Source organism: Diadema antillarum, unplaced genomic scaffold (genome assembly GCF_040938485.1).
Source record: "Diadema antillarum isolate AM-2024a unplaced genomic scaffold, OU_Dant_1.0 seq00000996_RagTag, whole genome shotgun sequence".
NCBI classification, from domain to species: Eukaryota; Metazoa; Echinodermata; class Echinoidea; order Diadematoida; family Diadematidae; genus Diadema; species Diadema antillarum.
Window position 1 is genome coordinate 396175 of NW_027271834.1, and position 144179 is coordinate 540353.

General features: G+C 38.7%; 3 protein-coding genes across 3 annotated transcripts; all 3 read left to right on the plus strand.

The window, feature by feature from the left end:
- Positions 1-426: 426 nt before the first annotated feature.
- On the plus strand, positions 427-18719 carry LOC139742325 (uncharacterized). Its single transcript, XM_071652902.1, has 13 exons — positions 427-434; positions 731-927; positions 2211-2356; positions 4990-5199; positions 6279-6499; positions 7063-7294; positions 8099-8372; positions 9230-9492; positions 10443-10674; positions 16618-16715; positions 17045-17224; positions 17738-18047; positions 18715-18719. The coding sequence occupies exons 1-13, from the start codon at positions 427-429 to the stop codon at positions 18717-18719; spliced, it is 2376 nt and encodes a 791-aa protein (XP_071509003.1).
- Positions 18720-22747: 4028 nt separating this feature from the next.
- On the plus strand, positions 22748-46006 carry LOC139742326 (uncharacterized). Its single transcript, XM_071652903.1, has 17 exons — positions 22748-22803; positions 24119-24239; positions 30214-30377; positions 30917-31046; positions 32029-32168; positions 33776-33905; positions 36788-36986; positions 38216-38361; positions 39375-39584; positions 40271-40488; positions 41073-41304; positions 41898-42171; positions 42551-42813; positions 43801-44032; positions 44388-44485; positions 44734-44910; positions 45542-46006. The coding sequence occupies exons 1-17, from the start codon at positions 22748-22750 to the stop codon at positions 45809-45811; spliced, it is 3060 nt and encodes a 1019-aa protein (XP_071509004.1). The 3' UTR covers positions 45812-46006.
- Positions 46007-56726: 10720 nt separating this feature from the next.
- LOC139742327 (neuronal acetylcholine receptor subunit alpha-3-like) lies at positions 56727-115304 on the plus strand. Its single transcript, XM_071652904.1, has 7 exons — positions 56727-56808; positions 104248-104390; positions 106895-106939; positions 108013-108122; positions 111643-112478; positions 113928-114313; positions 115110-115304. The coding sequence occupies exons 1-7, from the start codon at positions 56736-56738 to the stop codon at positions 115302-115304; spliced, it is 1788 nt and encodes a 595-aa protein (XP_071509005.1). The 5' UTR covers positions 56727-56735.
- Positions 115305-144179: the final 28875 nt, after the last annotated feature.

A 144179-nucleotide genomic window follows, 5' to 3' on the forward strand; every position in this document is an offset into this window, starting at 1 on the left:
GAAGTACATGTACGTGTACTTAAGTATTTTGTTTGTAGTCGTCACACAGCTAGCTAGCTGTACAGTTGAGTAGAGTGTACGTGTGTGTACACGTCACACTCAAATACACTATAATACACTCAAAGCATGCATGCATGCTCGCTCGTCCGCCGATGTTGGCTGGGCTACATGCGTTACGTATTCATTCGCAACGCTGAGCGCTGTATACCATACCGTTGTATCCCAGCTCATGAATATTCATGATACCGTATACCTTTGAACCAATCAGGAGGCAGAATAATATATATTGTAATAGGTAAACCTGTTTGGGGGAAAAAAATCGCTGCCCGGAAAGGTGTGACAGGGTCTTAAAGCTAACCAAGATTTAGAAAAAGTAGGTTTTGTACCCTTCACCTTCGAAGGACCCTAACTCTGTGGTCTGTAATAATGTTGACGTGAGCAAGGTGTCAAATTCAAGCGAATGAGTTACTTTGTATTGTAGTAAACATTTCACAAGAACAAACCATGTATTTCTGACAAAGCTGACCTTTGAACTTCGGTTACCTTTTTTTAACATTTTATTGTATGTTGGTTCTAAATATTTGCGCAGGATGAATTTTGAAATTAAAAAGAATATCATTGCAATTTAATGTTGGGTAAGAACGTGTATTTTTAATTGTATTATATATCTTTTGATATGTTTTATTGATGTAGGCCACTCGTAATAATCTTTAACTTTATATCTACATAGAATTCAGAAGCCTAAGCGGATTACCGGCTTCACTCCTTGCATCGCCAAGCTGCTATCTTGTGACGTCACAGAATTAGAACGCGCTGCTGGTTCTGTCTTCGCCATACTGCAGCAGGATGCCGAACTGCTTAGTCCATACGCTGAAACTATCGTCGATGTCTTTCTGAACAAGGAGAGCGTAAGACCGTCATTCGGAAGTAAGCGATACGATTTACAAAATTGCAGTCCTTAATTGTTTGAATTTCATTTACAAGTTCATGATGTTAATGATAGAATAAAACAGAGGAGTGAGGAGTTTCATTCGAATAGGAAAATCCAGGAAAACCATCTGTAAAGGCTTACAATATATGTACATATCCGGTAGATTATTTAACATAAATTCGTTATCGGTCAACTTTCGTGATTTAATTCTAAGATAGTATACATCAAGATTTCATTGAAATTGCATTTGTGACTGAGGGGTGAAAATGAAGAGTTTGATGGCAAACAAGTTAATTCCATTCTCGTTAAGTTGAGATACGTGCGATCAGAGCTGATAAAAAATAAAATAAGAACAAATGTGGAATACTTTTAATCATAACTTCAAGGATGTCCTTGTTGTGTTACAACTGAGATATCACTGTAAAGGTTTTATTTCACCCCGTTGCTGGACTTCACAGGTCTACATTGACATGTTTAAAAGTGTTGCTTTTTGTAGCCCATTGTGTGATGAAACTCCTCAAATGATTTCATTTTAACATAGATTAAACTTTAGATTTCTTTATTGCCAGATTTTAATGATAATACCACCCCTTATAAATATCTTAAGTCAACCTGAATGATTACTTGAATTTTTTTTTTACCTCTTTGTGTATTTTGAGTGCCGATTGGTACATAAAAACTCTTAGGATTGTACACACTGTCCACAGTCCCTGGTGCCGAAAGGGTTAGAAAGGCGGTATCCAGGATATACCTTTCCTATGTTGGCCTGCTTTAATCACAGTAATAACTGATATAAGATAAATATTTGTTAATTTGAGATATTTGCGATTAAAGCTGCTAAATAACAAAGGAAATGATAAGAAAATATTGGATAGTTATAATCATAATTTCTAGAATACTCCTTGTTATGTTACAAGTGAGGTATAACCAGAAAAGGTTTTATTTTGCTCAATCTGACGATGGACATACTTTAAAATGTTTGAAAATGGCTCTTAGCCCATTTTGCAATGAAACTCTTCATATGCACCTTATTTTCCCCGGGGTCATGGATGTCTACCTCTTTCTCAGTCCCATCACTACGTATTCTATCGTTTTTCTCTCCTGTCTAGGATTAATTGAGTTAGAATACAGGGGTAGATATTATGGCGTATAACCTCTCGTATCCTATAGTACAAGGTTGTTGAAATAAAGTCGCACTGACATTGTTAAACTCCACATAAAATCCCGGCTATTATCATTATTTCACATATTAATAATATGTTTGTTTCTCGACACACAGTGACCCTGAGAGGGCTACTTCAGCATAATCCGGAGGGATTTCTCTCACGCCTTGATGACATTATTGAGAGGATGGACGATATGACATTATGTGATAAGGCAACGCTCTACGTGCTTTTTCATGACGTGGCCAAGAAGAACCCAGAGGTCAAAGAAAGATCGTCACAATAACATTGACTTTTTTTTCTATGTGGTCACATTGGGCCATTGATACTTTCCAATTTCAAATTTTGGTTGCCCGAAATTTGGTAGTCCAAAATACAGGAAAACCTTATAAGCTTCAAAATAAATTCATAAGGATGGTTGATCAATAATTATAGATAAAGAGTTCTCTAGACACATCTAAAAGTTGTATTTACCTGTGACAGTTTTGACGACGTGCTATCATCTTTCTCAAATGATGGCTAATCGGCAACTGGTAAATGATTTGGCGCCAATCAGCAATTAAGATTGAGCAATAAGGATTTTGAGACCCCCCCCCCCCCCCTAACGACATGAACCGGAACGGGCGGGGGACATTGTAAATAACGATGGCGCGATCACTCGGATGTCACACCTGAGTGATTGCTTACTGGCGCCAAATCAGCAGTTGCCCATTAGCCATTGTTTGAGAAAGATGACAGCCCGTCGTCGAAACTGTCACAGGTAAATACAACTTTTGGATGTGTCGAAAGAACTCTTCATCTAAATCTAATAAGCTAATTTGAATCTTATAGTTGCACAATAGTTGGCCGAGACAAGTGTATGATAATATAATATGGACTGGCCTTGAGGGGGATACGACATTTATTGCCTGAACTAGATTTGTATTGCCCGATTTGTATTGCTCGAATTGTACACCTCGGAAGAGGTTGTGTCTCAGTCCCCCAATTTTGTTTAGGAATGAGTTTTCAGAGTTTATGTAGACGGCTTCCTGGACCCACCCCTCAAACCAGCGAGGCTCCTTATCCACAATGAGCACATCTTTATTTTTGACGTTCTGCTTAGCTGTCTTCAGATGGGAGAAGACGGTCGTAGAATCGTTGCCCATTGTTCCTGGTCTTCGATGTTGACATCATCGTTTATGTCATAGCGGCTGCTTGGTTTCACCCTTCTCTTGGCAACAGCTCTCCTTGATATTGAATGACGATGACGATGACGACGACGATGTTATTTTTGTTTGCAACTTTATCCTTTGGATGAACAAGTTTCTGTTTAAGCGCACTGCTAGCCGGTTTGAAGCAGACGGGAATATGGTAAAATGAAGGGATCCGTTGGAATTTTTTTTTCGAAAGTCAGTTGACGTAGAGCACAGAGACTCCTATGCTCAGACTCGGTCTTGCTGTTGCTCTGCTCGACGTGTCCATTGTTCCGATAGTGTCTTGAGTGAGTGGATAGCCCTGTGAAACAAACTTCTTACCTGCCACTCCCAGTTTGCGAATGAGGAGGTGGTGGGACTCATTAGAGGTATCGGTCCGTATTATGAGTGGCTTTCCATCGGACCGATGACAGGCGCGTTTTCGATGGTGATAAGACAATCCAGGAACGCTAGTTGAGTATCATTTTCTCTCTCAATCGTGAACTTGATACAAGGGTCGCATTTGTTGATGTGTGCAAAGAAAGTGTGTAGGTCTGCAGTCTTAATCTTGACCCAGGTGGCTATCATCCACATACATAAAACCAATGAGAGGATAAAGTGCCGGATAATAAACTAAAAAATACGCTTTCAAAATCTTCCCAGTACAGGTTGGCAAGAACTGACGAGATGGGCGAGCCCATGGCACATCCATGTTTCTATTTGTAGGAAGTGCCTTCAAAAATGGAATAGGTTGTGGACAAGTAGAGTTCCAGCAAGTGACAAATTTTATCTGGATTGAGTTTGGTTCTTGAGGTAAGGCTAAGGTCTAGAATGATTCGTTTGCGAACTGTCTCTATCGCTCTGTTACGGCGGACCGCTTGTGAAACGCTAGGAAAACTCGTTCCTAGATTGTCTTATCATCACCAAAGAAAAAGGTACGCTCCTTCTCCACAGGAAAGTTACCCATTACTGATCAATATCTCCTATTTGACTCTTGTCACTATCATTCACAAACTGGGAGTGGTTAGAGCTTTGTTTCAGAGGGCTTTCTACATTCCGTCTTCTGAGGAAGCAAAGGGAAAGAGCATAAAGAATAAGCACTCCGCGTGTACGGTTACCCCGGATGGAGTATAGAAAAAAACTATCCACCCACAGAAACGTCAACATCGGCACAATGAACGCCTCCAGGAGAGCAGCAGCATCGGAGCATTGATGTCTCTGTGCCCGACGTCAACTGACTTTCTTTTTTTAAAAATCCAACAGATCCTTTCAGGCTACCATATTCGATCCCGTCTACTTCAAACCGGCTAACACACTTATAAATAAACTTGTTCATCCGAACGATAAAGTTCCAAGGCAAACAAATGTAACACCGTCTACGTCATCCGATGTCAAGGAGAGGGTGCCAAGAGAAGGGTGAAACCAAGCAGCCACTACATAAACGATGATGTCAACATCGAAGACCAGGAACAATGGGCAACAATTCGACGACCGTCTTCTCCCATCTGAAGACAGCTAAGCAGAACGTCAAAGATAAAGATGTGCTCATTGTGGACAAGGAGCCTCGTTGGTTCGATAGGTGGGTCCGGGAAGCCGTCTACAAAGAACAAATTAGCCAAGTTGTCAAGCAGTAACAAGAAAGAAAAAAAAGAAATGAATTACCTATACAAAAAGAGCGAAAACAGAATGAAAATATTTGATTCCGACTGTATATTTTGCTCAGGCCCTCGAGGCCCATATCGATGTTGTGCTGAAGGATATTTCGGATGCCGCCCTGTCTTTTATGAGCTTCATGGTCGTGTCAGAACTATCACTCCACTACCCGAAGCGATTCGAAAACCATCTATACAGGTGCATCAAAATATGGGAGCAGAACCCTAACGTCACCGCGTTCGCGTCCAAGATCGTAGCAAGTGTGGGTCGCATCAGCAAGGTTAGTCTGTGAGCTATCTTATATAGCACAGGAGCTTTATCTAGCGTATGTTAGACTCAGGGAAAGGTTATGCAGTGCATTTCCGTTAGAATGAAGTCCTCGCGACTTCAAAAGATGTGAAATACACGTTTTTGTGCGTGTTGGAGAAAGCGCTGCCATGATAACCGCAATCTTAAAAAAAAAAACTTGTGGAGCGAACTACTTCCACAGTATTAAATCAAGTTTTTTCCAAATTTGGTATACTGATCATAAGGTGTAGCTATGCACGACACTCTATGGGTTTGTACAAGACAAGGTGTTGCTATGGTAGTTGCATATTTCCTTGAAAATCATGTGGAGTGAAGTACTTTACAAATGTGAAGCAATTGAAATCAGATTTGATCGACAGTTTGGAATTGAAGAATAGATGTGGAGACCTGATTTTTTTGTTTGCTAGACAATGCGTTGTCATAGTATTCACAAATTTATCAAAACCTTGTGACATTTGGGGATTTCTACATAAACTTGGGATGTACAACAAAGAACACGACAGACCTGATCGAACTAGCAAGGCGGGCCCTATTCACAAGGTATTACACACACACAAATACACACATACGCACACACACACATACACACACATACAAAATATTAATAGTCTTTTATTAAACCCTGGTTCAATTCTTTTTCATAGGAGTCTTAGCTGGTTCTTAGCTGGTGGAGCAAGGGTATCAATCACCTTCAATGATAGTTCTAGTTTTGCTAGTTCAGCAATTGGTAACTAGTCATGGTTTATGGGGAGAATACCAACTAAAAGCTCTACTTATTAGTAGTGTCCACCACTCCGAGAAATTTGTCTTGATATTGGTCACAAAAGTCACAAAATCTATTGTATTTCAGTCCGCAGTATTTTCCTTAACTACAATGTTGTACTCATTTTATGTCATTAAAATATGTGTTCACATGTCTTTACTGTTGCAATTGCATTTTGTTGGAATGAATGAAAAGGAATAAACTGAAATGAATGATACACAGTAGAAAATTTGGATAATTTCTAGAGAGGTAATCTCCTAACGCTCAATACCTCCCCATACTTGCAGAAACACCCGGCAGACATGAGCCTTAGGATCCTGTTCAGTAAGCTCGGAACCATCGACCCAATGTTCACCAGCGTGGTCCTTATGGAAGCGAAGCGAGTGGCTCAGGCCTACAAGGAGTCCATGCAGCCGTACAGACCACTGGTAGAGAAACTGAAGACATCCCAACAGATGGACATTCCCGAAGTGTCGCAGTCCATATTGGATTTCCTCGATGACAGAAGGTTTATCTTTTTACTGTGGTTTTACTCTTTAGGGCCTACCTCTCAAAGTAGTTAAATAAATGTGAAGTCAGTAAAATGTTAAAATATAGAAAGTGTAAAAAAATACATAATGTTAGTTTAACACATTTGTATGCGATTCGAGATAAATCGGACCATCCACTAAAGAGCTATAATCATGTGTGGTGTTTAGGTTTTTTGTCGTTTTTTATCCACATGTTGTCATTCCTCAATAGGAAGGCTACTACTGTTCACAATGCCGCGATCATGACAATAGTAAAGCAATAAAAAGATGATTTTTAAGACAATTTCAAAGACAAAATGCAGAACATTTATTGTATTTCTATAGTATGGTAAAAGAGCAATTCACTTACCTTCTTCAGTGATATTATCAGGATTGGTTCTGTTCGTAACATGACAGATTTAAGTAGCAATTCGAGGAATGTGTGCTTTCCACTTATAAAATGAACAAACCTCGGAGACAGCATGAATGTAACAGATACAAAAATATTTTGGCACCCATTGTAAAATCATCTTTCCAACGTACATTTGGGTCCGTCTCTCAGTTTGCAAAGCCTAAGTGAGAACCTCGAGGGGCAGAGAGAGGACATCGATACCCTCGACGCACTCGTGCCTTGTACTGACGAAAATATGAAAAGGCTGGACGAGACCATGGAGCACCACGGTGACGAGATCAGGGACGTGAAGAGCGACGTCCACGATCAGGGAGAGAAGCTCGAGGAATTGAACGTGGTCGTCGACGACACAGTCGAGAAAGTCGATGAGATCGATCATAAAGTGAGTGGTACTCTATCAAACCACTACTGCTTTAATTCGTGCTTTGCTTATGAATATTCTCAAATATGTTTTGTTTTGTTTGTTTGATAGATACTTTATTTTCTGCAAATCAATCATGTCAATATACATAAGTTACATAATCATGAAGATGCAGGAAATATACAAGGTAAATTCAACGCAGAGTCGTTTGACTTGCATAAACCACGATACATATTTAAGTACATAATCATGAACATGTAGGAAATGTATAAAATAAATTTAACACAGTCTTTTGACTTGCATAAACAACGATATGAAAGAGATTTAATATACAGTATGCATGTCTATGCAGCAGTGATAAGAATAACATTTATAGTTAAAAACGATTATGCAGAGGGCCACCATTATAGATTATGATCACTAGATGGACATAGACGTATGGACATCCTGCAACTACCATATCTTCCTGGTTTTTAACTGAGAAAGAAGACTTTGGTTAACCACATTGTTAAACTATTAATGGCAGAATGCAACTTTTCGGTTTTCTGACGATATCTAATGTTACTTTTCATACAGAACAATTTTTCTAAGAGGGATTTGCAAAGCTTAGTATCAACCATAAGCCAGTTGTCTTGTGTAAGCTATGAGCAGGAAGGAGCGGATAGATGTGCGCAATAGAAGTACCAAAATAGATATGACTGCATTCAGTTTAACGAAAATTTGTATCAAATTTCAGTAAACAATTGACATGTGATGATGTAACTATATTAGCTTTCATCATAATCACGCTCACTGCATTCTTTATAAATAAACGCTTTGTTCCAGACGATCACCAACGCGCCAAAATGGTTCCGCGATGTCTCCAAACTCCTCAATCCGAAGCATGAGCACGACTGGCGGTTCCTCGCTATTCGACTAGGATACTCGGGTGAGGATATCCGTAACTTGGCTCTATCCACGGATCCGACAATGGCTATCTTGACAGAACGGTACAGCACACACAAAAGCAGTGACGCAACGTTCGCCATCTTGAGTGCTCTGAAAGACATAGGACGGTCAGATGCAGTGGAGATTATCACACAAAGTCTAGAGGAGGCAGGTAAATCAGTGTTTCCACTTGCTACAGTATATTACTCGAATTGTCCTGTTTTTCTCTCACTTTTTCTCTCATGGGGAGCCATGATGTGTCATTACTACAAGTCTCTCAAGAAAAACAGACCTAACTGCGAAAGGTGTTACTGCTGCATCATGTCCGATCGCAACGCTTTCTGAAAGACTTTGAGACAGTACAGTCCGACCTCTCCCATCCGGCCTTCATTTATTCGGATCTCTCTCTCTCTTTTGTCCGGATGCGATCTCGGCGTGATTTATTCCATTGTAATAATTACGAGAAAAGGGAAATTTCAGTCTCAAATAAAATTTCTACACAAACTCACATGAATTACAAGTTATTCCCAACATAATCAACAAACATTTACATCTAATTTTCATTTTTATGATATGCATTCATTCACTTCCGCAAATCACCGCAAGAACACGAATTTGAAACTTTTAATTTAAATCAGGGCAGGCCTACGGTACAGGTGATCATTCATTGAGACGTCAAAAGACGTTACATCGAGATATTACAAGACGATTCTGAACGCTTTCCAGCTGATAACCTACTATTTGGCAGGGAGCTGCATACATTAAACATCGTGTCTAACACTAACCCTAATCCTAATCCTGAACCTTATCCTAACCGTCACCCAAACTCTAACCCTAAACTTAACCTTAACCCTAGACCTTAATCTAATGTTATCACTTACCAGTGTTTAATGAAATGATTTTCCTAATACGCGCCAAATCTGAATGTAATATTCCATACCGAGCTACAAATACGGAAAATTCCAAGGGATAATATTTTGTGAAAGAATGCAAACAATTCAGCTTTAACGTTCACATTCTCTTTGACAGACAAAATGATTCTTCAAGCCCAAACCGACAAGTCCGGAAAAACACCTGTCATTTTCCTCAGCTACCAGTGGGACCACCAGCCCGAGGTGGAAGCTATCAAGAACCACCTTGAGATGGCGGGGTTCCCTTGCTGGATGGACATCCACCAGATGGGAGGAGGAGACCAGCTGTACGATCGCATCAACCAGGGAATGAGGTCTGCCAAGGTGGTCCTCTGCATGGTGACGGAGAAGTATTCTGGTTCGGAGAACTGCAAAAAGGAGGTAGGAATTCTAAAATGCGATGAATAAGTTTCTTGTTAACACGAATGTACGTCACGCGTCCGCACAACGAGTCACACATTCAACGAGTCATTCAACCCACGAGTCATGCAGCCCACGATATATAGAGCAATACAGCCCACTATAGTCACACAACCCAAGAGCTACACACTAAGCGAACAAGGACCACCAGGTTGACATCAAAGAACACAGGCCCAAGAGCTATACTATCTACCAACTCAACACTTGGCAAAGAAGGCCCATGAGTCCGACACTCATAGACAAAGAGGCACACGAACATTACATCACGGGGCTTAATAGACGCAGGTGTCTGTCTTATGGACCTTGCTTGCTCGTGACGGACTCATGGGCCTTATCTACCTAGTATCAGACCCACGGATCTTTTTTTATGTACTGTCGAGCTCACGGGCTGTATGACTCGTTGGCTGTATGACGCATGGGCTGTATGACCCATGGGCTCTATGACTCATGGGCTGTATGACTTGTGGGCTATATGACTCATGGATTTTTTTTTTCAATGTCGAGCTAGTGGGCCATATTATGGGTGTCGGTATCGTGGGATGACCACGTTAATGCACAACATTTGGCTGATTTGTTTTCAATCAGTTGCCACCCTGTGTACAAAATAATGTACTTGTAAGATCACAAATGCTGGTCTATACAAACACATTTGTACAGAGGGTGACAATTTATAAAGGGAAATCAGCCATAAAACATAGGCCCTATTCACCCCTGGGCATTAGTAATCTATTCCTTATGACAACGAGATACGTGTCATTGTTGGTGAAGGAAGACACTATTATATCATCGGAACTTTAATTCCCATTAGACATGTAAAGACGATAGTTATAAACATCTGGATATTGAAGCACGTCAATCGTTGAACAGAGTTATTATCATTGTTTTTTGTTGTTGACTCATTTTCTTACAAGGCGACCTTAGCTAATCATCTGAACCATCCAATCATTCCGATTCTCATCGAAAGGACTCCCTGGCCACCAGCGGGCGCTTTGGCCATGATTTTTGCTCAGCTTCTGTACATTCAGTTCTATAATGAGAAAGAGTATGTGAGGGGAGAGAAGTTTTGGGATGACTCGAAGTTCTTCGAACTCCTTGGTCAGATCTCGTACCACGTCAACCCGGTCGAAAGCATGGTAACCGACGGTAAGTGTTGCTCATCGAAGGGAAAAGGCAGTAAGTATGAAAATATGTCATTATGTGTTCAGATTTATATCTACAATAAAGTATAGATAGATAGATAAATAGAGACAATATTGAATAAATTAAACGAGAACTTACCTGTTTGAAGTTTGATTTTTATTATTTGAGTAACAGGAGTGTGAGTTAATATGAGATCCCACTCGTACGCATGCGCAGTCAATACTCGTCGCCCAGGCAAATCTCCACCTAAGAAATCGGACTGTCTTCCGACATCTAATACATAATGTCAAACTTAGGTGAGAGAACTGAACCGAAGACCCAACTGGGTCAAGTGAGATTTGCCTGTTCCAAGAGGAAATGCGACCACTGTCACATTCCCACAATCTGGAAATAAATTGACGGAGTAAGAACATTACCTTGAAGTTTGAATTGAGGGTGGGAGTGGAGGGCATATTAACTCACACTCCTATTACTCAAATAATAAAAATCAAACTTCAAACAGGTAAGTTCTCGTTTAATTAATTTATTATTTTTCGTAATCTCCGTTGTTCGTTAATATGAGATTTTGAAGCAAGTGGTCGCATTTCTGTAAAAACCAAGCAATGTATGGTGATAAGAATGACATAGTAGCTCACCAATAATACCCTTTCTCTTCAATGATTGTCCAGTACCGCCATGGAGAACCTACATGTAGGTCCTGCCCTGATCGACGGCTTATCATATAACCTGTTGAAGGTTTCCTCGTTAGACCATCCGGCCTGTTTCAGAATGTCCGCTATGGGCACATCTGCTGTCTTTGCAGTAGAGACTGCTGCAGCCCTTGTAGAATGCGGTTTGAAAATTCTAGTGTCGATACCCGCCGCACTCATTGTCTCCTTTATCCACCTGGAGATGGTTTTCTTACTGGCTCGTTTGTGAGGTTTCCTATAATGAACAGGTGCCTTTCCGTATCCCTCATCACTTTTGTACGCTCAATGTACTTTTTCAGGTAGCGTACCACACAGAGTCTTTTCTCTGAAGGATACTCTTCAATTGTAGTCGTACTGCCTACTCTGTCGGAGGTCTTGTTCTGTTTTACCAAGTCACTGACATGAATCTCTACGCTATTATCCTTCCAAACCAGGCCATCAATATGAATGTAGAACAAAGTCTGTGCCCTTTGTGCCGAAGTGAATGCGAGCAACATACACAGCTTATGAGTAAGTTCACACAAAGATAGCTTATACTGGCTGGTGACATTTTGCGGAGATGATCTAACACGATTTTAACGTCCCAGATGTGGTTGTACCGTGGCAGCGGAGTTCGTAAATGAAATACACCTTTCATGAATCTTGTCACCAAAGGATGTGTACTAATTGTACAGTTGCTGTTCTCCAACAGCACCACTGAGGCCAAAGCACTTCTGGCACAGTTAATAGCACTGTAACTCAACTTATGTACATGAAACAGATAACTCAAAAATTCTATAACACTTTCTACAGCAGTGCACTGACTGTTCAATGTTTCCTGTCTGCAATACTCTTGCCATTTCCTAATGTAGGTTCCATATTGTGTTTCCGTGAAGACAATCTCCAAGATGCACACAACACGTCCACAGTCCTGTCCTGTAGTCCCTTTATCTCGAACTGTGAACGCCAATCCTGCAACAAAGAAGATCGAGTTTAGTGCAGAGTGGGTGGGTAGCCTTAGATACTGGTTGTGTCAGCAAGGATTTGCTTCTTTTCAAGATCAAAGGTTCTTCACTCATCTTACTTGTCAAGAGAGGGAACCAGGCCTGTGTAGGTCAATTTGGCACCACAAGCAGGCCATGTGCATTGTCTTCTTGTATTTTCTGTAGGCATTTTGCTACCAATCAGAAAGGAGGGAAGGCATAAAAGAGTGCAAATTTTCCCCAGTCTAGTGTGAAAGCATCAACTGACTCTGCATTGGGATCTGGCAACCATGAAACGTACCTAGGTAGCTGAGCATTTAGTCTGGATGCAAATAAATCAATTACTGGTGTACCATACTTAGCCACAATCTTCTCAAAGCTTTTCTTATCTAGCATCCACTCTGTTCTGTCATTAAAGTGTCTAGACATGAAGTCTGCCTCGTTGTTCTGACACCCAGGTAAGTGAGCTGCTGATTGCCATATATTGCGTTCTTTACACCAATGCTAGATGTCTAACACTACCTGATTGCACGTTACTGATTTCAGCCCTCCCGTGTTATTAAGGTAGGCAACAGCCGTAGTGTTATCAATCCTCAATAGGACATGTACATTTCTCTTATCTGCACAGAAGGATTTCAGAGCCAGTCCAGCTGCCAGTATTTCTAGGTAATTAATGCCCGATGTTTGAGCTGAATGTACTTCCTCTGTGGTCCACCTGCCACCTGTGTGAGAGGTTAAGTCTGCAGCACCCCACCCCTCTGCACTGGCATCTGTACGTAGCTCCAAATCGACCTTTTGTCTGACAACATGATTAAATGACTCATGAATATGTTCTTTCCACCATATCAATTCATGTCGTGCCTCCATGGAAAGAGTCATGGGCCTATCAAAATGACCACGAGCTGCCTTAAGGGCCTGTGCCTTGTCTCTCTCTAGATATCTGTAATGCAATGGGCCATACTGTACTGTACTATTTTCCCTATGACCCTAGCAACCTTTCGAATGGATGGGGTGGCATGGGATAAGAGGGAGGTGCAAACCTCATAAATGTCATCTTGTTTTTCCCTTGGCAAAGTAATGTGCATTGACCTGGTATTCAAATGAAACCCAAGGAACTCTAGGTCTAGGCCTGGGCTAAGTACTGACTTCTCAGGATGAATTAAGAACCCCAGCTCTGTTAGAAACTTAGTGGTAGCTGAAACAGCCCTTTGGGTAGCATCCTTAGATCTCCCAATTATCAAAGTGTCATCAAGATATCCCATAATTACATGCCCTTCTGTTCTAAGCTAGGCAAACACTGGCTTCAGTATTTTTGCAAACAGTCTGGGAGCCGAGCTGAGACCATTAGGTAGGGCCTTGTACTGGTACAGTTTACTTTGCCAATAGAAACGCAAGTACTTTCTCGATGATGGATGGACGGGAACTGAATAGCATGCATCTTGTAAATCAATAGATGCGATGTAGCAATTTGGGCTGAGCAGTGACAAGGCTGTATGTATGTTGTCCATTTTGAAATGCTGATAAAGGATGCCTGTATTAAGATCAGAAAGATCAAGGATAACTCGTAAGGAACCATTCTTTTTGGGTCTCGTGAAAATATTGGAGATGAATTCTCCATTCTCATGTTCGCAAAGTTCAATCACATTTTTAGCTAACAGGCGAGAAATCTCTTCCTCTATTTGACTGTTAAGCTCTGAACTGCGAGATAAGTTATACAACTCTTTCCCTCTTACAGTAGGGAATTCATTAGGATCAAATTCGAGTTTGTATCCTTTGACAGCATTAAAAATGTATGGATCTGAAGTCAGGCTTCTCCATTTGTCATAGAAAATTTTCAGTCGTTCACCCACCATCGAACAAGCAAGATTTAGGAGAGGGCATGTAGGCCCCCTACTCACCTCTGCAGAGGATGAGGAGACTGTTGGTTTAACATGCTCAGTTACTTGCGGGCCCCCGCAAACCCCCGGTATTGAGGGCTCTGTCGGCCGCTACCCTTGTTGGGTCTGGTCATCGGGGTGGCAGTGTGTGGCTTCCACGAACGCTGGCCTAAAAAAGGCCGCTGTACCGACCCAGCCTGTACGGTTGGCGTGGTCCACCCCGCTGATCTCATTCTACGGTAATTAGCTTCCGTCTGTCGGCGGTAAGGGTGATAGTGAGACTGTGACTGGGAATATGGACGCTGACGGGAGTTACCTGTTGAGAAAGGTTTTGAGCCTTTCACAACACCGGCTGCTGCTCTTTGTTCTTCCTGGATGTCTTTGACTTTCTTTCCTAAATCGTCCCCAAACAGCTGTTTGGTCACAGGGTTCTGAGGCTTGCACAAGTGAGCAAATTTTGCATTTAAGCCAGATCTTTCCTCAAGGCGTTCAGCTCAAAATTAGAGCTACACAGGAGTCCGAGAGCGTCCTGCTGTTTTTCTGACAGCTCCGAAGCAGAAAGGGTCTGCGCAAAAGCAGTGATGCCTTTCACAAGAGCGCTCTGAATACGCTAAAGCTTCAGGTCCCTAGCCCGGGTAGTAGGGTTTAGATTCTCCCAAATCGTCAAGTTGACTTTGGGCACGTCAAGTAGTGGACAGTTTTCTGGGCTAGTGTACTTCTTACCAGTCTCCTCTAGGACAGCCTGTTCAAGAGTGTGGCTGACAAGGTAGGATACCGACCCAGCAATTTCCTCATCTAAGGGTTTCCCCACGCTGAGAGGCACTGCGAATTTAGCTGCAATAGCTGGGATGGCTACATTCTTGCCAGAGGCAGGAGTAGCATTACTATCTTCAGTGTTTGTTTCAGCACTGAAATCAGAAGTCTGTGAGTCAGACGCTGGTGTAAGTTTACAGCCAAAAGGCCCATCATCTTGATCGCAGTCATACTCATAGTCAGATAAAAGGTGATTATCATCCTCATCTCCGAGACTTCTCATGTCATGACTACTACGAGTCTGATGTGGATGAGAAAGTAGCAAATGATCCACCAATTTTCCCAGCATCTCTTCCAGTTTATTCAGACGATGTTCAAAATTTGAGCCACCAACACTAATGCTGGGTCCCGACTTCGAGGTCGTGGTCTGTGGAGGCTCTGCACGAATGCAGGCCTGACTGTCCTTCTTTGAAATAGGATCTGCACGAATGCAGTCCTGGACAGCCCGAGAATCTTTGGCTATTATCTCAGAGTCATTCATGATCGAGGGCTTCTTAATCAAAAGGTCTGAGACCTCAGAAGTAGCAGCCGACTTGGCGAACTTCCGTGCAATCACGGGAGGAGGAGACGTGATCTTCGCCGGTGCTTTGCCTTTGGCTTTCCCCGTGCCTTTACCACCGCGGCTAGCCGAGCTCGCCGCTGCCGTCTTACCCTTTCCCCCCGGATCGCTGCCGGGGGAGGGACCCGCTCGCGGTCCGCTGGCGATGCTGGTGGAACCCGCATCGCGAACCAGCTTCTCGTGCGGGAAATTTGGCTTCGTGGAAGAACCCGAAATCGCTTCCATCGCTCTCCAAAAACACTACCAAACGATCGGGGAGGTAAAATAACCTATGAAACCACGAAAAACTTGAACGCGACAGATCGCAAAGTGAAAGAAAATCGGCGAAATTTAGAGCTCAAAATGGCGACTTGACCGCTAAGAAACACACGCTTCGAATGAATTGACTGCGCATGCGTGCGAGTGGGATCTCATATTAACGAACAACGGAGATTACGAAAAATAATATCTGTTCCATCTTCACCATTTCTTTCATTTATTGTCGTCTACTAGCAGTATTAAAGGGGATTAAGGTTTTTGAATTTTTGCCAAATACAGTTCTGAGAGCAATTAAAACGTATTTGATGAAAATCGAGTTTATATGATAACAGCTGAGATATCCAGAAACAAAGGGTTCCTAAAAGAAAGGTGAGACCAACCTTTTATTAGGACCACTTTGTTTTACTTTTTGTGTGTGGACATTTTACCAATCTCAAAACCGATTTTCATCAGATAAACTTTCAACTCCTCTTAGAATTATATGCTCTTTAATATTTCATATGAATAGTTTCTAATCACTTCGCAAAAAAAGAAAGAAAATAAGTTAACACCTGCATCCCACTATCAACCAAAAACTACCATTCCTTTAAAAAATGTCCATTACCATAATTATGATTATCATAACCATCATCATGATCCTAGAAATTTTTTTCTGTCAGTGATGTCATGAACTTGACTTAGTTTCACTTAAAGCCGTCATCTTCAGCAAAACTGCAATTAACAAAACTGCAATCACCCCAACGTCTCACTTCAACAGTTCTAACAAACCTTCTTTTTTTTCCATTCAGAGTACCGGAACTGGGTCCCTAAAGTAGACGACAAACCCGTCAAAATGAAGGAAGTTGAAGAAACAACGTCACCTGACAGCCCGAATACCTCTGCTACGGTAGGGCCTACGAACCATTGGAATGCAGAATTGCAGAACTCTAAAGAAAAGTTCATTTGAACCGTGGATTTATGTCACAGTGAGATTGAAATTGTATTTATGCTAGATCGTATGACCAATTGAAGCACTTTTATGACCGTAAGTAGTTACGATGAATTCAAATCAAAAGGAAAGCTTGTCCAAAGTGATTGAGATGATATTCGAAAGAAAAATGAGATATGCTTCCAGCAGCCTTTGATGATATCGTATTCTGAATTGGCAAAAAAAAGATAAATAATGAAAGTCACACAGATTTCAAAAAGTAACCTCATTGTCTTACCCAATAGGAGTCTGAGGAACATCCCTCTGTTTTCATCTCGTACCAATGGGACAAACAGCCGGAAATCACGATCAAGAGACTGTTCTCACGTCTTACCAATCTAGGCTACCACTGCTGGCTGGACATCAATCAGATGGGTGGTGGAGATCCACTCAACCACAAGATTGACGAGGGGATCAGGAATGCAAAGGTATGTCGGACCGATACCAGGTTTATTGATGAGTGATAGTGATCCACTAACACCAGTGCTGCCGATTTTCGCTTTAGGGCAAAAAAAAAAGAATGTCATTTTCATGGTTGTTATGCAAGGGCTTTGAAAATATTTGGGGAACTTTTGCAACTATATTTGTGTGGATCTATTACCTCTTCTGGTGTATGTGTGTGTGTTTTCGGTAATATATTTCATGTGCTCTTCTCGCGATCACCTGTGTTTTTTGTATCCATTGAAGAAAAAATAATGTCGTAACAAGACAAAAATCTTGAGAGTGCATCTCCACAATAAAATCTTAGTATGTCATACAAAAAATTATATTGATCAGAAGAAAAATAGATTCCTCTACAACATCAACACATTTGAAAAAAAAAAATCCTCTACAACATCAACACATTAATTTTGAAAAAAAGGAAAATATAATCGTACCACACCAATGACTGTGCTATAGAAGGCATAAGTAAGATTGTTGTGCTTCTCGATCTTTAACAGGTCGTAGTGTCTTGCGTCACACCAAAGTATGCCCTCTCCGCCAACTGTCGCCGTGAGGTGAGTCTGTCCGACACCTTACAGAAACCCATCGTGCCTCTACTCATGAAGCAGATGCCGTGGCCGCCAGAAGGACCAATGAGCATGTCTTTCACTCAGCTGCTCTACATCGACTTCACTAAAGAAGCAAGCCAAGCCAACTTCGACGACGAAAAGTTCGACGAACTCGTTCTGAAGATCCAAGAGAATGCTCAGCCGACGCTTGAGACACAAACGGAAGTGGACCCCTTGGAGCCACAAGAGGCAGAAGATGGTACATCAATTGATAACTCAAATTCGCCCTGGATGGGCTGCACTGGTTCTGGAAAAAAAAATCAATAGATCGTCGATCTGTCTTATCATTTGATATCGCCATTCTTTCTCACGGAAAGAAATGATCTTATTACTCGCTGGCACATTTTCTTTCTAAGCAATATACTGACATGTCGGCCTATATCACTGCTCAATACAGTGCTTTTCAATACATCTCTTTGCTCTCTTTAAATAACAATTTTAGTGAAAATTTTGAATTGAAGAATATCTTTCAATGTGCACATTGATACGTCGTAAGAACTCGGCCTGTACGTTTTTGAATTGCTGGCTGTAGTTTCGCGATTGCAATTCAATTCAAGTATACTTTATTTCCATCCAACAAAATTTCAAAATCATAAAATAAGGGATGCAAAAGTATGCACATTTGAATGAGGCATAATAGGAAGACATGTATATTAGCTGAAAAGAAATTTCGAAAGAGAATTGGACGCTACGAAAGACTGTATTACCTATCAAAGATGTGTACAGATCACTGTTGTGTTAAACATTTACACTTGAATTAAAGAAGGATATTAATATAGAATATTGTAGGTAGAGAATAAAGACAAGTAGAATAAGAATGGAGGCAAACTTTTCATTTGACTCTTGGTGTTTCTGTGATCAAACAGGCTAAAGTTCCGTACCGCGGAAGTTAGATTTTTAACAGGAAAGAAAAGAAAGCAAAGCAAAACGAAAAGATGTTTTCGTGACGCTTGGCTACTGATACATAACGTCTTGGGTGTATCATTCATTGTACATGTCAAGTTTTGTTTCCTTTTCGGGGTGATCGAAAAATGGACGTCGTGTAGTCTTGTAAAATTAGCAATGGAGTTTTTTGTTTTTTTTTTTCTAAATAGAGCTGGGGCAGGTAAATAGGGGTTGCGATGCTTGAGCGGTAGGAGTTTGGAAGAGATTCGTTTATATCGACATGCATCAATCCAATGTAGTGCCTTAAGAAAATGAGTAGTATTCTCCTCTTAAGTATTCTATAAGTAGTAGATTTATATCAGTAAAGTAGTGGTTTCGGAGCTGAGTTTTGAAGGCGTTGTAATGAGACTGCATTTTTCAGGGAAACATCACTTGTGTATTCACAGTTATCAAGTTGTTTTTTTTTCATTAACTTTTGTCTGTAAGGGGATGTATAGAGTTTGCAACAAAAAAAAATAACGGAATCCAATGACAAGGGATGTGTGTTGCCAATCGACACACGAAAGACGATATCTACATCAAGCTTAGTGAAATGTCCCGAGTGGTAACATAATTATATTGTCGTGTATATTTACGTCTTTGTTTACACAATCGTCTTAATTTCACTGTTAAACTTTAATTGGCCATCTCTAAACACTATGATACTTGTCAACGAGGGGTCAATGTCCACTCTTACCTTTGTCATCACCGCTTCCAAACATTTTGAATTCACTTTCACTATAGTATGTGTAAAGACGTTTGTCCCTAGGAGAATAACTTTAGGAGCCATGTAGTAAATTTACGCAGTCATGATGTTACTATTTTTATCGACTTTTTGGTTCCTGATAAACTTGACTCCTTCACCTCTCACCATGTGAAATGCATTGTTTAGTAGAGCTGTAAAAAGCTAAACTTAATGCGCGTAGAAATTTTAACCGTCTTCTTTCATGATTTTGCAAATGTCCCTGTTTGCATGATGTGTAATGTGTGTACTGATGCGTGGAACTGGCATACTACAATCATACGCAGATTCTGTCATGTTTTTTACCTGTTCATAATAATTATGTGCGCAATGTTTGTATGTATTCCCTTTCAATCATTGTGTTCAAGGCGTTGTTTTGCAGTTCATAATGTAACGCTAAACGCTTAGACAAACGCTACTGCCTTAAAACAGAATGATGATTTTGTTAAAAGTGCTTCTCTGAAGGTTCTGTGGACGGGGATTAGATAATTGAGAAAAAAAAAGAGTTCGAAGATAGCATGTGATGTGCCATTATATTCGAGAATATAGACAAACTGTGCATTTTGGGAAATTTGTGTCTCATTATCATTATCATGCGACACGATATTGATGATGTAATACATTTGTGTGGGTTTTTTTTCTCGATGTGAGCAATACTTTGAGCATCATTGTACAGTTAAAGTGTTATTTTAATGATTTGAAAACGATATCTATATTTTCAAGACACTGTTGGCATGCAAAACATAAGCATATTCTTTCCTGCTGTGAATGAATGAGAATTCATGTGATTAAAAAAAAAAACAGAAATGAAAAAAAAATGGGCAAAATCACTCTCATGGTGTCCTTTTGCTTTATTTCATCACTTATTCGAGGAAATGAATGTCACTTCACTCTTTATTTGAATATTACTTGGAAACTTCAAATAAGCTGTCATAGACTCGAAGAACATAACCTCAAATTGCTCTGCATTTCTTTACACTGCTTAAGGCGGCGTGACTGGTTCCTATAATTCTTCTAGACAGTATTAATTACTACATTATATTCTCCTGACAGACACCTCAATCAATCTTTGATGTTTAACTTAAAGAGTAATGACACCTTTTTAGTTAAAGTGGAAGGTATAAACAGAATTGTAACTGTTCTACTTAACCCATTAGTCACTGAAAGGCCCTAAACCACCGGTCTTAGATACTCTCTAAATCGTCTGAAGTAGTGTACACATCCAAAAACATGAATTCATGATTTTCGAGAAAAATAGACATGAGTTTAGAGAATAATAGACTGAGTATAACTTGCCTATATTTTACTTTTATGATTACCAATAGCTATTGCAGGGGAACACGCAAGTTGTGCTCGGCCTTATGGGGGATTTAAGGTACAGTTCAGTGTTTTTCTTAATCATATTAATACTTATAGCAATGATTGACAGGTGATGACAGAATCTTGGTTTGAAAGTTTGGTTTTCTTCTGTGGGCATGTCCATGCAATCTGAAGAAATATGTTAGAAACTTATCATAAAATGTATTGCACGCATTTAGACATTCATCTGGCAACTGAGGTTGTTATAAGTCAATACAAGTCAACATGCGTTTGCATTGCATATAGTTCCTTTAATGCCCGTGCTATTGGACAACAAGTCATTATAATACATTGTATGCATCATTATATTTCAATTTTTCATACCTCCCTGCTAAACAAAATTGCAGAAGCCCCGGGGCCGCTAAATTGAAATGGGAAGATAGAGCGATAGAGAGGCGGGGGGGGGGGGGGTGGGAGAGAGAGAGGGGGGAGGGGGAGGGAAAGGGGAGGAATGTAGGGGAGAGAAAAAAAAATATCATGAAATTTATGACAATGTTTGTTCGTGTACTGTACCCAAGAAGTGACTTTTGCTCCCATAGACAATGCACACATTTATTATGAGAGCACATTATACAGTACACTGTGGAAGGTACACACATTATAGAGAGCAGAACACACTGGAGATGATGCAAACTTCCTCTTTTGCTCGCATCTTTCTTTCATTTTTTTCTCTTTTTTTTTTACTGTCTCATGGGTAGAATGGTATCTTTCGGTTTCGCTCCAGGAGCTCAAAGAGCACGAATATTGTATAGTATTCACTGGCATTCATTCGATTCCTTTATGATGAACTAGCGTGGTCGTGTTCCCGTCGGTTTGCCTGTGAGCGGGAAGAGAACAATTATTTCCGTGAGTATTTCTGCCCACATAAACAAAAATAGGCCTATTCTTCTTTGAAATTCTTTATTTTGTTATCATCGGATAGCGGTCATCGTGTCTCAAAATCACACAATTCTCCAAAAAAGGGAAAAAGTGAGCATAATTCTTTCAAGAGTTCTTTGGTTTCGGCAAAGGTGGGTGGTTTTTTTTTGTTTGTTTAAAGCGTAAGCCCTTTCCTGATGCATACATTGTGGATTTATTCTTAACAACAGCCGTCTTAACAATACTAGATGACTGTGGAACAGTCACATTTTTAAAGTATTGTGCTAAAGTGATATACACAGGAGTTTTACAGAGCCATGGCAGCTCAGTAAATGTTGCCAAGTGGGGTATCTTTGGATGTACCACGCCAACAGTAGATGTTGCCAAGATAAACCCAACTCTGGAAGTGTAGTTTAATACGAAGGTGTGATTTATTAATGAGGTCACGCCTTGAACAATGATAATTGACGAATATAAGCCTAACGATGGTGGTAGCATATGTTATTACGTTATACGACTATGAGTTTATACAAATCGTATCAAATCTATAAACAAATAATCAAACACTTTTTGCTAATTCTGTGTTTGACATATCGGGTTCACTACAGGCACAGTGAATAGATTTACATGTTCCAAATATCGGGTAAATTAGCATCCTTGTGGCTTTGATTTTTAACATTTTACAGAAAATAACAATGATTTGAAATTGGCATCATAATGTTGGGGAGATCGAGCTCTACAACGTAATACCAATAATTCAATACCCCTAACAAAACAAAACAAAACAAAGAATTGCGATAACGGCCTTCTTGTTCTCAGTCAACAAAATGCTATCAATAATGAACATGGTTTTCTATAAGGGGAGCTAGCTGTTTGGAGCACACTGTTTCGATACCATGGCAATGGACTTTAAGGAGCTCAAGAAGGAGTTTCGGGAGACTCCGGGGGACCTTGAGAAACACCTGCCGAAGGTGCTGGAGTGCATCAAACAGGATGCAGGCGGTAGAGGGAGCTTTATGGACGAGTGCCAGTCAGAAGTCACCAACAATTTGTTCAGAGAGGTGAAAAAAATGTGAGTAGAACTCAATAATTTTTTTCATCTGTTCTATCCTGTGAGAACGCTGACATGACCATGATGACTGAGATTTTATAGTGAAGTGTGGTCTGGACTGTTCAAGAAGAGGACATGCCAGACATCCTATAATGTAACCAATATTCGTCTGTGCGTTTATTTATTTACCAACGTGTTCTATGAATCTTACTCATCTGATTTTATTTACTAGGAAGGGGTCAAGCAGACTTTCTTTAACAGCGTTTAGGGTATAGCTTTGAACATTCACAAACACGGACAAACGTAACATGCATTGTAAGCAATGAGGTGGTCGTAAGAGTGCCAAGTGACTTTAATGACACAGCCTAAGCTAACACGAACCAATAGAGTACGACAAAGAGTAAATATAACTTAACTGTCAAGATACCTAAAGAATATAAGAGAGAAAGCATAAGATATCTTTCCAATATATTGGAATGATAGTATCTTTCGTTTTGTCTCACATTTTCCCGATATGTTATGTAAATGAAGAGAAATGTTGCAATATTGCTGGAAATTATGAAAGAACCTCCTGGACAGCTGTGTCAAAAAGCAGTACTATGTAATTATTTTCCCTTCATTATCTTCACATTGATTACAATGTAGTTTCATGTCTCTCCCCATGGATTTGTTCTATGGGAGCTTGTCACATTTGAATTAGGTTTCCTATACCAATGAATTTCGCGAGCACGGACGCGTGTGATGTTTGTGTCTTTTCGTGCAATAATGTGCAACGTGGAAGTCACCATATCATCTTCGGATTATATCCTTTAGGTCGTTTATCTGTTAATCATGTTTTTATTTAATAAATACGTATTCCGACCCAAATTTGCATAATTGTTTCGGTTTGTCTCTATGATAGTACTTGTAAATTACCAGTCGTCAATTATTCTATATATTTATTTCTCTACTCTAATCGTGAACTCTATCTGACGTTAGTACACATAGTTTGTACTGCAGACAGGCTACCAAGTGAAACCATCCCTATATTTTGTTTGGTATTCCCCTGGGTTCCTGCACATTATGAAACTGAAATACATAATCCTTCAGCATATTGTTCAGGAAGAGTGGTCGTTTCCGGGTTATTGATAAAAGTTGCATGTTATTAAAACTCTTTCTCTTTTTCTGTCTGTCCCTCTCTCTCTGTCTTACGTTCGTTTACTCATTCTTTTCATCTGTTCAGTATCTCATCCGTCATGTCCGTTGCAATTAACCTGAAACTGCAGGGGAATAAGTAAGAGAGTCATTCACCAAGTACACGGTATTCTTGTCGTTAGCAATGTTTTCTATCTTACAGGAAAAACAAGCACGAGCCTCTGATGGTAGAAATATGTATCAAAAGCATGAAAAAGAAGACGCAAGTCTACTTCGAACTGGCTGCAAAAATCCTCGGAGAAAAGAATTACGTAAAGTGGAAGGTACTTTATCACTAATTCACGCACTAATTTATGAAAAGTGAACTCATGTCTAACGCAGCGCTCCTCATTAGCGATGGCCTGGTGGCCTAGGGGCACTAACAATTGGCTGCAAGATTTATCTCTTGGTAGTCCGATAGGGCATTTAAAATTCAAAATGGATTGTTACTTTTCTTTTATATCAGACAGCTTCATATCTTTTTTAGGACCACTAAAATTTCTGTTTTAAGATGTTAGTGCCCCAAACGGGCCACCTGAAAGGGAGAGAGAGAGAGAGAGAAACCAAAAACATAGTGTTGAGCCCTGTCTTTATGTTTACATGTTACATATATATATATATATATATATATATATATATATGCATTCAGTACTCTCCGCATAATCGGGTAGGCTCGAGCAGAGCGTTTCTTATCCGATTAAGTGGAGTACCCGATTAACAGAAGAACACGTCTCACTCACAATTGACACACACAATGCGTGTGTACATGCATTTTACACTGCACCAAACACCTACACTATATGCCTGCATGGCACATTATACAGACAGCTGTACCTTGCACTTGCTCAGTCACGAACAATAATTTACACGTATTTTATGGACAAATATGTCTTCAGAAAACTGTGTCGTTTGACTATAGGCTCTTCGCTAACATGCAGGCGTTTTCCAAAATGAGCACATCTCTTTGCGTGCACTAGTCACATAGAACGTCGGGTTACTTTTCGAGAAGTGAGCGGGAAAAGCAAAATTATGGAGCTGGTGCATGGCCTGATTCTCGTTGCAAACTTCTCGCATTGTGAAAGTTGCTGCGGAGCACGGGATGAGCGCAAGTGTGTTCAACTCCTGTCTGTCTATGCAATTCTGAGTGCCAGTTACATGTGTAGGCCTAAAGTTCGTTTCCGTGGGGCAAGTCGGTACTTGTACATGTTTTTTTTTTTTAATGTTTAATCACTCCCGAATGACCATTCTTCTTTGCAAATTAAGCAGAGAATGCGATTAGCCGTGGAAAATTTGTAATTCATGATTTCTTAAAGTGTTATATCTGCGACAAAATGTGGGTAGAAATTAGATTAGAAGACAATAATTTACCCGTTATGCGGAGAGGCAACCCGATTATCAGGTAATCTTGATGTGCATTGGAACTGGTTTTGAATTTACTACCCAATAAAACGGAGTACCCGTTTAAGCAATACCCGATTACCCGAGAGTAATGTATTGACAACCTCTAGATTTGCATTTTTTTTTGCGTAGCCCACTGACAAAAGTTGTCTTAAGCTATTTTTGCTGGGCCTCGAGCGTGCCGAGTTACTTCATACAGTAAAAAAATGTTATTAAAGTCAAACATTTTCGCACGGAAGGATTACAAATTTTGTGATATTCTTATTATGGGCAAAATCAAAAAATTATACAATCTATATTAGATATTATAAAGTTTTTTTTTTATTCATCAATTTTCACTTATTTGACTATCCACTGTGATAAAGAATGTTGTCATTGCACCTTTAACTATGTATAGTCCTTTGTGATACAGTAACTCCAGAGTTAATTTCCGAAGGTTCGTTATTCCGGAGGCTCTTCAGTCCGAAGATTCGTTATTCCGAAGGTTCGTTTTTCCGAATTTCATTTTCGGATTTAAAAATCTTCGGAATAACGAACCTTCGGAATAACGCCACAAATGTTCGGATTAACGAACCTCTAGGTATAGGGAATTTGTGTGTTTCGGAATAACGAACCTTCGGAATATCGAACCGTCGGAATAACGAACAGCACCCGAGAAGTATACGGTCACTGCAAAGTTATGTTGTCATCTCAGCAGGAGGAAAACATCAATTGCCATAACATCTGTTCACAATCATATTTGGTTTGCTTTGCTTTTTTATTTCTGCCTTTTTCCAAATCACACATGAAAATAGAATCATATATTCAGAAATTAACATAACACGACGTATAAGCTAGCATACTGTCGCATAGATTAATCCAAGGGAAATAATCATATACATGGACTATGAACATGACAGTAATCTATGTATCAGACATGCATAGCATGATATCACCCCCCCCCCCCAAAAAAAAAAAAAAACAGTTTTGAAGCAAATCGTGGAATTTGTAAATTATGTGAAAAATGATTGATTATTCCTTCAGAATGTGACATGTCGTTACAATAAAAGGGTGGAATTTAACTGAATTGATTTTAGAATTAGGCATTTTTTTAGACATTATAATAAACAAAAAAGAAGGAGACCGCGATCATAAGCAACAGCTTGACATAGATCGAGGCCCGAGGTAAAATTCGAAACTTAAATTCGATTTACACAACTGTATAAAGGACGTGTATAAGAAGTAGGATAAAAAAAATCATATCCATATAATTATGGTAGTAATTTGTGACGTCAAAAATAGAGGGGAAACTCAAAATAGTTCTCGTTTATTTATTTTCAAAAGGCATTCTTTGCTATAATAATGTGCTGAGGTGACTGCTGTTCTGTGCTGTGCATGCCATGAAATGCACATTTACAATACAATAATACATAATTTGGTTTGTTTCTAGAGTATTTATGTGTCAAATGTATGTCAGTTACATATTTCTGTTTCCAATATCGATTTTGATATGCAGCAAATTACTAAACTTCTAATATACCGGTATAAACTATTTATGAGTTAACATAAACCCCCCCCCCCCAATTTCTTATCACTCATGCATTATCATATTTCGACAAAAGATATTTTTTCATAAGTGCCTTAAAAGAATATAATTATGTTAATGGTTGCCTTTGTTTGCTCAGGGAGACTATTCCAAAACGTCTTGTCCATGGTGCCTAATTGACTTATGAGCTATCATTATCTTGGGATTGTGAAGGTGATAATCTTTGGAATGTCGAGTTGGGTAAGAGTGGACGCTTGAGTTCACAGTTACAGTAATAGGTTATGGAACAAGGCAGGGAGGGTGTTGGTCGTGTATTTGTATATGAGTATTACGCATTGTCAAGTATAAATATCGTTTATTTTCAGCGTTTCCAATTTAGAGAAAAATGGTTCAGAATCTGCAAGATAATGTGAGTTGGTGTAAATGATTTGAATTGATTGAATTTTTGTCTTATTAGAATATGCCGATACCATTATTGCAGTATGTGAGGTATGTTAAAATCAGTACATTACATTGTATATAAAATAAAAAGAGACTTTTCTATTAAAAGATCTTTCAGTTTGAAGTTCAAGTTTCAGTATAATACTACTGATATTGTTTACATGTTCATTCCAGGTAAGATTACCATGAATAATTACACCAAGGAATTTGGTAGACTTCTTTTCTTCAAGGGTAACCCATCAATATGTAAAGTACATTTAATTCTAAAAGAATAAACACTTTTAAAATATATGAAATTAGTTTTGTCAATAATTAAAAATAATCTATCGCATTTAACCATGAAGACTCTTTACGTAATTGAAAATTAAGTGTGCGGATAAGTGTCTGTGTATCTTTATGTGAACAAAATATGTTTACATCATCTGCAAACAAATTTAAATTAAGATTGGTGAAGCGTTGGTTATATCATTAACATAGATATCAAATAAAAGAGGGCCTAAGATAGACCCTTGTGGTACTCCACAGTTGATTTTTTTTTCTCCTGGAGGAAAATGAATCAAAGTCATCATATTGCTCATGGTTAGATAAATAATCGGTGAACCATAACAAGGGTATGCCATAATGTTTCAATTTTCGATTAAGGATTTTGTGATCAATAGTATCAAATGCCTTACTCAGGTGCATGAAAAAAAAAAGATTATATATTCCGTATCTTTAAAAGCCTCTATGAATTGTTTTGTCACCAAGTTGAATAATGGCGTAATCTGTAGAATGATTTTTCCTAAATCCGAATCGATTTGAAATATGAATTTCATTTTCATTTAAAAAAAGAAGAAGAAAGTATTCTATTGTTAAAAAAAAAAATCTAAAATTTTTGATATACTTGGGAGAAAAAAAATATTTGGCAATAATTTTTCAGTTGTGTTTGATCGTCTTTTTTATAGATGGGAATCAATTTTGCGAGTTTGGGCAGCTTCCTGAATTGGGAGATATGTTGAATATGTGTATTAGGGGTACGATGAAATATGTGATCTGTTAAAGGAGATAAACACTTAAACCATCGGAACCCGAAGACTTGCTGGATTTGAGATCGTTTACAATGCGAAGTATTTCGTGGTATGAAGTTGGTGAGAAAAAAAAGGAAACACCAAATGATTTAGAAAAATACTGCATGGAATTAATATCGGTTACATTAATGGTAGATACTAAATGTGATCCTATACTAATGAAATAGTCATTAAACAATATGGCAGTAACATTTGGGTCCGTGATTTCATATCCCTTTTCAATATTTTTAGAACAGGTGTTTTTTTATTTCCCAAAAGATCCTTAATTATCTTCCAAATTGAGCTTGTGTTGGATCCTTTAGATTCAATATTTTTGAATAATAAAATTTGCGTGACAATCGTATACTAGTTGATGTTTTTTGTTACCCTTGGTAATCCATGGTCTGCGAGGCTTTCTTCTATTTATCTTTTATTCGTAAAAGGGTATATTCTTGTTATATAACAAAGAAGCTTGTTTATGAATAGTACGTACGAGCCGTTTATATCGGATTCACCGAAAACATCATCCCAAGACTCAGCTGCCAAATCAGCCATTAATCTATCAATATTTTGTTGTGTTTGTCCTCTGATATATTCATGTTTGTGCTTATTCCTGATACTATCAGCCTTCTGAAAAATACAAAAATAAGGAGATGGTCAGATACGTGTATATCAAAATATAAAAATGAATAAAAATGACGAAAAATACATAAAAGAAATAAGTAAATGAAAATAACATTAAAATATTCAGACACAATAACATTAGAAAATATATCATCTATTGAAGTTTCAGAGTTTTAAATTATTCTGGTTGCTTGAGTAGTGTGAGGATGAGAACTATACGTGGACAGTTTATTCAAAAACTTAAAAGTGGTATTATCTACTTTAGAGGGTAAACATATAATCACCAATAAGATAAATAAATTCATTTTCACGTGACAATTTATTAAGAATATATGTCAATTTTTCTAAAAACAAATCTATTGAGCTATTAGGGGTCCATAAACAACTAAAATAATAGTCATATTTTTTGAGGTATTCTTGTAAGCTCTACAAATATATTTTTCGGTACCTTCAAAGTATATTTATAGCATTTCCGTTTTTCAAAGTGAGAGAATCATGAACATATAGGGCGACAACTCCTCGTTTGAATCTGCAATCATTTCGTTAAAAAATATAACTATCAATATCAAATACGGGAGCAGATTTGTTTTTGTTTTGTTTTGTTTACATTACATTTGTTATTGCCATTACTGAAAATTGAAAATTATTAATTGAAAACAGTAATAAATCAAAAGAATCAATGTTTTTATTCACACTTCTAGCATTTAAATGAAGCAGACTGAAGTCATGTTTGATACTTTCAGTCCTAACACACCGTCCAACTGATTCATTATAAAGAAAATTAAAATTATTATCAATCTTATTTTTTTCATTAAATTCTTCAAGCTTATAATAATCAGAATGATATAGAGCTATATTTCTCTCAATACCAGATTCAATATCCATAATAAATGAAATTTCTTTTTTCTTGAGTGGTGAGTTAGGGTCTGTAAATAGAGGCTGTTGCTGATTGCACGAGTCCGTCGTTGACAAATCGTGAGGACCTGTAGTATGCGTTTTGCCGTGAGATTGGGTGCAGTGAACGAAAATAATAAATGCGCAAATAGGTGCTGAGCTACAAAGAAACTGAATAATGAAATACATTTTATGCATGCATTTTGCACACGTGGGTGGATCTGGTACCCAGATCTGGTATTCTGCCCATCAGTCCGTACCAATAGCGCCGTTATTGACCTTGTCATTCCTGAAATAAGCAGAGCTACTTCATCTTTCGTTTCTCAAAAGGTTCACGAGGATGAGATGAAAATGATGATCGAATTCCTCAAGGAGCCGATCGAATGGATCCCCAGCAACGAGAACGAATTGGAGAATACGAGGGACCAGCCGTCTTGGTCCGAATTCGGACGTGCCCTGAGAGGTGCCGTGGATAACTTGATGCAAGCATGCAGGTAGAGTTCGATGTCTTTTTAGTGGACTGAGTGGGACTGCGCTGCCAGCCTGTAGATAGGATCAGAATCATCGTGCCAGGTTACTTTGCTGAATACCATATATATCAGAATAAATCTGGATGAAAATGCAAATCAAACATGAATGTATTCACCTTTCTTTAAGACAAGTTTCCTGTTTCATTCTAGGTGGTTCTGGCACAGAATCTATTCCATTTAGATGACCAGATTTTTTTTTCTTCATTTTTTTAGAAAATAAAAAAAGGGTCATATTGAAGTGAAATGATTCCGTTTACTTGGACTAGTACTTGGAGTGGCTGATTGCTAAGAGAGAGCCCTCCAATGGAAAAAAAATGTTGAACGTTATTGCTTGCATCTCTCACTGATCGACTCATGATATCCTCAGCGTCCTCTTTCTTCCGATTCTTTTAAATAAAATGCTGATTTTTAATAGCAATGGTAAGGTTAGCAATATCGTGACATGTACCCATTAAAAATGATTTCTCAGTGTTTGTTTGCAAATGCTTGTGTTGATTTTGCAGCCGAGAGAAACTCATGAAGAAGGTGAACGTATTGCTTGCTGAACTCGTAACGTCGTGTCTGAAAAGTTCGTCTCCCATGCACATCATAGTTGCCCTGGGCGTCATGTCGGCCAGTGACAAGAGCTGGGAGGTATGAACGCGCCTATCTATCACTGTTAAAGTCCTTTGAAACTCAACAATTGTAATTACTTTGTCTTTTCAATTGACTTTGTATTCATTATAAACATAATTATGAATGTTGTTGTAACATCATTACTAATGCAGTACACTTTTGTTTATTAACTTGATACACAAGACAAAGCATGAAAGTAATCATATTTTATTTGGATACAAATAGTGAAAGGGACCACAAAAATGGATATCAATAGCAAAATGGTACTGTCGATACTTGCTTCAGAGAATAAGAACTTCGATTGAACATGAAAAATCATATACGACACAATGCATTAACAGAACAAATTTGTAATAGTTGCAAAAACGAAAAGTAACAAAATACATGGTATCACGAGTAAAAACTTACATTCATTTTTTTTTAAACTTTATGACTTAATGAAACTTCAAACAAACTTCATCTGTTAATCGTCGCTTAGATTGCACTTCATTATAGTAATGAGCATAAATACGCTTTATATAGGAGTATGAAATATTATTTTGTACTAGGTATATGACGTATCGGATTGATACGAATGGTAAATTCTTATCGGGCTAATTATGGATGGACGGATCGCAAAATGCAACCATGGCAACGACAAGGCACAAGACAACAATCTCCTTAGCAGTGATGACTTCGATAGCGCGTGTTTGGGTATACGGCGCTAATAGAAGCTTAGGGTTCTGCTTTGTTTGCTTTATCTTTTCTGCGGATGCATGATTTATACTTGAAATATTGTCTGTAAAATCCATATCCTCTATTACTGCTTCAAACGAGTTTAATCTTTTGGGTATTAAACTATGAATCTTTTTTCATTTGCCGACATGATTTGATCTTAGCTCACAGATTGTTTTCTTAAGAACCGCTTTTCTTGTTTGTCATGTGTGCATTAAAAACACACAAAAAAAACCCCGTGATTCCCGACTAGCAAAACAATACATGTGTCTGTTTCTTCCAATAGGGATGCGAGAAGCTCATGCCCGACATCCTTGTTGCATTCGAACAATGGATGCGACGAGACGACATCGACATCGTCGAGAATGTCGACAACAAACTTCTCGCCGTGTTGCTCTTCCCTTCCGGCCTTTTGGGTGTCGCAGGGTAAGAGGCGATTGTTGAAACATTGCGATGGTTTCATTTCGTTTCATTTCAATGTGTTTCAATTCCGACTAAAATAGATAGTACAATATGACATTTGCACACACACAAAAAAAAGAGTACAATATATCTTTCGTGTATTCAATTGAAATCAATGCAACTCTTATTTTTATTTTAGATAAAACAAAACTTAAGTTTAAGGAAATGCATATGCAAACTATTTATATTGTATCAAGGAAAAGATGTCAGAAATGGAGGGAATTGCTAAAAAGTGAGCAGTATAATAATAGTAATAGTCAAACGAATCGTTATTATCCTTTCGTTTGTACATAAACTGTTCTAATTCAAAATATACTAACATTTTTAAAAATATTATTTCAATGAAGTTGAAAACTAGTATGACATCTCCTCCATTAATTGCAATGAATACGAGGAGCTTTTTCTGCAGTATCAATATTCTTTCTGAATATATGCGAGGAGTGTTACCCTTGACGAGAATGCCATTATTTAGATAGGTTAAAATAAAAAGGAGAGTATAGCATTAATAAAAAAAATTTGTAGGAAAACAAAATTTGACTTTGTTGATTACACCTGTATTTTTAGAAATGGAACGGCAAAATGAATCAATTTGCAAACTCCACGTAACCTTTCTATCGAGAATCAAATCTAGAAATTTAATCGGGCAAACGTCTCATATGGCTGTATTTTACAGGAAAATATTCCGGGGTACTTTTTCCAAAGTACTAAAAAAGATACATTACATACATTCATACATACATGTTTAACATTGATTGACAATTTGTTATCTCTTATCCGATAAAGTAATTAATCAACTCAATATTCAAAGTATCAATCAATAACTCTGGACCGGAGTTTGATAAACAAAAAACTCATTGGAATCATCATCGAATAATATAATTTAAAGACGAATACTTGATGAATTTTATATACCATTGATAAAGAGTACTATTATAAAAGTCAGTTCTCAAAATAATCCTCCTTGATGTACACCACAAATGTGATATTTTGAATAGATAGATATCGGAAATTCCAGTTCATTAGCTATGTTATTCGGTACAACACACGAGAACGATCTAATGGTCACATAAACAAACAGTTTGTGATTAGTAATGTAATTCCAGCTGAACCACTCCAAGGCCGTCCCTCGAGTACCATGAATTATAAGGAAAGATTTTGTATATTTGGATTGATGTATATTATATGAATATATATATGTATATATATATATATATATATATATATGTATATATATTGCTATTCATGGTCAGTTTTTATAGCATTTCGAATAACGTTATATTTCATTTGTGTCCTATTTTGGTCATTAACCGGTATCCGGTATCCGGTATGTTATTTTCATTTTGCAAAATCATCGGACACGTCTTGAATCTATACATCTGATCGTTAATGAGCTACACATGTAGATTCAAATATAGAAGATGATTTTTTTTTTTCTTAAATGGGGTGCATTTTTATCCATTTCTCCCACTATATCTTCACTAATCTTGTACAGATTTATTTAGTTTAGGTTGTTTCCCTCTAATATCTCCGATATAGAATGTGCAGTGAAAATTTTTAAATATCGTACACAGGGAAGTTGAAGTGAAGTCCCTCCTGGGCATCGTGGAATACTGTATGGATCAAGAACTGGAAGATGATGAAGGAAGTCTCTCGACACATGGGTTAATTTTGCAAACTATCGTCTACATGTTTATGGCCAAGGTAGGCGTTCATATAAGTGAGTCTGCAACCACCTTGCACTAGACTAAAAGGCCTGATACACTTTGCAGTGTCCTGGGTACAATGCTTCATTTTCCGTAACCATATTATGATGCGACAACGTATTACTTAGTATGGGGATTGGGGAACTTTGCAGAATTTGACACCTGGATTCCATGCCATAACAAATGCACGAAATGAGATTCAAAACAATAATCTCTCAGAATGACGTTTTCAAAAATGAAATTTTCACTTATTACAAATAACCCCCCCCCAAAAAAAAAAAAAAAAAATCAAGCAGACATTAATTCACAATTAAGTTCAATTAGAAAAATTCTTCGCGATCTTTTGTCGTGCAGTCACACTGGCAGCCAAACTTGGATCAAGAAGTTTGGGTCATTGTTAGGGTAAGAAGAAAGAAGAATGAGTGCGCCGTCCAGTGGCTAGTGACTGTGACGCATCAATGCACATCTGTACATCAGACAATCGTCTCGCACTTTGGAGACACCGCCCGCAAACAGAGATCGAGAAGTTCGGCGGGGGTGAGGGACTTATGCCTAGTTGGAGTGGGTATTCCTACTTGGAGTGGGAAGTTTCGCGAGAAGTTTTGCGAGAAGTTTCGCGGGAAGTTTGCGGTCACACTGGCAAAACTTCGAGATCTTAAAGATCGCGAACTTCTTGATCTTTCACCAGTCTGACCGTGCGTAAAAGATTGACACCCCTCGTATTGCCTATTTTCCCAAAAATGAAAATTCACGTGGGGTATGCGGAGGAAAAGGTGGCCTTGCCCATGGAATATGCAGTTGTTTGAGGATTGCAGTAATGTTATGTGTATTATCTAAATTTGCAAAATGAACCAACTTAAGTGAATCCAGCGAAGTTTTCTTCTCACCTCTTTAATGAATCTGAGATTTGCATTCTTATTAATCAAAGATTTATTGTGTTCTTGAAAAGAAAAAGTATGTGACCCGCCACAACAAAAGGATCCTACAGAAGCGGACGGCTGAGCATAGAAAATGGAGTTTGAAGTCAGATTATCAAAATCAGCCAAAATGAGGGAATTTCTGCTTTTGGTATAATTTTGTAGTACAATTTTGTAATAATTATAATCTATCGCCTACCCTTTGCCGAAATATCGAAGCTACTTAGTAATCAAAGGAAAGGCAAGAAATTGGCGTTTTACTGGGCCATGACTTTCTGACTGTCAACGGAACGGAAACGTGTCCGAAGATTTGGATTTAGCCCGCCCCCTGCTATGAGGGAGTGATCTTATTGGTCAGTGCACGTCGATGGCATCCTGGTTACTGATTGGTCGTGCGTAGACCGCTGGCGCTAAGCTTGAATGAACATCGCCGAGGTTGCTATGAGCAGATCTTCGATTGTCAAGAGGTGAAAACCGTCTTACCTCCCCTTGATCACGATAGCGTCGGAAAGAAAACTTTTAAAGCGGTTTTCTCGAAACGCTGATTCATTAGACCACTCGACATGGTCTCATAAAATCACCAATATCCCCGCAACCGAGTACTTTTATAATTGTATCCCCCGAACAGAGTTCGGAGGATACTATGGATTTGGCCTCGTCGCGCCGCGTCCGCCGCCGCCGCGGAAAATCTCTGCGGCGGCGGCGGCGGCGCCCCGCCGCCGCCGCAGAGATTTTCTTGTGAGCGCTCTGCCAGCTGCGTTTCTTCTCCGATCATCTTCAAATTTGGCATGAAGGTGTATTATGGTAAGACAAAGACGCCTATTGTTTTTGGTGATGGCGCCCTTGCTTGTTCCGTCTTTATACATGAAAAGGTAAGTTTTAAAGCGTCTGCTTGTGTTTGTGACGCTGGCCTTGTTTCTTGACCATTTTTTTTTTTCAAATTTGATATGTTAATTTATCATAGTCAAATCTATACATCTATACCTATTGATAATGCTGCCCTCACTGTTCCACCTTTTACGGGTCAAAGGTCACCTTAATCATGTCAAAATTTGCAAAAGTGCTTATTTATGCAATAACTTGATGGTTACTCAACAGATTTTATTCAGCCTTGCTAGGGAGGAGTATGGGTGATCATGCTGCATGAAGCACACAACAGTTTGTGGTGACGGCGTCCTCAGTGTTCCGACTTTGGATGCCAATGCACATTTCTACCGTGTGGTCTATCAGCCACATTTCTTATAAGATTTTCTTCAAATTTAAGGTGCATTTTAGTGAAATGAAGATGCCCATATTGTTTTTGGTGGTGGCACCCTCGCTTGTTCCGTCTTTATACATGAAAAGGTAATTTTTACAGGGTCTGCTTGTGTGTGCGACGCTGCCTTGTTTCTTGACCGATTTTTTTTTTTTTTCAAATTTGGTATGTAAATGTTATCATAGTCAAATCTATACACCTACACCTATTTGGATTTTTTTTTTTTTTTGTATCCTGCAACAGTTGCCTTGTCATACAAAATTCTGGCCGAAAAAAGTAATCCAGATGGAGTATGGGAGACGGGTTCGGGGGATACATGTCCTCGATTGCCAGTGCTCTAGTTTATGTTATGATATGAAATTGAAGCGGAAGAAGGTTAATAATGTCATGTTATTGTCAGAAAAGTCGCCTTCTCCCGACTTTCGGATCCTTTTTGTTGTAATGGGTCACAAATGTTTTCCAAGTTGTCAAATTGAGAACGATTAAGGCTTTGTACTTCTCTAGAGGCGTTTCATTTAGTTTTTCTCTTCCAAGAAACATTATGCTGGTTCCAAATATCTGTACAGAATGGATTTTATCGTTAAAGTGAATACACTGCAATTCAATGTTAAAAATCCATTGTTGTTAATCATATTAGTAAATATCTGATCTTTATCATATTGATGTACTCTAATCATGTACATTTTCTTTAATTTTGCACTTACAAAGAACTGTCACCAGCCTAAGATGATTAGTGACTTCATTCCTTGCGTCATCAAGCTACTATCTTGTGACGTCACAGAATTGGAAAGTGCCGCCGGTGTAGTCTTCGCTATACTGCAGCAGAATGTCGAAGTACTCGCTCCGTACACTGAAACTATCATAGATGTCTTTCTGACCAAGGAGAGCATAAGATCGTCACTCGGAAGTAAGCGATACAATTTACAAAACTGCAGGCTTTAAATGTTTGAAGGTAATTTAAAAGTTCATGTCGATTATTTTATGAGAGAGCAGTGAGGAGTCTCGAATCAGAAAATCCGGGAAAACATCAATAAAGGCTTGCTTATTATGTGTATACATATTCATAGACTATCTAATGTACAGTTGTTATCGGTCAACGAAATGTACTTTTAATTTTGCTCATGGTGCAATCCTTTCAAAAGTCTTTCTTTTGACTTCAGTGAGTTTACTGTTTGAGTTATATATACATATATATATATATTTATATGCTCTGTCCATATATAAATCGATATACATATATATATATATATATAATGTTATCAAGAAGAATGAGTCTGAAATATACCATCTGTAGATCCAACAAGAAGGTTTTTATTAACAAAATTTTCAACCTGCCTCGGGCCATCGTCAGTGTAGTGTATACAATGTATATATATATATATATATATATATATATATATATAATTATACGTATACATACATAATTGTATTACATTTAAGAACGTACCCTTTGCATCAAAACGTGTAGGCGTAGGGATTTTGCAGTGGAGACTTTCTCCTTTGAAGAAGTTACAGTTCTTCATTGGTTTGTCATGATTTAATTCTAAGATAATAACATCAAGACTTCGTTTAAATTGCATTTGTGACTGAGGGGTAAAAATGAAGAGTTCAATATTAAACTAGTTAATTCCATCAATACTAGCAATAAGACCTTCTAAAACAAAACAAAAATATAAGAAAGTGGGTGATACTTGTAATCATGCATTCATGTACATCCCTTGTTATGTTACAAGTCAGGTAACACTATCCAAAAAAAAAAATCATTTGCGCGCCGTTGTTAGACTTAGGCCTACTTTGAAGTGTTTAAAAATTGCGCGTAGCCCATTTTTGTGATGAAATTCTTCAGACAATTACATTTACACAAACTGAACCTAAGAATTCTTTAAACTTTAGATTTATTTGTCAGACTTTGATGGTGATATCATTGTTCTTATCTTTTTTCAAGTCTGCCTGATTAAAAACTTGAGATATGAAATATGAGATATTTTGAGATAATTGTGGTGTAACTCCCGTATCATATAGTTGTATACAAAGCTGTTCAACAAAGGTCGCGCTGACATGGTTGAGCTTCAGATAAAGTCACGGCTGTTATCTTTATTTCACATATTTATGATTTGCTTGTTTCTCGACACCCAGTGACCCTGAAGGGATTTTTTCAGCATAATCCGGATGGAATTCTATCACGCCTTGACGACCTCATTGAGTGCATGCACGACATGGCATCATCTGAAAAATCACCTCTTTACATGTTTCTTGACGACGTGGCCAAGAGGAATCCAGAGGTGAAACAAAAATCACAATAACAATGGATGACGATGTTTGATACAATTATAAAAAAGAGGAGCAAAACAGAATACGATATAATGCTTTAGGTAATTGATTCTCTACTCATGTTACTGGCGATTGTCTACGGCTAATTTAATAATTATCATACGGACTAAGGATATTGATTGAGGTTGCGATGGGTTAGTTGAGATTATCATAAGAGTTATTTTTTGAATGGAATTTCTAAGGAGAAAGCTTGCATGAAAACAATTAGTCCTCCTACTGAGAAGGCCCATTTATTATGCAACCCAAACCCATCCCCGATAGGCCTATTGCTGTGATGAGACTATAAAGATGAAACCTTATTTCAAACAATGACCATGGTAACACAGCATTTGAAGAAATTATATGATAGAATTATTTCCAAAATGTGAAATATAACAGAATCGAGAGAACGTGCTTAATACGATTTTCATACTTAATACACATAAAAGAAAAAGCATTCTTTGATGATAATCGAAGAAGTAGGAAGTATTTGAAGTGTTTGTTCGCAAAAACCGATAAGTCCATTTTTGAAGATTATGAAGTACGGCCTCTGTCATAAAGTACAGAATAATACCTTTTAAATGTTATATTGGTCACTATTATAAAGGTACATTTTTGAAGGTGTGGTCAAAAGAAGCAAAATATTTCTTATTATTCTCTTTATTTTTCCTGACCTTTAATCGCAAATATCTCCATTTAGCAAATATTGACTTATCGGTTTCTGCGAACAAACTCTTCATTTTGAATATAGGTCCTAAACATTAACACCCTTCGCAAAAAAAATGTAATACAATCATTTATAAATTATATCATTGATTAAAAGACAAAGAATATTTCAGTCATCTTTAGTTTGTTTAAAAGCCAATTTAAAACCACTCTAGTCTCTTGTCAGGCAGTAACGAGTACGAAAGAGAAATGAACTGATTTCGAAAGAGAGTGAATACAAACTTGTAAATACCTGATTCCAATTGGATATTTCGTGCAGGCCCTCGAAGCGCACATCGATTTTTTGCTGGAGGATATGTCAGATGCCACCCTGTCTGTAGTGAACTTCATGGTCGTATCAGAACTATCCCTTCACTACCCGAAAAGATTCGAGAGCCATCTTGACAAGTTCATCAAAATATGGGAGCAGAACCCTTACGTCACTGCGCAAGCCTTAAAGATTGTAGCAAGTGTGGGTCGCATCAGCAAGGTAATAGAAAACGAATTTTTTGTGTATGGAAAATATGAGGACAAACAACATTTACTTGAACATTTCGACTGTGTAAACTTGATGTTTGAACCGAGAGTTATGTCATATATTTTGTGATCGTATACTTTTACATGCGGTTAAAATGTCTGTGAGGACTGCCAGTAGGGAGCACTAACACGTGATCAGGATAGAACGGATGTTGTATTCCGTTCGTCCATCTGAATATTTCATTAAAAAGAATATTAATGAATGCAATGTTGTTGTTTCTTGTTGTTCAAAAAGAAATAGAAAATTACACAATTATTCAAAATACGATGATATCAGTCATTAAGTTTACATGAACAGTAATCCCTCACAAAAGCATGAACTTGAACTTAAAATAAACAAACAAAAAAAAACCAAAGAAAATGGCGCCAGAGATATGTTTTGCAGTCGACCAGGTTTAGCAGTTGCCAGAGCATCTACATATCAATGAAATATCGTCATATTCTGTTTGAAGGGAGGTGGAAGAAGAGGTAATTACTATAATGCAATACTTTAATTCGTCATGCCGTTAAACTGTGAAAAAAAGTCTTATTCAGACATCAAAGGACACATTCCAAACAAAATTGACGTGTAGTAAGAAATTTAAATGAATTCCAAAGAGGTGATATCTCCTACAATTCAATGCCTTCCCACACTTGCAGGAACACGCAGACAAGAGCCTTAAGATTCTATTCGGTAAACTCGCAACCATCAACCCAATGTTCACCAGCGTGGTCCTGATGGAAGCGAAGCGGGTGGCTCAGGCTTATAAGGAGTCTATGGAGCTGTACAGATCACAGATAGAGAAAATGAAGACATCCCAGCAGATGGGCGTTCCCGATATGGCCCAGTCCATATTGGACTTTCTGGATGACAGGAGGTGTGTCTTCTCACTGGTCATTCTAGTATTTTTTCTCTATACCACTCGAAGTGGTGAAGTAAATGTAAAATCGTTTTAATATTAGATGCATAGAAAATACAAAATTCAAAATACAATAATTATATCACTTTAAAATATAGTTCGAGAAAATCAGAATATCCGCTCAAGGGCTATGTATGTTTTGTGTTTGCTTGTTTGTTTTTGCTTGGTTTTTTTGTTAATTTATGTGTGGTTATGTGAAGGCTACACATTTTGTAATGCCGCGGTCATGGAGATCAATAATAGAAAGAGAATGTAAAAGAAATAGAAAAAATGCACCACAATACTATTGTATTTTCATGGCATGATAAAAGAACAATATTCATTTACATGTACTTTCTTCAGACATTATTGAGAGTGGTCCAATCCTTAACATTAGTTTGTTATATGTAAGTAAAAAGTCGGAGGATATACTTTTCGTTAAATAAAGAAGAAAAAGAAATGAAATTTTAGAGACACCATCCCTATGCCAAATAAAAGTTATTGTCGCACTCGATGTACAATCAAATTTCCGACGCATATTTGGGTCCGTCTCTCGTCTGCAGTTTACAGAGCTTGAGTGAGAACCTCGAGGGGCAGCAAGAGGACATCGATACCCTGGACTCCCGGTTGGCGGGCACGGACGAAAACGTCAAGAGGCTGGACGAGACCGTGGAGCACCACGGTGACGAGATCAGGGACGTGAAGAGCGACGTCCATGAACAGGGAGAGAAGCTCGAGGAATTGAAAGAGGTCGTCGACGACACGGTGGAAAAAGTCGATGAGATCGATCATAAAGTGAGCAGTGCTCCTTCAAAGCTGTACTACTCGCACCTTCCCTTATCACGTCCTCAAATCTCGTGAATAGATGGAAAGTAGACGTTGGACTAGCACTGCTATAGTACCATTCGCTTGATCTTCGCTCCTCGGGGTGTACACTGAGAAAGAAGACTTTCTTGAGTTTCTCGTCGTCGTTTTTATATCTAAGTATTCTAGTACAGCAATAACATCGATGACTGTGATAAATTACATTTAAAACTCTATATCAATGACCGAATGCAATTTTATAACTTTGGTAGTCTTCTGACGAATTCCCCAATGAGATGTTACTAGAGCATTACAACAATCTCTTGTGAGAGAGTTTGTAAAGTGTATTATCCACTAATTGTCGACCATCAGTAAATTGTTTTATGCAGGTCGTCAGAAGGAAGAAATGGATAAATATATGCCATACAAACACCAAAATTAGATTAATTTTTTACGAACATTTATACCAAAATCAACAGGTTTGCTGAACACGTGGCATGTGTTCCTATAACACAGTTTTCTTCAAAATCACGTCGACTGCATTCTCAATGCAAAGTGTAAAATTAATGATTGCTTTGTTCCAGACGATCACAAACGCGCCAAAATGGTCCCGCGATGTCTCTAAGCTCCTCAACCCGGAGCATGAGCATGACTGGCGGTTCCTTGCGGTTCGACTCGGATACTCGGGGGAGGATATCCGTAGCTGGGCACTATCCACCGATCCGACAATGGCTATCCTGGCAGAATGGTACAGCACGCACAAGAGCAGTGACGCAACGTTCGCCATCTTGAGTGCTCTGAAAGACATAGGACGGTCAGATGCAGCGGAGATCATCACACAAAGTCTAGAGGAAGCAGGTGAATCAGCTAAACCCTTTGCTAGAGTATGTTACTGTAGTAATTATCTTGTTTGTTTGTTTTTTTCTTATCTCCACCTCTCTTTCTCTCTCATTGGAAGCCACTGTGAGTCATTTCAATTACCACAAGTCTCTTAAGAACTCAGAGCTAATTGTCCAAAGAGATAGTATCCACAGATTCTTAAAGTGTGAAAGGTTCCTGGTGCATTACGTCCAATCATAACGCTGTTTGAAAGACTAACGTATTTCTTTCCTCTATCTCAAGTTTGAGTATAGTATTCCATGACAACATGCCCTGTACACGAAAACTTTCAAGGGATAATATTCTGTGAAAAAACGCGTGGATAACTTCGCTTTAACGTTCATATTCTCCTTCACAGACAAACTGGTTCTTCAAGCCCAACCCGAAGAGTACGAAAAAACACCTGTCGTTTTCCTCAGCTACCAGTGGGACCACCAGCCCGAGGTGAAAGCTATTAAGAACCATCTTGAGATGGCGGGATTCCCTTGCTGGATGGACATTGGTCAGATGGGAGGAGGAGATCAGCTTTACGATCGCATCAACCAGGGGATGAGGTCTGCCAAAGTGGTCCTCTGCATGGTGACGGAGAAGTATTCTGGCTCTGAGAACTGCAAAAAGGAGGTAGGAATACCAAGACGTGTTTAGTAACTTACGTTGTATCTAAAATACCTTATTATGCGTTTTCAGTATTATCATATTATCATTGTTGGTGGAAGAAGATATTGCTTTTGCTTCTAAACTTAAAATCCCATTCAGAAACCAGGTAGCGTGGGGGTACCGTCGAGTGGAAAAGCTGCTCGGACATGTTCGAGAATTTCCGCAACGAATCGTGCACAGCTACTTGTATCTCAATGCTTTCTATGGGGGCAATCACACTCCCAGAGAATCTCGATCAGAGTCGACTGTACGTGGGTGCTGTTCGTAATTCCGAATGTTCGTTATACCGAAGTTTCATTATTCCGAAGGTTCGTTAATCTGAAACACACAAATTCCCTATTAATAGATGTTCGTTATTCTGAAAATGAGAAAGGGTTCGTTAATCCGAACATTTGTGGTGTTATTCCGAAGGTTCGTTAATCCGAACATTTGTGGTGTTATTCCGAAGGTTCATTAATCCGAAAATGAAATAGGGTTCGCTATTCCGAAGGCTCGTTTGTCCGAAATTTAAATAGGGTTCGTTATTCCGAAAGTTCGTTAATCCGAAATTGAAATAGGGTTCGTTATTCCGAAGGTTCGTTGATCCGAAATGATAAAGGGTCCGTAACGAACCTTCGGAATAACGAGCTTTGTTTCATGTTCGGATTAACGAACCTTCGGAATAACGAACCTTATTTCATTTTCGGATTAATGAACTTTCGGAATAACAAACCTCATCACATTTTTGGATTAACGAACCTTCGGAATAACGAGCTGTAACCACTGTACATTGTAGTTACCAATGAGCTTACAACTGGCGCTGTTTGTGGCTTAATGTACCCCGGTGGACAGCGACCCATGAATCCCCACAAATCCCGGGTCTTGAAAAACTGTTGTCATCGATCCGGAAATTGAAGCACGTCATTAGTTAAACATAATCTTTTTCTTCTGTACCATTATTTTTCCGATTAGGCGACCTTAGCTAATCATCTCAACAAACCAATCATTCCGATTCTCATCGACCGCACTCCCTGGCCACCAGAGGGCGCTATGGCCATGCTCTTTGCTCAGCTTCTGTACATTCAGTTCTACAATGAGAAAGAGTACGTGAGGGGAGAGAAGTTTTGGGATGACTCGAAGTTCTTGGAGCTCCTTGGCCAGATCTCGTACCACGTCAACCCGGACGAAAGCATGGTAACCGACGGTAAGTGTTAGATAGTGTCATGAATACGCATGTTGGTAAAAAGTGGGTGTGGCCTGTTCGGCCCACGACGGTGGAAGACAAAATGGCTCGAGGCTGGGACTATGCCGTCTGAGGAGGCGAGGGAAGAATAAAGTTTTCATTACTTTAAGTTTGATTAGTGGTTGTGATTTGTTTCGGTGTCAGAATGTGTGACATATTGTTGCCCCACAAGGATATCCCTCCTTTCGTAATAGATGGATATATATAGTTAGATAGTTAGATAGAGTCGTTGTTTGTTTTTTTTTGTTGCAAATCTACATTCCCCCCAACGTATCACGTCAACAGGTCTAACACTCCTTCCCTTTTCTCCACTCAGAGTACCGCAACTGGGTCCCTAAAGTGGAAGACAAACCCGCCGTCACGAAGAAAGTTGAAGAAACAAAGTCAGCTGACGCCACAAAGTCCTGTCCTACGGTATGGACCTTCAACATGCTAAACTACAGAATAAAAAGAGTACTTCAGCTGTATCATGGACAAAGTCGATTTCTGAAATTGTTTGAAGATCTGCATTTCAAAGACAGCGTATACATTAGTTTCGATGTGAGGAATCCGTCTTTAATGCTTCGATTTTTGATATTAACATTCGATTTCAATAATATAAAAAAGAGATATTCAAAACATATTAAAATTCACACATCAGTCTTTTGTCATGCGCCCATTAGGAGTCTGAGGAACATCCGTCCGTCTTCATTTCGTACCAATGGGGCAAACAGCCGGAAATCAAGAGACTGTTCTCACGTCTCACCAGTCTAGGCTACCACTGCTGGCTGGACATCAACCAGATGGGTGGTGGAGATCCACTCTACTCCAAGATTGACAAGGGGATCAGGAATGCAAAGGTATGTCAGAGCCGATAGGTTGAGTTGCTTGAGGAGTTAATGTTCCACAGACACAGCCAGTACGTGTTGCCCAACTTTTTCATTGAACCAAACTATCATGTTTACGCTTGTTATGCACGTGGCTATGCTAGGGCACGAAAATACAATGTAGGTCTACATGGGAAAACCTGTTCTGCCATACATTACCTTTTCTATGTACGTGAGTGTGTGTGGGGTGCATGTGTGTGCATGTGTGGTGTGGGGTGTGTGTGTGTGTGTGTGTGTGTGTGTGTGTGTGTGTGTGTGTGTGTGTGTGTGTGTGAGTGTGTGTGTGATGGTGCGTGTGTGTATGTGTGTGTGCGAGTACGTATGTTTCGGTAAAATCTTTCAAGAGCTCTACTTGCAATCACCTGTGATTTCTATCTACCTATCCAATGAAGAAAATGTGCTTTACGCATCTAAAGAATCAGTGAATCTGGTTGATGACATATTAGTATGTCACTCAAAAGTTTGTATAATAAAAAGAAAAAGAAAATCCCTCTACAATGTTACCACATTTTAGAAAATGCTAAAGTATAATCATTGGGACCAACACAATGCATGAGTGTACTATAGTTATAAAGGGTACGTGTTGTGCTTCTCTGTCTTGCAGGTCGTTGTGTCTTGCGTCACTCCAAAGTACGCCCTCTCCGCCAACTGTCGTCGTGAGGTGAGTCTGTCCGACATCCTGCGGAAACCCATCGTGCCTTTACTCATGGAGCAGATGCCGTGGCCGCCAGAAGGACCAATGAGCATGCCTTTCACTCAGCTGCTCTACATCGACTTCACTAAAGAAGCAAGCCAAGCCAACTTCGACGATGAAAAGTTCGACGAACTCGTTCAGAAGATCCAAGAGAAAGCTCAGCCGACGCTTAAGATCTAAACATGGGTGGACCCATTGTGGGAGCCACATGAGGTAGGCCCTATAGGGTGGGATGTGATCGACATAGCTCAAAGTCACTCGAGAAAGACAAGGAATCAACATCGTTTTCTCGTATCATTCAATAAAGCAATAGGTCCTAGCTAGTCACTGATTTTTTAATTATCCTCTGCAACATTAATTTCTATGTATTTCAAAGAAATATACACAGAAATGTACACAACTGCTTTTTGCAGTGCTCATCTATACATCTTTCCGCTTTCATAACAATTTGAATGGATAATTTCAAGCACATCTCCCAATGTGCATATTAATATAATAGGAATGACTCAGCTTGAATTTGAATTGCTCTCTGTAGTCTTGCGATTGCAATTCAATTCAATTCAATTTTTATATTACTTTCATCCAACAAAAGGTGATACTTTATACATATTACAATGAGGTATGTCAATATACAGGCATATAGGCAACATGAGAATGGGACATCATAATGAATACACATCAGCTGAAAAGAAAGTTCGAAACAGAATTCGAGGCTACGCAAAGGATGTTTTTACATATCACAGATGAAATACATATGATATTTTGCGTTTAACATCTTCCCCTATATCCAGAAGGGTATTGGGATGGTATATTGTAAGTATAGATTAGTTCATCGTGTGTCGGCGGGTTGTTTGATTAGATTTCTTTAAGTATTTAAGTTGGTAGTTTTGGAGCTGAATTTTAAGGGCGTGGTAATGTGATTGTATCTTTCCAGGTAACGTGTCAGTAAAAGCCAACAAGGCGTCAATGTCCACTCTTATCTTTGTCATTACCACTTCCAAACACTGTTCATTCACTTTCACTAGTAAAGAAGCTGGTTCCGAGGCGACTAACTTTAAAAGTCACGTAATTTACACTGTCACGATGTCCGTCATGATGTTGCCATTTTAATTCAAAATTGCTGTTACATTTGACTCTATAATCTCTCACCATGTAAAACACTTTGTTAAGTAGAGCTGAAAAAGCTGAACTTGATGTGCGTGCATATTGTTATCACCATCTTCTTTCACGATTAGGCATTTTTTTTTTCCTTTTTGCATGATATGTCACACTGTATGTGTGTACTGATGCCTTAAACTTGCATACTATTGTACGCAGATTCTGTCTCTTTCTTTCACCTGTTCTTAACATCTGCACAATGTTCGTATATAATAGTCCCTTCCAATCCCACTGTGCTCAAGACGCTGTTTCTGCAGTTCATTATTAATTGTCTAATTTGTATTTCCTACCAATCAAAACGTAGACATTTGGCGAATATGTTGATATAGAAGTAGATAAATGGATGAGTGAATGATATTAATCATCGTTAGATCATTTCTGTGATGAAGATACAATGTGCACATTCCAAGATGATTGCAATAATAATGTTTACGTAAAAACTTTGGCATGACACACAAACCCCCTCAACATGATTATACATTTGAATATCTGATATACGCAGAAAATGTAAAAAGAATAATAACTTTTTTTTACACATTGCTATAATAACCGAAATACAAGATTCGATGATATTGGCTCAAATTATAAAATCACTGCACCTGGTTTCAATACATTTATCATCCTTGTATAATCGTGCAGACTGGTCAAATAAAACTGATGATAAGTTGTTCTACACGTGATGACTCGTTAAAGTTTTGTTCTGATTAGCAGATTAGTATATGCGCTGAAAGGAAGTGACGTAATATGGAAATCAAAGGTTACGATTAATTCCAAGTAAAAGATTTGTTAAATCAAGACTACCTTACCAAGCTTACATGTTACTTTGTGGCTTGATGCTTGATATGTGAATAATATTGTTCATCAGTGAATTCATCTTAGGTATGTCTCCATGATAACATGACGCAAATGAATTCACAACCACCCGTTTTATTGTATGTCCATTTGCAATTGTGATGGTTAACGTGATATTTCGCTGTACAAGTGGGAAAAATGTGAAATTCAAAGACACACAGCCAAATGACCTCGAACAGTCTCAAAGCTGGGCCTACAACAGTATTCATTGCATTCCATTCTTTTTGTAATGAGTCCAAAACATTATATGGCATGAAGAGAAAAGTAATTCCTCTTTGGACTTATCCGCAAATCCTTCAAAATGCATTTGATATCATCAAGCAACTCTATTAGATAAATCGAGGTTGTTTTGGAGTCAGAGGTGTTGCACGCAAATTGTTCGAATCCGAAGGGGAAGCAAATGGGATTTAGTGTTGATGAGAGATTAATAGTTCCAATCCTAAACGTTTAAGGTAAACTGATAGAGCACAATAGGAGTGAATCTAGCGAACATTCTGCATTTGATTTATTTTTTGTGTATGTATTTTTTTTTCCAATGATATACCTGATATTTGTGATATTTCATAATGTGCTGCTGACAAAAAAGTTGTTTTGTTTTTGTCACAAAATGTTACAAATGAATAAATCACATTGTCTTTTTACTTCGAAGTCACAGGTTATACACTTCCGTCTGTACAATGTCTTATTTGTATCTTTTTCTTGCCCCGTTCATGTATGTATGTGTGTATGATTTATTTTGTGATTAGACAAGAATGAAGAGGTTGGGCAAGTGCGGTGACTCTTTGTTTACGGAACTTATTCACATCGTTTTGCTTTCTGTTTGGGATTGTTTGTTTGTTTGTTTGTTTGTTTGTTTGTTTGTTTGTTTGTTTGTTTGTTTGTTCTTGAGACATGTTTTCTCCGTCTTAGCATTTCTAGTTTACGTGGTTTTCCCGGAGTTTTTCCAACAAGGACTTCTGTAGGAAATAATTTTTGCAGCCGTGTTCTTCCATGAAACTTACAATATTGCAGCTTCACACTAACGTGACTAGCGCCCTCACAGGGGTCAGCGCATCCAACACGCTGAATACGTACCGGCCGTGAAAACTTGAAACAAGAAAACTAAAAAGAACATCAACAATAACAAAAACAAAACAAAACAAAACAAAACAAATACAAGCAAACAAAAAACACATGCAGAACAAAACAAAACAAATAAACAAAGAGAGAACCGCTCATAAAATCATTCGTAACGCAGTCAAAGCTGCTGGAACTCGAGCAATTAAGAATAGGTCTACATGTATTAAATGCCTTCATGAACGCAGAAGGCATCATTATACAGAACGTAATGTACTATAGAACACATAAAAAAAAATGTTGAGTGTTTGTGCACACCCATATCTGGATGCATGAGATTGTGTGACTGCGCCATATGTTATTATTGTATAAATGCACAGTTCTTGTTGACATTGGGTCGCATGGATTAATGAACCTTATAATATCAGCAAAAGGAAATGGAGATATTTTTCTGTTTTTTTTTCTATGTCAGATTTATAATCTACGTCAGTTGCATTTTGTAATGCTCTGTAATTGATTTTCAGTCACGATTTATCTTCGAAGTCAAAAATAAAAGTATTACATTTTGGGTTCCTATCCTTTATGATATAGAAAACCAGACTGCGTTAAGTAGCTCCAGGTAATCATTTTGCAAAGTCTATGGAGAATGGAATAAAAATTATAAGGAAAATCAATTAATTTCCATCATTGATTAGGAAGCATTGGCACCTGCACTTCGTATCATGCTCCCAGAACTCTATCCCATCACTTTTGTTTTCCTAGCATCAAAAATATTCTCAGAATCGCAACGTATGCATTCCTATTTCTTGCAGTTAAAAGTGTGTGTGTTTGTTTGTGGTTGGCGGAGAATGGGGGTCGTGTCGCCAAAAATCAATACCCTATTGTTTGATACGCACACACACAAACGCACACACATACATGTTATGCATCTATTGCTTCATGTATGTATGTATTTATGGACTATGTCCTATGCGTGTAGGTAGGCGTGTTTGGGAAATAAATAAATAGCGTCTGATTAATAATGTGTGCTGTTCATCACTTTGCTGAAATATGTTGGTTTGCTGGCTGAATATTTTTTCACTGTTGTGTAGGCCCATAACATATGTCTGTGACTGAATACTGCAAAGTTATTTCTCTGACGCTGGCGACAAAAGTCCAAGTGTGGGCAATAATTTCATTCTTCAACATTCAACAATGATTAATATTTTCACACAGTCGCTCCCCTTCTTTCAGACAGTCATTTCATTCACTCGCATTTCTTTTTTTTCTTTTTTTTTTTTGGGGGGGGGGAATAAATACGCGAGTAACAGCTGAATAAATAAAGTCGAGAGACACGTGTCGTCATAATGTTGTCTGTTTCTATTGTCGCACGATGCAGAATAGAGACTATCAGCTCAATTGAATTGAATTGAAATGTTTTGATTAACGTGTTCAAATCAAACACAGCGGAAATCAGAGCATGGGGCAATTACTCCTGTCTTGTCCCGTTGATGAAGCCTCTGATTAGGACCCCGTCTTGAAAAAAACAAAATGTTGTCTCATAGAGCATCTCAAATGTATTTGTAACCTTTTGGCTGATTGATCGCAGCCAGAGCACTGCGTCGACGATTTATCCCCCCATTAATCACCGAAATGTGTAAATAATCCGCGACATACGGCGCGTCGGAGCCGTGGTGATCTTTCAATTATACGAGTGGCAAAGAGCACTTCCCCACTTCTCCCTCGAGTTCGACGACACACATAATATTATACACACTATCATTATACACACATACATACATGCATTATGCATGGACACAGAGACACGCATACCAAAACAACCCACACAAACTCACACACAGACGATGCATTTTTATAGAAATGCATGTTGAATTACTGCGCCGAAGACGAAATGAGTATAAATAGTATCATTAGACCACGTTTTGCTGAAGGTCGTAAGTTTAAATTTGCACCTGAGCACACCAAACGAGGATTTAATATATTTTACACATAAATCGATTGCTCCGTACGCACTAAGATCTTCAGAACATTTTTTTTTTCATTATGATACAAACATACATGAAAATGAGTTATGCATCATTGTTGTTTTTGGCATACAGAATCATCGCATGTCGCACAACATTGCATGTACAACATTATTCATTGCTTCCACTCGTATTTAACACACAGCCGTACATTATGGCATGCCCATATCGACACACCAACATGCCCTCATGGGAAAAGTTAAACACCTTTAAAGACATGACATCTTACATGTGTGCTTTATTTATGTTAGATATCATTTGTATTGCATTTCCATATTTTGATGACGTGAACATCACGTGATATACCCGATTTGATATGAACTTTTGAAATGCGCAGAATATATTTCAGTCTGAACATTCAAAACCATGAAATACAAGAATTCCATGAATAAGGCACTGTTTTGTCAGAAAAAAAGAGAAACTTACACATGTGGCTTTGACACCACTTCCAAGCGCAGGTCATAAGAAAAAAATGGCTGATTGAAAGCTGCATTTTACATCTGCTTTTTCAAGTTATGCGGAAACCTTATGCTATTAAAATTGATCAGCATAACAGATTTAATTTTCTTAAGCCCGCCATTAGGTACGAAAAAACAGCACGGACATCGCCAGTCTTTAACTCAGGTTCAATCGAAATGCTCAGGTCGTTGCCCTTCGGTCTTTCAACTCACAGCCTTAAAGGGGATTTCCCCATATCTATCCATCAACGACAGAAATATGCTGCAGGGCAGAAAGTGATTAGATATATTCTTTCATTATACAGTTGTAACTTACTAAGAATTATTTTTCGTGTATGATTTTGGTATTTGTATGGGTTTTGATGCTTCCTGGGGTCGCTAATTTTGACGCTATTACAGCAACCGAGCACTCAGCTGGTAAGTTCAGATTCACTTGGCCTTATTTTGATCAGTTTTTCTGATCCGACGCTATTTCCACGCATAGAATTTGAATATCTTATGATGATAACCAAGGCCAAGACGCAACGAGAAAACAACGACAAGCGATAATTAGATGTGTCCTCATCAATCGTGCACACACACACACACACACACATACACACACACACACACACTGGTACACATATCATTATAAAAAAACAAGAGCTTTCTCATTATCTCACACAAAAAAAAAAATTGGAAACCTGAAGCCCCCATCTCAACCAAAACTATACCATCCCTCTAAATGAGGCCAGAAATCTCGGACTTTCTCTTTTCAAAGCCTCTCAAAATGATGAAGTCTGGCAAAGGCGAAACCCTTTAAAAAGAGGTCAACCACGCCTGTAAGGACAGTCCACGGTGACATCTTGACGATTGCCTTCCCTGTCCCAGAGTTCCAAGAGGTAAATGTCACATGGTGTATACAATCCAATTAAAAGTACCCGGCAGACCACAATTCCTGTCATTACGCAGCGATAATACCCATGTCGCCACCTCCAGATGTGATCTCGCGAGAGGACTGAATTGCTCATGCCTTTCCTTGGGGGTAGCTGGCCGTCATTATCCATATCTTTACTTCCGCCCTTTGCCCGCCGATTTCTGGTCGATGACTACGCGCAGCACGAGTGATCGCCTGTTTACATCCGTCACTCCTCGCGTCGCTATACGAAGTCTTCAAGCGAGATCATTTTCTAATCAGTGGGCACAGAGTACGCGCCACCTAATTGTAATGCTTTTGAAAACAATTTCAGATCATTTAACACTTGTTTGTACTGTTCACATCTAGATAAATGCCTGGGGTCTCCCATACAAACTTCCTGTACCGTAACATAATAAATCATATTTGCAACAAGAGATATGTCAACATAGAGATAAGCAACCATATAAGCAACCATAAAAGCAACCACAAGCAACCATATCATGATAATAATGTACATTCTGCGTGAAGAAACAGCAAGGGTGTATATATACGTGCATGCTTCTGTGCTACAGCTCATGATGAACCATCAAACGTATAATATGTCAACGGGGTAGAAAACGCAGGTACTGCGAGGTTTACATGTTCACGTGAAAACACCTCACCACAATACTGACACGAAATTATGGTAAAGAAAATAAGTGAAATGCATCTATAAAGCCACATACTCTTGTACTCACGACCTCAGCAGCCATAATGTCGTATGTTCTCTATTCGTCTGTGAGCAGGGTCGATTAAAAAGAAATGGAATAAAATGTTAAAACAGATCAGAGTAAGGAATCATGGAAGTCAAACTGAAAGTGTTGATGAGTGACGCAGACAGCGAGGGAGAAAGAAAAGAGAGGGCATTAGAGATAAAGAAGATGAAGGGGAGATAGAGTTGTGAGAGAGAATGCCGAGAAATTTCATCTGTCCTTACAAATCCAGGAATATTCCAGCTCCCCCTTTTTCCTCCTTTTTCTCTTGTTTCTCCCTTCTTCATTTTCTTGTATTCTCTCTTTACTTTCCCTCTCTCTTTCTCTCTTTCTCTCTCTCTCTCTCCACTCGCTATTGAGGCAATATTATATATTTTTTTTTCTCTCAGTCAACCATTTTCTGATGTTCCATCTCTCGGGTACCATCCTCGGATTACGTCGTTTGTCGTTCGGCTTTGTTTCCCCCAACGTCCCATTTATCCCTAGATCGCGTTCGCATATTGCGCTAGGCCATTGCGGATTTCATATCAAATGCCTCCCACGGCAAACTAAACCACAACAACAATAATAACAAGAACAACAAAAATAACCAACGGCAGGATATAAAATACCCATCACATTTGTGCGCTGCAGCGTCGGTTTTTCGTAGGAAATGAGCTACCTGTCCATCGCCTTCGCATTTGTTTCGAGCATTTTAAAAAAACAGAAAATAAAATAAAGCCTGATTTGCCAGTGACATTCACATCTTTGAAACACTCGATATAAGGTAGGATTTACAAAAAAAAAAATGCTACACACACAAACGCCCGCACACACAAGTATGATACGTATAATACTCTCCCCTCTCTCTATATCTAACTTCATATATGTTTATATATATATATATATATATATATATATATATATATATATATATATATATATATATAATATGTGCGTGTGTCTGTGTGTCTGTGTGTTTGTGTGAATATATTCGACACAGGTCGTTCTGTCTGTTTATCTGATGTTCTATTATATTAGCAAGTTTGAAATGTCAGGCAGACCTCAAATATTTTAAGCTATTATGTGTCTGTCCGAATATGCTCTTTCAAAGTTCGTGAAAAACTAATATACTTGTTCGCTTGCTTGATTAGTAATATAATCATTTTTCTTCTCGATACTCTTAAAGAAAAATTCTTACAGACATGCTATAGCTTGGGAATATCTATTTGAAATCCGTTTTGTTTAAAATGATTTAGGTCGTGTGCTAAAGAATCTTTGCCATAATGATACAGAATGAAGTGACTCGCAACATGGAACCCTGTGAAAGATGAGAGACAGACAGACCGACAGACAGACAGGCAGAAGGTTGCAGATAGGCAGAGGGAGAAAGAGAGAGAGAGAGAGAGAGAATGAGAGAGAGAGAAAGGGAGAGAGAACAAAGGAGAGTCCGCGGCGAATTTTGGAAGTCAATTCTGCATCCCGCCATTTGGCGCACAGGTTGAACGGTAACGAAAATGGAAATTCCACATTGTGGCAGTATTATTAAAGTCCTGGGAACATACCAGCACCATTAGAATGATATCCCCCTCTTCAATAGACAGGTTCTTTCATGCATTAGCAGGTTTTAATAAGTAATAACATGGATGTTCAAATCGTAATAGATACCATTGACTCACTGAGCATGATATTATGATACATATTAGTCTATACCTATACAACATGTTTTGTTGTTGTTGTTTTTTTTGTAGGGTATTTAGTCACTCCTATAACCCCTTTCACTAAGATGGTTTTAACAGCTTCTTATCCTAGTCCTACTCCTCAAAGATAATGCTAATTTCAGCGATCATACCATAAAAACAAGAGGGAAGAAAACGTATAGGAAAGAATTCGACTTTGTTTGGAAATGCCACAGGATAATGATTATGGTTGTCTACCCTGGATTCCGATCATAAATGATTCAGAGAGGAATCAAAAAATCATAACATATGAGTGCAAGGAAAATTGGTTTCAACCTTTCATGGCTGAAATGGAATCTGTGAGACTTAAAGGAGACCGGATGATTTTCAGATTTTTACATTTGAACAACTATAAATCAGTTGTACTGAGAACAGAGTTTCAGAATCTATGATAATTGGCATGAATAAAAAGAATATTTTTGAAATTTGTAACAAATTTGCAATGAACAAGGATGATGACATAGCAGAGTCACTGTATAAGAATGCATGAGTTGGGGCTCAAGGAAGCAGAACAAAAGAAGAAGGCATGCATAGATTATACACAGGTGAACTCGTAAGCAAGCGGTATTGTAATGGAATTACACTGCTACATTTCTGAAATATGTGAGCCTCCTATGTCATCATCATTGTTCAGTGTAATTTGTTTGAGGTTTTTAAAAGTATTGTTTCTCTGCTCAAGAGCCACAATAAATTCCACAAATCTATACATGGAGCTATTGATTTATGTACTGCATGATGTAAAATTATAAAAATCGTCTGGAATTCCCTTTAAGAATTCGATGTGAATGGGGACGAGATACTGGCACATTCAATATGTTTGTTTCTATGTTAAACATAGAAACAAACGTCTTGTTGGTACTTTCAACTTGCTGATATTTGAAATAGATGTCATGAGGATAGGAATTGACGAATAATTTTATTCAAATCAAAAAATTAAACCATGTCAACATTCAACTATTTGATTTGACCAATCAACGTCATCTTGAGTAAATGCTACACTTGACTTCATTTCACTTATTCAATTTGAATGTGATATTCATTAATTTTGAGGAGAGTACCAGCACATTCCAATACAATTTTTAAGACCTCAATTAGGAGGCTGGGGAAACTTTCATGTTTAATACACTAATCAATATTTCTACGTTTGCTCCTTCAATCCACGAATGTAACTACTTTTGGAAATTGGGTGTTGTTGTTGTTGCTGTTGTATTTGTTGTTGTTGTCAAGGACATCAATGTGGCTTACTTACATAAAGAATGATTCGAATTTATTAAATTCTTCCGTCGATAAAATTTCATGAAATTCTTACTCCGTTGTAGGGCAAATTTTTGTCAATCAGTTGCAATAAAGAATGATCATAGACATGATAGGACTATTGTCACTTTCTTTGGCCGAGTACATGCTGGCCTTATTACTTTGTTCCCAAAAGACAAACTATCGATTTTGCAATCTAATATGCGCGGAACGTATTCTCTGTTTGCGTTCCCTACTCCATTGAGGAGTGGTAGAAAGCGTACATTCAGATGTGAAGTATAGGTTTATCTGCGGGCAGGCGTATGCGTGGAATCCTTGCACGCCACGCACGTCCACGCTATGTTAAAAAATGCGCGGGAAATGCATGTCGCCTTCCTCTTGTGGCGTACGTATAAGGACGCAAGGAGATGGGACATATAATTCTCTTCCACTCTCCACTTTCTCCGCGTGTTTTCATTTCCACACGGGAAGACTGAACGGCAGGCCGCATTTCACTCTCGGGGGCTGTTCGATCGTGGCATTGTCTGCTCGGTTTAACATGAGCCGCGCGAAGACAGCCACGTTGAAATCATTAATGTAGCGATCTCGAAGCATGCAATGGTGTCAACCTGTTGAACTTGAAGACACTGAGTGGAATGCATTCCTGTCGCTTTGGGAAGTGTACCTTTTCTTTTTGCTCATCTCTCCATGCTTCTCAGCGTATCGAAGAGCCATGCCTGACCTTGTGCTAATCCATTTCTCATTGACTTGACTAGTTCAAACTTCTTGCTTTACCTGCGGTTGAACTGTCATGATTCTTTTTTTTAATCGAGATCTGTCAATAATGTTCCAGGATTATAACAGAAATATCAAGTCGGCGATCTCCTCCGGTAAAAATTGAAGCGCTATAGCTTTATTGTCAGCCAAATTGCAGCTCGATATCAAATCTTGCAGGATGGATCTCCGTTGCCGAGATATCCTGAGTTTTGTATTTTTCTCGCTCGGGACACTTCTTCTGCTCGCTCAAGGTAAGAACAGTTTGCGGTTATTGAAAGCTGCCATGGACGTAAACTTCAGTTTTGTGCCATTAAATTTGCCCTTGCCAAAAAGACGAAGTGCATAAAAACATTCTTCGTTGAATTATAAATATCTCCTTTTTCAATTAAGTTTAAACACAATTTGCGGTCATCGAAATTTGCAATGAATGTAACGTGTTATTCAGTGTCACTGAGATTTACCGTTATTAAAAGGGTAAAGAGGGTGCAATGTTTCTTCAATGAATATTTAATCTCTCTTTTTTTATGTTTTTAGATCAATTCCGCCTGAAGAGAGACCGAATTAGTTCGTAGCCTGGTTATTATAATCCAAACAATCTTAGGTGATATTTTCCACAGGCATCTACTTTTGTAATCACCACAATGATAACTAATATATTACAGGTGCCTTTTTTATTTGTAGAAACGTGAAAGAAAAGTCGGGGGATCATATGGAGAAGAAATCATGACTGGCTGACCTAAACTTGACTCGATGTCGGGCGTAATATGAAGAAGGGGAGGGAAGGGAAGGACATTTTAATCACTGCATATTATTATAGTATAATTACTGATGGAAAGAGTTACATCAACATGATAGTATTATAACCGAGTTTGTCAGTCGGTGCATTGTTGACTGCACAAAGATAGGAAAAGCATACATTAAATAGGTCTACAAGTTATTTGATGATATCTTGTTCGGAAATGTGTGAATAAAATTATTGTTCCGGGACATTGCGTGATAGGTTCAGCTCATAGTATCATTCTTACTCGCAGTAGCGAGTCCACGCAAGTGAGTAATGGTTTGCTTGAATCAAGGTATCCACTTTGCATTCCAGACCATCGCCGCAGAGACAAATGTATGGGGGGGGGGGGGGGAATGAATTCATGAATATCTCTGACTGAAATTGATGAGGTTCCGTGCTTCAAAATCCCATGCACTCCTGCGGTCCTCATCTACGGTAATCATAATGAATAACGCAAAAACAACTCATCTAACTTCGCTCAGTGTAAAACCCATGCACCGAAATCGCTTCGGTCAAACTGTTGTATGGACGTTTTAGTGGAAGACTGCTTACTAATATGCTTTTGGACCATTTACGTCATAAAAGGCTTATATCGCATGCAACCACAAGAAACAGATTATGTTTGCTTTGTGTGCGCAGTTGCGGACTTATGTGTGTGTGTGTGTGTGTGTGTGTGTGTGTGTGTGTTTGCGAAGGAATACAGTTTTCAACGCAGAAAATACTTTCGTTTGCAGCATGCGATCCGGGGCTAATTACCACAGATCTCGTGACTTTTGGCTATTCTGAATCTGCTACTGAATTCGTAATTGCGAGTTCACACACACCCTACCAAAAAAAAGAAAAAGAAAACAAAAAGCATACCTATAGCGGGCTCAAGCCGCCATCTTAAAAAGGAAGGGCATATAGCTGAAGGACTGTGACGTTTCGTTATCATTATTATCATTATTTTTATTTTAGTTATTATTGTTATTATTATGATTATTATTATCATTATTATCATCGTAATCATTGACATTGTTATCACTATTGTTGGTACTTCAAGTGGTAACAGATAATGCCTCAACATTCAGAAAGGAATGACATATTCATAGGTACATATCGCAAGGTTTTTGCTGCTATAATCACTGTTGCACATTATCTAATTTCATGTCCAGAAACGAGAACCCTGTTGTTTTAGTACCCCCTCCCCTTCTCGTCGCTTGTAATAAACGCAAAAACATACGATGATGTATTGAAAACTAACGTATCGACATTCAGACCACAAGAATATCCAAGACGCCAGCAAGATATGTTTGGTGTGTCCAATTCGGTCAATTTAATGGACGTTATTAGATTATATCGCCACAGGCGAAAGCGGGAACCATGCACCAAGATGTCACCCTGCCAAAGAAAAGAAAAAGACACCCGCGAATATATATTGAGTTACCCTCGAATTCGTAGCATTTGTTTGAGGGGGCATATCGATACCTAAACACACACACACACACACATACATCTACACATATAACTATATTGCTGCTGGGTATCTAACAAAGGCCAAGCAGTTCCCGGACAAAGTGGTCTGTCCAAAGTCTTACACTCACGTGCTTCTCCAACTCTCAAGACGTCTCATAATTAATGGGATGAATACGGACGTCATGCTCACGCTTCTCTCATTCCTCCGAGGCTTCGGGCTTCTTTCATCGAGTGTTTTCGGACGTTTTGCCACTTGTGCACACACATACCAGCTATTCGTGGTATAGGTATTGTAATTGTCTGAATATTTTCCTTGTTTTCTTTTGTCCCCCTTCTTTTGGAGTTTTATAGGGAAGTCGGAAAATCCGTTCAAATTGTGAATTTTTGCATTTTCTGTAAGATCCACAGGGGCGGATCCAGGAATTCTATAAAGGGGGGGGGGGGGGACCAACTAATATTTCTGGTGCCACTTCCGGGTTTCATTTCTTGTTTTTTCTTTTCATTTCTTTTATTTTTAACGAAATATAAAGGGGGCGTGCGACGGTTGCGCCCCCCCCCCCCCCCCCGATCCGCCACTGATCCATGTGCCGTCACCACTGAATAGAAAAGCTAAAAAATAATAAACGATATATTGATGTCCATCTTTGTTGGCGTAATAATCATATTTAGCAATCAATTAACGTTAACAATATAATCATATAATTTCGTGTGCACTCTTCTGTCACTGCTAAGATTAAGCGCATCATGGTTTATTAATGTTCCTTGGTGCATGTATTTATATTCCATTTGTGCACCTGTGACCCCGAAGGGTAAAAGCACAATTACATGTCTGCATATTCAAAACGTGATGCGTGCTGTAAGTCATTTCATATCTACTGCTGATAGCAAACTATCTACTTTGACAGAAGCGTCTGATGCGTACATACACAACTTCACACACACACACATACGGACATATATATATATATGTGTGTGTGTGTGTGTGTGTGTGTGTGCGTGTGTGTGTGTGTAAGTATCGTAATAAAGGGAGGTAGAGAGAGATGGAAGGTTAATTTGAAAAAGTATAGTTCTTAACCTTGTCAAAAACCATTATCGTTGATTATTATGTATATATATATATATATATATATATATATATATATAATATGTACCATTATATAATATTTATACACTTGGTAATTCTATCCTTCTATGAAGAGTTGCCTGATGATTGCACCTCATGGAGGTTGCATGAAACTCCGAGTAGCAATAAATACGGATGAACCTGCAGTCAACCGCTTGAACTTGTTCCAAGACTTCTGTCTATATATGTATATATGATATATATACACAACCGAAATTTGATTGAGTCTTTATTGTGAATCGTGTAAAGAGAAAAGAAAAGTAACCAACGAACAGTTAAAGGTATTGTTTACCATTGGGAGCAGTGATTTAAAAAGTTTTGTGTTATCACATTTGATGCATATGTGTGGGTCAGTTATATCACAAAACATCCTACCATAATATAAAAATATCCCAATAAAGCCTAAAATGTATGGAGGTATCACTATTTTTCTCATTAAACTGTAGACGGTTTAGTCTAGATTTTTTTTTAAAATTATAACCAGTGTTCACATTTTGTATATCTAACAGTACTTAACATTGATTATAATGATTAAAATGTTTACATTGGTTGTTTCTAAACCTAACTCACATATTAGAACTATTTTGAAGCATTAAAGCTGTTTTTTTTTTTTTGATCTGCAGATGGTAAATAATGTCTTTAAGTCTCCATGCCTTGACAGAAAGCAGTTTTATTAATGTATGCTTGAAATCTTCTCCAAACTTTTTTTATCAGATATTCTCAGTAATGACATGCCTTTTCAAAAGAATATATTAGAAAGTTTATTTCATGAGAAAAATCTCTGGAAATCAGCCCAAAAAAAAATGAAAGCATAATTTCGGGATATTTGTAGGTGATAGAAGATAGCAGAGGAATTATGATTCAGGCAATAATGTTTCGGAGAAGTATGACGTTCTATTATAGTGATATCAGCGATTTTCTTTTTATTAGCACACGTTGATGTTACATACTTTATTGAGTCGTTTCTCTTTTGTTGCCTTTAAAATCTTTTCACCGCAAATTCTTAACGATCAGCAGGCTGTTAGAGCGATTGCGTTCAGTAATATTTCACCGGGCTTTCACACCTTAGAGTGGCAAAACAGGGTCACGGGTGTGTATTGAATTCACATTTTGCACCTCCTGGCTTTTGCCCTGTGTGAACTAGAGTTCCCTGCAAATATTCTGATGAGAATTGACACTCTAGCAAGCACATGTGTGTGCATACCACCGACGCCGTTTTTCGTGAAATAGACAAAAATTAGTTAACGTAGCATCTGCTCGTAAATGTACAGCTGGAGATTTATGTTTCATATGTATTATGACCCGTCATCTCCACGCCGAAAAAGTCGCAAACATGTAAGCCAAAAACTCCGAGATCTGTGATAATTTTGCTTGTGAATAAAGTATCGAAATTGTATTATTTTGACTACGTCGTGTCAAAATTCCAAAATCTAAGCATGTGTTGATATTCCAGATACTTCTTGGTATTGCGAAATACGTTTCTACTTTATTATGATTTGCAGTTTATCATAAACGTCTTATTTAGCTACTTATTTATGCTTACACTATTTCTAAGCAAGTCCAAATTTTTCTAAGAACCAAACTTGTTCGGTGTCCAGCTATTTGATGTATAAAGTTTAGGATATTATACCCTTTGACATATAAGAGTCATGTGAATGACCTATTTCCAAAGCTATAAAGCCAATGTTATTGGGAATATATAGGCTTTCCCTTTGATCCGCCACACCATGCCGACGTGGCGGATCTGGCGTAACACTGATAAGTTGCAGTGCAAGGTATTTCATGATAACTTTATTATAGTTCTTTCTCTTTCTAGCCCTTCCACCATACAACACTGTCCATTTAACACATTCTCTGGCATCAGTTAGCCTTCATGTTTCAATGGTCAAAGCCTCATTATTGACTTGAAATGTATATATACGGATCTATTTGACAGCATGCGACCAGAGAGAGAATTTCCTATTTATGATAGATTGAAGGGAGATCTTGTTAGGGTTTAGCACGTGACATATAATTGATAAGATGATAGGTCGCGGTGACGACAGAAATGCAATTGGTTCATGACGTCGGATGTAGATTGGATATCAAGTTGTAACCTTTCGGTGGCGTGCAAAGAGTATAGGTCTATGCACCGCAAGACACATTTCAAACGACTAGGTATAGGACCATTTCTCCCCCCCCCCCCCTTCCAGAGGAGAGTAAGCAGCTTGTTATGGTTGTGTCATTTATCGGTTGTGCGTGCATCGCCTAAACATCTTGCCACTACGACTGTTGAGTCTCGCAGCTAGAGCGTCGAAGAAGCGTAATTAGATTACTACTAGGCTTGTACAAACATTTTCCGTGTATACGTTTGAGGTACTTTTGAAGTATACCATAGTATATGATACCACATGTATCGGAATAGATGAACATGATGCGCAGTCTTTAGTGTGGGAGTTATTTTAGAGATATAACTATATAGAAAAAAACTCTGAAGATAAACTGTGTTTATTAAGTCACCCGAACTTTAATTCATATCGTTTACTCAGTTCGTTCGTTTATTCATATTGGACAAGCGATACAGGGGTTTTCAAACATCGAAACGTTTTTGGAATTTTTCCTAGAACGCACACAACCAACACGCGCACACACCCACACACTGAACGTACTTCTGGGTCAGCTCTGCCTGCAGACACAGTTCCGTCCGACATCAATGGCCAGTAAAGACCCTTGTCACAAGGTTTTTACCCCGCTCCCCTAGAAGTTGATTGCAGAGTAATTGAAGAGCGCCAGGGGGTCATTACATCTCCTCGTGCAGGGGCACACCCCGGGCATCCGTCTCATTATTCTGAAAGCCTCAGCGAGATGACTGGAGGGCTGGTGGCGCCTCCTTCAAACACATGCGTCATTCGTTTACACACACACATTCACACACACGCACATACACACACACACACACGCACACACACAAACACAAACACACACACACAGATACATACACCATGACACACACATGCACACACAGAGACAAACACATGCACATGTACAATGTCACACACGCAGAAAAACAAGCTCGCGCACAATACACACAATCACACACATAATAAATTTTATACGCCCTTGTGTTTATAAGTTTGTTGAGTGTATCATCGTTTCAAACAAACTCACCAAAGGTGTTATCACCAACGCTTACGCATTATGTTTGCACGTTGGAAATGCTGACGTCATCATCCATCTATCAAACTACACTACGTACTGAAAGTGACAGAACTTTTGCACCGACTTTAAAAGTACCTCGTGCTTCTTTATTTACTCATTTATTTACCAATGGCTATTTGCATTGAAAACCAGATGTACTTTTTTTTTTTGCGTATCTGGAAGGGGCAACAGTGGTGGCTGAAAAAAAAATGATAATGGCGCCTTCAGGACTTGAGACTTTGTTGAAGATCACGTGGCGTTCTTAGACTACCTATCCATCGATGTGGCACGTGACACGTATTGTTATTCCGCATGATGACGCTTGACTAATACGCCGCTGTGCCCTGCCGCCGTGACAAAATGGTTAGCATATAGGCCACCTCTCCTGGATTTTCACTTACTTGTTTTGCCTCAAGTGATACTGTACACAAGCGATAAAACACATCCCCGTATACAGTCCTCCAGAATGCATTCCAATTCGCGAGTGCATATCTAAGGTGATGTCGTAATTACACGCGAAATTCCGGAGCACCTGAAATAGCCTCGGCGAAAGAAGACCAATTTCGGAGAGCGTTTTCTGGACATTAAGCCACGTCCTAGCTTCTATAAGCACCACCAGAGGGACACGTGAAGAGTTCATGTCCGACGGTGCGGCACTGCTAGGTCGACTGGCTTTGTAACCCGCTACACATCGTGTCCTGCCCACGTTCATCTTGCGCGCTTTCATTGTGAAAATGTTGTTGTTCTTGATGTTGTTGTTGTTGTTGTTGTTGTTGTTGTTGTTGTTGTTGTTGTTGTTGTTTTTATTGTAGGTGGTAGCAGTGGTGATGATGGTGGTGTTGTGGTAGTGGTGGTGGTTATATTGTATACGAAAATTGAGTTACCTTTGCGAAATGTCAGAAGTGCAGGAGAAGTTCGGGCATTTGCGATTTTGAGCGTATTTGAGTAAATTTGAATTCAAGAGTGGCATTATCTCTACCATGAATATCGCGTTTATTGAAAGAGGTTTAGCTCTCGCCAAAAACAAAACAAAACAGAATAATCATAGCAGGCTTTGTCGTATGGCTAGTATAGTGTGTAGACTTCTGTAACACGCCATAATAAAAAAGATTATGTTATGCGAATATCTAACAAAACAAAGTGAGAAATTACCCTGCCTGCCCATGTGGATTCACACAGGAAATAGCATCATTTCGGCGCTCAGCAAGAAGGGCAAATGGAAGAAGATGATCAATTCATTTTAGAAACACAAAATAACATTTTTTTTAAAGCTTTCATCCGTTGTGAGCTGATGTACATGCATGTTTACAGTTGCAGCACAATTTCAGGTCCGTAAATCATTTAATCCAAGTCGAACTGGTCAGTGCGAAGCGAAAGAAGCTTCGGGTGTAATGGCATGTTCTCGGAGAGACGACGATAAAGGAAGTGGCTTCGCAGCGTGGACACGCTTCGAGGGTGCTTTAAGGTCATTCCTCCGTCCCCGACAGAAATGCCTTTGCTCATCTAATGACAGAATATTGGAAGAAATTATTCTTCCCTCTGCCACCGCGATAATTCTTTCGCTTTTGCGCTTGTCCCTGGAATGCTGTCGATGTGACTTCCTGCGTGTGTCCCGCCATATTTCTGAGGGATTCTCCTCTCCTTGTCGTGGTTGTATTTGGTTATATATATATAAAAGAATTATGGGGATGCCTGTGACAAAGCTCTGTAGCGACCTACTACGCTAATTAACCCTATTGCGTTCAAATGCAGTAAAGAAACAACAAGAACGACAAGAACAACAAAACAACAAGAACAACAATAAAACCTCTATCGCAGCGCCCAGTTGTAGTATTGTGGACATCACTTAGGTTTGTTTGTTTGTTTGTTTGTTTGTGTGTGTGTGTGTGTGTGTGTGTGTGTGCGTGTGTGCTACCAGCATAAATTGTTTCATATCTCTCTGTATTGTGATGTAGCATGACAGCATTCCGGTTGAGATAGATTCATCTCTTTGAGATCAGTTGCGAAATCAATCCATCTATGATTCACCTTGGTATTGAAAAGGTTGAAGATGTAACTTTGTCCCTCCTCATGGCAGTTTAGAATTCCTCATATTTTGATTATGTCTGGCAAACACTGTCTCTGATAGTGTCCAAAATTTTCTCGACCTCTTATTTCACTCTGTATCCCATGCTCTATACGCGACGTAGCATTTTTTGCTGTGCGCGATTCGGCAGCAAATTCAGGAGACCCCGTAAATCTATCCCGTTGCATTCTCGCTCACGTCTTGCGCCCGTTCCCGCTCCGCTTGACCTACTACGTCAGAGAGTGTGATTTATTTCTCTCCCCCGAATAATCAGTTTGGCATCGGGCATTTTGACTGATGGAGACAGAGAAAAAGAGATAGAGAGGGGGTGGGGTGGGGGGAGAGTGAGAGAGCTCTGAGAGGTAGAGAGATGAGAGATATTGAATGCATTCGGTGGATATGTACAAGCAATTGGAGTATTATCTGTTGTACTTCGAAAACGATTACCGCTGGACTGTGTCACGGGAAGTCTTATATGGGGCTCTCACTTGCGCCTCTCTGATGCAATGATGAGACAAGGGGGGGGGGGGGGACCTATCAAAGAGACATTGACACAAAACTCCCACGTGGTCACATGAATACTTTAACAACGCATGAACATTGCCCGTGTGTGACACTATCAATCGAGTGTATGCTGACTCAGAGGTAGAGTAAGGAAAAAGAACCTATAAAATCCAGCTCATCACATCGGTTTGATATGCAGGCCGACCAAAATATGTTTTAACAAATATTATTCAAGATACTTACGCAGAAAGAAAGACGTGTAAACCTGACGGGATCAAAGTAACAGAATCACAAAGCGTCACTGATATATGGGTTTGGGTGGTATGGTTCAAGTATGAAGACAATCTACGTTGGATTCTCCGTGCAGGGCCCATGGACGTGAACACATCACTAACTTTTTAATCACGTCATTCTATTCCTCAATGTTCTTGTTTCCATGTCGACAACCAAGGTTTGGTTGTTGGGGTTTTTTTAATTTAGGTGGGAATATGGACATGATATTATAATTTTGCTGCATTTTAAAATGTGGCAGTCAATATAATGAATAAGTTTGGTTTTGTATATGTGTATATTTGTGTGTGTGTGTGTGTGTGCGTGTGTGTGAGCGCATGCGCGTATATTTGCGTGTATGTGTGTGGCATTGTCTTAGTGCCATACACTACAAGTGCATTTTGCGTGTGTGCCTTGTTGTTTAGTGTATATCAAAGCATCAAGGATGACGAAATATTTCCGATTGACTAGAGTTTAGAAACTGCAAAACAATCGAAAGTTATTAAATCAAGTCTACGTGACATAAACAAGTACCGGGCAAACGTACAAAATTGATGCCAATTTAGTATTCGTGAAATATGACCAAGGGGTTGCCCGGACTTTCATCATCGTTTCGAAACTTTGTATTTGCATACATGCACACGGTCACACCATCAGTATGTAACAATGTTTCTCATTATTACTTTGAAGACAGTCACGACTTCCCATTACAGCTTCTACCCCACACGCTCTGTGCGATAATATGTGTATGACGCCAAATTCCAAAGCCGTAAGTCACGACGAGCCAAATCTCCATCAGCACGGAACTGATTGCGAAATGTTTTGAGTCTAATTCCTCTGCCTGGTCATCCGAAGAGGTCGAGGTGGGGGATGTGGGAGCTGACGCCACCATTTTATAGTGTATTTCTCCTGTCACTACCAACCCCATCGCCCATCGCGAATGTAAATAAAGATCTAGCGCTGACAGATTGGTAGCGAACGTTCACATTTGCACCGCTGTATTGGGAGTTTGCACTTTTATAAACACTGTTCTAAGGCATCTGCAATAGTGCAGTGCATAGGCATGCTATATTCCATGCAGTAACACAGAAAACGATATCAGTACACGCATGCGCACACTTACAGACACTTTTACATGCCCATATATTACATATCTCTATGCGTAGACATATCAATTTTACATACACTATACAAGAAAATAGGGCGTCGCTTTAAATAAGAACATTACCCCCATTTTATTTTAACTTGAAAATTTGGAGGTGCTGGAAACGTTAACATCAAAATTAATGACATTTGGCTTGTTTGGGATATCAAAACTGAAAGGTGCAGACTATAAATGATTTTCAAAAGTAAGCTACATGTTAAGTCATGGCGCATAAACCAGCTCGTCTATGAATCCAAATTTTGCTCAAGCAAACAATCTGTTACAGAAAAAGAAAAGTTGTGCCGTGTCCATAAGTTTAATATGCTGTTGATATGCGACATTGGAAAAGCAACAACAACAACAACAACAAAAGATCACTTGATCCGATGTTCACTATACATACATATTAAACGAGTAGACTTGGTTTTGCATTTTGTTGCTGCGTATTCAGAATAAAGAACGAATAATGTAGATGGGTGCGGGGTATTATGTACATAGGTGTGCCGTATTCGTTAGCGTTTTATCAAGGAGCTTCAAACAGCTCCTTGGTTTCATGGAATAAATTCACAAAGACATATTATTGTTCCTCGTTATGGAGTCTCTTCTGATGTTGATTAAAACCTGTTTTAACAATCTGCATGAGTATATAATAGTCTAAATTCGACCAAGGTCACTTTGCCACTACACGCAGCCGAATTATAAGCAGTGTTTTCTTCTTCTTCTTCTTTTTTGATGATGTTCTGTCTGGAGGCCCAAGAAATATGCGCGCCTCTGACGTACACAAGGTCTGAGATGTGAAGTTCTCGAATTATCCAGACACATTACCAGATTATATAAAATATTTTGTATCAAATGTCTGCTAAAGATCATAATTACCAGCAAGACATGACACCCCGATACGTCATTAAAAATGAGCAAGTTATCGTTTTGTTATTGAACAATTTCGTCTTGGTTTCCGAACTAAATTTGGCAGCGAAGAGGCAAACACACTGTCCGCCTTATTTATATTTCCTTTTGATAAATGGTCTGTTCGATGAGAAGTCGTCTTTTCCATGTCATCTGATATAACAGATCATTCCTCATCGCCGCAGAGCTAAATCGCTGCCATCTAAACCGACAAAAGGTGCGCTGTAATGACACCGTCGCAGATGCCTGGAAAATGAATTGCGTAAATAAGGCAGTGAATCAGTCGGACTGCTTGGTATAGACAGCAAGACGACCCAGCGTTTTCTGCCAGATTATGGCAAGAGGGGAACGCCATAAAAACGCTACGAGGAGCAGACTCTACATACATGTCAATTGCAGTCTGTTGGCATTTAGTGTCATAACTCACAGACCACGTGAAACCTTATGATTCCTATGTTGAAAGTGTTCATCTCACCTTTAATAAGGTCAGATGCATGGAAACAGGATACACGAACATGTGCACGTACAAACTTACACAAACGCACATCTGTCTGTGGGTGTACTCACACAAACATATAGGCCTACAAACATGCGTGAAATGCATGGTTTGATTGTTTGAACATGTACTACAACGAAAGCAAAGACTGATCGACTCCGCTTTATGCTATCACAAAGCACATTGTAACCTCTTCTCTCTCTCTCTCTCTCTCTCTCTCTCTCACTCTGTTTGTATATTGTATGTATATGAATTACGCGTCTGTTAACGTGTAAAGAAAGATCAGTCCTTTGTCATTACCGTGAGCAGCATACAAACTAAGAATAGCATTTGAAATTTATTACGTCATTTTTCACAGGGAGCAGATCGAGAATTTCCAGTTCAGATCTAGTTCTAACTGTAAAATGGAGATGAGACGAGAGAAAAGGGGAATGTTTTTAAGGACAACCTTTATCCCATTTTTTCTTTCTTTCTGGATACAGGGAAATTTAATTAAATTGAAGTGAAATAAATTGAATTAAACTGAATTGAAGGTGGGAGTGGGATGATTTGAATAGGATTGAGAGAGGCATTCTTTCCCATTTTTTTTTTTTCAGAGCACGCGTTTGTTTGCGTGATTTTTTTTTCTTCATGGGTGGCAAGGATTCGGTGTTGATGTCCTGAGGGGGATTGCAATACACAAAACGAAGTTTGTTTGTTTGTTTCCCAGTCCCCTCCATTTCCAACAGCCTTATTAATTACCCGTTATTCAATACAACGTTTATAAATAATATTATATATATATATATATATATATATATAGATAGATATAAAATATTCATATATATATATATATATATATATATATGAAGAGTTTGTTTGCAAAAACCGATAAGTCCATTTTTGAAGATTTTGAAGTACTGCATCTGTCATAAAATACAAAGTAATACCTTTTAAATGATATATTGGTCACTACACCTAAAAGTTCATTTTTGAAGTTATGGTCAAAAGAAACAAAAATTTTCTTATTATTCTCTTTATTTTTCTTGACCTTTCATCGCAGATATCTCCATTTGACAAATATGGACTTATCGGTTTTTGCAAACAAACTGTTCATATATATATGTGTGTGTGTGTGTGTGTGTGTGTGTGACCGTGCAACACAAAACCAACAAAAAGTCGCGTGCACTGATTTTGTGTTAGGATTGAAAATAGGTGAAATGGGTCAACCCAGCCAATCTTGAGTTTTTCACATTTTCTGAAAGAGCACGTCTTCTTGTACATTATACTTAAATTTGGGATCATAAAACGAACAACAGTGTTTTCAGCAGTTTTTCTCGAACACTTTTTGGTAGAAAAGTGTGATTAGGTGTTTCTCATATAGAGTCCTCTTTTCATTTCGTAAAAACCCTATCCGTACTCTTCACTTTCAGTTCCAATAACTTTGAAAAGAATCATGCTACTGCTTTGAAAGTCGGCATTAATCATCTACATAAAGTGTTAATGAAGCATGCTAAATATCAGTTTAATTTGATAATCTCTTCATTGTTAATGCTCCGGTGGTTAACATCCTGTTTTTTGTTCCATTCATTGCACAGCTATATAGCACGGCTTGGTAAAGATTAAGCGCTTGAATAAACCATGTACTTCAGCATGTTCAGAGCCTCTTTTCTCAGTTCACACTTTTCAAGAGAGTGTGCTTTCTGTCCATTACTTAGATAGGTTAGAAGCGTCCATTTGATTTGAGTTATACATCATTTTAAAGCTTAAAGTCTGCTCTTTCAGAATCTGCTCTTAACTAAAAATCCATGTCTGGCGACTTTTTGTTGGTTTTGTGATGCAGGGTCAAATATATAACATGACTTTGTTTAAAGCTTGTTACCTTTCCATACAAAAATTCACGTCTTGATGAAGATATTTGAAATACTTTGTATCCTTACAATGTCGTTGTTTTTATGACTGTGTATAATATTTTTTTGAAATGAAAAATAACGCAAAACAGTTCTTAATGTTTAAGGAGATTTCATATATGGCTATTAAAGGTCACCCCAAACGTAAATCCGCACACTAATAAATGTTTATTACGTTTCACTGTCACTCGACACTTTGTTGCATTTTGTTCATAGAAACACTTTTGATTTAGAAAAAAATCTAAAGCCATACAATAATTCAAGAGTTGTAATGAGATTTGTTTTTTTAAATGGAAACTGAGAAAAATAAAAGATTTCTTTTTTTTTTTGATGATTTGATTAAGCTGTGCTTTGACAGTCTAGACCTTTCCTACATATCATGAATCTGACAGAAATCAGAGAAATATACAAATTAACAGCTAGCTTTATTTCAGTTTGGAAAGACTGCACAAGAATTTGATGTTCTTATGCCTTTTCAGGGGGCATGGTTGAAAACTACAGAAGTTTCCAACAAATTTTGATGGCAAATGAGCTCCTGTGAAGCAATGCTATCTAATCTAACCATTGACAACTCTCTTTGGAACAGATGAATATTTCTCGATATTTTTGAAGAAACTCGCGCCAAAAAGGGCGGAATCTCCTTGGGTAGTCAGTCCAAGCATTCAGGGATTGCGGGTGTAGTATATCCAACGTTCATTCGCCAATGATTATGATGATCCTCGGGGAAATATACACGTTGGGGACAGCTTGCCATCCGCGGGGGGCCAGTCAGCAGTTGATTTTGCAGCCATCTGCCGTTTTAATGCCACTCCTCAAAATAGAGAGCGCAGCCATTTACACTTTAAAGTATAAACCCATGCCCAAACGCATGCTAATTCATTTGTCGAATTATGAGTGGCGTTGCCTACGCGTTCATCTGCACTTTACATCACATGAGAAGTTTGAAATTTACCTTTATACAAATCAACGAGCACATTGTTGATGGTGTCTCATAATTATTATTAAGTCAAATTTGTAAAACATTGGGCCGTTCTTTTAGCTAACCCTTTACTTGGCCTACTATGCTTGGGAAAATATCAAGATCACATAACTGGGCATCCAAAATTATTTCAAGAGGTAGTTGTGTCGTTCATTGGAATCAGTTGGTAGCATAACGTCGTAAATGCTTAGTTTCTAGCTTCTAGTGACGTACGATCATCTTTTCATCGTTTCAAGGAGCAAGATTCGGCTATGAAAATCTACCGTGAAATACATTTAAAGCATCTGAAATGACTCTTTTCACAGTGTCACACTTAATATACAGTACCAACAGCAAAATATTTCCCCTTGTCAATGCTTGTTATAAGCATACTCACTCCCTAAATGCGGTTGAAGTTGCATCCAGTATTTAAAGGTATGCGATGACCAACAGAATGTATGTTTCAGGCAAAGCCGTGCGTGTAGCGTGCAGGTGGTGGTATGGCCTTTATTGGATTACTTGCAAGGCTTCATAGCCGTGGTCATGGTGGTTCCGTTTCCCCTGCTCAGCTTGTCCTCCGGCGTGAGGGAATCGAACAAACAAGAAGGAGGTAGGTAAACACCTTCGCGCTCTCTGAGTAGGTACGCCATTCAGGCAAATCCACTCCCACTGACTCCGCTTCTTACAATGCATAATTAGATGAATAGCCACGTTGCTTTGTGCGAAGAGACAGCGCTGACCATTATTGTTGACTGTAGTCACAAGCCACGAGTACTTAAGATCCCGTCTCATTTAAAGTGGCATATGTATAATAGAATTATACCATTGAACCTCATACGAATGTTCACATTGATAGTAGGGGATAATAATGACTAAGTGTGGCTCCCATAATCTTATTATCACTGCGGTTGTGTTTGTACTGAACTTTGAAATAACTAAGTTGGCACCTGTGACAACTTCTGTATCATGGGAAGCAAAATGTTGACATAAAGAAAAAAAAACCTCTCGACATCATGATATGAAGCAGAGATTATTCACGCGATAAATGGATCATGGTATGAACATATCGTAGCCAATCTAAACATTTCAGAGAAAGGAAAATACTTTAAATCTGTGACAAGGTTATACCTTTATACACACGTCGCTGCTATACCCAAACCCATTATGTACTATTATTAATCAAATCAAAAAGTTAAGAGAACCGTAGCTGATTAACCCGGTCTGGTTCATCATTTAGATTATCAAATCTACACCTGTATAAAGGTAGCAGACTGTGGTCGAGATGTAATCAAATCAGTTCACTGGTGTAATCAATTCGTTGGTGTAATTTCGATAAGTGGTCGTGGGGAAGCTGGGTGCCGTCTTCTCCTGGATGTATGTTCTCGTAAAACCGACTTTTGCATGACACAAAATAGACATCGGCACTACTCACAGCGTTCGGCGACAGACAGTCTCTGTTTTGGGCATTATCTCGAAACGCCCGGCGGCAGATTCAATGGCCGAACGTCATAGGAGATCCCACATCAATTACCATATAGCATTCGAGTAATTAGAAGCTCACTGAATCCATGATTGTAAATGTCGAGGATTACCTTTTTGAGATTTTTTTTTTTTTTTTTACAACAGTGTCGGCTGAAATATAGCATACATTTTCTTGTAAACATGTGTACATATATTTCTTCAAGGACAATACCTATATTTATCATCATTAACTTTACTTTGTTTTCGAAGTAAGAGAAAAAAGTAAATTGCTTCAGATGATTAGGGAGTGCATTCCATACATCAGATTCATGACGTCTTAGAGATTTATGAGCTAGCAGATATCGTGAGTAATTTAGATAAGTGTTGTTGCAAATACGGATTAAATACGATTTAATGCTGTTATTGTATAAAAGTAATTACCAAAAGCTTGGGGGTAGCATATTTTTGGTATATAATATACTTAAACATGAATGTTGCTCACTAAAAAGCATTGATATCATCTGTGAATGAAGGATTAGTATGTGTTATAAAGGTGGAATTTGCACAAACTCTCACAGCTTTCTTTTGCAAAACAAAGATTCTTTTCGATTTGGACTTATCACAGTTTTCCCATGTTTCAATTGCAGTATGTTAGGTTAGGTAACAATAAAGTGTTATAAAGCATGATAAGACATATTTGAGACAAAACATGTTTTACTCTGTACATATTTCAAACCTTTACCTAGTTGTAAAGATGTATCAGCTATGTTGATGATTCCATCTTAAATGCTTATGAATTGTTACTCCTAAAAATTTAATATAGTCCATTTTATCTATATTTAAAATTATAAAATCTCAATCTGTATATCATCAAAAAATTGCGGATTAACATTGGAGCATGCAGTTTAAAAATGCATACAATTTGTTCGACCAGTACAATATTCAGGGATAATTTATTACATTTGAACCAAGATGATAATTCTGAATTGGAAATCTGAATCAGGTTTGATGATTCTCATGGAAATCTTAAACAGTAGTGTCATCCGCAAGCAAAATAAAATAGAATAAATAACTTTTAAACCAGCAGTAAGGAGGGCCTCTTTTTACATCATAATTATCTAACTTATAACGAAGTGTTCTATGATCAGTGGCACCAAACGCCTTACTTAAATCCATAGATATGGCAGTTAAGTGCTTTTTTTGTTGAAATTTTTTGTAACCTTATCTATCTATCAAAATCACTTAAACAATTCTTCTTAACTCTAAACTGAGATGTAGTGCGGTTGTTGCTAACGGTTAAAAACAAACTTAATCTTGTATATACATTCTTTTCTAAAACTTTTGAAATGAATGGTCGAATTGAAATAGGGCAATTATTAGTTATCTGGGTTTTTTTTAATTATTTTTAATATATCGGCATCACGTTTGCAATTTTTAACAGATTCGGACATATTCCATTATATTCCAGAAAAGGAGATTCAATTGCATTAACCAGCTATTTGAGTAATTTCACACTGATTCTATCATATCCAGCTGAAATTTAGATTGAAATGATTTAACAATATTGATAATTTCATTTTGTGTTATTGCAAAATATTGTATTTGCTTGAACGTGATATTAACTATAGAAAAATGCAAATTAACACAATATATCTTTGAAGCTCGATCAGATTATTTACATTTATATGTCAATTTTTATTAAATAATCTTACATTATTTATCAATTTACTTATCACTTTCCATTTGGAACTCATATCAACCTCTGAATTTTTTTTTTTGAATTCTTGTGAATAAAACATTGTTTAAGGCGTATATACTTTTTTCCATTTCAATACATTGTGTTTACACATACTTTATAATATAACTTATTTGGGGCTTTGACTGAATTTAATATTCCCGCAATATTCAAGGACTTTTGGGGGATTTACAGCGCTTCAATTTTTACCATATAGGTAATAACATCGTTTTGACTCAGTTCTAAATTCATCATATGCTCTATTGACATATTTTTTTTCATAAACATCAAACCTCTGTTCATGTAGGAAATCATCATTTAAGGTTGTAACATTTTCAATACTATCTTTCATATGCATCACTGTTTTTGGCTTGATATCAGTAATACTATGAAATAATTGTGAAGATATGAGAAAAACTGGCAACTGATCGGATACATCATTATAAAAATATCACTATAGATACCTTTATCAAAATATTGGTAAACATATATCAATAAGTGATAAAAATAATGTGGTCATCCTGGTTGCTTTGTCAATACTAAAAAAAAACATAAATACCAAATATATCCAAAAATATACTGCTATCATTAACATTTTGAACAATTACGTTTTAATATACAAAATCTAGGAGAGATTATTGACCCTATTTTGACAAAAAAAAACCCTGAAAATTCCCCAAATGAGAAAACCTAAGACTTCTGGGGGTTTGGCCTTGGTCTCCCCAACCACGAGCACCATCCCCCTCCCCCCCCCCCCCCCCCCCCACCCCGGTCTTCCGCTGCCCATGGAATACACTGAAGCTTAAAGCGTGCTTTGAGCATTTGGAAGAAGATAATTTTAACTTCATATCGTATAGGTCGTACATGAAAGTGCAAGAACATGTATACTTTATATTTCATGTTGAACACACTAGGTGTAACCACAATATTACTCGCGGGGAAAAAAAGGACTGCGAACTACATGACGTCGTGTTTGTTACTCAAATGAGATGCTCTTCGTTGCGACGTCAGCGTGACACATTATCGAAGAGTTATATTATGTCTTTTTCTTCTCTCAACGCTTTGAAATTATTAATTTGAGGTGAATGCCCACCCCTGACACTCCATAACCTAGGTGACTAAATCATTAACGTATTCAGGGCACCGACGAACAGAGCCTGCATTTGTCCACCTTCAAGAATACTAGTCGCAATTTGGGGGAATAATTTAGGTGTAACTTTGCTCGCGTTCGGCTTTCACGGACCGCGAAGCCCAAGGCATGTTACCTGCGAAAATCGATTTACGCGTGCATGCACGCTCCGCTCGAGCACCTGCTAGTTGTTGTGGGATATTGTGCATCGCATAACGTCATCCAAGCGACAGAATTCCATTAACCATTCACGCGCTGTATACATAAGTACGATGTGTGGGGTTTTTTCACAAGCCCAAGGGGGTTTTGCGCGCTGAGGAAAGATGTAGAGGCAAAAAAGCTCCCTGTCTTCACCTGCAAGAAATAGCTCGACCATGGCATAGCACGTCAGTACATTCCCAATTATCTAAGATTATAGCGATGTAAGAAACGGGTGTATTCTTTCACTTTCATTTGGAGAGACAGTAAAACAACACGTCTACGCTCATAGAATTTGCGATTAAAAGAAAGAAGGAAATTAGAAAATACAAAATTCAAGGGATATAAGACATTTGGAGAGAAGGGGAAAAAAGAGGGAATGTCAGTGAATTACCAGCACAGGACTCTTAAGGCTTACTGGATGATAAGTCACGGGTGTATTTTACATTGGATTTTCTTCAAATATAATCAAAGGCTTAGCTGTGATGTAAACGTGTATATTCAGAACTTGACATCTTTGTGTTGCCACAATATTTGACCAATATCTTGGTCAAAATTAAAAACACTAAATCTTCGTATATACAACCTGAATAACGTACACGATTCGAGTACCATAATATTTTTGAGGTGCATTTCAAACACACGGGCAGTTCCCGTGGTTGACTCACTTATGTGGTTGTGTGGGATTTCCCTGTTACACACCATCAGATTTGACTAAACTTCTAGGAATATATTATTGATGTCTCATAACGAATTATTGCAATCTTCTTATCTATAGCGATAGCAATACATGTACCGAAACTTCCAAAATTCTTAAAGGGACTGTAGAGTACTGGTTGAGGTGGGGATTCAGGTTTATAACATTCCTAAGTGAGATAATGAGAAACCTCTTATGAAATGTGAAAGAGCATGTCATTTTAAGAAGGATTAAACGTTTATTTAGTGAAAATTGGTTTTCAAATGGCTGATATATTAAAAAAAAATTAATAATAGTTAAAGGCGACAGGCCATGCCTTTTATTATGATCTCTTTGTTTCACCTTGTTTTGGGATGTCTCAGCCATTTGATGAATAAACTTTTGATACCCCTAAGAATGGCATGTTCTTTGACATCTCATAGAGTGGTTTCTGAATATCTCGCAAAACGTTAAAAGCTAAATCCTCACATCAACCAGAACTGTACACACCCTTTAACTTTCGAACAGATTGTCCGATTTTCCAAAATGTGGTCCAACAATAATTGTGTATTCACTCGATCTAAATACATATTTGAGTCATTTCCTGTTAAGTAATAGCCTGAAAATGGAGATGCGAAATGAATGAAAATATTACCTTTATACACATCATATCTTAACCACATTCCTCGTTGACGGTGAAATGTAAAGCATTGATTTAGGCGTGAATGTGTTTGTAGTACACTTGTACCTATCTTTTTCTCCTAAGGCAGGTTTTAATACAAAAAAAAAGAAGACGCCGGGCTAGCAGTAGAAGGTGATATGGGTTGGACGATGTATCTCCGAGCTTACGCTAATGAAATCATTTCATACTCTATTTAAGTGCACTTGCGGCTTCGCACGGGGATAAAAATAAACGTTTGCTCGATCGCTAGCTTAATAATCTATTAGCAGACGCATGCATAATTTGATTGCAGGCATTTACTCGACACCGTTTCGTTGTGGTCTAGCATCAATCAATGTTGCGAGCAAGCCTTCCGGTACTCCAGATGATTTTTGTGCAGCCGTAAGCATTGGTAAGTTTAGAGGAAGGACGCTCTGTAGAAAAACTGCTTTAAAACCGACATGTGTGTATGTGTGTGTGTGTGTGTGTGTGTGTGTGTGTATGCATGTCCGTGTCTGTCTGCATGTGTCTGTGTATCTGAGTGTATGCGTGTGCGAGATGGTGTGTATGGGTGCGAGTCAATTGTGTATGGAATTTTAGAAGATGTGTCTAACCTTAAGCTGGAACTCCTTCAGGTTTGATATTGAGCGTAAAACTATGCTATTAATTTCCTCTCACTTCGTTGAGTCTTTAGGATTTCCTGTATGGCCTATACTTCCTCCTTGACAGTCTAATTTTATTAAAGGTATTACACTGTGAGAAAACCAGAGTCCTTCAATACTTCTATTAGAACGTTTATCAATATCTTCGAGACTGTCCATGCTGTTTACTGCGTTTGATGAACTCCGTTGGCGCCAAATTTTCGACTGTGAAAGTTCTTTGCACATATACAATGATGTGTGTGTGTGTGTGTGTGTGTGTGTGTGTGTGCGTGTGTGTGTGAGGGTGTGTGTGTGTGTGTGTGTTTGTGTGACGGAAGAATGACTCGCAGACGTTGCAGTAATTTTCACTATGGCCTTTATTTCCCAAGCTTTCGACTGTGTAACCAGCCATTTTCAACGACTTGATGAGACATAAACATAAAAACAAATACTGGATATGTATAATGCTTGTATTTTAGCCTGTGTAGATCCCTCTGAAAACCAGCCTTTAGCCGACTAGTGTGTTCCATCCTATTAGTGGAAAATAAGAATTGAATTGACTTGAAAGTTGTTGAAAAACTACAAAAATTACTTGATAACAACAGGTACACCATTTCTTCCTTTTCTGTGAGGATTGTCCTATCGCCATCAAGAGTGATCACACTGTAAGAAAGTGTTGCTATTCGTTTAGTAATCATCATTATCTGATTCTGAGAAGTATATCCCATTTTTATTATTGATTTTTTATTATCATTTATTTATTAATGACTTTCAATATTGTGTCATTATAATTATAATCACATTAAGAGTAGACATAATGCTGAACTGCAGCCATATTTCTCTCAGAGAATGTGGCTATTCATTCATAAATTATACATAGCCTACGTGAACGTAAATATACACATACATGGACACACGTACAATTGTACATACACTCATACATAAATAAAATATTTACATGCATGAGTACGTACATACATACTTTATGCAACAGATATACGAATTCAGACACATAAACAAAGAAGTATTGTGTGCTCATGTTTATGTGGCTTTGTGTGTGTGTGTGTGTGTGTGTGTGTGTGTGTGTGTGTGTGTGTGTGTGTGTTTGTATTTTGGTGTATGTGCTTGTGTGAGTGTGAGTGTGTGATTAAACGTGGATGCCATAATGCGATCCGGGTATTGTCAGTTCTAAACAGCACAATATTAAAAGGAAAAGTACAACCTTGCGCTCAAGTGTACATGGACACAGGGCCCTGTATTGCAGGCAATTGAATTATGTAGTTTCATTACTGCTACAAAATTTGATTACCAGATATTGCATTATCCCTGGTGCATGCATGCACCCCGTATAATGCAAGCAAGATAGCAAGGGGTGATTGATTTGAGGGGCGGGAAACCCATTCTTCGGGATGCAACGAGAATTCCATATAGCCGATGGAAAGACACCCATCCGCTTTCACTTGACCACAAGTGCCGCGAGTACCTTGTCATTTTGTACAAAAGAAGCCCTGGTCAATAATATTTTTGGAGCTAGGATGAGTAGGAAAGCTTTTAAGTACGACAGTGTAAGTAAACTGGTGGTCCTATGACAGGCAGTGGTATGGATATGGCTATATGACCCAATTTGACATGTATAGGGCAAGCAGTCACCCAAGTTCAGCCTTATTAACATAAAGAGTTACAAAACACACAATCACTAGTTCTCTTACTCCTTGTCTCTTGTTTCCTCAAAACATATGTATGTAATGTATATATAATCAATGTACATAGGCCCTACATTTGTTTGTGTGTGTGTGTGTGTGTGTGTGTGTGTGTGTGTGTGTGTTTGTGTGTGTGACATCAATTGCAAGAGTTAGATAATAACTGTTCAAAGCATATGCAGGGAAGGGTAGAAATGCATGGAATATGCATTTGAAAAGATACACCTGCCGCTGAATCTCTTTCGCAATCGCAGTGGAAACTTAACCTACCACACGTGCACAATTATTCATGTTGGAAAATCTCTGCGAGCAGCTACGGAAACTTCGACTAGCACAGACACTATACCCAACATCCATGATGGAGAATACTCGGAGAGCTGGTGTTCCTTCAGAGGTCTTTGGAGATGTTGGCGCTTTTTTTTTTCTCGCTTGCTTTCTTTCTTCTTCGTGTTTTTTTTTTTTTCGCTTTTCCGTTGAGCCTCCGAGGTACCCGACGCACTCCATTCGCTTCAATCTTCTCGGTTTTCGCTGAGGGGGATGAAATGAAATTCCTCGGTAGGCCCACGACTTGTCTGCAGGGAGGGCAGATATCGATCGGTGAACATTAGCGCGGCTTGCCGGTCGCCCTCAATCTCAGCTGACATAGTTTAGTTTTCCTATAGTCGCGAGTGAATACTTATATGGTGTGTGTGTGTACAATGTATGTGTGTGCGTGTATGTATGTGTGTGTGTGTGTGTGTGTGTTTGTGTTTGGGTGTGTTGATGTGAGTGTATGTGTTTGTTTGTTTGTTTGTAAGTGTGTAAAGTCACGATTTCATGAATTATATCTAAAAAAGAATTATATTGCCTTTCAATTTGTTACAATGGAAAATGATTTGTGTGTTTCGATCATTTCGTTTGGTTAAGTTCAATTTCCAAAGTACGAAATTGTCACACACTTTCATATGACTGTAAAAAGGACCCAATTTTGTTTGATAGATATTGAATATTGTACAGTAATACCAGACTGAATTGCTGGTTTTGGTATTATACATTTGAATAGAAGTAAGAGATATTATTGGAAAAAAATGTTGACCTGTTAAATCTTATTTATGTTGCATAATGCAATTGCAAATGCAAGGTTTTCGACTGTGGCTCAAGCGACGAAATTAATGTACAATTTTCACCTCTCCGATAGTAAGGTATTGGCTTGATTTCTTGGGAAGAGTATGGCATGAATATTTTCTGAGGACACCCTGAAACGGAGGAGAGGTAAATATAAAAGGGAACTCATGACTTATATACCAATTTTAACAGTGTATAAGGCTTAATCTATCATTTTAATGTCATACTTTTTTTTTCCGAATCAATGCGCTTAGAAACATCAGTATTAAGCGCTATATAAATGTTATTCATTATCATTATCATTTGCAGATTAAACAAAAACCCAGCTCTAATGCTTCAAAATAGTTCTAAAATGTGAGTTAGGGATAGAAATAACCAATGTAAGAATTTGAATCAGTATAATTAGTGCTAAGTATTGTTAAATATGCAAACTGTTAACAACAGTCATATTAAAAAGTTTTCTAATCTCAACCGCCTAGATGCAGTTATGGTTTATTGAGAAAAACATATCTCCTTATATTTTAGGCTTTATTGCAACATTTTTATATGGTAGGATGTTTTGTGATACACCTGACCTGAACATATGCATCAAATGTGATATCTCGAGAAAAAAAAATCATTGCTCCCAATGGTAAACAGTACCTTTAAATCTGCATCTTGAAAAGAAAAAAAAGCAGGTAAGATCACGGACATCCTTTAAGGTCAAGGTAATACACAGCCTGATGCCACACATGAAATATATTCTTATACTGCCTATTGAAAACGTCTTATGGGGCATTAAGGTTTATGAAAGGTCTTGCAAATTTAAGTTTACATCCGTGTACGTGGAACTTGATAGGGATAGAGCAGTCTGCCTAGTCGATGTGAAGAGGCCTTATTGAAATTGATGTACTCGACAGCGTAAAAGGAAACCGGCGTAGGAGGTTTTCAGCATTCGTGGTCAAGTAACTGAAGCTAAAAAGACACACGACGACCAATCAAGGGGATATATGTTAGGTATTGTCTCGCGTCCAAGGGTTAGGAAACCCACGTACAAATATAATGTATATGCTGGAGGATCAAAATTATAAAGGTAAGTTAAAGGACAAGTCCAAATTTATATAAAGAGACATGTGGATTGAGTGAATGCAGCAATATTAGTAGAACACATCAGTGAGGGTTTGAGGAAAATCGGACAACCCGTAAAAAAGTTATGAATTTTTGAAGTTTCTGCACAGTCACTGCTGGATGAGGAAACTATTACAACTTTTCATGTCATGTGTGTACAATGATATAAAGAAAACATAAAGAAAATTCAACATATTTTCACTTTCCTCACATAATAAAAGAACGCTTTACCTGCCTCTTTCAGAAGGCAGGGGGAATAATATTACCCTTAACATACGTCTCCGACAAGTCGAGGAAATGTGCACTTTTTCAACAAGTAAAAAGCAATGTGAAATTCTCTTTTTATTTTCCTTATATAGTTGTACGCATGTGACATCACACTGTATTAGTCTTCTCATCCAGCAGTGACTGCGCAGACACTTTGAAAATTCATAACTTGTGAATGGATTGTCCGATTTCCCCCTACTTTCACTGATGTATTCTAATAATATTGCTGCATTCACTCATTCCACATGTATATGAAGGTGAACTTGTCCTTTAATGTGAAATGCTGGAAAACATCGACATGAGCAACTGTGGTGTTGAAATCAGAAACAACTTTTCGTATATGTTTTCAATCAACAAATTTGGGGTGGTTTTTTTTTTCCTCTTTCTTTATACGTGTCACGTCTTTTTCATAACCAAAACAGATCAGATGTTGCACTTCTTACACAGTTATATAGTTGCATTGCACACAGGGAATGATGTTTGCAGCATGTGGTGAACAAATCGAAGTGAAAAAAAAATGTCCATTAATCTATTGTTTCAGCTTATATTTTGTTTTTTATTAAGCATGAAAGAATGTACCACACACGAGCCTACGGCTCTGACAGAAAGATAGTCACGTCTGATTGCAGTTCTATCATTTCACATGTGAAATATAATTAGTATTGTGTATGACATTCCTCGGATTACAGCATATCCTTAAAGTGAAAATCCCCTTCACGTTTAGGTTGATTTCAGTGAATGAAATGAAATCAAACTAGCAGTAAAATGCCATACAGTGATACAACACACATGTCTCCCATTTGCTGGCAAAAAAAAAAATCTTAAGTCATTTCCTCTTTTTTTGTTGTTGCAGGAAACATAATTTTCACATTCAAATTGTTCTTGAGCATGGGAATCGAGCAATATAGCAACGATGATATTGTAAAGTCGTAGACAGTGATGGGGCTATAGTAGCTTGATTATTAATATAACATTATTTTCTAACAGTATTTCAGCAGAAGTATGAGATTCTCTCACCACCATCTTGGCTAATCTGCCTATGTGACGGTGACCGAAATTACTGTCCCGAAAAAAATAAATAATAGTAACTATATCAAAAAAAAAAAACCACCCAAAAACCAACATAAAACAACAACAAAAACGCACACACCATCCGCAAAATTTTATCTCTGGCTTAAACTGTCAACGACACGTTTACTGTGAGTTTTTATTTGTTGTTTGAACTCTATTATTTTTTCTTTAAGAAGAGCCAAATTGAACAAAGGGTGAGTTAGTCCTTTAAGACGCTTGATAAGGTGACAGGTCAAACAAACAACGGGTCTTCTCCTGCTCAGGCAGACGGGCAAGGAAACAACTTTTGGTTATTTTGATGCGTCTGTGTATTTGTCTGTCTGCGCGGATTGATGAACACGTCATTCATCTGCACGCATCAGTGCAATAGGTGGTCCGCTTGTCATCGGGTTTGGAGACCGGGAGAGATACGAAGGAAGATCGTGTTTGAAATAGCCGGGGTTAATGTCTTGAGTAGAAAGCATCCTTCAGCAATGTTCAGTGCAGAAAATGTATGGAGCTAATCAAAATCGTGAAAAAGTCTGACAAAACATTACACAAAATATGGTGCTTTGGAAGAGAAATATCCATTTCTATTTTCTGTAAAGAGAGAGAGAAAAGAGAGAGAGAAAGAGAGAGAGAAAAAGAGAGAGAGAGAGAGAGAGAAAGTACTGCCAATTAATGTCAACAGCAATTTCGAAGGTTTTGACAAGTCTGCACCCGGTACAAACGATGCTATAACGACAAAATAGGGTTCAAATATAACAGATCTCTGTGTTCTTCCATGTGAAATTCTAACTTTGAATTGTAATAATTATGCAATGAATAGTAGAGATAATAAGAAGATACAACATATGAATTAAAAAGGAAAGGTGATTTTTTTTTAATTCACGGACAATGTTATTGAAGACACAATAATGTAAACACCATTGTGTGTGTGATTGTCACAATGCATCAGCGTTTGTGCGTTGATCCCAAGAACAATGCTAATCGACACAACCTTATCGTTGATCTTCGATGTCTGTTTAGAAAGTTAATCTGCTTAAAACAACAACAATAGCAGTAGCAAATTTATGGCTTTTTCCTAAAAAAAAAGGTAAAGCATTGCATTAGACTTCACCATGTGACCTAATGCCCTTCACTAATATTGTATGGCGCCGTAATCACATCAGTAAGATTAAAAATTAATTCTGTATTTTGATTGTAATTTATGAAACAATTAAGTCTGACGAAAAAGGCAAAGACGTTAAGTACGTCTTGAGTTACTGCAAAGAATTGCGTCCATTTTACTAAAGAATGATCATGATCCTTCGACTCTAAAGATTCTCATCGAAATTTCTACTTATAAAATTGCAGTTTAATTACCTATACCTATGCAACAGGTTTGCTAAATTTACAAAACCTCTACGAAACGGCAAGTCCTCAATCTTTGAAGAAATGCCAGTCTTTAATAGTGACACAAGGAGAAATCGTATAATAATCGCGATCATGTGTCAATGTATATAAGGGCGCGATAAAGGCGAGGATATCAACCAACTTGGAGAATTTCTTCTCAGTGATGATGATTGCTTTCAGTAATGTTTACGGATCTTCCTCACCTGTATACAAAGGCATATCATTTCGGTAGTAAAATTATTTCGATCATCAAAGCCACCCCCTTGCGACACCGACCCTTTCTCTCCCTTTTTCTCCCTTTCTCTCCTTCTTCCTTTCTCTCCTTCTGTCTGTGTGTTTGTCTGTTTGCCTTTCTATCCTTCTTCCTCCCCTCTCTCTATTTCTATATCTTTGTCTTCTTTTCTCATACCGGGAGATAACATTGTTCCCTAATGCATCGCATAAATTCGCAGCTGCAAATTGTATGTTTTTCATGGGAGTATATGTATGTATGTCAGTGTCACGATGCATACGTATACACACAAAAAAGGCGTTCAAAAGACACCGAGAATTTTCCCATTTGTATTCGAATTTTTCCAAAGAAATGGATGGTGTTGAAATGTTCTACCGGATAGCCCGTTTATCATGCGGCAGCGTGGAAGGTCTTCGAGAATGATGGATATTTTCTTCACATCGAACCGTTTAGCCCTTGAAAGTTAATTTCCTCCCGAGAGCAAATATAAGAAGAGAGAGACGATGAGAAAGGGTAGATGTTAGGTGCATCAGCGTTGATCAAGATGGAGAACTTAAGTGCTCTAGTGACGGAGAAAACCGAGTTACCGGATGCTCCATTTGGAAACCCAGAATGCTGAGAGGTGTGCTTAAACCATCAGTAGCGCCACACTCTTAGTTATATAGGCTTTCCCCGAGGCTAAATTGACCATCGGAACCGTTTATTGCGGTGCTATGAGAAAACGACAACAACAACAACAAACCAACCTAGCATTAAAGTAGGTACAAATCTGTTTATGAGATTTTAAAGCATGTATGCATTTGTGTGTCTGTCTGTCTGTCTGTATATGTATGTATGTACACGTATGCATCACCTAAGACAATAACCTGAGTCGAACTCGAAATGGGGAATAGAGGTTTGCTTTTTTTTTTCGAGAATTATCTTCTTTTGTGTATAATCCTTATTCCGAGTTGTATCCAACCATCAAAGTTTAAATATGCCGTCACGAGAAAGAGAGAAAGATGATAGAGTTTTGTTGACCAAAGTAAAGAGGCGGAATATGCCGTAAGTGCATGCTAGAAAGTAACAGTGGATGGATTTCTTCACAGAAATTCGAATAGTGATTAAGCGTACTTGCACTTTGAGCGTTTAAGCATGGATTTTTGGTTGGAGTGAGTATTGCGAAACCATGGCTTGCAAGAATAGAGAGAGTCCGTGTATCGCTTTTGCCGAAAAAGCATCTGATCCCTGAGACAAAGGCTTAATGACTCTGATACATTCTGATGTGGAGCCCGAGTTCGGATTCAGTACGTCATGTAACAAACGAAATAAGGGGGAAATGAGGGCTAGGAATGCGAAGTGTTTCACTGATTATTCGTGTTGACCTGTGTCAGTACTATAGTGTAGTTCTTTTCTGTCATTATGTCACCTGGAAGAGTTCATATTTTGTTCTTTTTTTTTCAAATGTCTTTTTTGGGGCCATGATAGTATGACATTCATGCCTCGCAGATCTATAACGATGCATTGCAGCAGCATTTGTCGTTTGCCGTCGACCTCCAATGCAATATACTTCAGAGTATGAGAGACGCTCGAATTGTTTCAGTAGAACGAAATTAGGAAAGAAGCTGGCTTCTCCTCGAAACAAACGTTATGATTCAATTAAATTTTATGTCGTTTTCTTCTAAGGGATATTCCATTCCCGTACAGGCATCGGTACATCCAGAGTAATAATGGACAAATAAGTTGGCTTTATTGAAGTGATTTTAATCTATAGGGCCCTACATAATGTGCGTTAAGCAATGATAAGGAAGACGACTGGAGTATTGAAAGTAACAACAGTAAAAATGATATTTATAATTGTGATAGTGAGAACAATGATAATAGTAAGGGAAATAATGGTGATAGTTATAATGATACTGACATATAAAAATGCTGTTGATAACGGTAACAATAAGAAGAACAATAATGACAGTGATTTTCATAATAATGAAACTATTGTGTGATCCTGGCTTCCGAGGGTAATCTGTGGAGTGAGCAATAGGTCTCCACAGGACTCGGTCATTACCTGACTCATTGTAATAATTTTATCACAACAGTGACAGGTGTATAGGTATTACTCATTTATACCGTACGTCCCAAAGAATTACAACGGGACCCTCCGCAATGATAACTTTAAAAATGGTTAATCAATCCAAATACAATTTCAGGGTATGAAACTATAACTTATTACCCACGTCTTGCAGAAAAACCCATCCGTTTTGCTTCAGTGGTCAAAGAGAAATGATGACTTTTGTAGAGCATGTCAGGAATCCCTTCCCTCCAAGCTCTGTCCATTGTGTTCACACATTAAAATGCAGTTCCAAGAGCATCCAAGTGCTAAACTTGGAAGAATCACATCCACGACATGCTTCACAATGATTCACACTTCTCTGTGAACACTTTATCAAATTGAATGGGGTTTTCTGCAAAATATAGGTAAGTTGTTATATTTTTAGACCCTGAAATAGCATTCAAACAGTTTAATCATATTGAAAATTATCAATGCAGAAATCCGATTGTATTTTTCGGGGGGGGGGGGGACATATTACTGTACACCTCGGGCAAGAGGAATCCTTTCTGTCATTCACCTTGTCAAAGGCTGTGAGAACCGGGAAGGATTCGAATTCAGAACATCCTGTTTGAAATGCCATTGGGCTTACCTGTAATAGATCGCTGTGCCCCCGCTAAACAATGAGAAGAACATCCGAAACAAAAAGCAAAAATACTTATATGCTCAAGTAATGGCAAATCGTTTTCAGAGCGGTGAATTCACTGTATACCTGCATCCGAGCTTGGAGTTTTGAAGGGAGCATGACCGCAGATGTAAGCGAATCCACCGGTTCCGCCAATGTGTGTTTGATTGAAAGGAGGGTAAAGTTCTTTTCGTCGTAAAGGTCACCTTTATTTCGTCGATTTCGAGGCAACGTGCCGACTGCAGGGTTGCACTCTACTCTGGATGGCACTAAACACTGGCCAAATCAGAATGTATGTGGGGCAAATTATCGTCAACGGCGTACCAATGGGAAGAGGCTCCAATCACTGATATTTGATAGCCTCTATCGAGGTTGGAATTACTTTGCAGAATCCAAGGGACAAAATATGTCCCACAAAAGGCGGAACACCAGTGACGAAAGCTCCAAAGCCAAATGCATTGTTTGTTTGTTTGATCTTTCCTGTTTTTGTTGTTGTTGCTTATTTGATCTTTTGTCGATCAAATATCATTTGCGCCTTTATTTTAGGCAACGTCCGTCAATTCCTAACTCTGTAGAAACTTGACGCATAAAATAACTGTGTACCATGCGTACATGCGCTCCACGAGTATACTAGTATATCTGATACGCCAACAAAGAATGAGCAATCTTATGATTCAAATATTTTGGGATTTTTTTTAATTAACGTTTAAAAGCTATGCATTCTTAAGGGTTCTGCACCGGAATCGCGGCTGGATGAGAAGACTACAACAGCTAGTGCACGAAGTCACTGCAGGTCAACGATGTACATGGAATATAAAGAGAGGTCAGCGTATCTTCATTTTCTACCATAATGAAAGAACACTTACATGACTTAACGTCTATTAGAAAGTAGAGAGAATTGATAGCATTCAACATATGTCAACAACAATTAAGTGTGTATGTTTTATGAAAAATATGAATTTTGTGGAATTCTCATTATATTTTATTTATATCTCTGTCCTGCAGTGACGTCACGAATTGTTGGGGTTCTCAAACTTCACTGACGTGTTCTGCTAATGTGTTTATTCAATCCATATATTTGACCATCATATTTTTGAATAACACGATTTCACTAAGGGCACACAGATAAAGCTGACCTTGATAATTGTCTCACCACGTATGTACTCTTGTCTTTCCTTTGAATCTCCTATGGCTCTTCATTTTCGTTACGCTGCAATGAATTCCTGGTGAGTCAATCAAAATCATAGAGCCATCAATGTGTATACTCAACGTTTCTCTAACAAGGCTTCGATGAAATCTACCCTTGGGTTCTCCTTATCATGTAGAAGAACCCCAGCCGTAATCAAGCATCGTTACTATTCACAAGAGTGATATAAGAATAACTGCTCGCATTGCCGAGGGTAACAAAGTACATGGGACTCGTAAAACGGGCGCCACGATACAATGCGGCTTTATACCGACCTCGTTTCTATGTGATTTATTCTTGCTGTAAGAGGGGGTCTTTATGCACATGCACTACGATGCAGAGCCCCAAGGAAGACGTATCCGAACCATACTTGTACCTATGGGGACCGGGGTGTGCTACGTTGTTGTCTGATGCTATGCATCGGGCGTTCTGTCGATTAGATATATCCCTTTGCGGCCTTGTACAATTTTCTATACGTAGAAAAGTCTGTATATTCATTCTTTGCTCTTTTCTTTTTGGGTCTTATTTCACTTAGCTTTGGTAAAGTTGCATCATCAATTAACTTACTACCTACATAAATGAAATAAAAATCTCATTGAAATTGGATCACCTTCCTCCACTGAAAGAATGGATGGAAAAGTAACTTCCTGTATAGATTTGCCACGTGATTGTCCCTAGCCTCCTCCCCCAAACAAAAGCAAATAACATATTTAGATTTATTTTTCTAAATATCATTTCGGAATGAAGAGGGATGTCTCTTTAAGAATTTACCAGAGAACGCAGGTTGCCCTTGCTGACCCGAGTTTTTCATAATCGGCATGTGAAACTATTCACACTGGATTATTGTGATACTGTGATATATACACTGTAGGTCACACTTCACGAAATATACAAATGTCAATGTATATGACGATAACATCTCACAGAGAATAACGCAGACTATGGATGCACTGTCATATTCTACTATAAATGCTTTACTTCTCTATACATGTATTCAATCTCATTCATTCAGAAAAGAAATGATAAAACAAAGCAAAGATTTTAAAAAAAGATAAATAAGAGCATGGACCTCTCGGTCCATGATGACAGCAAGGCAAAAGTCGTCATTATACACGCGGCCGATCTCCAAGACTAAGCCAATCAGAAATGGCCTACTGTATGTTGACTACATTGTGTCACATGTTCATAAAGACAAGAACTTTATCATAATATTAGATATACCCTGTCAGTGGTGTACCCTGTTCACCTTTTGTGTAGATAATGAGATGTAGATTCCAATGAGTACGAAGCAGTGTGTAATAAGTTTGTAATATGGCATTTGTGTTCTCTGTCTTCCTCATTTCTCTCTCTCTCCCTCAAGGGGATATATTTCAGGAAATCGTATTTGCTTTTCAATAGATTCTTCATAATACCTGCTTTCATGGAAGCACTTTATTTTTTCCCCTTTTCACACAAAAGTGAAATACCAAGTGAGAACGAACAATAATTATATGTGTGACGGTGTTTCTTTGGATGTTGTTGTTTTCATTTTTGTCAGAGTATTACTTGGAAACCATGTAGCAGTTATTTAATGTTTTTGGAAAATGCACATACATCTGGTGATAGACTGTTGCGCATCGGTTGACACATTCACCCAAAATCACAAGAGTGACTAATGTAACATGACCTCCATGGTCTTTGATTTATCCTCTCTTATTGCACATTAGAGGACCGTGAGTACAAAACAATACCGTGATTTCAAAACAATAACAACTGCAAAACTTCCACAGCAAAGTCAATTTCGTTATAGTCAGCCCTATCATTTGTGGAAATCTCTTTCATACGATGGTGTTCACTGCGGCATTTGTGAATTAAGATAGAGAAGTGCATCAAAAGCAGGTGAGGCGGAATTTGAAGGTTCCATGCATCCTGAAAGTTAATTATTATGATCGCTCCCCTCCTCACTACATACCCTGACGTTTAGAATTCAATTCATTAATTTTTACCCACAAAACTATCTTACGACGATGACCAGCGAACACGTTCACGACCTGGAGCCCTGGGCTAGAGTCATCGCGAGCTTTCTGAAGACAGGAGCCCGACAGGCCTCAGTGTTGCAGGGCCAAGAATACTAAAGCGCGTAAATAATTCCTTCACTCAAAAACATTTTTTTTTCGTTTTCAAACAAGACAACATATAGCAAAGAAACAAACAAATGTTCCATGATTACCTCTCATTATGATTCAATACAAAGTCTGACGTCAGTTTATGGGATGTGATGATGTACTTCAGGGAATAGATTTTCCTGGTATCGTATCGCAGGCAATTTGCTTTGCATTTTTTTCATACCACTCTACACTATGACAAACTATCTTTTGTGTAGCAGTTTCTTTTTTTTTCCATTGGTAGTGTAGGCCTACTGGATGCCATTTGAAATATCATTCATTCGTTGAAATTGTTAATCAAATTCGAGTTAGAAAAATGTTTTCCTGTACGTTAGCAGTATTGAAACAGAAGGTGCTGAGGGCACATGTTCTCCTCTTTTTTGTTTGTTTAGATATTGTTGCTAACCAACTGACATCTAAACAAAATAGACAAGAAAAAAAAATGTTGTAACTTATCGAATATTTTGATGCAGATTTTCTTGAATGATTTTTCCTTCAAGGTTGTTTAGTTTACCATTGGGAGCAGTGATTTAAAAAATGTTCGAGATATCACATTTGATGAAGATGTGTAGATCAGTTGTATCACAAAAAATCCTACCATGTAAACAATTTGCAATAAAGCGTAAATATAAAGAGATATCACTATTTTTTTCTCAATAAACCATAATTGTAGACAGTGTAGTCTTGAAACATTTTTATCATAACTATTGTTCACATTTTGTATATTCAACAATGCTTAACACTAATTATACTTATTCAAATCTTTACATTGGTTGTTTCTATCCCTAACTCACATTTTAGAACTATTTTGAAGCACTAAAGCTGGGTTTTTGTTTCATCTGCAAATTGTAAATTATGCCTTTACAAGAAAGATGCAATATACTCGATATATTGAAAGTGTTTCTGCTTTGTTTTCAAACATTGTAAAGATCACGATGTTTCATACTAACAAAATCGGTGGCAGACATGTGAAATTAGAATTGGCGCAAACACATGTCATGGCACGCACAAACACTCCTTATACCTCGTGCAGCAATTGAACTCTCGGGAGCCCCGAGTCAAATGTGTACAGAAAGCATTAAGCCTTCAACACGAGCGTGCCAAACGCAGAGTGACAGCCATTCAACATCGCTGGGTGCAAGACTTCATTGCCAAACCTACTCACGGAATTGCAAGCAATTCTGTCCCCAGCCCAGAACCCCCCCCCCCCCCCCCCCCATCCTACGACGATGCCAGAAAAGCCAGCAGAATATATATGTATTCAAATATTCCCTATTGTATTACAGTGATGGGGGGGGGGGGCACAGCATAAACGTAGTCTTCGCAATCGGCCATTTGCGGTCACCTCGTCGTAGTTTTGTCGTCGAAAATGGATGTTAGCACCTGTTTTGTTATCTTCCGCGTGCTAACATGTCAAGCAATGTAGGCCTAATTAGCATTGGAAAGATAATTAAAGTCCCTGGGGATAGCTCTCCCAGCATAGTCCGCCATAAGCGATTTGACTTAAGCAGGTTAACAACTGTGTTAGGGCTTTTGTATGACACGGTCGACAAGGAAAAAAAAGGCAATACCAAGAAAAGAATTGACTTGGTATCTTATTACACAGCAGGAACTGATGAGGGTCTAAGCAGCAGCATAAAAGCTCATAATGCTAATCTCTCCCCCATTTCATCTGCTGTATATTTCTCTCTCTCTCTCTCTCTCTCACACACACACACTTACTGTTGAATGATGAATATAATATATATATGTATATGTAGTATATTATATATATATATATATATATATATATATATATATATATATATATATATATATATATATATAGATAATGTATATACATATATACATACATGGACACTGACAGATTTATCATATTATCTAATTAGGTTATTAATTCATACACATGTATTTATGTAAATATGCATGAATAGCACGTTATCACGCGTCTCTGACACAGCTGCCGAAAACTGGTCTTTTGATAGTGATTTTAGGTTACTTGTCCCATATTTCATTTCCAAATCCTAACAGAAAACCGTCACAGGATAGACTTAGTTTAGGCCTACTATGCCTGAGAATATCAACTTTGAAACGTTAACACAGTCAGGAGTGCGGAAGACTTCTTAAAACTTGGTTGTTGTGACGGTTTAATAGAGACGCTGTGTTCATTGCGGTAGGGGGTGATGCTTCTTACAGTATCTATTAAGGAGAATTGGTTCACAATGTGAGACGGCTATAGAAAGTTTATTATCATGATGAGATTTCAGAGTTGAGAGAGAGAGAGGGGGGGTTGAAGGGAAGACGAGAGAAAGAATTGGGGAAAAGAAAAGGGGAGGGAAGAGAGAACGAAATCCAGGTCTCAGTGGGTGTTGGAGAGTAGGCCTAGATGGTGACACCATGAGCTCTTAGAATCCAGCTTAATTACAAGTCGACACGACGCAAATCGATCAGGAACGTGATAACTAGTTGGCCCCCGGGTTACGACAACATCTCATCTTTTCCTTTCAATTAGAGAGTGGGGGGGGGGGGGGGGGGACTCGTTCTGTGACGCAGAAGGAATAAGCTTCTCAATATAAGTGGGTCGCAAGAGAGATGGCGGATGAAGCCAATCATGATTTGTGTTTGCTTTGGAAGACCGAAATTATTGCATAACAAAACAGAATGAGTATCGGGGAATACTACGTATGTGGATTGAACACTACACAGCCTGTGATAACGAAACTATAAACTATAAGCGACTAGAGACAAATTGTATACAAGTTTGTTTTTTCATTTTGGTTATTCGCGATGTTTTTATTGGAACTCTGTAAAATGATATGGCGACATGATATCTCACGACTTGCAAAAAGTTTATACTGCATTCATGGACTCAGAGGATCTGTGCCGACAGTATAATCACTCCAAGTAAATGAAAAAGAATGTTTTACTAGAGGAGATATAATATACTCTAACACTCAATTTGACTGTATACACCAACACAATCATGGCAATGTGTGGGACTTAGCGAAAAATGTTCTTATTCTTTCTCAACGTCATCTAACTAAAAAATTGAAAAAGTAACTTTGTATCTCAGATTTCAAGTATTAAGTCAGAAAATTTGATTATAAATATATATCATAATATGATTATACCATATACGGTATGTATATACAGCTGTTATTTCTGTATTTACATCTCCCTCTCTTTAAACGTCATCTACTTTTGTGATCCTTTTATATGTAACTTGTAGGGACTTGCTAAAAGCCAGCTTTCTAGGTTAAAGTATGTTTTCTATTCACGTGCTTAAATGAAATAAGAAAATACGTTATATTTAGGCACGTATAAACATATGTGTATGTGTGTGTGTGTGTGTGTGTGCTTCCCGGCGCTACATACCTATTCATGATTTACATGATTATTTTTATTGAGCGAGTAATTCAAGAAAACCCCAATGAATAGCCAAAGTCAAGAAGCATTACGTGGAGACTTGTCAGTAAATGTATCAACAACGAGGACAAGGGCATCTGGTAATGGCGCCTTAACCTTTACAAGATCGTCTGCTCATAATGACGAAATTTTACATTCATCTTGCCGTCACTTCACATTCGCCGGGACAATTACGCGACGGGCGATCGGGAGACCGGATTCACCAACCACCCACATTCAGTCATTGATTAAATCACATAGTGGTATAATATAAGGTGGCGGGAGGGCGGAAATCTGAGAGAAGCCCCCGCGTCATGAGAATGGATGAAAGACCATCGAAGACTGGTGTTAACATGTCAAGTCACATAGTGGTTCATTATCTTTCATTACAGTTTGATGCCACATGCAATATTAATCACTATCCCACCCAATCTTGTGGTCATTAGCTGCGTTAGTCGTGTATCAACCCACCAAATGTACGCCCTTTGTTGTATCTGCTCTGGAAAATTAAAGGCTTCCAAATGGTCCCTTGTATAGTGTCCGCAGACGAGTTATTATACCAGGTGATTTCCTGTCCCGTAAATGCCAGAGTCTTACAACAAGAAAACACACACACACACACGCACACACACACACACACACACGCACACACACACACACACACACACACACACACACACACACACACACACACAAAGTGCATGGTGCGTCATAGACTGAATTGTTACACAGAATGTACACATTCTTTCACTGGGCTCCTTTTTAAACTTGTAACAAATCGTTGAATATATCATTCCAATTGAACACTTTTGTCATATTTGTTAGAACATCGACCAATTTTGGTCTTCACATTAAACAGTTCGGGTTGTGGTCACGTTGTGCCTGAACGGAAACAAAGAAAAATAGACAACTTTATAGATGTACAAATACGCATCGGAGGCAATTATTGAATCAATGACGCTTTAATCTATTTCCTACAGGATGCAAGTCTTGTTACTGTTCTCGTCCCCAGATTCTAAACCTTGTTAACAATGTTGAAGAGCAAAGATATCACCCAATTAAACATCAAAAGAAAACACTCAAAGCTATTTCCCAACTACTTAAACATAGAATTGATTTTCATTTACGCCAATGAAATACTTGTACTTTTCAGGTCCATACGAAAAACTTTCACTTTTTAACTTGTTCAACTGGAAAAAGAAAAAGTATGATGTATCTTGTATTTTTCTTATTTATATTTCTTGTGAGCCGAGCATATTATGAAAAGGAAAGGTTCTATGGCAAGGAGAGAAAGCGATTTGGTCAAAATCACCAAGTCGCCGCAATTTTTAGGACGAGAAGGCCACTTGTGCAAACTCGGCAAGGCACCTTGTCTTCAACGGAAATGGAAGGCGGGGCAAGTGGGAAAGAACATTATAGGGACTGTACAGTACTGCTTGAGGTGAAGATTCAGGTTTATAACATTTTTTTTGTGTGTGAGGTAATGAGAAACCTCTTATGAAATATGAAAGAGCATGTAATTTCAAGAAGGATTCAACGTTTATTTGATGAAAATTGGCCTTGAATTGGCTGAGATATCCAAAAAAAAGAAGAAAGTAATAGTAGTAATAAATGGACCGGCCACGACTTTTATTAGGATCTCTTTGTTTTTCCTTGTTTTTAGATATCTTAGTCATCAAATAAACTTTTGATTCCCCTTAGAATTGTATGCTCTTTAACATTCCATAGAGTGGTTTCTAAATATCTCGCAAAACGTTACAAGCTGAATCCTCACCTCAACCAGTACTGCACAGTCCCTAGATGCATCAAGTAGCCTACATCTGTTTTGTCGGCCTAAAAGTGATAGCACATAGTATACTTTTGTCCATATCGGCCTTCCAATTCGACACAATGACAAGACAATTTGATGCGTTATACTGCAAATGTCATTACTTTATAACGTCTGAAGCATCATGATAAGGGATCTTTGGTAATAATGACAGTGGTAATTTGTTGTGTCATCTCCATGTAATGATTCGTAAGTTTTATTGTATACAGGAAAAGAAAAGGTGTTTGTTCTGTAAATAGGATTAAATTCCCTGCGTAGGTTACAGCTGGCGCTATAATATGTGGAAACAAAAAGGTATGATATTTTTTTGACTTTGGATAATTCAGATCTCGCAACGCTTTCGAACAACCTTTAAAGATATCTGCATGTGTCTGTTTAAACGACAAACCATATTATGCAGACAACCGTCAATAATATGCAGGGGATAAAGACATACGTAGAACCACTGACGAATACGTACTGAGTAGCTTGAATTTCTGAATGGTAAATGAAATCCAATGTTGATATTGAACATTACATAGATCATACTACGCTAAATCAGCATAGAAAAAAAAAGCAGTCATCGCGTTTCTACAAAGGAGAAATGGGATCGATGCTGTGCAGTAGCAGCGTTTCAACTCTTTGCATGTTGTTGAACTGGGCCTTTAAGGAAGTTGTCATCCAATTCGCGTTCGCGAATATTTGGACAGTCGCCTGGCATCCTTTCCAGAGTGTACATGTAGGCGACGCGCATACATAATCGCCTTCCCGCCATCGCAGATTGCACGCTGGCTGTCTCTCAAGCAGCCAAGCAGTTCGGCGGAAGTGGGTAAATGACGTTGAGCTCTCGGGACGGAGCTCCATGATGCAGCAGAGCGAGGCACGCACACTGATGGCGATAATCGTGGCGTCATTTACTAAACGCCGCGTTGCGCGAAAGAAAGTTAACGTATGAATGACAACCACACTACGATTGCATGGCGGGAATACAGACAATGCAGGAAGACCTTTATGTGGTTTGACGTATCTTCTGTGCAATTAATATTTCAGGCCCGTATTACGATGAATTATTGTAGGTCCCTACTGCTTTGCGCGTGAATTTGAAGGGACAACCTGTAGGAGGGAAGGGAAGAAATGCAGAGGAATACCACTGTAGGCAAACATAAAAGGCTGCGAAATGATATTACTCTCAAATGAATATAATTGTAGATTTTATCTTCATTAAACAGTCATCGTAAGAAACCCAGAGTCTGTGTTCCACGTATGGTGAAACTAGCTTACCTGTGTTGGGCGATCCAATTTAAATGTTCACATGGAAAACTTAACTTGAGGCGAATCAATGACGGATAGCATGTTGGTTTCAGGGTTGATCAAACATGAATGATTTAATGAAATATTCCTTGTTGTGGTATTGTGGTAATGTGATAAAGCCTATGCAAGATTATTGTGATGATGCGCGAGTGTATGCCTACTGTATGACATTATAAGCGGGTTCATGATTTTGTAGGGGCCCGGGTATAGAAGTGCGTGAAAGAAAAATACACACATACACACATACACATTCTTCAACACACACATACAGACACAGACACACACACACACACAGACACGCACGCGCGCGCGCGCACACACACACACACACACACATTATCATTTAGGGCCTATGGTGAGAACCAGTGCACGAGGGGCTGCATTATACAAGCTAAGCTTTTTAGCAGTCCCCTTCCATTTCCAACAGCTTACTTAATTACCCATTAAATACGAAGTTCACAAATTCTATCATGACTTTGTTCCAAATTTGTTAACTTATAATGAATTATGCAGTTGCATACAAATAAGATTCACGTGATGATGTGAATACTGTATTTGAAATACCGTGATTATTCTACTCATACAAGAACGTTGTGTTTACTATTGTGGATAATAACATTTGGTTGGCAATGGGAAATCAATGAAATGAGATGAAAATGCAAGCAAATTAAAGGTTTTAATGCAGTGCAGTGGACAATAAGATAATTAAAACATCACTCAGTGGGATGACGGGAGAAGCAAGCCGCCAAGAAAGTTGTGATTTACCCCGTCAAACTCCATCTTATCCGGAAATATATAAAATGATATTCAATTTAATCTGCAGGTCTTGAGGTTGAGGCACTTTTTCTGCGAGCGAATGTATGGTCGTCCACCAGGCATGCCTTCCTTTTCATTAATCATCGTAGTAAAAGCCTAATGCGCCTTTGATCTTGACAGCTTAAAGCCGATTGGTCAGTCAGTGATTAGCTTGAGTCAGTTTGTTCATTTCCGGTGTGAAAGGGACTGCATATATACTGTGAGTATACATCTTTCAGTAGAAAGCAAAACACCGGGCGCGAGATTTGACCAGAACGTATAGACAGCTAAATTATAGTTAACGGAGACAGTTATGGATACATTATAGGACACAAGGTAATTAAGTTAGAGAACTCATATCGCTATTCTTCTTGTCAGGAATGGAAAGTATGTGCATGTATGTGTTTACAATTATTTTTTGAGCATTAGACAGACAGAGAGAGAGAGAGAGAGAGAGCGAGAGCAAAAGAGAGGGAGATAACGAGAATGGGAGAGAGAAAGATAAAAAAGAGGGAGGTGATTGACACCAAATTCTTCTGTTATATGAATAATTTTCATTACAAAAGTGTGTACATAGGTTGAAAAAGATTAATAAACCATAATTATTTAGTAGCACGCTTCGAAAAATGTGTAAAAAGAAGTATCTACTATATCGCGAGTACCTTAGAAAAATCATGACATCAACGAACAAAGCGAAATAAAAGATATATAGGAGGATGATTATAAGGAAATATGTAAGAAGAATAATGGGCTAATATCACAGGAAATTTAGTAGTTTGCCGCGTGGTAATTGAAACTGTTAATCGCATTGATTCATTACAAGACAATTGTCATTTTTATTGACAAAACAGTCTGCAGCAAATCATTCTAATCATCATATTTGTGTAATAAGTATACGAGTATCGTTTTTGATGTGTCACATTCGCCTACACCTGTTTATAATTACATGCAGAAGACATGTAGTCAATGTATACTTTTAAAGCCTATTACCATTTCTGCAGTGTTAAATGCATTGAAATAGTTTGTATTGGTTTAAGAGCTCAATATAAGATATTGTATACATCATTAACTATGTAAAATCAGACTTGTGTTATGTGAAGACAGGCATTATGCAAGGTTTTGTATAGGGCCCTCTCCTTACCTTTGCTATTAGATTTGTTAGTGATCTGCAATTTGTTCTTTATACTATTTGCCAATGATACCAACCTACACGTATTTCATTTAGGTCGGGATGTTCATGAAGTTAATCAAAATGATAAAGACAATAATGGAGAAAGTGTGTTCTTGGTTTGTTGCAAATCGCTTGGTATCAAACATAAACAAAACTTGTTATATGATTTTTAAGACGAAGAATAATGTAGTCGGTGTCAATGTTGTACAAACACATGTAGGTAATTTTAAAGTCAAACGGGTAAATAGAACAAAATTTCTTGGTGTGAAAATTGATGATTGCTAAACCTTGACAGGTCATATTAGTGATTTTGTTTTAAAATGATTAGAATTGTAGGTGTCATGAATTATTTGAAACACACACACACACACACATATACATATATATATATATATATATATATACACTTATATATTGTGTGTAGGTGTCATGAATTATTTGAAATATGAATCTCTTTAAAAAATACTTTTGACCATGTACCACATAATGATTTCTCCATATTCAACATTATAGAACAATGATAATGTAGTCATAATTCATTATACTTACTGAATCGTATATTGTTTTTTAAAAAGTGTTATGAGTAATGTATAGTAATGTACGCATTTTTGCACACACTGTAGTATTTACTAAAAAAATGTAAGTTAAAGAAAAAATTATGAAAGCAGTTACAAGTCAGTGGCTACATTTAGATTCTCGTAAATCAAGTGTATCATACCTGTCAAGTTCTATAATTCATTTACTCTAAATATGCTTACAGCACTAGAAGTTCTAATAAAATATTTTACCATTTGTACAGATATAAGTTTTCAAAGACTGCAATCTTATATTTGATACATTGGCGCCAAATGCTGAAATGAGTTACCGCCTATTATCAAAGAATGTCCAGCTACATATTGTATTTCATTTTCAAAACTTAAGTATAAGATGCTTTTGATCAAAAGCGCAATCGAATAATCTTTGTTAGATTTTGCCCCTTTTATCATTTTGTTGTCTTGTCCTTTCGTATTGTTTTGTTGTTTAGTGTATATCTTTAACCCTTATTTGTACTCTGCAAAATCGTTATGTATCTTCCACTTGATTCTAATCTGCATCCTAAGTAAAGGGAATCGGCTTCGAGAGCTTTCATAATATGGCCTTTGGTGATTCCTTTACAAATGCGATATATATCTTTTCCTCTCATTTGTTTTCCTTGTACATGTGATGCACAAATAATATATGTGTTGTCAATTTGTGTATTCTTTTTGGCATGAGGAGTACATAATTTGATTCAATCGAATGATCTTGAGTGATGTGTAAGGTGGTAGCATGAATAAGATATTGTGTATTACACGAAATTCTCGATCGAGAATTCAGCCACTCGCAATGGTGTCTTACAAGTCCCATTTCGCGAAATACAGGGTATACGTGTCATAACTATAAATTGTGAGATTTTCTGAAATTTGGTCTTGAATGATGTGGCTGAATCATGTCTTGTAACTGAAGTCTTTTACTCGCGACAGATTGTAGCGTGTATTTGTTTGTTTTACGTTGCATCATTTTCTTATTTTACTTTATTCTTTGGTGTTTTATGGAATATATCCGCGTTTAGCCGCATAGCGGGTGAAGGTCGAAAACCAGCAAAACATCGTTGCAAGTGGAATGAAAACACTCTCAACCTTTGCGTGTCCCGATCCAAAATCCCACGCTTAGTTTGGGTTCACCTTGTTTGGTTTCGGCTTGTTCACTTTGAGCTTCGAATCCACGCTGTTTGAGTTCCGAATCCACGCTGTTTGAGCTCATCTGAATTGACATTAGTTGCAATGTGATCTCCTCCAGCTCACTCGATTGTAACATCTAACTCAGCTTGTTTGAAATCGACTTATTTGAGCGTATACATAAAGCTCGAACGTTCAAGCTATCGGGAGCTGAAATGTTGATGTTTTCTCTGTTATGTTTGTCATCTGTTTCTTTGCGTTCATCTCGTGGGACTGACTTTTTTTATAGCATCCTTTATCTCGGCTCATCGGGTCGCAGCTCATCTCATCTGAACTTTAGCATTGAAGCATTAGCTCAGCAGATTTAAAGGTCTTATTTTGTTTCAATCAAAACTTATAGTGAGCGTCATTCATTAAAATGTCTAGCGATGAAATTTCATCTGAAGACTCTGAGGTAGGATTTGCAAATGGGGTAGGTAGGATTTGCAAATGGCGCTAATAGATTTTCGTTCGTGGAAAAAAAAGAAATATCCAAAAGCAACCCAGTGCCATTATTAATAATGTGAATATATACTTTATATATATATATATATATATATATATATACATATATATATATATATATATATATATACTTGCTTGTAAAGCGTGCAGTCGCATTGGTGAATTGGTGAAGACGCTGGACATACTGGTATACAAGGGGCATACGACTTCTTCTTTTCCCAAATTCAGGATATGTGCTGACGTCATGGCTTGCTGCAGGCTATTTCTTTTATTTCCTGACGAAGAATAGCGAAGCGAAACAAGAGAAAAGACTCCAAGACGTACTGTCGATGTTGCACCAGAGACTATTCCGTTGGGGCTCTATGATACTCTCCTACTTACCGCGAGAAAGGAGCTCATGAAATGAGGTAACAAGATCCCTCCATCAAACCATCAATCTTAGTTACTCGCTAAGTGAAGGCGACGGTTGTGAGTGGGCATGTGCCGCCACAAGGCAACGCAACAGTAGAGGGAGCGTGAAGAAGCCGACATCGATCAAATACTTGCCCAATTTCGCCGGCATTTAAGTCGTTTTACCGACTAACGCTTGCAACGGGCGTGCACAGACGCATGACGGTGACATATCGAGCAAATTTGGGAAAGCTAGAATTCTACACATAATTCACTTTCATAATTCTCCATTCGTTCACTCTCAAGTAGGTCGTGTATCCCTCCTATTTCATGATATCAACTGCAAGAATATTTCAACACGATTATTCCACGTCCTCGTCACATACCGGTGTTCGTAACGAAATGATCATTTCGTTAGCGAAATGGCTGACAAGCTGGCTGATTTCGTTACGAAAAAGGCCATGCGACATTTGGCGCTCCATACAAATTGTCCATGGTTTACACCATGGTTTCAATTGTACCACCTTTCGTGAATTCGGGCCTATGGGTTTGGTGGCAACTTCACGCCCTTATCATTCTCAAACGACGACTGAATATCTCCATGAGCATGGGAGGATGCCTTTAGATAATAAAAGCAGAGATCATCTCAAAAGCTAGAATTATGCAAACTTAACCCTAACTAGGCCGGGGGGGGGGGGGGCCTCCGAGCCCCCCCCCCCCCCCCTCGACGTTTCGCGCGATGTATCGCTAACGCGAAAAGCTAACGCCGCGACGTTTCATGACTTTTTTCTTTCGAGCCTCCTGCATCTTTTGACACCAAATTTGCGCTGCTCAGGCACCAAGGCGGTTCCGATGTTGCGCATAAATATGTACGTGCATGTCAGACCGAAAATTGCTCAAAAACGTGAATTCGTGTACAATTTCAATGCAAACTGTGCTTACAGGCAAATTTCATAAAAGCATGATTATTTGGGGGTTTTACTGATTAAAATCAGTTTTGTTCGGAACAATGACGCGAACAAGTTTCATCGAAAAAACAATGAAAAACATAAAGTCGAAAAAACAAAGAAAGACATAAGAAATTCAAAAAACAATAAAATACTTAAGAATTTTTTTCAGATGGCACAGTTTTTTTCTCTTATATTGGCTCAGGACACTAAAAAGAATATTTACACAAAAATGTGCCCATTTTTAGCTTTATTTAGTGATTAATACCAAATTGTCTGATTTCATGCACCATTATGCATAAATTAGCATAATTAAGCATAAATGATACTTTTTTTAAAATTTAACTTCATGGTACTTTAGATTACATCATAGGCAACGTGTGTGCGAATTTTCGTCGCGATCGTGCAGTCGACGGCCGAGATCTGGAGGGGGGCCTGGGAGCCCCCCCCCCCCCCCCGGCTCTATGATCTACCTAAATAGCCCGGCCTATAAGTTAGGGTTAAATCACCAAGAAATTACACTCTCTGTGGGTATTCCAAGTTTATACACAGACTTGAGAGAAAACTATAATGAGAATTAGTGATCTCTGCTGGCCATGAAATTCTTTGACGCACAGTGCACCAGATTGGTATCAAGAACACAGCACAGACCATACACTATACATTCTCCTTCGATGTTTGAAAAAAAAAAAAAAAACTTAATGAGAAATCACAGTAATGAGTGGATTGTTCTTATATTTTCTATTAGCCAAATGATGTTATTGTTTTCTTGTATTCCATCGACTGCTCAAAAGGTGTAGAAGATGACAATCGTTGTTGCAATAACAAAATTCTAATCATTGGTGGTGGTCTTAATTGCTCGGGAGAGCCCTTTCAGTGTTAACACTGCTCCACACTAGGGTCATATCATCTCTATTTAAACGTTCATGTTCTGAGAAATACAGCATATCAGACATGAGGTATGGGGTAGCATCTGTAGGCAAAACAACTTGTGGACGTATAAACGCATCGGACAGGATATTAATACTCAAACCCTCGACCCTCTGTTTACAAACTACGAGCCTTATCAACTCTTCTATGCATAATAACTATGGTGCCTCGACAGATGATATTATAAAGGTATACAGTGCGACATGAAAATCGTTAAATGACGAGACATCCCCATGTTCGACAAAAATAGAGTTCCCTTTCACGAGGTCATGCTTAAGGCGAAGAATCAATTACAACAATATTTTGTATTTTCTCTCCATTCCCCAAGACCTCCTCACAATTTGGTAACAACAACTACACTGCATCCCCGTTATAACGAACACGGTTATAACGAAATTCTTGTTACAACGAAACAGAAATTCAGGTCCTAAAATCATCATCTAGGCCCTGGTTTATATCTGCACCCACTATACTCTTCGGCTATAACGAAATTCGAATATAACAGAAGTCCCGAACACTTCGTCATAACGAAAAGTGTTTTCTCTCTCTCTCTCTTTCTCCTACCCAGCATGCCTTGCGTCCGAAGATGAAGAGCGCCTCCGTGAGTACCTGTTCCCGTCACATTATAACCCATTCGTTCTTCCAAACCAGAATGCATCGGACGTTCTCCAAATCCAGTTCGGTCTGGCTATCTCACAGATCCTTGATGTGGTAAGCATTTTCACAGAAGCTTCTTAAGGCTTCTATCTCTCTCTGTCCGTCTGTCTCTCTCCAAAAAGGTATCAAAATATACGAGACGATATAAAATAAGCCAGTTCGGAGTTAGCTCGTGGGCCCATTGGTACGGAGTGACATATTGCCCTTGAAACCGGACGTTACAAAAATGTCCCGCACGATGAAAGATTTTGTATAATATGTAATTCCGGTGATGTAGAAGATGAGTTTCATTGCTTTATGATTTGTTCTGTATATATTATTATGATGATTTCAGATCACACTTATTTAGTCTTATATCAGAAAGATATCCTACTTTTTCTCAATTGCCTATTTACCGACAATTCCTTTTTTTTAATGTCATCAGATTCACTGTGCTGTCAAGTAGCCAGTTTTGCCAACCTTATTTTAACAATTAACAACGTAACAATTTATTATATCCCCACAACTGAATATCTCGTTCATGTATTATTTAGCCCATTCTCTCTTTTGTTGTCTTAAATCATTTGTTATTGTCTGTATGTACTACATGATATACTGTATTTATATATTTTGTATTACTTTCTATGTTTGATGTATATTTATCACGGGTGTGATTTTTAAATAAAGAAATAAACTAAACTAAACTATTATTATAATGCATAAGACGTAACAATTTATGGGATTCATCAGTCCGTGTTTAAACAAATAATGAACTCGCGTAGATCAGCTGACCAGAATGATCCGTATATCAACACTTGGGAAAGCATCCATTTCATTATTTGCCTTCATTGTATTAACAATCTTTCTATTGATATTGCCAAATGAATACCACTTCTGCTGTCAGGGTGGATGTGCTGGCAAGCAACATTTATAAGGATTACATAAATAATCATTAATGCCAGAGTCACACACGGCCGGATTTCGTACCGGGTCCATAAGGAATTAAAACCGCATCGACCCGGTTCGAGCCGTAGAGACCCGCATTGACCCGCATCGTAACCCGTGTCGATTCCTGATGGATTCCGGGGGCTACGATACGGCGGTGAAAAAAAATTTGGTCATGTTCAAAATGTTATCACGGATTTCAATTCCCCGAATTGACCCGGTTGGAAGCGCATTGACTCGCATCGACCCGCTGCAACCCGTAGCGTAAAACCGTACGGACCTTTGCCGTATATCGCATTGCCTTCATGCAACGGATGATGACAAGGTTTACATCCGGGTCGGTACGGGTCGAAGCGGGTTGACACGGGTCGATAGGGGTCGAAAAGGAATCAGTTAAGGATTTAAAGCGGATTTTTATACGGTTCGATACGGGTCAATACGGGTCAAACTGGGTTGAAAGGAATTAATACGGGTCGATACGGTTTTAATTCCTTATGGACCCGATTCGAAATCTGGCCGTGTGTGACTGTAGCATAAATTACCCTCCATTCCGGGACTAATCCGGGTCATTTTCACCCGGATCAAATCCGTTTTGTGACCCGGCCGTGTGTGACTGTAGCATTAGACACCGGTGCTTATCCCAGTGAATTTAAAAGCCATCATGTCTGTTGGTACGAATGACCTTTTTTTCTGCTCATGCACAAAGTTGAACTGCGAACTGGCTTATAAATGGTAATCTATTTAATTCATTTTCTCTTTCAACTATGAGGAATCACTAAGAATATAGACACCGCAGTGAGGTGAATAACCATTACGTTGTATTCTTCAGGTTTTGATTTTAATTCGAGATACGGGTAATAACTTGTCACACGAAAGCAGAAATGCGTCATTAGAACTTTTTTTTTTTTTAATATCGCATGTTATACTTTTCGTATATTACACGTGAAATATCCGACACTTTGTCATTACCACTTTATCTATAAAAAAAAGTATTCAAATATATATTATATAACGCTTCTCTTCCGTCAAAAGTTGATCAAATAGGTTGGCACAACACTCATGAAATTCACTGTTTTTGAAAATGTAATACAGTATCACGGTATTACATTTTCAAAATCATGAAATTATTTGTTCTCCATGCCCCCACTTGGCGATTAAATTGTTAAATGAACCATGCGAACTGTGAATGCATTGTGGATCCCATACTAAGCCTTTTTTATCATTAATCTTACCCGAAAAAAGCATAGGTCTCACACACACACAAAAATGCAACCTATTACTGTTTTCAAAAGCAAAAACGGTAATATTTTCATTTGCGTTAAATCCATCACTTTATCTTTAAGTTAGAAGAGATTTAAAAGGTAACAAGCAAAGCAAAAACAAGGCAAAAACGCGTTTCATTTGACTTTTTTAAATAAAAATTGATCTTATATATATTAATTTTGTCTAAAAGCAAGAAAGCGATCAATTTCCATTATCATCTCCTTGCAACCATGGGTTGAGTTGATTCTTACAAAAAGAATGTTGTGATCTGAAATCGATGATTGAATTATGATAGCAATGCAGTATTTAGTGCACCATCATCATTAACATTTAAAACTAACAATCCTTTTCTCTCTTGCTTTGTTTTTCAGGACGAGAAAAATCAAGTTTTAACTTCGAAAGTATGGATGAAACAGGTAAATACCAATGCAACAAAATAAATGAGCAATGATAACACGAACAATATGCACTACTATTCAACAAAATGATATAGAGTGATTACATACAAATACCTTAATAGTCAACTTATTTTACTGTCAAGTACCACATTGACGACCAAACATTTGTAAGTACTATACTTGAAGGTTATAAATATATATATATATATATATATATATATATATATACACATATATATCATAGTACATTTAGGTTTCATTTTGTTTGAATAAAGTGGAAAAGTGATAAACTTGGCTCTGAAGGAGGTTACAGTTTCAAACACTTTTACATCTCCGATTTACACTTTTGCACACTGCTCTGGACGGGATTGGCTTTTCTTTTTGATGTTTTATTATTCGGGAAAATTTAGCTTGAAATTGTATAAACAAACGAGCTATAAATACCCAAAATGTTAAAGATTCAAAATGAATCTTAAGATTGTTCAAAAAGATGGTGGCATCGAAAGCCGAGATCAAAGGCACAAGATACGATGCGCCTGTGGAATTCTTGTTTACAAGAAAGAGAAGTGACAGCTGTTTGAATATTTTAGCCAGTTGAAACTCCAGCTCTTCTCGCTCAAACTTGCTTTTTGAGACTCGATCTCATGCATAAATACAATAGCTCCCATCTCACACCCAAACAATACCACTTGCATCCAAACATGCCCAGCACTTGGACACACAGAAAAAAGTCGAGTTCCAACTTTTGAAATCATACAATGTTCGATTATTATCATTTGCTGTTGAGAAGGTTGCTTACAACTTGCCTTCAAGGCGCATTTTTATCATAGGTTGCCCTTTTTTTCACTGCATACGGGACAAGAAAGGAACATGTGCCTCTGTCCAGGCGAAATCTTGGCATCGTTAAGTGCAAAATGATGAACAGTACGTATCCTGTATGTTGTCGCTAGATGGCAGCAAAGCACTGAGACATACAATGTACCTCCACTATCTGGGAAATGTTGATACCGGTATCGCACACATGCAATGTGCTGAGAAATACGCTACCTTGTATATACTAAGTTATATTCATTGCAATCTCCCCATTACAGATATGGCACGACTATAATTTTGTGTGGGATCCACAAGACTATGGTGGGATCAGCAATATCAAAGTGCCATGCATTCAAGTATGGCTCCCAGACATTGTCATCTACAACAAGTAAGTTGCTTTAGACAAGAGAGCATTTTCAATCACACTGCCATTCATGGTTAATGATGATGGTGTATTGCCGATAACATCGCCACTGACGATTATTATAAGAACGCTAACACAGTTGTATTTCAAGAACGTCGATAATGACAACAAAGACACTAGAAATAACGGTGATGATAAAAAACACCATTATGAAAAGGATTGATTTATTCCGTTTGTCCTCAGAAAACTGCCCTTTATCTTCCAGGATAGATTAATATGTGTGCCAGCGATGCTGCTGAAGAACTGCTGCCAACGTAAAGAGCTGGGATGGAGACCATCAAATCCAGTTGCATTATTACAATCCATACGCAATAATCAACATCACTGATTACTGCCTGTTTATGATGTACGTATGGGCCCTACATGTATTCTTATTCACAGCACAAATGTCTTCTCTTCGGAATTATGTCGAGAATGAAATTCATAACCTTTGTAAAAACAGTCATTCAAATTTGAACACTTATTCAATTACAGATGTACTTATATCAATAGGTTATTTATTCCAAATAGTGTCCGTAACTACTAATATCCATGTCTATAGTTATGTCATTAAAAGTAAAGACGTTTCCGTAAAATCTTATTGCAATCTGAAAACACTCTCAGATGTGATTTTATCGTTGAGCTTGGCATTGGCATCAATTCGAACAGTCGAGAATATTGGGTGTAAATATATCTCACTGAGCGGCGAATACTTCCGAACTTAGCGAATCTGCGATTTTGCCAGGGTTCGTAAAAGGTTAAACGGTTTGTTACAGGTTGCAACAAAAATTCTCAAACAATTTTCTCTTGTTATTTTGAAATTTTGAACATGTTCGAAATTTCTTTGCGAATGATTTTTTTTTTTCGCTAACAGTTGCAAGCGTTGGTAAAACGGTCATAAGTCTTTGCAAATGGTTGTAAGACGGTATCGTTGAAATTCTTTGTTCTTCGCCAATGTTACCGATACGTGACCATGCTTACAGTATAAAATCAACCCATTGAGAGAAATTCGCCATGCCGAAGAAACAAGGAACTAAAAGGAGGGCGAAAACCCCACGGGGGTCGGGCTAGGTCCATACCGAGGCCCCCAGCCGCGGAAGAACTCCCTCCAGTCCAGGAGGGTGCTACTAAGCCTCCTTCTGCTGCTGAACATCTTCTTTCTTTCTCTTGATTTCCACGATAGTTAGTAGCAGCAGCAGCTACGCAAAGCAGTTCTTCAAGGGCAGCAGCACGTCGGGCTTCTTCCTGGCATATATGCATTTCCATATTCTGGAAATCCATCTCGAAAATATTCTTCGATTGCAGTCAGAAGAAATCGGAATATAGGGGAAGGGCTGCTCACCCTTGTTATAGGGTTGACTCCTGGTAGATTCGCCTGGTACTTCTGCAGGAGTTGGCAAAAGTTCTCAAACGTTAAATAGTGGTATATGGTTAGCAAATAGTTACTAACCTCCGCAAATACAGCCGCTAAAGGCCCTGCCACACCTTTCCGGGCAAGCTACGTGCGGCGCGCTTGTTGCGAGTAGGGATTTTCAAGCACGCAGGAAAGTTTTCTGCGGGCGGACAAGGATGTTGACGAGTTCCGTACTTGCGTCTTACCTGTTAGAGGCGTGATATTAACCTGCTACATGCGTGTATTCCATGTGACCTGCATTAGAAGTTTGAAACCAATTCATTTTCAGCTACGAGCGACATACGGGGACTGTAAAGCACCTGCGTTACAGCTGCGAAGTACCTGCGTGGGACTTGCCTGCGAGGTGCTGCCGCTAAGGACCTCCTACTGGCGTTCTGCTTGTACCTCTGCGGGCAAACCCTTGCGACTCACCCGGAAAAAGTTTTGGTCATGCCCAAAACTTGGCTGCGGGTAAATCGGGTTTGCGTGCACACCTCCGGGCAAGTACGGGCGAGATACGCGCTAGGTACTGTCAGGTGAAGACGCAGGCGATTCCCACTCAGGTATACTTCGCAGCTGTAACCCACACTCTTAAAACATCCGGGTCAGAACTGACCCGGAAAGGGTCCGTTGGGGTCACACCCCGTTCCAGGTCAGAAATGACAAAGAATGGGGTCAGGGTGATCCCATTCCGGGTCTTCATGACCAAATTCCAAGTCATTTTTGACCCGGAACGGGGTGTGACCCCAACGGACCCGGATCCGGGTCAGTTCTGACCCGGATTTTTTTTTTTTTAGAGTGCAGGTACTTCGCAGTCCCCGTATGCGGTCAAGTTATGATATTCTGTGGGACTTTTGCCATTCCTTCAGAGGAATTCCTTCACTGAGTTGTCAGCCCCAACGCGCCTGGCACGCAGGTCACACAGAATACCCGCAAGTAGAACTGAAGTAGAACGCGTCCAGCAAATAAAACAAGACACATGCAAAATTCGCCCAAATCCATGTCCGCACTCAGAAATTGTCCGGTATGCTGGAAAATTCCCACACGCATCAAGCCCGCGTATGTTGCCCGGAAAGCTGTGATATCTTCCAAAAAAAAGATGTCACAAAACTTCAACGGTTGCAAAATTCTGCTGCCCGATTGTTAACTTTTACTAATAAGTTTGATTCCATATTAGCAGTTCTCCGTTCTTTGCATTGGTTACCTGTAGAAAAAAGGATTATTTTCAAGATTCTGTTATTAGTACATCATTCAGTTCATTCTTTCTCCCCCGTATACATAAGTAATTCTGTTCAAAAATACAATCCGACACGAAGGCTACGTTCATCATCAGATACAGTCATACTCCAAACACCCAGAGTAAAACATGGGTATGTGATCGTGCTTTTTCCGTTATGGGACCAAAAGTGTGGAATCAGTTGCCTCTTCAGTTAAGGGAACTGTCATCTACAGAGTCATTCAAATCCAACCTTAAATCTTATCTGTTCCTTTCATACTGAGGACTATAAAGAGGACTTCGGGTAACTACGAGTGAGATAAGTGCTAGGTACTGTCACGTGCGGGTCATCTGCGGGGACCTCCGGGTAGAAAAAATTGTTCTTCGCAAGTCGCACCCTACACTTGCCCGGAATGGTGTGACACGGCCTTAAACATCGCTGAAAGTCGCTGGATGTCGCTAATTGCAGAGACGAATCCCGTTTTTCGCCAACATTTTGTCCGAAAAGTTGGCGAATCCAAACTTCGCAACATTCGTTAATATTCGCCACTCAGTGCGATCGTTGGTGTCGTTCTTACAGTGCTGGTTTGTTACTCACTTAAGAGCCTAATTCTGAAGTCGTTCTAGACATGAAAACACACATGTATTATTCAAATACAATTGAAAACCCTATTGTTCGTTCAAAATAATAGAGACAAAAACTTCCCTATCAGACAGTAGCAAATACCCGAAATGTCTATGTATAAACGTACTGTTTATATAGTGCATGTTCGATTTATACATAACTTATGTAGTTACAGCATTCTGATAACCCACTGATGGGTGTTCATTATTCAAGGTATAAACATGGAACGTTTAGGAAAATCTTTATTTCCATCTTTCCTCTTTGTATGCAGTGCCAATGGAACTTTTGACATGCGGTCCCACGCCTGGGCGAGTATCTACCACAACGGCACCGTGCAGTGGTTCCCTCCAGTTTATTACCAGAGCTCTTGTAAGATTGATGTCCAGTACTTTCCCTTTGACGAGCAGAAGTGCGTCATGAAGTTCGGGTCCTGGTCCTACGACTTTCAGAAGATAGACCTGAAGCCGGTGAGCGAGAACGCTGAGAAGAAGGACTACTGGGAAAACGGCGAATGGACAATTGTAAACTCGCCAGCGGAGCGCCACGTAATGAAGTACCCATGTTGCAATGAGACTTACGTTGACGTGACGTACACCTTCGTTCTCCGGAGGAAGCCCCTGTTCTATTTCGCCTACCTGCTACTTCCTTGCGGAATCATATCCTTCAATACGGTGCTTGTGTTCTACCTCCCACCTGATATTACTGGTAAAATGTCGTTGTGCACATCGGTCCTTCTATCCATGGTATGGTTCCTGCTACTGGTCACGCAGTGCATACCCTCTAACGCGAACAATTTCCCCCTGATTGTCAAGTATCTTCTTTTCACCATGACGGTGGTGGCGTCCTCTATTGTTTTGACGGTGTTTATCCTGAACATTCGACACCGATCTCCGTACACGCACACCATGCCTCCATGGGTCAGAACGGTGTTCCTCGACGTGCTGCCACGATTCGTCGGGCTGCAGCGGCCGGACCAGCGGAAGAGGAGGGACATTCACAACGTCAACATGGCAGCGCGAGATTCCATGGCGACGAGCAATCACGTGGATGCGATGCTAAACGAAACTTCATCACATTCCTCCGAAGCAGACATCAATGATATTCAGGGTAAAATAGGAGTTAAATGGTTTCATTTAAAATAGTCTGTTCAGTAGGCGGGTCAGTAGGGTCTCCCACGAGAGATCACTCTCAAACAAGGCACCAAGTTATCTGTTCAATGTCTGAAATCTGAAATAAAACAATTAGTCAATCAACGATTACAAGACCTCTGAAGATCAATATACTGTATTTCATACTGAAAATTTGCCTTTATATTACTTTTGCAGAAAAAACAAAAAACAAAAAACAAACAAACAGGCAGTAGGCCTATCACTAATTCCTCAAAACCGTAAGTGATAACCGTAATTATAATGTTTGAGCGTTCCAACCGTTCCTGACGACAAATCAAACTTTCTATTATCATTTTTATTTCAACCAGCTTTTGAATACTGATATCCACTATCCTGGAAGATAGCTGATCAAATCTTGGAGATGTCTGGCAATAGCAGTATACCAGTGGTCATAATTAAATTATATACACTGGGGAAATGAAGCTGTATGCCTAATTATGTGGGATGTCTTTGTACATGATAGTAATCGATCGATTTCATGGATATTTTTTTCTCCCAAATTCAAATTTATGAAGTCATTTTCACAATAATCAAGAGAAATATTCCGTAACATCATTACGATGCTGACCAGAACAACTTAAGTTAGAGTAAAGTCATGACACATGCGAAATCATAATTACAGACTGACAGTGTCGACAATGATAAATCATTATTATTGTTAAAGGACAAGTTCACCTTCATATACATGTGGATTGAGTGAAGGCAACAATGTTAGTAGAACACATCAGTGAAAGTTTGGGGAAAATCCGACAATCCGTTCAAAAGTTATTAATTTTTAAAATATCTGTGCAATCACTGCTGGGGGAGAAGACTACTACAGTGTATGATGTCACATGCGTACAACGATATAAGGAAAATAAAAAGAGAATTTCACAAAACTTGACTTTTTGAATAAAGTGCACATTTCCTCGACTTGTTACTGACTTATGTTAGGGGTAATATTATTCCCCCTGACTTCTGAAAGAGAGAAGTCGAGTGTTCTTTTATTATGTGAGAAAAGTGAGAATATCTTGAATTTTCTTTATACTTTCTTTATGTAGTTGTACTCATATGACATCGCAAGCTATAGTAGTCTTATCATCCAGCCATGACTGAGCGGGAACTTCAAAAATTCATAACTTTTGAACGGATTGTCCGATTTTCCTCAAACTCTCATTGATGTGTTCCACTAATATTGCTGCATTCACTCAACCCACATGTCTATGAAGGTGAACTTGTCCTTTAAGGTGGAAATATTATTGAAGGCAGTTGGTTGTAAAAGCAACAACAACGACAACGAATAAATACAAAGCAACAATCTTTGGTGTGTATAATACATCACAAAAACAAACAAAGAAGTCAAATTTTGTCTTTGATTGGGTTTGTTTTCTTTTTATGCCCTTAACAGTGGAGAAAAACACCATTCAAAGGGGTAGAAACTCGCAGAACGCGATGCCGATGAACCCAGCTGTTGAGCCGCTGCTGAATTGCCTCGTGGCGCAGAAGAATCTCAAGGCAGAACGCTTCTACACGCCCTACAATGATAAGAATAGCACCGTGTCTCACTACAGCATGCAGGATGTTGATCACTCCCACGGCCACAGCATCGGCCACGCCCACAGCCTCGGCCACGCCCACGGTCTCGCTGAAAATAACATCCGTTCCGGCACGTCCAGCAACAATCGGTTAGCGTCACAGATGGAACCACCCCTGGAATACATGATAGCGCAGAACACGGTGGAAGACATCATGTACCTCACCTCTCGCAGTATTAACAACGAATATGCAACTAAGGTACAGTGACGTCCCTTGTGTGGTTTTCTGTCTTATTATAGAAGACAGGACAATTAGGAGAGTAGAGGGAGAGTATAGATGTGGGTGACAGTACAGACATCTGTAGATCTAGCATGTCTAGCAACATCCAAACGTATAAGCACGAGCGCGCGCCCGCACACACACACATACACACACACACGTCATACATCCGTACAATCATCTTTAAGCTTACACAATGTGATAATGTTGCCATTTATTTTTCACTGAGAGAGATAAAAAGGAAGAACTAAAGAGAGTCTGTCTTATTTGTTAAATAATAAAATCAAAATCAGCCATGAGTTATGATGAAGCGTGTGTATACTAAAGTGATCATACATGTAGTTGATTATTAATTGTACCATGGAGTAACAATAAAATGAAATGAAATGAAATGAAATGATTTAAGCATCAAATGACAACATCAATAACGACGTGTTGGCGACTACTAAGGTCCATGGAGCCCACATTACTCAACGATTTTGAATCATAATTTCAGTCGATTTAATAGCTTTATCATTTTGCTTTTCTTTGTTTGGGAGCAAACCGCTATTCTTCCTTTTGTTCCACAAATCGGCGATATAATAATATTTCAGACAAATTTTGTTTCATCTCTCCCTCTCTCTTTCTTTCTATCTATTTCTCTCGTTTCCTGTCAGGTAATTCGAAAAAAGATTCGGGGACAATAACATTGTTCTTACAAAGTATTTATTCAGCACACGCTAGACGAATTGGATGATCACTATCTTTCTCACTCTCTCTGCTTCACTATTTACAGGCAAAGGAAGAGTGGAAGATCGTCGCCATGGTGATAGACAGAATATTCCTCATCGTGTACCTGTGCTCCGTGTTCACTGGGACGTTGTCAATTTTTCTGGAGGCGCCGCTGGCGCGGGAATTCTTCATGGATGTGATTTTCAGGAACGGAACGAAGTTTAAGGAGGATAGTGCAGAGATGAACATCACCATGTAGCCTCTTCCCCCAGACGTTCCATCCAACCCAGCGTGAAAAACTCCCACCATCTCGCGGCAGCCGCTCAGATATATCTGCACGGCTGAAGACTGAATTATCATCGTAAATCGCCCTGGACAGATGTTTGGGCGATCAAAACTTCATGCTTTGGAGGAATTATCTTTTTAAATTCATCTGTTATTCTTAAAGATGGCATAAACAGAAAGATAGGCACCTATTCATCGCAAGAACGGACGGAGGAATAGTACAGGTGAACCGGTTTATGATCTTTCTTCCTGCTGTACCACTGGCCGGTTACCGCAAGCAGCGAGGAAGGAACGCTGTTCACTGTTAAGGTGGACTTGACCTGTTCTGTATACAGCATGTATAAGCACTCTGAACTGCTGATTTCAAAAGATGTTTTCATGAACGGACACGCCTGCATCATGGCGGTGCACGATGACTTCATCAGTATGATACGGAAATCATCAGGAAATGTATTTTGTCACATTACCTTACACCAAACAAGTGATGATTCTCACGCATAGTATCTTCCACACATGTTGTTTTCTACCATATAGCGTTTCAAACGTATGAAATACTAATGTATCTATGATATGAATGTTTTGCTTTTTATTCACTCGCCGAGCAGTTGAGAGAAAATGGTAACATATGATGGGATTTGATAGGTTAACACCTTGAAATGATACTGCGATTGTATGTGTGTGCGTTGTGTGTGTATACACACACGCACCACAAAAACGGACGGCCTATTCAACCCCCATTAAGTTCGAACCTTCAGAGATGCTCTTTACACATCCAAGGTGGGATCTTCAGTGTTCAGCAATGTTCTTCCAGAAGGATCTGCCATTACCATTGCGCCAGCATTAGAAGGAATACCCATACATTTTATCAACTATAGGTCGAGAGGGACATCGTTGGCTAAAAATTCTCGAACAGGGATGTAATCACTGGGCAGGATTCGAAGTTGGATCATCCCACGAGACCGACACCCGCGAGTCATACAGCCCATGAATTCGACATTGGAAAAGGTCCATGAATCATACAGCCCATGTGTTCGACACTATACAGTATAGGCAAACAAGGCCCATGAGTTCGACACCAGGTAAAAACAGCCCACGGGTTCGCCATTACAGCATGGGGCTTCGTTTCTTTGTTTGCTAAATGTCGAACTCATGGGCTGCATGACTCGTGGGCTGTGTAGCTCATGGGCTATTTGACTCGTGGGATATGATTCATAGGTGTCGAGCTTGCACCCTTTGAACTCGGGACCACCGTTTGAATGTGTAGAGTAGCATTCTCTTTACCGTAATGCCCACAAGATACCACACTATATATAGAGTCACACTGTATGCTTACCACATATCTCTGCAGTTCGCTTTATTAGACAGAGCGATCGCTCCCTTCTTCCCAACATGTAAATAGAAACATATTCAAAAAAGTATATATCGTTTTATATATTTGAATAGATATCATCGGGATCAAATTAACAGTTACTCTCTGCTGTGTTCTGTAATGCCCAGGCAGTAGCCAAAATAATGATGATGATAATGATAATGATAATAATATGGAAAATAGATAGTCATGCAGTTTGTAAATTGTAATAACCACGGTTTTTAATTTTGTCGGGAAAAGTGACGTCCATCTAACCTGCTGTCCTACTTAGTACTAACGTCACTTCTGACGCTAGGGACGAAAGAGAGATAGAGAGGAGAGGGAGAGAGAGCGTGGCAAAAATAACGCCAACAAAAGCAAGGAGAAAAATGCAAAAACTTTCAATAACATTAAATTTCGCTCGTGCAAAGACAAGTCGGATTTTCTTTCCTATCCTACCCCCGCTTCTCTCTCTCTCTCTCTCTCTCTTTAGCAAAGTGTGTCGAGGTGTCATATCAAAGACAGGTAACATCCAAACAAACGTATACAAATACATATTGGCCTAACCTTAACTATATTTAAGAAGCATATTCCATAGTACAGTATTAGTCCTAAGGTTGGTTTACGTTTTCGGTTTTGATGTAAGTTCACACAACCAGATTTCCCTTCTTTTTTTCTGTTCTTTTTTTTTTTTAATGTCGTTGTCTTCACCCGCCAACCATCACTACAACACTTACGAGAAGACAATGTTTGTAAGGGTCCGCCAAGAGGAAATCAAATACTTCTACACGAGAATGTGGTAAAAACATGAGAAGTCAAGATCCCTTGGGCCGAAGTTCATGTCGTAGATTCGGCGAAGAACCGACGATAGTGATACGCATAACAAAATAGTTGCTACACGTACTGAGTGTCTTAGGAAATAGTACTTAAGATAATTGGCATCTATCGTAATTGATTTGAGTGATGTAATAAAAGCTCTTGAGTTACATTTTATTCAATTCGTACGCCTGACTGAACCGTAAGACGATCTTGTATTGTCGCTTAGCATGCTAAGATAATACCATGTGCTTCTTTGAGAGAAACATACTTGCGGCATGGACAATAGTTTCTGTTATAAAACTATTCCTACGAATTTCAACACTGGAGTTCTGTTTACAACACCGAAACTACGGCGTTGTCATACATTATTGTATAAATTTGAGTGCATGTGTATGTGTGTGTTTGCGTGTGTGTGTGTGTGTGTGTGTGTGTGTGTGTGTGTGTGTTTAATGAGGCGCATCTTCACAATAGTTTCATAAAGGACTGGTGTCTAACATGGTCAATAGCACAATCAGGGTATGCAAATGTGTAACAGGGGAAAAAATGAGAAAACTTGGTGAAAATGTGTTTTTTGCTGTTTGTTGTAGCCGAGTGTTCAAATTTTCATTTCATGTAAAGAAAGAGTCAAAAGTGTCCATTAAAATGCGCATAAATTAGCAATCTAATTAGAGGTGTCAAATTATATTGAAATGACTAATACATGTACATTGGAAAAATTCATTATAAAAAAGGAACGTTTTTTTCTTCATCTGAAATTGCTTTTAGATACTCCTGATAAATACCCCTTTCAATTCATCACTAGCACATAGCCTTGGCATATCACAAAATATGATTTAATGTCATATTTTCACTACTCAAAATGGATGATCAATTTCGTAGGCATTACCTTGAATTCATATAAAACCACTTTTATATATTTATATAATATTGACTGGCCCTGAGGGAAGTACCAGAAAATATTGCCCAAACTGAAAGCATATTGCCCGAGTCGAAGACGAGGGCAATATGTTTTCAGTGCGGGCAATATTTATCTGGTACCTCCCGAAAGAAAGGCCAGTCAATATTATAATTATTACCTATCCCCTAGGTAAATTAAGAAAATACATGTATGTGAATACGGCTATACACTATGATACAGATCAAGCCACATTTGACTACCTGTAGACCATCAACATGTTGAATAATTGCAAAATTGTTCATCAATGTATATCATTCAACTCCAACTTCAAAGATACATATAGTAGTTGTAACAGGCAAACTTCAAACATCTGAACGCTCTTACACTTTATTTTTACTTCTATGTTTAAAATTGGTGAGTTGTAAAACTAATGGTCACTGTGCAATTACTGAGCACAAATGGACTAGTCATTGTTTGACGCCTAGTGCTGCTGTAAGTGGTCGACCTTGTATGAGTTGATTTATCAGCGTTCTTCTGCGGCGCGTGTAACTGACACCCTGGACGTCCTGGAATGTTTTCTTTTTGTGGTCGATAGGAATGTTTAGGTGGGGAGAGAGATTCCACTCTTTCTCTTCCCACCTCCCTGTTTTACAGTGCACTCCTATTATAACGACCACGGTTATAACAAAATTCTGGTTATAACGAAGTAAAAATTTTGGCTGCAATGTCATCCACTATATGTATTTCTATTGTTTATTTGTTCAGTTATAACAACATTCCGATCTAACGAAAGAAAACTGCCTGTCCCGAGGATTTCGTTATAACAGGAGTCCACTGTATATTTAAAACCCCCGGATGCTCGTGATATGCTCTAATGTCGCCTGCTGAACTCCCGACCCTGCAAAATACCAACTGTAATTGCCTCGCAAAACTACCTCGTATAGGTAATAATTTAGAATATTTCACTTTTACCAAAGAGTGAAGAGGTGAAACTTTCAGGAATAGGTAGCAGACATGTAATGGCCATTACTATAAAGTTTTATGAAATTAGGGCTGGTATTTTGGAAGATATGATATTTTTCATCAAAAAATTAATTTTACAGTTTGACCTTGAATGTGCGCATAGAGTTTGGATCCATTCTCATATTTGTAAACACAGATAGAGGAATGAATATGAGATTTATGATGACTTGAGTTGATGCCCAAGCTGTGACGCTCAAACGATGACATATTGAGCCAAAATACCATGTTTTTGCTTATGATATCTTTAAAAATTGAAAAAGCATTGAAAAAAGAACATTGAACACTTATCATATGACCTTCATGCAGTAGAAGATATTTATATTTATTTCTTATACTTCCTCAGCAATTTGTAAATATATAAAAAAAAAAAAATTTTGTTGCTCAAATTTGCTAAAATTTTCACACAATAGGTTACTACATGTACAATTCATGGCTAAAAAACCAAGGATATTCAATAAGGGGAAAACTAGGATATACGTCACTGAAAATACTAAAAAAAGGCTGCACTTATTTTCCTCAGCATTTGAAAATGGCTCAAAACTCAAAACTGGCGGAACATTTATTGGCAAACAGCATACCATATTGTAGTGTCTCTTCAGTACTTCTAGGAAAAGCAGAAAAATAAGCTGTTTCTCCATGTATAGCTGTACAGCATGGGTTGAAAGGTTACAATGTCATAAAAATAAGCAAGCATTACACTCCTATATACCATGCCGGGACTTCAGCCCTCATAACTTTCTCCAGCAGAAAGGACAACAGTTTTTTTTTTCTTTTTTTTTTTTAATTGCATGCAAGCAATGCCAGGAAAACACCCATTAATTTGATACCAAACACATAGGGGTAGACTTCAAATTCGGACCTCAAATCTTGATTTTACGTAAGTTGTAAAACGCTTTTTTTTTAATGCATTACATGGGTTTTGGGGGACTTTTTGGTAATTAATCTTCAATCATTAACAGCAAAAGAGAGAAAAAAAAAGCTATTGTATTACCGCATGTGATTATTGATGTCTAAGCATGCTGCATGTGAATTTTGAAGTCAGTTGGTGCATTCTTTTAGAAGTTACATTTTCTCTTAAAGTGAGAAAACCATGATTGCATACCCTGATTGTGCTTATCACCACATGGATTTTGAAATTATGATATCCAATGTAAAAAGTTCCCATACAATGTACTTCGAAAAACTATTGACCGCTGAAAAAGGCAAAAAAACAAACAAAAAACAAACAAAAACAAAAAACAAACAAAAAGAAGAAACGTTAGTATGGCGACTGATATGCCTCCGCTATACACAATCACACCAACACACACACACACCCACAGACACACACACACACATATATATATATATTACATTATATTATATATATGTGTGTGTGTGTGTGTGTGTGTGTTGGTGTGACTGTGTATAGCGGATGCACACAGACAGACAGACACACACACACCAAGATCTATAAAGGAGACAATTATCCTGATATTACTGCAGAAACGAGCTGAATGAAACCTTACTGCTGTAAAAGCTGTCATTTTCACGAGGATTTAATTTTTGCGAATTTAACAACACTCACATGGAACATAAAACACACATTGTGAACAGGCAGGGACATAATAGCCTCGGTGCCAAATCGTGAAAACGACATCTAGCGATAATGTCTATGACCTCGTCATTGGCAAAAACAAAAATCTGTGAGAGAAAATAACAGTTTTTACAGCATTAAACAAACTGAAACTAGACACTGATTTTCAACCTTTCGTCCTTTAATGAGCAGTGTGTGCAAGAGTCCAATAGCACAGCATTAGGAAAACTGTGCTACCTAGAACTGCGGCATATTACCGTGCATGACATACCCAGGAAGAGGTTGGTTAGCAGCGAGAAAGAAAAAGAAGAGGGGGCAGGGTCATAAAATACAACCCATCAAACAACACCACGCCGCATTGAACAGGAAAACATTCAAAAAGTAATTCGCAAAACTCTCTTGTTTATTCCATATTTGTAATTTAATTGATTGCATTTATACAATATACACTACACTTGTATGAACATGATATATAACAGGCACAAGAGTATAACAGCTGTTACATTTACATACACATTTATATAGAGGCTTTAAAAAAAAAATATACACTTCACTGTAATTATATGAGCTATTCCTCTCCTGGAAATATTCCATTTAAGTACACACGTGCACATGGACTGGGTCATCCCACGAGTCATACAGTCCATGTGCTCGACACTAGACAAACAAGACCCATATGAGTTCGACACTATTGGTAGAAACAGTCCACTAATTTGACATTACAACATAGTAGGTTATGTGTCGGTCTCGTGGGTTTTGTTTGCTTAGGGTCAAACTCAGGGCTGTATGACTCGTACAGGCAGTGCAGTTATACTTTTGGGCAGTATGACTCATGGGCTGTATGATTCGTGGGTGTCGGTCTCTTGACGTGCACCCGTCCACATACTAAAAGAGGGTATATGCTTATTCAATATCAAAACAATTATTCTTTCTGTGCCCATGTCACAACACTTAACAAATGCAAAGAGAAAGTATCTTCGTATATAATGACAACCAAACATTTTGTGATTATTCCATACCGGTACTGCTTTTTTTTTCAAAAAAAAAAAAAATATATATATATATATATATATATATACCCACACACGACATGCACACAGCACGGCAAAACGCCTTTCACTATCATCAAATGCCGTTTAGAGTTATCAACCGTTGTTTATGCATTTTTAAATAGCAAATTTATCAGATGTTTTGAAAACATACTACACGTATGTATTTTTATGACTTAAATGTTCATATTTCACTAAAGAGAATAATAATGACATTATTATTTACTGTTGTTTCATTTATTAAATGGTATGTAAACATATGTTTATTATGCATTTATTACTTAAATGTTCATATTTCACTAAAATAAATATTACACAGAATTTTGGGGAATTATTCCATACTGCTTAAAAAAACAGCCACAAAGGACATGCAAACAGCAGGCAAAGCGCCTTTCACTATCATCGAATGCTGCTTAGAGTTATCAACCGTTGTTAATGCTTTTTAAAGCAGCAAATTTATTATATGTAAACATATATAGTAAGCATTTATTACACATATGTTCATATTTCACTAAAGTGAATATTAGACGGAATTTCGGGGATATTCATATAAAAAAAAAATAATTCGATGGCTTCTCAGAAAATGTTCAGAATATGTCATTTCTTTCCTATATAGAAGAGAAACCAGAAGAAGAGGTAGAGAAACAAGAGTCAAAGTTTACGAGACTGGGTAGAGAGTTGGGCTATGTTGGTAAAGGTGGAACAGTCAAAAGCAGCAGGTCAATGAAGAACTGCTGTACATGTAAAAGAAGCGACACACGAAAGTGCATTGAGTTAACTGAAGAAGATAGAAAGGAGATTTTCTCTGAAATGTGGGCGGTTCTCGATTGGGGGCAAAAGAAGTTCAAGGTGAAAGAACTTGGTGATGCGAGACCTGTAAAAAAAAATGGAAGACAACTCAAAATCAATCAAGGCGAACATCATTATATTCCTCTCCTATCATTTATAGCATGACGTCGTAAGAAAGCAAGTATGCCCCCCCCCCCCAAAAAAAAAAGAAAAAAAAAGAAAAAAAAAAGAAGCAAGCAAAGAAATGTTCTGGACCACCACAGGTGGCCACGAGTGGCCAGTCACGTCTTGGACAGCTCGATTAGATGCCGTTCCCTCACAGACCGCTATCAACGTTGAGTGATGTTCCGGATGGAGCTTTTCAACCGTGATACCGTGAAACCGTGAAACCGCGAATTCGACGCCAAAGACGTCGAGAAGAGGAGGAACGGAGACATCAATTCTCGAACCATGTCAGGTTGAGACAGAACGAGATGATGATTCTCATGTCTTTCCTACTGTCGATGTATACAGATAAAACTGAGGTGCCGAGATCCGTTTGGTCATTGCCAAAGTCGATGCATTGGTGAACGCACGTAGTACTCGCCACATGGGACGACAAATTGTGGTTGGAGAACTCCAGGTTAGCCAGGTTATAATTCTAATTATACCATACCGTTCTGACCAGTAGTAGTACATGTAGTACTTACTAGCATAGACTTCTCCTAGTACAGTACAAAACATACTTACAGTTTAACTCGCATACAGTTGTAAGTCGATCAGGATCTTCTTGGGACTGAGCAAAACACATCGACATAAGCGATTTTCGACTTGTGCGTAAGTCGAAAAAAAATCGACTTACAGTTACACCACACGTACATTATGTATAATGTACATGTATGTTGTCTATGTTGTATTACTAGACCCTAGTCTCTACTAAATACGTCGCTGAGCTCAGTTTAACAACTTCACATATGGCATGCACGATGTTCAGAATACTCGATACACTCGTGAATAAGCAACATTTTCCAAGTTCCAGTTTCAAAATATTAAAATATTTGTCAATTATTTCCCATAAAAGTAATCACAAAAAAAAATGATATTCTCACACGAAAACAATCAAATGTTAAAAAAAAATTACTTGATTAATTTAATTTTAAATTTAATTCTGTTTCCCAGAATTGCATCAAACTCAAGGTGATGAATACAGTCAACCTCGCCTAAGTCGACCTCGCATAAGTCGAAAACTCGGCCAAGTCGAAGCTCCAGAAAAGTCCCGATTTTCTCTTTACTTATTTCTTTAAAATAATCTTGCACAAGTCGAAGTTTTACAAGTCGAATTTCGCCTATGTCGAAGATAATTTCGAGTCCAGATTTGTGTAAATACATGTAATTTTCATCGCACAAGTCGAAGTTTGTTTTTTTTCCCCGCACATCATTCAGACATTGAGTGAAGCATTCTTTCATTCTTCGATAAATAAGCGAAGAAAAAAAAAACCCACTACTTTTGTAATAAAATACTCCCAAGGGTCGAATACAAGTTAACCCTAATATCCCTTGTATCCTTGATGTCCAGCTGAGAAGATTTTGGTGGCCCGCGAAAAAAGTCGGATGTTTGCCATTACTTTTGGAAATGAACAGCGGTAACAATCGGCTCCGTAAGAAGCTAAAATAAATGTCAGATGTTTGCTTTTAATTTTGGAAATGAATAACGGTAATATTCGACTCCGTATGATACTAAAATGAATGTCGGATCTTTGCTCATACTTTTGGAAATGAATAACGGTAAGATTAAGCTCCGTATACGGTGCTGAAATTAATGTCAGATATTTGATTTTGCGTTTGGAAATGAATAAGGATAACAATCGGCTCCGGAAGATGCTGAAATGAATGTCGAATGTTTGCTTTGACGATCGGAAATGAATAATAATAATATTCAAGTCCGTATGATGATAAAATTACTGCCGGATGTTTTCTTTTACGTTCGAAAGAAAATAACAGTAACATTCAGCTCGGGAAGATGCTATTCCATAAAAGTAAATGTCGAATGGTCACTTTGACGTTCGGAGATGAATAACAATAATATTCAACTCCGTATTTGTACCATGATTTAGATAAATGTCGGATGCTTGTTTTTGATTTCGAAAGTAAATATAGCAATAACATTCGGCTCCGGAAGACGCTGAAATAAATGTCAGATGATTGCTTTTACGTTCGGAAATGAATAGCAGTAATATTCTGCTCCATACGATGCTAAAATAACTGTCGGATGTTTGCTTTCAAATTTTGAAATGAATAACAGTAACATTTAGATGCGTTCGATTGTGAAATTAACGTTTGATGTTTGCTTTGACGTTCGGAAATGAATAACAATAGTATTCAACTCCGTAAAATGAATGCCGGATGTTTGCTTTTACGTTCAAAAATATATAGCAATAACATTCAGCCCCGGAAGATGCTAAAATGAATGTCGAATGGTCACTTATACGTCCGGAGATGAATAACAATAATATTCAACACCGTATTTGTACCATGATTAAATAGAATAGATGTCTGATGCTTGTTTTTACTTTCGAAAGTAAATAGCAATTACATTCGGCTCCGGAAGATGCTGAAATAAATGTCAGATGATTGATTTTACGTCCGGAAGTGAATAACAGTAATATCCTGCTCCATACGATGCTAAAATAACTGTGGGAAGTTTGCTTTTAAATTTCGAAATGATGCGTTCGATGGTGCAGCGGAAATTAGCGTTTGATGTTTGCTTTGACGTTCGGAAATGAATAACAATAGTATTCAACTCCGTACGATGATAAAATAAATGCCGGATGTTTGCTTTTACGTTCGAAAATAAATATCAATAACATTCAGCTACGGAAGATGCTAAAATAAATGTCGAATGATCCCTTTGACGTACATGAAACGCATTTCGATTATTACAGTCCAATAACTTAAGTTTCTCGATTTTTTAAAATTCAAAACAAAACAAAAAACACTAAATACTATACGTATTGCTATACCGTCTTCTGTATTTCAACTGCCAATAAAGACATAAAAAGACACTGCATTATAAAAATTTATCGGAGAATATCGGGAAACATGCACGAGACATTCTCCGAAGAGGCTTCGGGGTCTGTTCGATGTTTCACGAAGATTTTGCGAACATCGCGCACGTCTGGCGAAGGTCAAGCGCTATGTCGAGACAGTAAAGACATATTCAAAAGCAAATCACGACCAGATCATGACGCATTGTGCGGAAAAGTTCATTGAAAAAAAAATATATATATAATACTATCTAATTCAAATTCTTACCGAAGTAAAAACATCCCCAACAAATAACGGCGCCCCGAACTCCCGCGTTCGTTTCGCGATCTTTTGCAGAAATTACGTGCAACGCATTTCGATTATCACAGTCCAAAAATTGAGCTCCAGGATTGTTTTTTAAAACGTAAACAAAACAAAAATACTAATTACAACATAATACTACCGTCTACTGTAATTTCACGGCCACTAAAAACATGATAAGACACCGCATTATGAAAATTCGTCTGGAAATACAAGTCGAAGAAAAATTCGACTTCCGCGGAAGTCGAATTTCGCGTAAGTCGAAGTGTTTTCGCCGGTCCCAATAGATTCGACTTAGGAGAGGTTGACTGTACTGGCAGAACACTGACAAAATTTCGTGGCGATCGGCCCCTTCGGGGCCTAGATCCGGGGGTGGGGGTCATTTTATTAACCCCCCGTCGTAAAAAGATACCTAAAATAAAGGACATTTGTGAATGCTTATTTAATATTTAGAACTTCAGTTAAACTTAAGGTCTAACGTAGAGTAAATACTAAGATTTTAGATCTAGTCTCTAGATTAGAGGTCTAGTTTCAGATTTTAATTTCTACATCTAGACTTACATGTAATTAATACAGTAGACCAACAGGATTTTGTAATCTGCACCACCCACCGCCCCCCCCCCCCCCAAAAAAAATACTCACGTCAAGGTATTATACATATGGTTCAAAGATGTGAATTAGCTACTGTAAATGCTATGTACTGTGCTTTCACTGGAAAAATAATGACTGGGAAGTCTAAAACTGAGTGAAGGAAAACAATCAAGGACTAAAATAATGAAACTTGACGGAACTCACTTCACATCTGTTTTTAAAGGCCTATTTTTATTTTTTTTTTTACATCCACTTGGGGATAAATTATTCAAATAACTTATTCAATTGTATCCAACCTTGGTGTATTTTTTTTTCTATACCATTCAGGATGAGGAAAGCAACATTCCAATACCTGCTAAGTGAACTCCGTCCCCACCTTCTGAAACAGGACACAAGGATGCGCAAAGCCATCTCACCAGATTATCGTCTTGCCATCACTTTATGGAAGCTGGCAACAAACATCGAATATCGTACTCTGGCTGGTTTGTTTGGCGTCGGGAGGTCCACAGTGTGTTATTTTTCTTGAGACAATTCATACCATCCTCCAGTTAAAAAGGGTCGACACATTGCCATTCCAACTGGACAGAGACTGCAGGTACATTTATAAGTCTACTAGCTTGCTTTGGCTTTATCAAAGAAATTCAAAACGAGGAAGTGAATCCAGGGGGAAATGGGGTAGTTACTTTAGAGAAACTAATAGTAATACTACCCTCAAATTACATTGTATTTGCACCTAGGGATGGAGGCATACTAAAAACCCCAAGTACTTTGCAGCAGTTATTTTAATACCAGGAATGCAACTAAATCAATTTATTTTCTTTAATTACTTCTGTATTGATAAGTCAATCATTTTTTTTTTTGTCTTTCACTGAAGTTATGAAACTGATTCGAACTCTTCACAGACACGTGGCATCCCCCCACCCCCGCTTTAAATTTTGTCAGCAGACTGTCAAAACTAAATAAAACAAAAGTCTCGAGAAAAACTAGAAATGTCGCTATGGCGACTGGTATGCCTCCGCCATAATGCATGATTCTCCTAATAGGTCTCTAGTACATGTGGACAATGTGTGATTACATTTTCACAAAAGTGGCAAAATATTAAAATGACATGTTTGTCACAAATGTATTGAATGTTTACCTTCCTTGACCTATGTTTAATTGGATGAATAGGAGAGCATGTATTTGGGAATTTAAGAACTTTAACTTGACTTTGACCCTTTCATAAGTTTATGCACTGAGTAATTTTCAAGGTATGGAGAAAAAGTGCAATTTCTGTATTGAACAGTAAATTGTTATCTGGCCTTTGATTTATAAGAGAATCACTGTCAGGCAGAACATACATAAATATGTACTAAGTTTCAAGATAACTTGAGCCACTTCCGAGATATGGAGAAAGAAGTAGGTTCAGCACTTTCACTTGATCTTTGACCTTTTGACCTTTGACCTTCTTGGCAAAAGAAAAATCCCAGAGAATCTCTATTGGGTTATACATGCATACATCAAGTTAAAAAAAAAATAATCCTGCTGGCATTGCATAAATATAAGGAAAATAGTAAAATTTTGAAGTATTGTCCTTGACCTTTGACCCCTGACCTTTGACCCCATGAACCCTAAATTCCCTAGATAACCACTGCCAGTCAGTACATGCATATATACTATGTTCCATGAAGATACCTTGAACAATTTCCCAGATACAGAGAAAAATGTAAAATTGTAACATTTCACTTGACCTTTTGACCTTTGATCTTTCGACCTTAAGACCCCAAACTTTCACCAGAGAATCTTAATTGGGTAATACATGTGTACACTAAGTTTCAAGAAAATATCTTCAGGCATTGCATAGATATGGGGGAAATAGTGAAATTTTAAGCATTTGACCTTGACCTTTTGACCTTTGACCTAGAGCATGTGCACCAAAAGTTGATAGGCACAACTTCACCCCCTAATACACATACATGCCAAGTTTCATTAGGATACCTCAAAAGGTTTTGGTAGTTACCCTGTCCACAAAATTCATTACGGACGGACGGAAGGACGGACGGACGGAAGGACGGACAACCCGAAAACATAATGCCTCCGGCACCACTTCGTGGCGGAGGCATAAAAACACATTTCTGTTAGCTAGAATTATCATTGTTATACTTACGACAATAGACAAAAGAGCAAATTCCAAAAAGGCTTTTTTTTTTAATTCTTTTAATTTCAGGAGTGCATCCAGCACTTCGAGGGGAAGGGATTCCCACAAGGAGCAATCGACGGGTCACACATTCCCATTTGAGCACTGCGAAACCACCATTCTGACTATTATAATCGCAAGAGTTTTTACTCAATTATTCTTCAGGCGGTCAGTAGACAGTTTTTGCCTGTTCATTGACATTAATGCTGGCTGGCCAGGAAGTGTCCATGATGCTAGAGTCTTTTCAAATTCAAGTATTTTTAGGAAACTCCAAAACAAAACCCTTTTTCCCATCCCATCAAAAGTAATCAATAATGTCCCTGTACCAGTCATGTTACTCGGTGACCCTGCTTACCCCTTAATGCCAAATTTAATGAAAGCTTACAGCGACACTGGCCGTCTCTCCCCCACCCCCCCCCCCCCTAAAAAATAGATTTACAATGTAATTACAAACTAAGCACATGTCGAATTACCGTAGAGCATTCCTTTGGTAAGTTGAAGGGTTGTTGGAGAATTCTCTCAAAGAAATTTGACCATGAATTGGAAAATGTTGCTAAAATAGCAATGGCATTCCTCCACAACGTTGTTGAGGCGCATGGAAATATGGGATACCCAGGAGTACTCTCTTTGAAAAACTGACAGGATGGCGGCCGGAGGGAAAATGCAAGAGAGGCCCCCACCATACCTGTCAGTTGCTGAGGAAGGAAAACTGGCTCAGTGGGCCATCAACTTGTCCTAAATTAGTTGCGGTCATAACAAGCAGCAACTCCTGAAGGTAATTATCTATACATAGATAAAAGAAACAAGAGAAAAAAAAATCCTACAAACGAGTTAAATAATTGTTTCGAAGATCGATCATTCCAAAAAATTTTATCTTCAAGTTTAGGAACGGAAGGGGGAGGTAACCACACCCCCTTCTCTTTATTTAATCAGGGATTAATGCTCACTAGTTTTCCACTTTTTGATCGATTCCATGTAACATCAAACAATTAAACGATAAAAGAATCAATATAAATTGTTAAAATAACCACAATGTAGTTATGCAAAGGATGATTGATGATCAATACAAACCTATACCGGTACTGCCAAAATCTTGTCCTTTTCCCCTCGCAGAATTTAGAAAACATTTCTCCTTCTCTGTCTCTTTCATTTTCTATCAGCCATTTCAAATCAAACAAATGATGTTATCAGTCAGCGAATACTTGCCAGTATCAACTCAGTTAGATGATGAAAGCATCAAAACAATGCTCCTTCAAGAATGGGAGAATGTCAAGTCTCATAGGAAGGAAGACTATTGTTCTTTCATCGTGTGCAAGAGGAAGCGACTCAGCAAATAATCACTCACGAGGTAGAGTAGAAGATACATTTACATGACATGATTGCAATCATCAACACAGTGTACAATGTACACCTTTTAGCCCGACTTAATTTTTGTAGAGCAATGTACAGCACAGTATTCCTGGACTTGATGGTTTTCCTTCATTTTGTCGGTACAACCATACATACTTGTACAGCACATGTCTATGGAACGCAGATTATTCGCCATTTCATGAAAATAGGGACGTGTCATTTTTCCATGATATCAAATAGTTTATCACACTGTTTTCAAATTAAGACAAGTCTTAATGAAGTGTCTGTATGTTGTAGACTCTTCCTCAACCTCCTCCCCCTGGTAAATTTGTTTACCCCCCTCAACTGGTACACCGGCAGCTGCAGCTTTCTTGAGGATCGATATCGGCCCACTGTTGGTAGGTTGAATAACAGAATGTTTCCTGTAAGGAAGATTGCGAGAAAATCTGCCAGTGTAGTGTGGACTCAACTCCTATGTCGATATTGCAGCCTGGAACTGGACTGGAGGGATACATCCACAAGAGAAAAAGTGAGTGTAGGAAGAGGGGCGTTACAAGACAGCCACAGATCCTTATCCTAGGAGAGACTGTCCTGGCAGGAAAGCAGTTTTTCGTCTTGTATGATGACGTAATCTATAAGGTAGAGTCCCTCATCAAAGCTGTCGACACCTGCTTCAAGACTTTTTTCGTGGTCAATGCCACGTATCCTGCTGAGGTAGCAGATGTGTGGAGTTTCATACAGCGGGGATTTTTCAACATAACCACGCCATATGATGTTGTCAGTCCCCGTGTGAGAGAGATGTTGAAACATGTGAAATCTTAACTTGTGGCATTTGTCCTCAAGATGCCTGTATGACAAGCAGTCAATCTTAACATTCATGGAGGATACTTTTCACTGCCAGCAGCATCTACACCAACCATGAATATCTCTGTATCACTTTTAGGTTTGGTATTTGCAAATGTTGATTTAATATCTTGTGAGGCTGTATACTGTGTATGATCTGATCACAAGACAAATGATCAGAGTAGTAGTGTGAGTTGTACATACACTGTACTAGTATGTCATGTCATGTGCTCAAAATTATGACATTGTGTTTTTATCTTGAGATTTTTAAATAAACAATTTGGGAATATTTCATTGGATTACTGTGGAGATGCATTTATTTAGTCCTTCACTTCCAAATCATCTGCAAGGAAGTGTCTCAGCACTGGAATTCAGTATAGTAAAGCTGCCTCAACTGTACGTGAGCAACCACTTTAGACAGGCCGCGATTAGCTACTGTGTCATCGGCACTCTGGTGGCATTTGTCCCCATGATGCCTGTATGATCGTGTGTATTGACTAGCCAGTGTGAGTGGCTTTCGTACATGTATACTAAACCTTTATGCTATATCAGCGTATATTTTATGCTATGTTAAGCTATGTGATATACAACTGTATAGCTGAGTTAGTCACCCTAAGGGACAAGGGATTTTCTAGTACATTTTTGTACAGCATTGTCATGCATTAAGAGCGAGCTCACTTGAGAGCGGAGATGTAAGCCGGTGGGGGGGGGGGGGGGGGAGGGGGCTAAGGAGAGAGGAGAATGACACTAGCAACATGAAGCCTGAGGCACCAGGTGTGTTCGAGTCAGCGGAACATTTGTTACGGCTCAACATTGTGTCACAGACGGACTTGCTGTTCTTCGAAAAGTAACTTCGAAGGTCAACAAGATATGAGGAACTACTTCGCTTTAACACTATCCGAACTCTGAAAGACCCAAGCTGAAAATCGACGATATGAGATGGAGCAGCATGCTCCAAATGCTCCGGGTTCTCCTGCCACGTCTTGCAGTCAAGGCCCTCATCCAGGATATCGTGTCATGCGAACTCATGACGTCCTTTTGCCCAGGAGTTACAGACACTGGACGGAGGAATGTAATACGGTGGAGAAGGTGGTAGGGATTTGGGAACCCTGCTACCAAGCAACACTGCTTTCCAGCCACAGCGAAAACACTCTCTCCTCCTATCTTCCGAAATCTCGAGGGCTTCCGGTATCTGTGTACCATGCTCCAGTTCAAGGATTCAGGAGCACACAGGACCAACTGCTTGGCAAGTGGGGAAGATTGTGGACAATAGTGTTTCGTACGAAGACAATATACACGCCTATCTTGCTGCAAGCTACCTTGATCAACAGTAAGTCAATTCTATTGATAATTAAAACCTTATTTTGAAGAAAAAAAATCTAGAGCAAGATATAAAAAACATAGTTCACAATTCTCGGTATATATGTTTTCTAGTAGTGAAGAATAATTTTAGAATAGAAAGCTAATAAAGTCGGACTCATATCATAAGAGTGAATTAATTGTTTAAGCAAGTGATATGCCATTATTCAATCTGCATTATTACACTTCGTTTAGGAATTTGGCAGCGGAATTTTACTGATAACAGCTGATAACAATTCTGCCCCAGTTCGCAGGTTTGAAAAACTTCTTAGTTTGCACTTTCGAAACATGGAAAAACTCAAGCTCAAAATCGTCCAGATGAGATGGAGCAGCATGCTCCAAATGCTTCATGTTCTCTTGCCGCAATGTCTTGCAGTTCAGACCCACATCCAGGATCGTGTCATGCGAACTCATGACGTCCTTTTGCCAGAGTTACAGCCACTGGACGGAGGTGTGCGACACAATGGAGAGGGTGGTAGGGATTTGGGACACCTACTAAGTACCAAGTAACACAGCTGTCAAGCCACAGCGAAAACCACCCTCTCCTCCTATCTTCCAACATCTCGAGGGCTTCCGGATTCTGTGAGGCATGCTCTGGTACATGAAGTCCGGTGTACACAGGACCAACTGCTTGGCAAGTGGGAGGAGATTGTGGTCAAGCAATTTGTAGGTCTAGGGTTCTAATCTTGATGGCTCCCATTTTCTTCATTCATTATGAATCTTTCTGATCCAGGCAGAAAAGGATGCAATGACCTCACTGCTCACAGAAAGTGACAAGGATGGTGAGAGAGAGCCCAAAATACAGAAAGAAGAAGTCCTAAGAAAGCAGACTGAGAGTGAAGCCAACTTCAGTACAAGTACGTCTCCTCAAGAATTTTCCATCTTGCCTTTCAAAACAGTTAATATCCACTCCTTTTTTCCCCTTTTTTTTTGGGGGGGGGGGGATGGGGCATCAATTACCAATTTTCAATCAGCAATCATCAGTACTTTGCCGAGCGGGGCTACAAGTTTCCGCTCATCGCACGCACTGCCTTGAACATCAAAGTACTGTACAAAGCTCTTGGTCATGTCGTTGGCGACAATCTTGGCCTCAACTCCATTCTGGGATTCAGTGTTGAACATGTTTATGCAAATGCAAATGATACATGCAAGCCTTTCCCCATTCAAAATATTGCAAGATAAACAAGGAATCAATTTCGCTCAATAGCACTATGTTTTCACAGCTGCTCTCTCGAAATCTAGAATATCAATTGCTCCTCATCTGAGAACAGAGAATGCTGAGAATTTTACTGTGATCGAGATACTTTGTTGACATTTTACCTTTGCCTAGCTAGTACAGTTGTGAAAACATGGACAGTTCTCAAATTGCGTTGAGCCTCAAGATGGAAAAGGAAGCAGAGACGTCGGCTCAACGTCGGAGACAACTCTTCATTCATTTGATGCAAAGATGAGGTAGATGCTGCTTCTTTCTTTCGTGTTTGCAGCAGCTCTTACGCACGAGCTAGATATCCCCTGATCCGTCTGGTCATATCCAAAGTCATTACATTGGTGGTAAACGATTGTGTCAGCGACACGGGGTGATCGTGAATACCTAGCCAACTTCAGGTAGGAATATTAAACTATCAATTTATCATTTTTATTGCGCGAGCGCAGACACACACACACACATGTATATAAATTGTGAAGTGTATGTATTATTGCAGTGGTGACGGATGAAGAAGGGCTGCTCGTAGCAGACATTACAGTTAGTTCACTTGCCTGTCATTGCTCTCAAGCTTTCGACCCTGTTACACTACAGGTCTTTTTCAGGGGCTTGTTCACACTCCACATACACCTCACAAAACAGGTACACCTCCAAATAACTTAAACAAGCCCCTGCACAAGATGTCAGTTCTGACATTTCAGAGACCATCAATAGCACCTTCTAACTCCGTCAAGTTTATGTGGGTATAAAGGATGCATTTGAAGCATTGACAGAAATACGACAAGCAGCAGAATTGGATACAACACTCAATAATGATGGGAACTATGAATCCGACCGGGAGTCACTACCATGACAGGAGGCCAGACCACAACTTGAGATTGTCAGAACTCAGCTTGTGCGAATTGCATCCTTTGTACAGTGAGTGGAGGTTGAAAGAAGGCTCAGTGGAAATTCCAGAGTAACAACTGCACAAAGATGCATGCGGACCATTGAAGAGTACTTTGTGAATCAAAATCAGAGAAAGTTTAATATAACATTTTTAACATTTGACCTTGAACTTTTGACCTTTGACCTCTTGCCAATGTCACTAAAATTTACTCAACTAATTGCCCCATCATACATCATCCTCGGACCAAGTATGGGAGAAGCTGCTCCATCCAGTTTTGAGTTATCACATAAACTCCATCCATTCAACTACGTGGCAGACAGAATAAAGAATACTGATAATGTACTTCTAAAGTGTTCCTTTTCATTTTTACCATACTTATGATTGTGTATCAAAGTTGAATGGATGGAGTGTTGAAGTTTGGACATATAAATGCTTATTTAGGGTTCCTCGCGAAACGTGTATTGAGTACATTGCAGGCAAGTAAATTATTCATCTTAGTAGTAGAGCTCTATATATTGTACATGAATCATATTTTTGTGTATATGTTTCAACCTTTTTTGTGCATTTAACCGTTTACATACATCAGTACGTGGCAGACAGAATAAAGAATACTGATAATGTACTTCTAATGTGTCGAAATGACAATTAGACTAATTGGCATATAGACAAAATGGTTGGTAGACGAGTTGGTAGTAGACGAAGTGAGTTTAGACGAGATGGCATTAGACTAGGTGGACAGTGGACAGGGTGGTTGTAGACGAGGTGCCAGTTTACCTATTCAAGATGATAATCATTTGAAGCTAATCCTCTTGCATACATGACCTTCTCCGTTCTTCCGTTTACCTACACCTTTCCCATAAGAATACTCTTCAGCTGCAGCCATCTTTGATGAAATGCAGGTCAACTATTGCCAGCTGATTCTTCTACAAACTTTCCAGATGTCACCATTCCATTATTTGAAAAGGGTGAGGGAGTTAATCAGAAATATGACAGAACCAAATACTGTAATTACTGCTTTGAGGTCGAGCTTGGTAAAATGAGGTGTCACATATACATGTATCATCTGAACACAAAAATGAACCTGAAGTTGAAAGACTTCCCTTCAAAACACTTGAAGAAGCTCCCAAAGGCCTAAAGAGGCTTAGATTGCTTGGCAATTTTCAGCATGATATGGGCGCACTTCAGATGAAGAATGGACAATTGCAGGTTCTGAGGAGGCCACAGAAAAAAAAAAGTAAAGGGCTATATGCCATGCATCCATTGTTAAGATTTCTAGATAAGAATGAGATGTATGCACTTCAAGGGCAACAGTCAAGAGTATGCACAGAAAGACACATCAATTGCAACAAAGCATAGAATGATGATGAGAGGGGCCATCATTTTGGATGGTAATTCGGCCACTACACAAATGTCAAAAAGAAGATCATTACTGGCATGCCTGACAAAGGGATACCCTCAAAGACAAAGCCTTTGATTCTCAAGGATGGCCTGATACTGCTTTTTGGTAGCAGTTTGCTGGAGCGAAAGGGAGATGCCTGAAAAAATTATATCAGCCAAAAGATGTGACAGCTAGCCTGTCTGGTGGAGAAAGTCAGGGAGTAAGAAAATCAACCAATGCTAAATAAGAGTGACTGTATTTCACCTGGAATGTTTGATACAGTCATCACAGACATTAAAGAACTCTAGGTAGTTCAAGGTGAAAAGACATCCTGCGGGATTAACAAGAACAGAAGTCCCTCCCTTAGGCTCAATCTCAGGCATAACTTCATAAAGTTCTGCCAACTGAAAATGGACTAAGCAATGCGTACTGGCACCTGAAGGGACAGGGTGAAGCAAATGCCTTCGAAAAATCAGGCGTCACCTATCAACACAACACAGAAATGAACCTGAGGTTGCAAGACTTTTTTCAAAAGTACCTGAAGAAGCTCCCACAGACTATGAAAAGCTTAGATTGCTCAGCGATTTTCAGCATAATATGGGCAGCTTGAGATAAATATGATGGGACAGTTGAAGGTTCTGAGGATACAAAAGAAAGCAGAGGACTACCTGCCATGCATCCATTGTTATGGATTTGTAGATTTGAGATATGGGCACATGTGAAAGTATGTAAGCACAAGGGCGCCAGTCAAGAGCATGCATAAAAAGACAGATCAATCATGTAGTACTGTGTCGAATGTTGACAAAAAGGGGCCATCATTTTGGATGGGGATTGGGTCACCATACAAGGTGTCAAAAAAAAAGACTTTTACTGGGATGCATCATGAAGGGATGTCAAAGACAAAGCCTTTGATTTTCAAGGAAAGCCTGATACTAGTACTGCGTTCTAGTGGCAATTTGCTGGAGCGGAAGAAAGATGCCAAAAAAAAAACAACAACCAAAAACACTATATCAGCCAAAAGATGCCACAGCTAGCCTGTCTGGTGGAGAAAGTGAGGGAGTTAGGGAATCACCCTAGACCCTGTACTAATCTGTGAGACTGTATTTTACCTGGGAAGTTCAATTAAGTCATCACAGCCACTAGAGAACTCTGTGTAGTTCAAGGTGAAAAGACATCCTGCGGGATTAACAAGACCAGAAGTCCCTCCCTTAGGCTCCATCCCAGGCACAGCCTCATAAAGTGCTGCCACCTGAAAAGGGGCTAAGCAATTCAGACGGGTGACCTGAATGAACAGGCTGAAGCAAATGCCTTCAAGCATCTGTTTGAATCAGAATGGAATGACATTGTATCAGGTGCTGCCCTGCAAGTCTTGTAGGAGTGACAATGCCAGAAAACAGAACAACTACCAACACTATCTTATCTTGGGAAGTACAATGACTACACAGAGAAATGCATAACACAACACAAAGACATTCTGCATTTGAAACCTAGCCCTCACACAAGGAGGCAACAGGAGAATTCACTCTTTGTGGCCACAACTGTGCTCACTACGAGTGCAATGACACCAACATGAGCAACAGCAATCAGAATTCCCTCCCTTAGGCTCCAACTCGGGCACAACCTCTTGAAGTGCTGCCACCTGAAAAGAGGCTAAGCAAGTCGTACCGGCACCTGAAGGAACATGCTGAAGCATACAACATGCCTTGAAGCAGCTGTTTGAATCATAATCATGGACTAACATTGTATCAGGTGCTGCCCTGCAAGTCTTGAAGGAGCAGATAATGCCAGAAAACAGAACAACTACCAGCATCTGATCTTGGGAAATCAAATGATAAATTTGCTAGAGGAAGGACCTGGAACAACAGGTCAAGCCAAGCTCACTGGATGCATTTACAAGTATATCAATGTGGGTTGAAGAACAGAAAATGTCTGGGTGTGGTGAATCTGAAGTTAATAACTGGCTTCCAGAAAAAGGTGAATCTGACTGTGATGTTTAAGATGAAGTTGAGTGAGTGAGTCTCTGTCAGCTGATTCTTCTACAGACTTTTCAAATATCACCATTTCACTATTTGAGAATGGTGAGGGAAATGAAAATATGACAGAACCAAGTACTGTTATTACTGCAATGAGGTCAAGATTGGTAAAACGAGAAGTCACCCAGCAACACAACAAAAATGAACCTGAAGTTTAAGACTTCTCTCCAAATCACCTGAAGAAGCTACCAAAGCCTTTGAAAAGCTTAGATTGCTCTGCGATTTTCAGCATACTATGGGTGTACTTAAATGAAGAAGGGACAGTTGCAGGTTCTAAGGAGGCCGAATATAAAAAAGGAAGTAGAGGACAATGTGCTGTGCATCCACTGTAAGTGAATTCTAGATAAGAATGAGATAAGGGCATATGTGAAAGTGTGTCAGAAGCACAAGGGCACCCAGTCAAGAGCATGCACAAAAAGACATATCAATTGTAGCAGTGTAGAATGTTGATGAAAGGGGCCATCATTTTGGATGGGGATTTGGTCACGATACAAGTACAGGCACAAGTGGAATTGTTACTGGCATGCGTGACTTCTGTTACATGTTTAGCGGGGCTGAAGACAAAAAAAAAAAAAATAACGGTACCTCTTGGTCTATCAAGGCAGCAGTTAAGGGATTTCGAAGACAAAGCCTTTGATTTTCAAGGACTGTCTGATACTGCTTTTTGGTGGCAGTTTCCTGGAGCAACAGGGAGATGCTAAAAAAACAAAAAAACAAAACAATATCAGCCATTAAAAGATTTGACAGCTATCCCATCTGGCGGTGAAAGTCAGGGAGTTAGGGAATCAACCAATCTGAAATCTGAGTGACTGTATTTCACATGGGAAGTTTGATACAGTCATCTAAGCCAGATGTCACCATTCCATTATTTGAGAAAGGTGAGGGGAGGGAAGGGGAAATATGACAGAACCAAGTACTGTTATTACTGCAATGAGGTCAAAATTGGTAAAATGAGGTGTCACCTATCAATGCAACATCTAACATGGGTGTACTTAAATGAAGAAGGGACAGTTGCAGGTTCTGAGGAGGCCAAAAGAAAAAAAAAAGAAGGAAGTAGCGGACTATCTGCCGTGCATCCATTGCTATGGATTTCTAGATAAAAATGAGATGTGGGCAAATGTGAAAGTATGCAAACATCAGGGCATCAGTCAAGAGTATGCACAGAAAGACACTTCTATAGTACCACAGTGTAGGAATGTTGATGAGAGGGGCCATCATTTTGGATGGGAATTCCGCCACCATACAAAATGGTCAAAAAGAAGATCGTTACTGGCATGCATGACAAAGGGATGTCATCGACAAAGCCTTTGATTCTCAAGAAAGCATGAATCTGCTTTTTGGTGGCAGTTTGCTGGAGCGAAAGGGAGATGCCTGAAAGGGAGATGAGCACTTTAAAAAACAAGATCAACCAAAAGATGCAACAGCTAACCCATCTGGTAGAAAAAGTCAGGGAGTTAGAAAATCACCCTACGCTAAATCTGAGTGACTGCATTTCACCTGGGAAGTTTGATACAGTCATCACAGACACTAAAGAACTCTGTGTAGTTCAAGGTGAAAAGACATCCTGCAGGATTAACAAGACCAGAAGTCCCTTCCTTGGGCTCTATCTCAGGCACAGCCTCTATCTCAGGCACAGCCTCATAAAGTGCTGCCAACTGACAAGGGGCTAACATTGTATCAGGTGCTGCCCTGCAAGTCTTGAAGGAGTGATAGATAATATCAGAAAACAGAACAACAAAATCTGATCTTGGGAAATTCATTGATAAATTTGTTAGAGGAAGGACCTGCAACAATAGGAGAGCTGAGGTCACTGAATGCATATTAATCAATGAGGGTGGAAGAACAGGAAATGTCTGGGTGTGGTGAATCTGAAGTTAGTAACTGGCTTCCAGAAAAAGGTGAATGTGACTGTGATGTTGAGGATGAAGTTGAGTGAGTGAGTGAATGAGAGAGTGAGTCTCTGTCAGCTGATCCTTCTACATACTTTTCAAATGTCACCATTCCATTACTTGAGAATGGTGAGGGAGGGAAGTGAAAATATGACAGAACCAAGTACTGTTATTACTGCAATGAGGTCAAGAATGGTAAAATAAGAAGTCACCGATCAACACAACACAAAAATGAACCTGAAGTTTAAGACTTCTCTCCAAAGCACCTGAAGAAGCTACCAAAGCCTTTGAAAAGCTTAGATTGCTCTGTGATTTTCAGCATAATATATGGGTGTACTTGAGATGAAGATGGGACAGTTGTAGGTTCGGAGGAGGCTGAGGATAATAAGAAAATAGAGGACTATCTGCCCTGCATCCATTGTAATGGATTTCTAGATAAGAATGAGATGTGGACACATGTGAAAGTGTTTTACAAGCACAAGGGCACCAGTAAAGAGTATGCACAGAAAGACACTTCTATAGTACCACAGTGTAGGAATGTTGATGAGAGGGGCCATCATTTTGGATGGGGATTCCGCCACCACACAAAATGTCAACAAAAAGAAGTTATTGGCATGTATGACTAAGGGACGTCAAAGGTTTGATTCTCAAGGAAAGCCTCATACTGCTTTATTGGGGCAGTTTGCTTGAGCGAAAGGGAAATGCCGAAAAAAAAATGATATCGGTCAAAAGATGCAACAGCCATCTAGTGGAGAATGTCAGGGAGTTAGAGAATCAATCAACGCTAAATCTGAGTAACTGTATTTTACCTGGGAAGTTTGATACAGTCATCACAACCACTAAAGAACACTGTGTAGTTTAAGGTGAAAAGACATCCTGTGGGATTAACAAGACCAGAAGTCCTTCCCTTGGGCTCCACCTCGGGCACAGCCTCATTAAGTGCTGCCACCTGAAAAGAGGCCAAGCAATTCAGACCAGTGACCTGAGGGAAGAGGTTGAAGCAAATGCTTTCAAGCAGCTGTTTGAATCAGAATGGACTGTGAGTGTACACAAATAGCTTACTGTGATGTTGAGGATGAAGTTGACAGTGTAAACAAAAATGAAGAATCTCCATCACCACAAGAGACACACCAGTAGATATGCATGCAGATGAATCTCGGTCACCTAATTCTTCTACAGACTTTCCAGATATCACCATTCCATTATTTGAGAAGGATGAGGGAGGGAAGCAGAAATATGACAGAACTAAGTACTCTCAGTACTGCAAAGAGCTCAAGATTGGCAAAATGAGGTGTCACCTCTCAACACAACACAAAAATGAACCTGAAGATGCAAAACTTATCTCCAAAGCACCTGAAGAAGCTACCAAAGCTTTAAATAGCTTTAGATTTTTTGGTGATTTTCAACATAGTATGAGCTTACTTGAGATGAAGAAGGGACAGTTGCAGGTTCTGAGGTGCCCAAAGAAAAAATAAAAGAAAGTACAGAACTATCTGCCCTGCATCCACTGTTATGGATCTCTAGATAAGAATGATATGTGGGCACACGTGTAAGTATGCAAGCACAAGGGTACCAGTCGAGAGTATGCACATAAGGACACATCAATTGTAGCACAGTGCAGAATGTTGATAAGAGGGGCCATCATTTTGGATGGGGATTTCGCTACCATACTAAATGTCAACAAAAAGAAGTCATTGGCATGTGTGACAAAGGGACGTCAAAGACAAAGGTTTGATTCTCAAGGAAAGCCTCATACTGCTTTTTGGTAGCAGTTTGCTGGAGCAAAGGGGAGGTGCAAAAAAAAAGAATGATATCGGTCAAAAGATGTGACAGCCATCTGGTGGAGGAAGTCTGGGAGTTAGTGAATCAATCAACGCTAAATCTGAGTGACTGTATTTCACATGGGAAGTTTGATACAGCCATCACAGCCACTACAGAACTCTGTGTAGTTTAAGGTGAAAAGACATCCTGTCGGATTTACAAGACCAGAAGTCCTTCCCTTGGGCTCGAATCTTGGGCACAGCCTCATAAATTGCTGCCACCTGAAAAGGAGCCAAGCAATTCAGACCGGTGACCTGAGGGAACAGGCTGAAGCAAATGCCTTCAAGCAGCTGTATGAATAAGAATGATTGAAATTGTATCAGGTCCTGCCCTGCAAGTCTTGAAGAAGCGATCCTACCAGAAAACAGAACAACTGCCAACATCATCTTATCTTGGGAAGTTAAATGACTACACAGAGAAATGCATAACACAACACAAAGACATTCTGCGGATGAAACCTAGCCCTCACACATGGAGGCAACGGGTGAATTCACTCTTTGTGACCACACCTGTCTTCACTACGAGTGCAGTGACACCAACATGATTAAGTCCCTCCCTTAGGCTACATCTCGGGCACAACCTCATACAGTGCTGCCACCCAAAAAGTGGTAAGCAATTCGTACCGGCACCTGAAGGAACAGGCTGAAGCAAATGCCTTCGAGCAGCTGTTTGAATCAGAATGGACTGACATTGTATCAGGTGCTGCCCTGCAAGTCTTGGAGGAATAATTATACCAGAAAACAGAACAACTTCTAACAACATCTGATCTTGGGAAATTAGATGATAAATTTGCTAGAGGAAGGACCTGTAACAAAAGGAGAGCCGGGGTCACTGGATGCACTTATATCAATGAGGGCTGAAGAAGAGGAAATGACTGGGTGTGGTGAATCTGAAGTAAATAACTGGCTTCCAGAAGGTGAATTTGACTGTCATGTTGAGGATGAAGTTGACAGTGAAAAAAAGAAAGAAATAGAAGTTTCTCCACCATCACAACAAACGCACCAGGAAAAATGCATACAAAAATATCTGTCAGCTGATTATTCTACAGACTTTTTTATATGTCACCATTCCATTATTTGAGAATGGTGAGGGAGGGAAATGAATATTTGACAGAACCAAGTACTGTCATAACTGCAATAAAAGTCATGTTTGGTAAATTGCGATGTCATGTATCAATGCGACACAAAAATAAACCTCACATTGCAACACTTCTTTCCAAAGCACCTAGACATGCTTACCAAAGGCTTTGAAAAGCTTAGATATTGCTCGGCAATTTTCAGCATAATATGAGTGTACTTGATATGAAGAAGGGACAGTTGCAGGTCCTGAGAATGTTGAAGGGAAAAAAAAAAGAAATTTTAGGACTATCTGCCATGCATCCATTGTTATGGATTTCTAGATAAGAATGAGATGTGGTCACATGTGAAAGTATGTAAGCACAAGGGTGCCAGGTGAGAGTATGCACAGAAAGACACTTCTATTGTACAACAGTGTAGAATGATGAGAGGGGTAATCATTTTGGATGAGAATTAGACCACCATACAAAATGTAAAAAAGAAGATCCGTTACTGACATGCGTGACAAAGGGATGTCAAAGACAAAGTCTTTGATTCTCAAGGACAGCCTGATACTGCTTTTGATTGGCACTCTCCTGGAGCGAAAGGGAGATGCCCGAAAAAACGATACCAGCCAGAAGATGTGACAGCTAGCCTGTCTGGTCGAGAAAGTCAGGGAGTTAGAGACTCAACCAACGCTAAATCTGAGCGACTGTATTTTACATGGGAAGTTTGATACAGTCATCACAGCCACTAACTCTGCGTAGTTCAAGGTGAAAAGAAAATTGCATCTGAGAAGCTTGGGTACAACATGTCCAGGTCCGAAATCGACAGATCGCACCGATCTGGAAAGCCGCGCTCAGACAACAGGCCCCGCCCAATTTTAGTAAAGTTTTGCTCCTACAAGAGCAAGGCCATCCTGATGAAAAATCGTCGGAAGATGAAGGGGTCTGGTGTCTCAATCCAGGAGGATTTGACGAAGCTGAACCACAGTATCCTGATGAAGTTGGCAAATCACCATAAAGTCCATGTTTCCTTTCTGCAGCTTGGTCAACCGACGGGAGGGTTATGGCGGCTCTGAAGACCACCCAGGATGGAGTGCACGTCAAGAAGGCCTTCACATCGCTTCAACAAATTGGCACCCTGTAATTCAGATGCTTGCTATAATATCCAAAGAGACAAAACATGTTATTTTTACTCTAACTAAAGTCTCCTCTCCCAGGGGTCTATATTTCCTTTCTTTCTTCCCATACCTTTACTCCGTTTTTGTTTTGTTTTTTTCCCATCATGGGTCTTAGCTTAGATCTGCATCTTTTAAATGTTGCCGCTAACCATCGGCATCTCACTTTGTACATATATGGTTATATTACTTATACTCTTTGTGTTTACTTTTTATGTGTGCATGTAATTACGTGTGTTTGTGTTTGTGATTGTG

What these genes read in the sequence shown, in the direction of transcription:
- LOC139742325 (XM_071652902.1), top strand. An exon ending in GTGTGGGTCGCATCAGCAAG is followed by an intron (nt 5,200 to 6,278) that starts GTTAGTCTGTGA and finishes CCATACTTGCAG; the next exon opens with AAACACCCGGCAGACATGAG. An exon ending in TCGATGAGATCGATCATAAA is followed by an intron (nt 7,295 to 8,098) that starts GTGAGTGGTACT and finishes GCTTTGTTCCAG; the next exon opens with ACGATCACCAACGCGCCAAA.
- LOC139742326 (XM_071652903.1), top strand. Translation starts at nt 22,748, where the DNA reads ATGGACGAGTGCCAGTCAGAAGTCACCAACAATTTGTTCAGAGAGGTG. An exon ending in GTGTGGGTCGCATCAGCAAG is followed by an intron (nt 39,585 to 40,270) that starts GTAATAGAAAAC and finishes CCACACTTGCAG; the next exon opens with GAACACGCAGACAAGAGCCT. An exon ending in TCGATGAGATCGATCATAAA is followed by an intron (nt 41,305 to 41,897) that starts GTGAGCAGTGCT and finishes GCTTTGTTCCAG; the next exon opens with ACGATCACAAACGCGCCAAA.
- LOC139742327 (XM_071652904.1), top strand. Translation starts at nt 56,736, where the DNA reads ATGGATCTCCGTTGCCGAGATATCCTGAGTTTTGTATTTTTCTCGCTC. An exon ending in CGAAAGTATGGATGAAACAG is followed by an intron (nt 106,940 to 108,012) that starts GTAAATACCAAT and finishes TCCCCATTACAG; the next exon opens with ATATGGCACGACTATAATTT. An exon ending in AGACATCAATGATATTCAGG is followed by an intron (nt 112,479 to 113,927) that starts GTAAAATAGGAG and finishes TGCCCTTAACAG; the next exon opens with TGGAGAAAAACACCATTCAA.